The 114008-nt window shown below is 43.8% G+C and overlaps 1 protein-coding gene and 1 long non-coding RNA gene across 18 annotated transcripts; both read right to left on the bottom strand.

Annotated features, from left to right (window-relative positions):
• Positions 1 to 11060: 11060 nt before the first annotated feature.
• Positions 11061 to 88465, bottom strand: PPP4R1 (protein phosphatase 4 regulatory subunit 1). Of its 14 annotated transcripts, none has more exons than XR_014807542.1 (22): positions 88338 to 88465; positions 87792 to 87836; positions 87150 to 87215; positions 69172 to 69307; positions 68035 to 68141; positions 58797 to 58939; positions 57888 to 58034; positions 46193 to 46300; positions 46007 to 46072; positions 44916 to 45074; positions 44451 to 44578; positions 30008 to 30513; positions 24284 to 24453; positions 23886 to 23998; positions 22952 to 23047; positions 20926 to 21111; positions 19142 to 19303; positions 16679 to 16779; positions 14027 to 14147; positions 13815 to 13949; positions 13263 to 13404; positions 11061 to 12153 (listed from the first exon to the last, which is right to left on the bottom strand). XR_014807542.1 is itself a non-coding variant. In XM_084964072.1 (21 exons), exons 4-21 carry the CDS (start codon positions 69228 to 69230, stop codon positions 11990 to 11992), a joined length of 2700 nt encoding a protein of 899 aa, XP_084820198.1. In that variant the 5' UTR covers positions 69231 to 69307; positions 87150 to 87215; positions 87792 to 87836; positions 88338 to 88465; the 3' UTR covers positions 11061 to 11989. The 14 variants fall into 14 exon arrangements, 9 of the variants coding, with proteins under 9 accessions (XP_084820198.1, XP_084820199.1, XP_020951720.1 ...); XR_014807541.1 differs by lacking the exon at positions 88338 to 88465 and adding an exon at positions 87928 to 87957; XR_014807543.1 differs by lacking the exon at positions 88338 to 88465 and adding an exon at positions 87928 to 87957 and having other exon boundaries at positions 69172 to 69256.
• A 799-nt stretch (positions 88466 to 89264) lies between these two features.
• LOC106510665 (uncharacterized) lies at positions 89265 to 99169 on the bottom strand. Of its 4 annotated transcripts, none has more exons than XR_014807583.1 (3): positions 98740 to 99169; positions 93654 to 93826; positions 89265 to 89376 (listed from the first exon to the last, which is right to left on the bottom strand). It is a non-coding gene; the product is annotated as an uncharacterized LOC106510665 (long non-coding RNA). The 4 variants fall into 4 exon arrangements; XR_014807582.1 differs by lacking the exon at positions 89265 to 89376 and adding an exon at positions 94692 to 94908 and having other exon boundaries at positions 93547 to 93826; XR_002345002.2 differs by lacking the exon at positions 89265 to 89376 and having other exon boundaries at positions 92429 to 93826; positions 98433 to 99169.
• Positions 99170 to 114008: the final 14839 nt, after the last annotated feature.

The following is a 114008-nucleotide window of genomic DNA, read 5'->3' as shown; positions in this document are numbered from 1 at the left end:
CTTTTGTGAGCTCCGCCTGCAGTCGGTGCCCAAATCAGCCAACCCTGCTTGGTGGGAAGGTTGGTTATGGCGGGGGGACGGCAGGGGTCTGTCAGGCAGGTCACCCGCCTAGCGCTGATTGAGCCATTCCAGCTTCCATTTCTGGGAGAGCCGAAGCTGATATGGGGGTTTCGTTCAGGTGACTCCATTCTGGGCCCACCGTCTTGTCTGAACAATCTGACTCCCAGCCTGAGAAAGGTGACCAAAATTTCAGGCATTAGCATGACTCCCAGCTACCGCTCTTGAGTTCTCACAGTTTTTGCTGAATCTGTGTGGTGTCCACAGGTCCCTACATGGGGTTCACATTCTTTAAGCTGGTCATTCTTTTTGTTCTGACACTCCAGGCTTAGGGAGATCATTAGCTTGGTGGTTGGTGGCTGCAAACATGAGTAAAGCTTTTGAGAGAATTGGAACTCCTGTGGTTAATCCAGGCAGGATCATCCCCAGTCTGAGGCCCTAAGTTCCAAACTCATCAGTCAAATACGTCAAAGAAAGAGCAGGTTGCAGGAGTCACTTTCTTAAGCCAAGTGGCCTGTTCAGTGATACTAGGTCACTGAGTGTCGGTGCAGGTGCAGGCAGGTGGTGTGGGCAGCATGAGCCCTTGCTCAGCTAAAAGGTAATCTCGGGCTGCCCCGCATCCTGAGCAGCTGTGGCTGGAGGGTCTGGGGTTGTTGTCCGGCAGCTCCTCTTTCAAAACAACAGCACATATGCATTGTCTCCAGGACTTGAGCGATTCCTGATCACAGCCTCATCTGCACTTTCTTCTGGCTGGGGGAGAGTGCACATCAAGTCATTTTTGAACCCGGAATGCCTTCTGGTAATTTTGGTGTGAGTCTGGCTCAGGAATGGCAGAGTGACAGCCGTGGAGGCCAGTCCAGTTTCAGGCCCTGTAGACCACAGAGGTGGCTTTCTGGTTACTCGGCCTCATTTCTTTTCCTTGTGTGGAGTCTGAAGCACTAGTGCCTGGGTTTGTAGGGGCTCACCGAAGATGGGGAAATGGACCCCAGATCCTCATGTGAGAGACGTCGAGTTTGTTCCAGAGAAACTGCACACAGGGAATCGGGGGGAAGTCTGTGATGGACAGAACTACAGGATCAGTCTTGTGGCTGATCCAACAGTTATTTGGAGGCTGGATCATCCCCTTTGGTGGCCTGAGACAGTGGTGTTATCTTTCCAGGCCGGAGCAAGGCAGAGGGTGAAGAGAAGAATGAGAAAGGCCTTCATGGTGTAGGAGTAGGACAAGGATGGTCAGAGGGGGAAGAGGAGCAGCAGGAAGCCTTCCACCTCAGTGTGGGCAACATCTCTTCCTGGCACAGGACCAGGTGTCCTGCGGAGCCTTCAGCTGTGAAATGCGGACCTGAGGTTCAACACTTTGTGATTTGGCAGCTGCGACAGTGCCCAGGGGTTCTTGGTCAGATCCTTTCCATGAATCACACTTTTGCAAAAGCATCAGGGTACAATAGTAACTGTAAATGACTAAGACTTAAAAATGCCCATCGGTCCAGAGTTGATGAGACTTCATTTGAGGGAATTGGTTATTTCTGTGGCATACAATAATTTAGGATAGGACAATATTGGAGAATATTGACAGATTTCTAGAAACTTCGGTTAATTTCTGGAATACCTATATGAAGGAACACATATCCACACATACATAACCTAACAAGGTTTATCATCATTTCTTTCTCTTTTTTTTTTTGCTTTTTAGGGCCGTACTCACGGCACATGGACGTTCCCAGGCCAGGGGTCGAATCGGAGTACAGCTGCCGGCGTGCACCACAGCCATGCAGGATCCAAGCCACTTGGTGCGGCGAGGAATCAAACCCGAATCCTCATGGATGCTGGTTGGATTTGGATTTGCTGTCCCATGACAGGAACTCCAGTTTATCATCATTTCTGATTTGACAATTCTTTCCACATATTTTAACAAACCTAAAATTAATTTAAAATCTCTTTTTCACACGATGAGAGGCAAATCCTTTCAGATTTTCTAGGAGCCCTCTGAGAAATCTCAAAGCTACTTTGAGGTAAAAAAAGACTATTTAGTAATTTCATTTGGGGAAAATGTCAAGAGCATTGAACCTTTGATTAACTTGGATCACAGATCATTTGAAATAATACTGTCTATTTAACCAAATGACAATAGCAGATATTAAAGGCAAATACAGACAGTAAGCAAAGTTAGTGCTCTCAATGCTGAGAAGACTGTGTTTTACTTAATCAAAGACCTGATTAAGACAACACATAGCCCAGTCAGTTATTTTGGTAACACGCAAAATCTTGCATGTCCAGGTAGAATACTTAAAAGGTAACACAAAACTCTTTCTTTATAGTATCTTATTAATAATGTTAAGAGAACTTTCTTTTTAACAGAGGGAAGACCCAAGATCTAATTTTGCACCAGTGTGTTTTGATGATAAAACTTATTTTTTTTTTTATGGCCACATTTGCAGTATATGTAAGTTCCTGGATTGGGGTCGAATCAGAGAGGCAGCTGAGGCCTAAACCACAGCCATGGCAACACCAGATCTGAGCTGCATTTTCGAACTACATTGCAGCTTGCAGCAACGCTAGATCCTTAATCCACTGTGCAAGGCCAGGGATTGAACCTGCATCCTTGAAGAGCCAGTGTTGGGTCCTTAACCTGTGGAGCCCCAGTGGGAACTCCAAAACTTTTTTTTTTTTTTAGGGCTGCACCTGTGGCATATGGAAGTTCCCAGGCTAGGGGTCAAATCAGAGTTGTAGCTGCTGGCCTACATCAGAGCCACAGCAACGCAGGATCCACCAAGCCTCGTCTGTGGCCTACACACAACAACACTCTCACTGGATCCTTAACCCATTGAGCGAGGCCAGGGATCAAAACCGAGTCCTCATGGATACTAGTTGGGTTTGTTACCACTGAGCCACGATGGGAATGCCCCAAAACTTATTTTCTGGAGTTAAAAAAAAAAAAAAAGCAATATTTCTACAAACCTGTAACAGCTTTGTTCCATCCATTCAGAGTTTGTCCTAGGTCTCGTCCTCTTTTTCATTCCAGGACAGTCACATCACTTTCCCGACCTTTTCATACACCATTGTTTCCTTTCACCCTTGGCATTTCTGAGTAGATTTAATGACCTGTAGTGATTAGAATTCTTAACCCTTAGAATCCGTAATTCCTGGTGATCACTAAGAAGCAAGCGGTTGTTGCATTCTGTGGATTCGCAGGTTATAAGTACATTTCCTAATTTCTAGAAGCATTATTTATTCTCGTTTTCCAGCACGGCACAAAACATGTCTACTAATAGAGCCAAATATCTTTAGTTCCCCTATAAAAGGAAGCCAAAAGTGGGCAAACATTTGTTCAGTAATTGTTTCAGTATTTCATCTTATTTAGAAATGATCTAGATATTCAGTGAATATCCAGTATTTAACTTATCTTAGTATAAGGTTTTAAGTTATCAAAAAACTTTTGGAAACTTTTTTTTTTTTTTTTGTCTTTTTACCATTTTTAGGGCCGCTCCTGCGGCATGTGGAGGTTCCCAGGCTATGGGTCCAATCGGAGCTATAGCCACTGGCCTACACCAGAGCCACAGCAACACGGGATCCGAGCTGCGACCTACACCGCAGCTCACGGCAATGCTGGGTCCTTAACCCACTGAGCAAGGCCAGGGATCAAACCCACAACCTCATGGTTCCTAGTCAGATTCGTTAACCACTGAGCCACTACGGGAACTCCTGGAAACTATGTTTGAGTAGATATACCATAAAGTATAATTATTGTTGAAAAGTTTATAAACTTTTATATCATTTAACTCACTTGCTCGTGACAATGTTTAGTCATGAAAATTTCATGAAACAGCTAATCATATGGCCGACAAATTCTGTAACAGATAATATGAGCTTACCTGATTTTTAGTAAACCTCAATAGAATAAAAGTGCTATATTTTATGCCAGTAAAGATATGCCTGTTTTAATTAAACTAACAAACTTAAACTACTTTTATTTACTGAAAATTGCCCTAGGTCATGTGAACCTTAGGAAACATTTGGATTAGTTTCCATATTTCTGAGAATATGCATGATTTATATAACGCTTGTCTTTAGCCAATTAAATAGAACTCTTTGCAAGTGAATTTTGTCAATACCAAAGTATAAAGACAGATAAAAACAAATACAGCTTTTTAGAATTTTAGTCATGAGACAAGGTATACATATGCAAAACTTACTAGTTCATAAAACAGTGGGTCCAAATTTTGTTTCTGGCAGTTATTTTTACTGGCTCAGGTGGCTTTAACTTTTGTTTTTTTTTTGTTTTTTGTTTTTTGTCTTTTTGCTATTTCTTGGGCCGCTCCCGCGGCATATGGAGATTCCCAGGCTAGGGGTCCAGTCGGAGCTGTAGCCATCGGCCTACACCAGAGCCACAGCAACGCTGGATCGCTGGATCTGAGCCGTGTCTGCAACCTACATCACAGCTCACGGCAACGCCGGATCCTTAACCCACTGAGCAAGGGCAGGGACCGAACCCGCAACCTCATGGTTCCTAGTCGGATTCGTTAACCACGGCACCACGACGGGAACTCCGGCTTTAACTTTTCACTGATATCCGGTGACATTTTTAAAGATTTTTCATAGCCCTTGTTTTCAGTAGTCTCTCCTTTTTCTCTGGTGAGAATTGCAAGGAGCTCACACCTCAGAAGGCACAGAGAAAGAATGCAGGTTCCACCAAGAAAGAATTCCGTTCCCCAAATCCAGTTTTTTTTGGACATCTTTTCAAGCCTTTTGAGATGAGCAGGGAGGTTTTGAGGGTTGGTAAAAAGCATAAATGAGCTTTGGATTGTTTCTAGAGCTGCTTTACCATTTGTTGTGAAGACTCGATTTGTAAGACAAGTGTAGTTATTTTCAATTCTTCAAGGAATTGGGTGGCAACCTGAATGATATCAACGGGTTGCCCACCCACCCAGCGATGGATAGAAGTCAAAAATGATCTGTATGTTCTAGGTGTCTATGTGTCTTTGGAATGTTTTAGTAAGTTCGTCCACAAAGGCTTCGTTTCCTTCTGGGTATATGGTTTCATTCCAGCTTTGGAAAGAAAGCCAAAAAACATTCCTATCAGGTTCTGAGTAACAGCTTCCAATTTGGCCAACTTCTGACCATAAAACTACTTAAAAAATAAATCCTTTCAAATATCTTGTCAGGTTGCAGCCACAACAAACAGTAAATATTCCCGCATAGTGAACAACCCCATGACTGCAAGCAGCATCCCCAGAAAGCTGCAAAGACACCTCCTCCTGAGATCCAGAGCCACTCCTGACAAAGGCCTAAAGAAAGGAGGGGAAAAGTCCCCTGAGCGCTGGCAACAGTTGGTGGACCTGAGCCGCAAATGAGGTGCAGCCCACACTTGTGTCTGGCCATGTTTTGCCCTCAACCGCCACCCCCTGCCTGACAGTTTTTAAGCCAAGTTCTCAGGACCCAGAAGGAAACTGACAAGAAGGCACAGCGGCCTCCGGAGAGAGAGGATCGATGATCGACAGCCAGTGAGTGGCCAAAAGCACAGTCACATGTCACGACTCGAAGAACTAATGCTCACGGATGCTTTTGCCTGCTGGTCGGAATTTGGAAAAGGACGCAATGTAAAATTTTACCTTCCTCTCAAGCAGGCATCACAGTGGGGACTTGGCAGAGCTGACTTCAATTAAGAAATCTCACTCTGTGCCGGCTCTTGCAGTTTCCCCAGGATCCCGTCTTCAGGTGCTGGAGCAAGCTGGGTGTCCCAGTGGGTGTCATCCTGGTCACCAGAAACTGGAGGAGGAGAAGTGACTTCCCCTCTGCTCTTTACAGTGAGTGTCTGGCTCAGGCCCCTTCTTCTCTAGGACACTCATAAATGGGTAAACTTAGCTAGATTAGAAGTTCTCTGTAGCTACTGTAATTCAAGATTCTCTTTGGCAAGGTTAACCTGCTTCTTCACCCTTAAAATTTTATTCACCTGAAGCCTCATGGACCCAGTCTAGCTGAAGTCAGACCCAATCCAGAAAAAGAAATGTTCAGATAAAACCAGAAAGCTCATGATGCAGATCCTGTGGCATTAGGATTTGAGAAGGGACTTGTGACCTCTGGACGCCATGAGAAGACACAAGCGTTGGGGGTATCAGGGCTCTCTCTCAGGTCCCACTTCTGACACTAGAACTGGCAAAAGAGAAACTCAGGCAAATCAAATTTGTAAGAGTTTATTTGAACAAAGACTGATTTCAACCGCACAGCATCCAATCTAGCTCCTGGAGTTCCCAGGAGCTGTGCAAAGGCAAAAAGCAGGAATAAGGAAGTTGTCTTAGGCAAAAAAGTGGGTTAGTTGTTGCAAAGTTACAGGCATACTTTGGGGATGTGGGTTTGGTTCCAGACCACTGCAATAAAGTGAATATCACAATAAAGCAAGTCACACATTTTTTGGTTTTCTAGTGCATATAAAAGTTATGTTTTATGCTGTAGTTCATTGTGCAATAATAGCATTTTGTGTGAATGTACATTCCTTAAAAAAATACCTGTTAGGAGTTCCCTTGTGGCACAGTGAGTTAAGGATCAGGTGTCAGCACTGCAGTGCCTTGGGTCTTTGCTGTGTTTTGGGTTTGATCCCTGGCCCAGGAATTTCCACATTTGGCAGGGCCAGAAAAGCCCCCAAACAAACGCAAAAAAACACCTGCTGTTAGAAAAATAGCACCAATAGAATTGCTTGACTCTGGGTTGCCACAAACCTTAATTTTTTTTTTTTTAAAAAAGCAGTATCTATGAGGCACCATAAAATGAGGTATGCCCCATGCCCATACCTGCTTTTAGGAGAGGGCAGAGGCCTTTGGGTTCACATAGCAAGTGCTGATCAAATTCCTGATTGATTGCTTTAAGATTTCACTCCTGGGAGAGCTCAACTACTTAAGTCTTGGTTTGGTAACATGGCATTTAGCATAAATGACTCCACTTGGGACCTGAGTGTTGTTTTTAACAAACAGGAGACTGAGGCTCAGAGCTGCCTGCGCAGTCACTGCATGTCCCTGACACTGAGAGGGAAGGAGGTGGTGTCTGTAGGCAACCTGGTTGGGAAGTTCCCACAGGGTCAAAATCGATGGACCTGGGGAGAAGAAACAAGCCTGATTCTCACCTGAACCGTGTCCCAGGTCCAACAAAACGCAGGAAACTGCTGAAAGTTCCAGCTACGACTAGAGCAAGAGCTTCCCCTTTGGGGTGGGGGTTTTCTGTGGCCTGTGGAAGGAGGTCCCAGGCCGAATTCCTGCTTTTCTCATACGGGAATAAACATGCCATGTCCTGCTCCTAAGGCTGCCCTAGTGCCACCTGCTGCAGGCCTTCAGGCCGAGAGTGGGAGCGCCAGCACAGCTGGAACAGTGAGTTCTCTGGAGGAAGCGAGGGCGGGTGAAGCTGCCCAGGTCACCTGCAGGAGAGCGGCCCCCCAGTCCCGGGCCAGCGCAGCACCCATCATGACCACCTGTCATTTGTGGGTGAGGACACCAAACACATCTCAAGGCCCTAACTGCAACTGAAGAAAAAGTATCAATACTATTGGAATACTAAGCAAACTTTTTGATTACTCTGCCATTGGAGTCAACTATCAGATTTATGGAAAGAGTTTTAATCCAGAAAAGGTAAGATACCAAAACTAAGGAGTCTTCCATAGCCTCGTGATTTAAAATGGTCCCCCTGCTTCCTGCTGGGAGCGCTGGCCTCAGGCCCCACCCAATCCTGCTGGGTCATCACACTTTAACAAGATCCACGGTGACTGCATCTTTGAGAGACACCATCCTGAATCTTTACTAGGTTCCTGCACTTTACTGGAGATGTCTGAAAACCAAAACAAACTGAAAACCTGCAAAATTTCAGAATAAAGGACCAGCCAAGTCAGGTGGCAGCCTTACCAAGAGGTGCGTGTGCGCGCGCGCGTGTGCACACACACACTCTCTCCCCCACTGTGTGCGTCCTTGTCCCGCCCGAGCCCCTGTGAATGCCCTTGAGGCCTGGCGTGCCCACTGTACGCACTTACCCCTCCCGGCCCACGATGTCAGCCGGGGAGCAGCCCCTATAGCTCCCTTGGGGTCCAGCACCTTGCTTCACAAATACATGCTTCCTCGAGGGGCATCAGAGAAGGCGGAGCCCCCCTGCCCACGCTTGGTGGGACACCTCGGGGACACCATGGGGCTGTCCAGCTCAGGAGCTTCCAGGAGTTGCTGGCAGCTTTCCCACAGAATGTCTAAAGTACTACTCAAGAGACATTTGCATACAGTTAGCAACCAGCATTGGCATCGTGAACACGAAATGCAGCTGAACAGGGTAAAAGATTCACATGGTAAAGTCACTCCCAGTGTCAATCAAGTTTTACCAAATTTAAATTAGCAAAATTTAACTTCAGGAAGGCAGGGCAGAAATTAAGCTGTAACGGCGCTGCAGAACAGCATATGGATTAAAGTCTGATCACTTGTTTTCTAGGAAAGCAACTTTTAAGGAAAATAATTTCTGTAAGGGAAGACTAAAACTAGTCTATTTAGTTGCCTATGGAAAGTACATGACTTAAATTGGCTTAATGTTCACAGCAGAAGCTGCCTTCAACAAAAGTCTATCACTGTTGGGGAGTTCCCGTCATGGTTCAGCGGGTTACGAACCCTACTAGAATCCATGAAAATGCAGGTTCGATCCCTGGCCTTGCTCAGTGGGTTAAGGTTCTGGTGTTGCCAGCAGCTGTTAACAGCTGTAGCTCAGATTAGACCCCTAGCCTGGGAAACTCCATATGCTGCACATGTGGCCGTAGAGAGAAAAAAAATTAAAAAGTCTATCACAGTTGGAATTTTGTTTACAGAAAGAATGTTCTTAAGGTCAAACCTGAACTGGGTCAAAACATTCATATTCAAGCGTCACCAGACCTTAGTTTTAGAGTTTCTGATGGAGAATTTGCCTTGGGCCTCCCCTCCCTCACCTGAAACATCATCTGGCCTCCAGTGCCAGGGGTGGAGGGCCCAAGCCACGACCCCCCACAGGCCCACCATCCCCACTAATGGCCGTGGCCGGCTCTGCTCGCTCTCAGTGTTCACAAGCCCTGCGACGACTCAAGGTTATCTCCAGGCTCACCTGTGACTCAGCTTTGAGGAAGGTCACTTCTAAGAGGCTGTGGGCTCACTCGAGTGCCTCCGCTGCTCCCGTTAGCACACTGCTTCCATCTCCTTCTGGAATCTTGCACAGAAGCCCCACTGCACAAAGTACATGTGCTGGAGCTGGGGACAAGACATTTTCCTGTTGGTTTAATGCCTCCTGGAGCTACCCAGGCGTGGCAGCACACCCCAGGCCACGGCCCCTGCTCCCCGGAAGCTGGTGCAGCCAGGAAGCAGGGCCCCTGTAGAGTGGGACCCGCTCCCAGTCCATGTGTGGAGGGCCCCCCTTGGGGATGGTGGCTCCTTGGGAACTTGGCCGGTGCCAGCCCAGGGTTCTAGAGGGTTTAGAAAAACTGCATGGGTCTGGAACTCAAATTACCTCCCAAGCTGAAGGGCAAAGCTCACAGGCCAGAAGGCGACCCCCAAGCCACCGAGAATCAAATAGGGGGCCTGGCGGCCTCAGTGAGGGACACTCGAGGGTGGAGGCATTGGGTGGCAGGGGACTGTAGCCCGGCCACACCAGCTGAGCCAGAAGCTCCAGCTCTGGAAGGTTTCCTCTTCACCTGGGTCACTAAGTCCCCAACATCACAGGGTCTTGAGATGAGCTAGCCTCTGTTAGAACCTGGGAAGTCATTTCATTGTTCACTTTTCTCTTATGAAATTCATAGTTTGGGTACCAACTGGTTTGCGATTTGGTTTTGCCTCCTGGGGGGATCTGAAAAGTCTGTCGAGTCATCACTTTTCCGGGTCGCTCAGTGTCACCCTTCCTCCTGTCCTCAGGGCTTGGCGGCCACCAGCCCCCGAGGGGCGACTGCAGAAGGTCCACATGGCCACCGCTAAAGGAAGAGCTGACATCAGGAGGCGAGAGTCCAATCTTCAATTCTTTCAAGTGCCATCAGAGACTTCAAACCAGGACTGCACGAGGCAGTGCAGGCGCCTCGGGGTCCACAACTGGAGAGACTGGAATCCCGGGTATCCTGTGGAACCTGCAGGCTGGGGAGCGAAGGGAGCTCCCTCAGGGCCCACACAGAAAGGACTGGCTGGCGTGACTTTACCTCGAATGCGCTGTTACTACAGCTACTGCTTCCAAAAACGCAGCTGTTTGTGTGTAATTCTAATTAATTTACAGAACTGAAAACTGGGTGGGGGGCAAAGTATATTATTACAGTTTGGTAACAGAGTGGGTACACCTCAAATACCAGGTTAAGTTAAATCAAAAGAGGCCACCCCCCCCAGTCTCTGCTCTGATGATGACTCACAGATGCCCCTTCCTCCGGCCTCCGCAGCTCCGCCTGTGTTCCCTGCTTCGCTCACTTCCCGTCTGTGCTGATTTTACATCCACCTCAGTGGAATGTGTCTATGCCCAGACCCCAGGGCACAAGTACCCAGGCGGGGATGCAGGGATGTGCCCCAAGGCCCACCTGTCCTAACACACAGGAGGCAGTCGGAGGCTCCCCAGATCTACCCGATGAGGTCAAGGTGCTCCAGTCTGCTGACTGCAAACCTGGAGAGCCCCAAAGTACCACGGCGACCTGGGGCCATCCCAGCCGGGCTCAAGGCGCTGAGCTTCCGCTCAGCCCTTTGCTAAAGCACATCCACGCAGCGTCTCCTCTGATGCAGACGTGAGCGGACAGGCTTCACCAGCCCTTTTACCGATGGATGGGACAGGGGACTGCGGACCTGGGACCTAAGACCCAGGCTTGGCAGCCTCTCCTGCGGGTGAAAACCACAGGCCGAGCCCTGGACACACGCTCGCCCTCGGGAGACTGCCTGGGGCCTCGCTGCTGGCCAAGAGCAGACCCGGCCCAGGACCCACGCACAGCTATCAAGGAAATTACTAAACTAGTTAAAAGACAAGTATTTTAACCTAGTTTTCCCAGTTCATACTAAAATAATTAATACAGGTCACCAATTGCATTTATTGGCAGATATCTAGAAAACAGTTGAAAGTTTCTCTCTCTCTCTCTGTATAGATCTTAGTAATAAATTTTATTTGGACGAGAGAACTTGTGCACAGCAGCTGAACAGCATGATTAAAGGCTGCGGCCCTCCCCAGAGTGGTCCCAGGTATGTACAGCATGGGAGACGAAGTTGCACCTCAGAGCCGATCATGATCAAGTTAAAAACGCCTGCCGTACAGAACACGTGCTCATAAATTTCCTTCGGGTCATGACCAGCATGAAAAAGAATCAGGACACAAAGACTCAGCAAACGCTCCGTAAATGTGGGCAGCAATGTGCTGCATTTAAGAGTTAAAATCAGATTCTACTTAGTGTTAGCATCAAGCCCTTAGGAGAAATCCAAAAAATATCTCCTTTCCCGCGTACACACGTCGGCACTATTCACACGGCGGGCTGGACCGGCAGCTGGCTGCAGAGCCCGCAGGTCCCGGCCTGCGTGGAAGGAGCGAGCGCTAACACTGGATGGAGGTCTCTCCCGTCCCTCTCCTCGCAGCCGCCTCACAGCCGCGCTTCCAACTCGGTGGTTCCAGGGAACCGGCAGAAAGCAATGCGGGCCTCGGGGCGTCTCGTCCTCCACAAGGAAAACGCTCGGCCAATTCAAGTTTCATTCAGTCAGGAAGACGGAAGGATTTAAGGCTTCGGTGACAATTACAATCCTCTGAGAAAGACTTTCCCTTCGAGTCAAGGTAAGATAAGAGTGTTTACTGTACTTTCTCTTGACTCTGAAAATCCCTGGTATCGGTGTAGGCAACTTGCACCTGCAGTTAAGTCTGCGAGGGAGGGCGGTGCCCCCCCCGGCTGTCCCGGGCCACGTGGGGCGTGTGCCGGGCCTCGGCCCCCTGGAAGCAGGGAACCTGGTCAGGCCGGCTAGTAGGTCGAGGAAGCCGTGCTCAGGGCGTCTTCAGAGACCTTGGTGCTGGCTGGGTGGATGCTGGCGAAGTACTTGACATCACTGTCACGATCCATCTGAAGAGCCATGATGGTCTGTTCCACGGCCTCCTGGTGGCAGCTGGCAGAGGTGAGGAAACATTCTGCAAGGGGTGCAGGTGACAAGTGAAACCAGGCGAACGCCTAGGTCTGGTCAAGTGCAAGGACACAAAGCTCTTCTTCATTAAAAAATGCGACTTTTCTACAACAAACATAAGCTTTGTGCCATTATAAACAGTAATCCAAACCGATTTGTGTTCTATGAAAAAAAATCCCCAAATATAAGAGAATTACAAGATTTAACTTGTTTTTATAACAGACTAAATCTCACGACATTTAATGGCAATGATGCTAATAAATATATTGAAACTGTACTCATTACAGCTACTGATTAGCTCAAGAACACAAACCAAACACAAAGGAAACCAGAGTCTTCTCTGGACACTCGTGCAAGTGCTGCTGAAAAATGTCAGTGAATCCAAAGGGTGAAAAAAGAAGCCAGGCTCATTCATCTGGGTTCTCTGAAATCTCTTTCAGAGTTCTCTCTGGGCTTGGCTCTGGGGTTCATGCACCCCAGGGACATGCTTTAGGCGTCGGGGCAATTACAGCAAGTAAGACCACCTGAACCCCGAGGAGCTTAGAGCCCGCAGCAAAGCAAGTACCAAGGGGCATTTCCTTCTTCTGCCTGATGAATGCAAAGCAGGAGGCAACTCCAACGTGCTGCCCACCAGACGGGAGAACAGTGTCAGGCAGGGTGCACCAAAAGCAGTAACTTTTCACATCGTCTTCACTGAACATTCAATTTTTCAAACTACTAAGTTTGAAATTATTAAAAAAAGAAAAGTTATCTCAATTAAATGTCCCTTTCCTTGCCCCTTATTCTTCTGTGTCTTTTGTGGAAGGGACTTACAGCACATCTCCAGCAGCACTGTCCTTCCTTCCCACTTGTCGGTGAGCCCCCGCCCCTCCCTGCCACCTCTTCTTCTGGGTCACCTGCTACCTTGTTCTTGTTTCTTGTTTAACAGCCCCACCTGAGGCGTATGGAAGTTCCCGGGGCCAGTATCGAATCCCAGATGCAGCGAGACCTACGCTGCAGCTTTGGTGAAGTTGGATCCTTAGCCCACTGCACTGGGTCGGGGATCAAACTGGCAATGCTGCAGAGACACTGCCAGGTCCTTAACCCACTGAGCCACAGCCAGAACTCCCTACCTACCTTTTTCTAGTAGAGTCTGTCTTAAGGTCTTTGCAAGCAGCACACGAACATTTGGCACCCTGTCGTTGGCCAAAGTGAGCAGGTGCGGCATCAGGTGCAGAGCAAACTGGTCCATGGGAAGGCAGTCATCTTCAATGACAGTCTGGGGACACAAGAAGTGCTCAGGCCCACAGGTAACCCTGGGTAACAAGACCTCTTAGAGGCAAGTGCTTCAGATGGAGTTACCACTTTTTTAACCAATGTTTCAGGCACTTGGGAACTAAAAGTGATGCGGTCAAGTCCCCACAGAGACGCAACTCTAACCTGCCCCACAGAGGCCTGGCAGGCGTCACAGTCATGGTCAAGGACATGGCCGCAGAGCTGAGCAATATGGATGGATGACTTGGCCGTGCTGCTTTGGGGAGCTTGGGGTGAGGGGAGGGGTGCGGTGGGAGAACCCAGGAGGGTCCCCAACTCTGAGGGGCCAGGTGACTCATCAAGAGCTGACAGCAAAGCCCTGCTCCTTGGGGATAAGGGGGTGTGGAAGGCGACCCGGCCAGCGCGCCCGCTCACCTGGCAGACGAAAACAAAGGCCTGGCGCCCTGACCAGCGCGGGCAGCGGCCGAAGCTCTCCACCAGCTCGCGGATGAGGTCCACCCCGAAGGAGGGTGGCGCGGCCTGGTGCAGCTTGCGCACCATCTCGCTAACCTGCGGGGACACACACACGTGAGCAGCGCCCCTGCCCCGGTCTGCTGGCCTAAGACGGCGGCAAGGGTGACACGTACCAGCTTGTAGGAAATCCAGCGGACGGAAGACACTTTATCTGCACACAGGTTCAGGGCAATGGGGCGCAAATAGTCATAGACATCTCTGGGGCTGTACAGTTCCAGGAGTAAGATCAGCTGTCTACAAGAACCGTGGTAAAACACAAGGTACAGTTTAAAGGCACAACAGACAAAAGCGGGTTCATCGTCTGAATAGCAGCGGTTCTGCCTCCTGTCCGCAGGGTGAACACGTGCAGAGGCCGGGACTCACATTTAAACAACACGCCTGTCTGGCAGTGTCTTGCCCTCTTGGCGCATCAGGAAGCCGAATCCTGTGTCCACAGGGACAGGGACAGCAGTGCATGCCCTAGTTGAGTCACTGGGGACCTGGGACCCTTTCCCACAGTAACTCTTTAGGACATCCTGGGATCATCCAGCTACACTTCGGTCTAAGAGGCTTCCAGCAGCTTGGGCAACCTCATGTACCCCCCAGGGCCCTAGGCAAGACACACCCCAGGGAGATGGGGACACCCGCCAGCACCCCTTCAGCTTCCCCAAGAACCATGGCCCGGAAGGGCCACTGGGCAGTCTGAGTGGATACGGCACCACCAGTGAAAGACCCTGGGCACCTACGAGACTCTGAACCCCAGGTGTGTGTGAGGTTGTTACCTCACGACTGGCAGGAGGTGAGCTGAACAGAGCATGCAGCCCATGTGCACACGGGCTAGGGTGGTGCTGCAGCTGGAGGACAGCCTAGCCCGTCATACCCAACTCGGGTAGGGAGAGAGGGCAGGAAACCCCATCCCACTGGTGCCGAGGGCTGAAATCCCACATGGTGCCAGCAGAAGCCTCATCTGGGGGAGGGGGCAGCACTGCCTGGGATTTAGCTCACAGGCTCCCCAAGGTCAAGGCCTTGAAGGGGCAGAGGCTCCCCTTGCCTGGCAGACTCGACCATGTCTCAACTGCAGTCCAGGGCCAGGAGGGCAGGGGCAGGAACAGGGGACAAGGGGGGCCCCCGGGGCCCGGCACCAGCAAAGGCAGCCCAGGGCTGGAGGAACCAAGTTCAGGGCCCTCCTGCCTCGACAGACTTGGGTGTAGAGGCAGAGGCCAGGCCAGCTGCACACGGGTGCAGTGACCTCTGGGAGGCACCTAGACAAACACCACCCGCGCCAAATGCCGCACCCAGCAAAGTCCACTCCTGAAAATGCAGGTGAGGTCCAGAATCCAGATCACATCACAGAAACACTTTCAATTCAACCCAATTTAAGACTTGAGCAGACTTTTCTCCAGCAAAGATCACAAATGGCTCTCTGCACAGAACGGTGCTCTCCATCACTCATCATCAAGGAAACGCACATCAGACCAAAATGAGAGGCTACTATGATGCTGGCACTTGCCTCAGAGGATGTGGGGAAATGGGATCCCTCAGCCATGGCTGGCGGGAAGGTAAGCCAGCACAGTCTTGTGGAAACAGCCTGGCAGGAGTTCCCGTCATGGCTCAGCAGAAATGAATCTGACTAGCATCCGTGAGGTTGAGGGTTCGATCGCTGGCCTCGCTCACTGGGTTAAGGATCTGGCGTTGCCATGAGCTGTGGTGTAGGTTGCAGACGAGGCTCGGATCTGGCGTTGCTGTGGCTGTAGTGTAGGCCAGCAGCTACATCTCTGATTTGTCCCCTAGCTTGGGAATCTCCATATACCATGGGTGCGGCCCTAAAAAGACCAAAAAAAAAAAAAAAAAAAGACCAAGAAAAAAAAAGAAACAGCCTGGCAGTTCCTCAACACATTAAACACGGAGTTACCAAGTAACTCAGCAAATCTACCTTGAAAAACTTGAAGTGAAAACTTGCACATGAGTGTTCACAGTGGTACAGTAATACTTACATCAGCCAAAAGGCAGCAACAACTCAAATGTATAGATTAAAAGTGTGTGGATTTGTAAGAGTGCTCTTTAGTCAGGGATGGAGTGGGATGGAGTCAAGAGCATGCAGGGTCACACCAAGCACTCTGGAGAACACGTGCCGGGTCACATGATACATCTGCGGGTGGGCGGGAGGGGGGCGCTGGGGGACACCTGTTGAAAGGGGCAGGGCTTCCTGCTGGGCTGATGAAGTGTTCCGGGACTACACAGTGGTGACGTGAACAACTCTGAAGGCACTGATGGCAAAAGTGGTTTTGTATATTTTACCATAATTAAAAAGAAAAAGAGGATCTAAGAGACTTAAAAAATAAAAGCTGAGAAAATTCACTGCCAGCCAGACTTGCATTACAAGTGTCGAAGGAAGAGGATACCAGACAGAAACTCAGACCCACGCCAAGCAAGGAAGAAATCCAGAGAAAGTGTAGGGGTGAAGTTAACCTTTACCCCCCAGGGGGTTGCCATCAAGGCTCAGCAGAAATGAGTCTGACTAGCACCCATGAGGATGCAGGTTTGATCCCTGGCCTTGCAGAGTAGGTTAAGGATCCAACATTGGTGTGAGCTGTGGTATAGACTGTAGATGAGGCCAGATCTGGTGTTGCTGTGGCTGTGGTGTAGGCCAGCAGGTGCAACTCCAATTTGACCCCTAGCCTGGGAACCTCCATATGCCGTGGGTGCGGCCCTAAAAAACAAAACAAAACAAAACAAATTTTACCCCCCAACCCTGGAAACACAGTCAATCCATCGTTAGAACTTACTCAGCCAGCTCGGCTCGAAAGCGCCAATTTCGACTATTATCTGTCACCAAAAACTCCTGAAGTTGATAGAGATATTCTCTTCTTTTGTCAATATGAAGAAGCTGAAGAAAGAACATGGAAGAGGTCCAGTCATTTCTTTTACCAGAATGCTTAAAAATGACCCTAAATACGGACGGCTAGTTCTTCTGAAGGAGAACAGATGAGCAGCCACATTCAATTGCTTCAAAAATTGGTATTACGTTCAATTCCTCTGATAATTCCATTTACCTTCAAGAGTCTTATCCTCTTTTGAAATACTCGCCTCCACTGAGCTCTACTGTCCCTGGTCCCTTGAGCAGAGCTTTCCCAGAACCCTCCTGTGACACCGTGTCCCCAAAGCGCTGTGAAGACTGTGACTGTGCTGCCACTCAGGCAGGAGCCAGAGGATGCACGAGGACAGCACCCGGCAGGTGCTCAATACACACAGACTGAGTGAAAACAATAAAAAGCACTCCTTCAACAGTTGTACTAATACTTAGAGTTAGGTTTATAGTCAATGAGGGGGAAGCCCTAAAAGTTGATATAAAAGAAGCAGATAAACTCAACTGTACATCAAAAAGATGAGTCACACAGAGAATGTCTACGCTTAAACTCAGTGTTCCGACCACGTTTTCTGGGAACATGTTCTGACGACAAAGTGCTGAAGGAAATCTTGAACATTATGTGGCTGATTTGATGCTGGAATTATTATTGGAGGAATTAGGAAACGATTTCATGTTTGGTATAGAACTGAGCAAATGACTGAATGTTAGTGTTGTTAAAAACAAGAGCTTTTACGAGAAAAAAAAAAAAAAACATGACGAAAGGCGGGGAAGTGTTATTGGATTGGAAGTAAAAAATACCAGCGTGAACTAAGTAATTTTTAAAAACCCCCAAACCCATCCCCTGAGAGAGCCTAAAAGAAACTCCATCCAGGACCAGTGAGCACATCTAGTGTCTGGATCTTGGCTTCTAATTCCGCCCTCCACCGGAAAAGACCAGGGCTCCTCGGAGAAGCTGCCGTCTCCCGGCGGGGGCAGAGAACAAGGACGTGCCTGGAAATGAAGGGGTATATCAAAAGGACACAAGAGAGGGCTTTAAGGGGCTCCTCTTGACCAAATTTGATGCTCAGAACAAATAACAAAAATGGAATATATTACAGGGAATAAAAAAGCAATTCTAGAGTCCACACTAATACTAAAAAAACTTCCGAAAAAAGCAGAGGAAGATGGAGTTACCATTGTGGCTCAGCAGGAACGAACCCAACCAATATCCATGAGGTTGCAGGCTGGCTCCCTGGCCTTGCTTATGAGCAGGTTAAAGGATCTGGCATTGCTGTGGCTGTGGTGTAGGCCGGCAGCTATAGCTCCGATTCAACCCCTAGCCTGGGAATTTCCATATGCCGCAGGTGCGGCCCTAAAAAGCAAAAAAAGCAGAGGGAAGAGAAGGGATAGGTTATCTTTACATGACATGCCAACTAATAAATCCAGGCGGAATTACAAAACCAGAAAATGAGTATTTTACAAGTCACACAGTAACAAGTGATTAGGCAAGAACTGTGTAAAGATGCAGAGACAAAAGAGCACTGGGTGAAGGACTCGGGCGGGGAGGTGTCCAAAGTTTGAGAGCATCACCCACCAGGGAGCCATTAACCCCAACAAGAGAAATCAAAGACTCAGAACCCCCAGGACCCAGGAGCCGATGCCACGTGCCCGCTGATGTGACACCACATCATCCCAGACACGGTACATCAGAAAGACACTGGGGTCTAGACACAGAGACAGTGTTGCCCCAGGACACCTGAGTGACCTGAGTCTCATCTACAACAATGCTTCCCAATTTCAGGGTGTGGGGTGGGGGGGGGCTTCGTGCAGAACTGGCTTGGCCTCTTCAAAATGCCCATGACAATACAGGTGAAAAGTCAGGGGATGTGTTCTAGATGTGAGAGGACTAAAGAGACCTGATATTTAAATGCAACGTGCAATCCGTGACTGGGATGATGAGAGCAACTTTGACTATGATGCTCCTGTACCTCAAACCTGAGCAGCACAGCAGCATCCAGGATTAAATGACGCTGCCCCCCTCGAGGCCAGAGATCCACATCAGAGGGGTGGGGACGAAAGGCAGCTCCTCAGACAGCTCCAACACTACTGAGGAGTTACCGCAGATGCTTAATGTCCAGGGAAAAGGTACAAATGCTTGCAACCATGATTTGACGTCATTTAAAAACAAAAGCGTGATTTTTAAATTAGACACTAAAGTGACAGTAGCAAAAATGACCAGAATAGGACTATATGTTTTTTTAAGTGACATCTCACCATCAAACTCATGGCTATACTTCTTGCATGGAACATACAGAAACTTACTTTGATGGTGGCATAAAGTCAAAATTTTAAATCTACAGTGGCATTTTAGCATTTTTCTTCAAAAGGACTTAAACATTACCTTCAGAAAATCGTGCAAGTGTTTAAGGACACCTATTCTGACCTCATCGAGGTCTTTTAAAAATCCATTAAAAATTGGAACCAAATCTGCAGCTGTCAACTGATCTCCAAGGATGACGGCAAGCTCGTGGATGGAGAAGGCCAGTGTTCGCCGAACCTTCCACTGCGGAAGCAAAGTAACCAGGTTAGGAAGCAGAGTCTTGGTGCTTTAATTTATAGACAATACACGGGGGCTCATTTACATCTGAGTTCTAGGAATCTCAAGTTACATCAGAATAGTATCAACAGTAATGACAGATACCACGTTTCAAATGCCCACTTTGAATCAAAAACTGGCAGAGGAATTTTCCCTTGGCTCAGTGGGGTGAGGACCTGGTGGTGTCACTGCAGTGGCTCAGGTCGCCGCTGTGGCTCAGGTTCGATCCCTGGCCCAGGAACTTTCACATGCCGCGTGTGCAGCCAAAAAACACTTGGGCAGAAAAATTTTAAATCCCTGTGCAATATCTATCTTCTCCCTGTCATTTAGGAAGGACCTGCGTGGAGGTCACTAAGGGCATGGCCTGTGAGCGCTGAGCCAGCACCGGGGCCGACTTCACTGGGCTGGCTAGTGTGCCCTCCCTGTACTGCGCCCCTTCTGACTCCTGTGCAGACCACCCTGATTAGAAACCACTACCAAACCTGTTTTTAAGGAATTGGCAGTTTAAGAAATATAAGAATAGAAAATCTCGTGCTGACAGTCCTAGTAAAGGGCCTACACTGTGATGCCTTCCATTTACAGGAACCTTTACATCCAAAACATCTTTCTCTTCATGAGGCTTTAATTTAAAAATTTTTTACGTTTTTAGCTTGAAATTTTACCTGTTGAGACGCTGTTTAGGACAAAGCCTTTATCCCCACCTCAAACACAAAAATCTTTTCTTGAAAGAAAACGCTACAGCCTTGTGCAAGGTCTCAAACAGAGAGGGGCAGGACATCTGCACGAGCCCCACCTGTGCAGAGCCCTCCCTGTCACCAGGGGCCCTTGGGGATCCACCCCAGCAGCCCCAGAGTCCGTGGACTAAGACAGAAAACGGCTGACGCAGAGGGTGAAATGTTCCATGGACATCGGGCCCATGTGCCCCTGGCTCAGGAGGGACTTCAACTTCAACCGCCCAACTAAGACACGGGCGGGATCGCCATCTGCAGCTCAGGAGACATTAGTCTCACCAGCTGCTTTCTAATAACTGAGACCAAGGTCACTGCAGAGCAGGGCAAGTCCTTGGTGCATAAGAACCAGATGGGAGGGTGGGGTCAAGTGGGCAAAGCCGAGGAAAAGAGCCACAGAAATGCCACAAACCACCAAGGGTCCACGTCTCCTATGTCATGTTTCTCAAGGGGTGGCGGGGTGAGCACACATGCACACACATGTGCACACACACATACACAAATATGCACATGCGTGTGTGCGCAACACATACACAGACGCACCCTCGCCAAGCTTCTCCTACCCACCCTGGGTTGTCCGCTGCCCACAGGACCCAGACCCCGGCAGTGGTGACCAACTGGAGATCTGCTGAGGTTGAAAATTATCCTGGAAGAAGCACTTAAAATGCTGTTTCTTGGGGGAGGAGAAGCCCTACATTCTCAGGAACTAATTTACACATAAACTTTAGACAACAGTGCAGTCATGAGTTAGGAACTTCAGCCGGTCAAATGTGGTGCTAATTTCTAGAGCTTTAAACAAAAAGGCAGGCAGGAGGGGAAGCGAGTGTGTGGGCTCGGGAAGCAGGGCTGGAGGTCCCTCACCTGCATGTCAGAGGCCAGGGCCTCGTAGGTCTCCCTGAGGCAGTGCCAGTTCTGCCGGCCCAGCGTCAGTGCCACACCCGGGAGGCTGTAGGCGCAGTGCTTGGCGATCTCTGTGTCCACCGTCTGTGCCCGGGAGGGGTCGGTCATGGACAGATACTGATCCAGCAAGGCCTGGGGCACCACGTCCTAGGGAAGACAGGCAGAGGCTCAGAGGTCAATCAGGTGCTCACTTAAACACACGGATTTAACACAGCACCTCAGGCAGTAGAGGAAATCCAACCTCACAGGTTCAGGGATCCAGTAATTGCAAAGAGGTAAGAAAACGTGCTGGGGAAATACTCGCGTAACTAAGTAAAACCAACTCTGGGAGAAAAACCAACGATCTTAATACAGAAAACAGCTTAGAGGACGATTACAACTGCTTACCAAATTTAAATGCTACATTAGAAATAAGACCAGGGAGTTCCCGTCGTGACGCAGTGGTTAACGAATCCGACTAGGAACCATGAGGTTGCGGGTTCAGTCCCTGCCCTTGCTCAGTGGGTTAACGATCCGGCGTTGCCGTGAGCTGTGGTGTAGGTTGCAGACATGGCTCGGATCCCGCGTTGCTGTGGCTCTGGCCTAGGCTGGTGGCTACAGCGCCGATTGGACCCCTAGCCTGGGAACCTCCATATGCCGCGGGAGCGGCCCAAGAAATAGCAAAAAGACAAAAAAAAAAAAAAAAAAGAAAGAAAGAAAGAAATAAGACCAGCACCTTTCAATGGTGGCGAAAATTACAGGGTCTGGTGTAACTTAGGAACGCGGTACATTTGGCTCTCCTCTGCACTGTCCTAACAAGGATTTAAAAACCATCACCACTGCTGCCTGTAGATAAAAATTTATTTTTTATTTATTTTTTTGCTATTTCTTTGGGCCACTCCCACGGCACATGGAGGTTCCCAGGATAGGGGTCGAATCGGAGCTGCAGCCACCGGCCTACACCAGAGCCACAGCAACTCGGGATCCGAGCCATGTCTGCAACCTACACCACAGCTCACGGCAACGCCGGATCGTTAACCCACTGAGCAAGGGCAGGGACCGAACCCGCAACCTCATGGTTCCTAGTCGGATTCGCCAACCACGCGCCACGACGGGAACTCCTGTAGATAAAAATTTAACATCAACAGAAGCAGAGAGTATACGCATCCCACCATCTGCATCACTGTGAGGACAGGAGGAACACAGGCACAGCTGCTTCCCTACGTCTAAGAGCTCTGGAAGGAGCTGCAAAGAAAGGGAAAACTGGGTGCCTTTGGGGGAAAAGCAAAGTGGTTGCTGGGGAGAAAAGCTGAGAAGGGAGGTGAATTCTGTCAGCTTATTATCTACTTTCTAAAAATAAATTCATTAAAGGAGTGAGACAATCTGCACATACTGGCTTGAAAATATGTCTACGACAGAAGTGGTGAAAAGCTTGTTTTAAAACACTATGAATGCCGACTCCATTTTTAACAAACAGAACAAACATAAAGAACAGACACCCTGGGACCCAGGGTCCCGAAGCAAATCACAGGCAGGTTCTTGAACAGCTCCACCAGCCTGCACATCCCCCACTTGCAGCAGAGCCCCGAGGCACAGAGCACACATCCCCAGGTCCCACACACACCTTCCCCAATGTTTAAAATCTCTGACATGGGTTGACCTGCAGCTTTGAGCATTTCTCTCTGTGCTCATCTCACAGCCCTTGGCAACTGGGCACAATGGGGATGCAGGCAGGCCCGATGCTGCTGACGGAGGCGCACCTAGGGAGCTCTGCCCGCAGAAGGTCTCAGCAGAATCACACAGGGACCGAACCACTGCAGTCACGGGTGTGAGAGGGAAGGTTTCTGCTTGTATTTACGCCACTGCTAGACTCCTCTTAGCAAAGCTGTGCTACACTAGTCCTGATTTTCAAAACATTCATGATAAGGAAGGCCAAGTATGGTGACAAATGGGTTGTAAAGTGGAATTAACGACACCCACCCAAAATACAGCATTTCTGGTCACTTACCTGCACTTTAGATCGCCTTTCCTCATCAGGACTAAAACCGCTGTTGCTGCTCAAGTCCGAATCATCTCGAATGTAGCACAGGGCGGAGTCCAGGGTCTGCCAGGAAAAAAGTCACTTGAAGAACCACCCTGTCAGTTCCCTTCATTTAAACTACCTTTCTAAGTTACTTACCTTTCAGGACTGCCAAAAGATAAGAATACATGTAGATTCCTTACACTTTTAAATGCTTATCAACAAACCTAAGACCCATAAGGACTTCCCCTGCCTTACATCGAACTTGCAGAGGAAGTTGCTGAATGTATGAAAATAAATTCCAGAATGAATGTCATTAAAAAGTAAATTTACAAGTGATTTTCAGATGTCCCAAACATTGATAATTAGCTTATTAATAAAACAGTACTTAGAGAGGGCGGTCCAGTCTACTGTCTTACGGTAGGTCATGTGTGGTTTCTCTTCTACGGTTTCCATTCCCGGCTATTTCTAATTTCACAAATTTACTTTTTTAACAGCTCCCCCCACCCCACCAAACCCCCAAATGAAAACAGAACACCTTCTAGAACGCAGACACACAGTATTCCAGTCTCTAAAGATGCTAACTGGTCAGGGTTTCGCCCTGAAGCACTGCTATTAAACAACCCTTCTAACTCTAGCGGGCCTCACTTCGCAGAAAGCAAATCAAACTCTGCCAGAGCCTCTGACATGGTGCCCCTGGGGGCGCGATGACTCCTCTCTGAGCTCAGCCTTTGGGCTGCTCTGATCTGCGACCACTTGACCCTGGCTCCCAGCAGCCTGTTCCTCCTCCCTGTTTACATAAACATGGGAGGGGAAACACTGACGCCAGGTGATGCTGGCGTGGATGTGGCAGGAAATGAGGGCAGGAGGGCACAGAGCAGCTCCAGGCACATGGGCAGGTGATGCTGGAAACAGTACCCACCCTCACACTCCAGAGTCCAGATAATCCCGCAACTTGGCCTCAAGTCCCGATCTTCCGCTCAGATACTGCGCTGCTCGAGGCAGTGAAAGGGTCCGCCCAGAAACAAAGCACCTCTCCAGAAAGAAAAGGGAAGAGTTAATTATTCCTGATAAAGGGCTTTGCTTCCAGTAAGACCATCTCACTGCAGTGAGCTAGGTTAAGGATGAGGCTGCTGGAGGCCTGCAAGGGATCCCTGTTCCAAGCACCCAACGTGACACTCAAGTCACAGGGACGGGATGTGGTGACGATGACGACGTGACGCTAAGGGGGAGGTGAGAACACGCTGCCGAGGGCGTGCCACGCCCCTGTGACCCATGAAAGCCTCCGGGCCCACCCAGCTCGCTGTGAACGCAAGTTACCTCAACAGCATCGCTGATGAGTGGCCCGGTGGCATCGTGGCCCAGTCCACAGCCAGGGGGCTCGCCAGTAGCCGGCTCGTCCTGAGTGGCCCTCCTGGTGGCTTCAGAGGCCTCGTCGCGGGCATCCAGGCTGGAGGCGCGCAGGGCAGCGGCCAGCACGTCCACCTGCGCTGTGGGCAGAACAGACAGTGAGCACGGCCTGCCCGGCAGGCTCCCGCAATGGAGGATGAGCAGGCCCCTTAGGGACACTGCCACCCAGAAGCTGGACAAAACCTCTACTGCGGTAAATCATTAGTTCTCCGAGAGAAAAAGGAAAAAACTAAGACGCTTCCGTGAGATTAACCACGCTCATCCACTACTGCACATTATTCGGCGTTAGTATGGAGAGAGGGGCTAGCTAGTGTTGGAGTCAATCTCAGGGTCAGTGCACTAGCTGCAGTGATGCATGACGAGACCGACAGGCTTACTTACTAAGCTAGTTAGCAGGAGAGCAGCCCCGCAAGCCCTGCCAACAGAAAACAATGGCAGTTACAAGGGTTTCTGTGGCAGTTACAGTCAAACATCACACGTCTCAGTCCGCTCTGTTTTTCTCTAATTCTTTTGGAAAATGAAACTAGCGACTGGTCCCAAACACAGGGATCCCAATGAAGCAACGCCCTGCTTGCAGGACACCAAAACGACAAGTTACCAAGCAGCAGCCTGACGTCTGGCAAATGGTCTTGTCGATGTTGAGCTGCACTTTCTTTATAAAAGTGATTCAAAGCTAAGATAAACCTCCTTCCCCACCCAAATAAAAGAGGAATTCAGCCAAAAACATAGCGTTTGGCATCACGTCAAGGAACAATCCACCTGGATGCTCAGAAATTTATACATTTTAACTTCCAACATATTCAGTACAAAGATGAGAAAGTGTCCCGCACCATTAACAGCAACCAGAGTAACCACTTGATTTAGATGGCCTATGACGTGCCGCAGCCCTGGCACCATTCTAGCCAATGGTACGTGAGGTCCCTGGCAAAAGAGACACGCGAACATACAGGACGGTGACCTACTGCAGAGGCCAAAGTGAAGGTGTCTAATCACGCACATTTACTCACGGAAGGCGCCCTCGTTCTTTGGCGAATTTCAGCTGCAATCTCTACCAACCCCTCCATCGCTTTGCCCCCACACCCCTTGGGAATCCTTTGTTTCCACAGTGAGATCTCAACCGAACGAAAGGAGACCCACTGTCCATCACACGCAGGTGCTCTGTCTACGTACACCCAACAGGTGTGTGTGAGTGTGTATGTGTGTGGTGGGGGTCCTCATTCGACCTGCTCCTGGGAAGCACCTGACAAACCAGAGACTCTCACAGAACATGCCCCATGTGGGTCACTTATCAGAGGGGACCCTGGACTCCAGCCTGTCGATGCTCACCCTTATCTTTAGGTTTGTATGTTCACAGAAGTTGAAGTACATCACATGTGACGTTAGCTTCTTCAAAAAACTGGTATAGGGAATTCCTGTTGTGGCTCGGCAGTAATGAACCGGTCTAGTATCCATAAAGACGCAGGTTTGATCCCTGGCCTTGCTCCATGGGTTAAAAATAAGGTGTTGCTGTGGCACAGACTGGCGGCTGTAACTCTGATTTGACCCCTAGCCTGGAAACTTCCATATGCCATGGGCACAGCTCTCAAAAAAAAAAAAAAAACCACCAAAAACTTGGCACAAAGTTTATAAAACCGGCTCCAGAACAGCCTGATGCCCAGTTCTCCACTGGAGCCAAGAGGGCAGCAGATGCACTGCCAGACCAATGGGAGAGACTGAGCCAGGTCCTTAGCATGCCTGACCTCATGTGCCACGCAGACCAAGACCCGGGAGCAGAGCCCATTCCAGCAGGGATCTGTGCAGACACCTGCCCCAGTGACCCAGACTCGTGTGCAGTGCCGCCTGGAAACCCAGATTTTCCCTCTCTCCCTTAGAGGCTGGAGCAGCTGGTCCAAACCTTCACAACCTCTAACTCTGCCACAAGCGACAGCAATCCCCAATCATTTATTGCTTTCAGTCAACAAATAGAATGACTCTTCTGGCTGCAACTGCCAGAAGGACTAATTCCTGCATTGGGCCCAACAACACCAGGGGTGGGGTTGGGGTTGGGGTGGGGCTGGGCAGCTCCCCCTTCAAGGCCTCTGGGCAGCACCTCCCTGCTTTCCCCCCAAGATCTTACTGTCCAGCTGTCAGGAAAACATCATGCAACATAACTAGTTTAGTCCCTGGTCAGAACTTAGTTTTCAATTTGGGGTTAAAGTACTGCCTTTCAAAAAGGTTGATTTTCTCTGACAGTTTGAAGGAAATGACTGCCTACAAGAGCAGAGTTAGAAAAGAAAGGGTATCCACATTCAAGGCCCCTTTAAAAACTCATCACACTTTTTTTTTTTTTTTTTTTTTTTTAGAGCCGCACTCATGGCATAAGGAGGTTCCTAGGCTAGGGATTGAATCGAAGCTACAGCTGCTGGCCTACGCCACAGCCACAGCAACGTGGGATCTAAGCCTCATCTGCAAAACTACACCAGAGTTCTCAGCAACGCTGGGTCCTTAACTGACTGAGCAAGGCCAGGGATCGAACCCGCAACCTCATGGACTCTAGTCGGGCTTGTTACTGCTGAGCCACAACGGAAACTTCCTCAGCACACCTTCTAAAGTTTGAAAAGTCAGGCACAGTCACCACAAGTGACAGAATGATTGTTAACTATGCCCTCAGACTTCAGTAAAGCCAAAGGCTCAAGCTTCTGGGGCCGTCTGTTTGGCAGCAGGACACCTGCCACAGGCAGTTCACGTACTAAGTGTCTCAGCCTCCTGGCTCTTCCAGGCTGGGTTTTTGTCTGGTTTGTTGTTGGTATATCCTCAGTGCCTAGAAGAGTATCTGGCACATAACAGGTACTTGATAAGTAATGCTGGGCGAATCAATCAATCAGTGGATACGATGTGAAAGCATGAGCATTATGGACAGAAAGAACAACCTGACAAATTTAAATCGTAGCAGGTTTAAGAGCCAAATTAGAAAGAGGATTGATGAAATCATAAGACAGCATTACTAAAATCTCTCAAATGCAGGCTGTAAACTTCTAGAACAATTTTAAGGCAGACAATATCAGCCATCTTCTGAAATCCAAGTCATGTCCTGAAACTCTTATGCCCATGCAGGTCTTTAAAAAAAAGCAAACTACGACAGTTCTCAGCCCAGCACAGTGGGTTAAGGATCCAGCACTGCTGCAGTTGTGACGTAGGTTGAAGCTGTGGCTCCGACTTGATCCCTTGCCTGGGAACTTCCATAGGCTGTGCGTGCAACCAAAAAAGCCAAAAAAAAAAAGCAAACTATGCATAATATTTTTAGCTTATTTGTTAAAAAAGAATATAGATTATTCAATATTTATTTCCATAAATATTTATTAAGTGTTCACTATGTGTCAGAGAACTAACTAGCAGCTAAGTACAGCAAGAATCCCTGAATAGGCTTTTAAAAGCCAGCGAGGAACTTATTTTCCAGAAAAATAAGGAGTGTGTGAAAAACAGAAACATGAGCTACCAAGGTCTGATCAACTGAATAAAATTTCAAGTGATAATGACCATAAAATTTAAATAAAAAGCAGGCAGCTGTAAAGACAGTGCTCAGGAGCCGACACCCCGCCTGGGGAAGGTTGTGTCTCGATCCTGTCCTGGGGGGCAGGGAAGACAAGGCCAGATTGTGGGCAAGACGCTGAACTGCCAGACAGCAAACTTCAGTGCTTGCCACCCAGCCACTGTCAGAAAGCGCAGAATTCTGGGCTCAAGGGGTAAAAAATCAACTGAGGAACGATCGAGGAAAGTAAAGACAGGAGGTTTTTTAGAGAAAATAATCCACTGCGAGGGACAAAAAGTGGGATCTTCTGCTGCAAATACTAAGGAGGAGGTTCGTGGAACAAGGAGGATAAATCGCCAACACAGACTCAGAGGCTCACGGTGCCTCTTTCACTCACCGCCTGGAAAAGGCGGCACCATGGGGAAAGAAAATAGACCAGTGGGCTCTGGGGGCGGGGGCTGGGGTACAGGACACCAGGGAATGCAACTGACCTCTCTGCCAGTTAAAACCAAAATAATTTTCAACAATCAAGTATATGAATTTGTCTTTCCTTCTTTTTCTTTACATGGCTGCATCTGCAGCGTAGGGAAATTCCTAGGCTAGGGGGTCAAATTGGAGATACAGGTGAGGCCTACACCAGAGCCACAGCGGTTCGGATGTGAGCAACCCGGGATCTGAGCCTTGTCTTCGAACTACACCAGAGCCCATGGCAATGCCAGATCCTTAACCTACTGAGCGAGGTCAGGGGTTAAACCCACATCCTCACGGTTCAGGATGAATCAGGTTAGAACCTCATGAATCAGGTTCTTAACATGCTGAGCCACAACGGGAACTCCTGAATTTGCTTTTCATCAAATAGATCATTTAGTTTTTCTCCAAGTGTAAAATTACCACAAAAAAATCTTTAAAACTCATAGTAAGTTAAAGCCAAATAAAGATAACTGCTACTTTCACCTCCACTGAGGAAATTTTCAAAGTTTGAGCTTTGAAAAAAATCTTGTGAATTTTAGAAGGATACTCAAGGTATCACTTTGCTTTCAAAATAGAAAGTATTTCCTAACACTAAGCAAATGACAGTTGAAAAAGTTTAGCTTCTGAAACTAACAACGGGTAAAAAAATCCACAAAGTGATAAAGATCTGAGATTTGCAGGCTGGGGATTTTTCACACTTGTTTTTTGTTTTAAGATGACATTTCGTGTATCACTGAAAGGTGACAGAGGTTGGGAAGGCCAGGTCTTCAAGGGGCACGAATAACAGGTTCCTGCCTGGGACCCTGCATGCCGAGGGCAGCTCAGGACCTCATTCTCACACAGACTGAGAATACGCAGTCCACTGGGTAAGAGCTTGGGTTATTCTGACAGAACAACCTCTAAGGCTGTTGTTTACAACAACAGAATCTAGGTGTCAGAATGTAACCCAAAGGAACAAGGTGAAAACTGAGAAGCAGAGACACCACCGTGACCCTTGCAAACACCCACAGCTCCTACAACCTCCTGTTCCACAGGCAAATACGCAGCTCTGTCTACTGCGGATCATCCACAGTCTTTCCTTAAAACCCAACACTGCGTCCACTTTTTATAAAAAGGCTAAGGAGACCGAGAGCAAAACAAGGTGTGGCTCAAAAATGTATACACAGAAGGAAGTGTGAACGTATCAGAGAGAGTGGTTTGTGAATCAACACATCTGTATATGCCACCCTTAGGAACGCAGTGACCAGCTCATCAGAAATTCACTTCCTAAACTCCAGATATTCACATTTTCCAAGACAACAACACATGATGACAAACGGACTTTTTTCAGGGCTGCACCAGGGGCATATGGAGGTTCCCAGGCTGGGGGTCTAATCGGAGCTAGAGCCACTGGCTTATGCCACAGCCACAGCAACGTCAGATCCAAGCCTCGCCTGTGATCAACACCACAGCTCATAGCAACGCCCAATCCCTGACCCACTGAGCGAGGACAGGGATCGAACCTGCATTCTCAGGGATACTAGTCAGATTCGTTTCTGCTGAGCCACAACAGGAACTCCCCAAACAGATTTGTCAAAGGTAGTTTTTCTGGGGGAAAGAGTCAGGAAGTAACGTGTCTTGTCAGCTTCAGAACGATGACCCAACTGACCCCATACCTTTCACGTCAGGGTCATCGATGTGTGGCTCGAGGTTTTCTATCATCTCCTCAAGCTCCTTCCTGGTGGCCATGGTGATGTTGGCAGAAATGGGGCCAGGGACTTCGGGCGTCTCTTCAGCTCCCTCAGGGCTGGGCGTGCCCCCAGTGCCCTGCTCCAGCTCCATGTCCAGATCGATGTTGGGGAGCGGAGTCCTCCAGAAGTGGAAGGAGTTGAACAAGTCCTGGTCTGGGAGGGCCGGATCCTGTGCGCTGAAGCTCCCCTCTGACAGCGACACAGACCCGCAGTTCCCAGGCTTTCCGTCCCCTTCGTTGCTGGCAGCCTCTGGCTGGGCTTCTGAGGACGAGGCAGAGAGTGGGGCACCCGTTTCCCCGGGGGGCTGCCTAGGACTCTCGGCCCCTCCTGTCATTGTGCCCTCCAGCTCCACACTGGCGCTAACAGCCGGCACTGCAGGAGCTTCCTCTGGCCTGAGTTCTGCATCCTCCAGGGCCTCGTGGTCTCTGATCCTTTCGTGGTTTTATTTGGGGAAAGAGAGTGCAAGTATAAAAATAATTACTGAAAAAAAATCAATGAAGATACTACATAAAGCACTTTGACAAGTTAATTATGAAAAATTACAAACTAGCCATACAAATTCAATAGTTTCTATTACTGATAACTTTTTCCATCAGTTGTTCTTTAGACTAGGTATTAAAGTGTTAATGTATTAGATGGAGGTAACATTTAAGAATCCTTGGATTCCACCAACACCATGCAAATTTCAATAGTAAAAGAACTAAAACTGTGGGAAGATAAATTCCTACAATGCATTTTAAGCCAAATACATCTAAAAATTATCTGGTTTTTAGGATTATGGTACTGCCACTGGGCTCTACTGACATATCGAAAGCTGAGAAGTCAAACCTACTTGCTTACACAGAAAAGAAAACCTCTATACAGTATGAGAAACGACCCTCAATTACTATCTCACAAAATACAGTAAAACCAGCTTAAGTGTAAATAGTTATTTTTATTTCTCCCACACTTTCCAGCTCTACTCCCAAAAGCTTTCCCCAAGTGGAGTCACACTTAACTGATGAGGAGAGAGGGTACAAGCTCCTTCATTAAAAGCCCACTGATTACTGCCATCCTCTAGCAAAGCTAAAGCACTACCGTAAGTTTTAATGTTTATGCTCCATATTTTATTTGACTCAAATTTAACAAATGTGTACTGAGCACCTACTAGGAGCCAGGAGATGACACAGGTATTGAGGACTCATGTGTACGAGCTATGGATCTAATTAGGGCAGAGGAGAAACACACATCTAAGCAAGAAACTGCCAGCAAATGGTAAGTACTTAGTTTGCGTGCTGAACACGTGCTTTGGAGGAAATGATACGGGTTGTTTAGAAGGACGAACAAACGTTTGAGGCTGAGGGGGGAATGAGCAGAGAGCCCGTACGCAGATGCAAGAGTGAAGGAAGAGGATCAACACGGTCGGGAAATGCAGATGAGTTAGGTTCCGAGATGACATGAAAATGAAGGACTCGAGCAAAAATTGCAGGAACCACTGTGCCCACGGCCCACAGCTCCAGTACATATAACCTCTGTGCCCACAGCACACACCTCCAGCATATATAATATCTGTGCCCACAGCACACACCTCCAGTACATATAACCTCTGTGCCCAGAGCACACACCTCCAGCATATTTATCTGTGCCCGCAGCACACACCTCCAGTATATACAGCATCTGTGCCCACAGCTCCAATGTATAACATCCAGGCCCACAGCACACACGTCCTGTATATCCTCTCAGCTCCAGAAGACAGGAAGGAAGGAAGAGCGGTACATCTTAGATGTGTTATTTGTGAAAGTCATCTGAAGCCATACAGGAAACAGCTGGGGCGTAGCTAGGCAGGAACCACGGAGGAGCAGGTTGGTGGGACCGCGTTCTGAGTGAAGGCCACGCACCAAGGTGGCAGAAAATGAGGCACATTCCACAGGTGACAAACCAGGAGGGCTTTTCCTTTCCTGGGTGCTGGAGAGGAGAGCAAAGGCCGGCGGGGGCGGGGGACCTGCCAAGACTTCAGACTCCTGGCCAGAACTACTGGGTGATGGCTGCAGTCCCAACCATCAACAACCCGTGCAGAAACAGCTTGTGTCAAGCAGACAGGCTGGGTTAGGGTCTAGGGCGAATTCTAGGTGTGGTGTCCATGGGGCGGGTCTGGAGGACGACTTACAAGGGCATGTGAGGGTGGGGCCTACGTGTGTGCGAGAGGCAAGAAATCCCAAAGTGAGGCACACGCGACAGGCAGGCAGCATAACAGAGAAAGGGGCTTTTCCTGTACAAAAGGATGCTTAAACGGGCATTTTATAGGCTCAGAGAGAAAGGTCAGAAGGGGTGAAGGAAGTGGAGACACAGGAGACTCAAGAAATAACTGGGGAGTTCCCGTCGTGGCGCAGTGGTTAACGAACCCGACTAGGAACCATGAGGTTGCGGGTTCGATCCCTGGCCTTGCTCAGTGGGTTAAGGATCTGTGTTGCCGTGAGCTGTGGTGTAGGTTGCAGATGTGGCTCCGATCCAGCATTGCTGTGGCTCTGGCGTAGGCTGGTGGCTACAGCTCCGATTGGACCCCTAGTCTGGGAACCTCCATATGCCGCGAGAGCGGCCCAAGAAAAATGGCAAAAAGACAAAAAAAAAAAGAAATAACTGGTAAAGCAATATGGTTCTGTGAGGGAGGAACAGGGGCTCGAGAACAGGGGTGGACTGCTGATTAAATGGGTGAAGAGATACCTCTTTTCAAGAGGCATGAAAAGGAAGGAAGATGGACATGAAGGCAAATCTGTAAGGTGAGTGTGGGGAAGAAAAGGTGCTCCACTGAAACACGTGCCTTTAAATATACACTTATTATTTTTCTTGGCCGTGCACATGGCACACACAAGTTCCCAAGTCACATCACTGATAACACCAGGTCCTTAACCTGTTGAGCCACCAGGGAGCTCCCAATTTACACTTTAATAAAAGACATTAAATAGGAGGCCTACCCAGGTGCTAACAGGTGATGTTAACACCTAAAGAACATCCCAGGTGAGGACCACCGTACATGTCCTCAGCTTCCTCATTAGGTTTTATCTCAGAGTTTAATGTTTTCAGACACATATTAAAAAAAACAAACAAACATGATGATTACTTTTAAAAGTTTTTAAATACTGATAAAAAAATTTTTTACTGATAAAAATATTTAAGAAGTCATCTGGAAACACAGCACACAGTAACAGCATTTAAAATTCTGGTGCTTCTCCTCCACTCTTATAACTATGAAATATTTATTATGCACTTACAATAAACTTCTGTTGCAACCATGAAGGACACTCGAACTGCAGATCCTACATTTTCTCCTTCTTCATAAAAATGAGGGAATAGCCTTAATAGTTCTCATGCTAAAACAGTCCTGAAAGCTGGTGCCATTATGCAAAGAAGTGTCTTTTGTGTTCATGAATTATATGATATTTTCTAATCATGTCTATATTAAAGATTTTTTTCTTTTGTTTTATAAAACATGAATAAGGTAACTGGTGGAATGTGAATAAAATCTCTAGTAGATGGCTGTACTGAATGTTATAATTACACTATGGTTATGTATTAATGTCTGTTTTGAGGAAACATAGTGAAATATTAAACAAAGGTAAAAGCAGTATGTCTAAAACTTATCTCAATGGAATTCAGAAAAAAAAAAGAATAAAGCAAGTATAATAAAATGTTAAAAACTGGAGAATCTAGAAGAAAGGTATATGGGATTCTTCTTGCTATTTTTATAGTTTTACTGATATGCAAATTTTAAAAATTGTAGTAACAGAATATCATTTGGTATTCTAGGCTGGGGTGAGGAGCAAATGGCTAAAATGAATTTAAGACTTCACTGATTGGAGTTCCCATCGTGGCTCAGTAGTTAATGAATTCAACTAGGAACCATGAGGTTGCAGGTTCGATCCCTGGCCTCACTCAGTGGGTTATGGATCCAGCGATGCTGTGAACTGTTGTGTAGGTTGCAGATGTGGCTTGGATCTCCTGTTGCTGTGGCTCTGGCGTGGGCCTGCAGTTACAGCTCCAACTAGACCCCTATCCTGGGAACCTCCATATGCTGCAGGTGCGGCCCTAGAAAAAGACAAGAAAAAAAAAAAAAAAAAAAAAGACTTCATTGATTATCTGATGAACTTCAGAAAACATCCATCTGGGACTCCAGATAGGATGGTGGAGTAGAAGAACTTAAGCTCATCCTCTCTCACAAAAACACCAAAATCACAAACAACTGCTGAACAACCATCAACAAAATAGACTGGAATCTACCAAAAAGATATTGTACAACCAAAGACAAAGAAGAAGCCACACTGAGATGGTAGGAGGGGCACTTTCACCAGCACACACACACCCGGCACCAGAATAAGAATCAGATCCACCTACCAGTGGGCCCACACCAATCCCTCCCAATCAGGAAGCCTGCAGCAAGCCACTAGACCAACTTCAGCCACAAGGGGGCAGACATCAGAAGTAAGAGAAGCTACAACTTTAGTGTCTGCAAAAGGAGACCACACTAAAGATAGTCATCAAGGAGTTCCCGTCATGGCACAGTGGTTAACGAATCCGACTAGGAACCATGAGGTTGCGGGTTCGGTCCCTGCCCTTGCTCAGTGGGTTAATGATCCGGCGTTGCCGTGAGCTGTGGTGTAGGTTGCAGACATGGCTCGGATCCCGCGTTGCTGTGCCTCTGGTGTAGGCCAGTGGCTACAGCTCCGATTTGACCCCTAGCCTGGGAACCTCCATGTGCCGTGGGAGCGGCCCAAAGAAATAGCAAAAATACAAAAAAAAAAAAAAGAAATAAAGAAGGTCATTACCATTACATAATGATCAAAGAATCAATCTAAGAAGATATAACAATCCTAAATATATATGCACCCAACGAAGGAGCACCTCAATATAAAAGACAACTGCTGACAGCCTTAAAAGGTGAAATCGACAATAACACAATAATACTGGGGACTTTAACCCCCCACTTATGGTAGTGGACAAATCACCCAGACAGAAAATCAACAAGGAAACACAAGCCTTAAATGATGCACTGGGTCAGATGGACTTAACAGCTATTTATAGACCATTCCATCCAGAGGAAGCAGAATACATATTCTTAAGTGCACATTCTGGGCCACAAATCAAGCCTTAGTAAATTTAAGAAAACTGAAATCATATCAAGCATATTCTCCAAGCACATTGTGCTAAGACCAGAAATCAACTATAAGGAAAAAAACTGCAAAAGAACACAAACACATGGAGACTAAACAACATGCTACTAAAAAAACCAGTGGATCACTGAAGAAAACAAAGAGGAAATCAAAAAATACCCACAGACAAAATGAAGACACAATGATCCAAAATCTATGGGATGCTGCAAAAGCAATTCAAAGAGGGATGTTTATAGCAATACAAGCCTACTTCAGGAAACAAGAAAAATCTCAAGTAAAAAACCTAAAGCACTAGAGAAAGGAGACCAAAATCCAAACTTGGTAGAAGGAAAGAAATCATAAAGATTAGAGCAGGAATAAATGAAACAGAAACGAAGAAAACAACAGAAAAGATGAATGAAACTAAAAACTGGTTCTTTGAAAAGATCAACAAAACTGATAAACCCTTAGCCAGACCCATCAACAAAAAAAGGGAGAGGGCTCAAATCAATAAAATCAGAAATGACAAAGGAGAAGTTACAATGGACATCACAGAAATACAAAGGATTATAAGAGACTCCTATAAGCAACTATAGACCAATAAAATGGACAATCTGGAAGACACGGACAAATTATTAGAAAGGTACAGTCTTCCAAGACTGAACCAGGAAGAAATAGGAGACATGAACGGACCAATCACAAGTACTGAAATTGAAACTGTGATTAAAAAACTTCCAACAATGAGGCGTTCCTGCTGTGGCTCAGTGGTTAACAAACCTGACCAGTATCCACGAGGACACGGGTTTAATCTGTGGCCTTGCTCAGTGGGTTGAGGATCTGGCATTGCTATGACCTGTGGTGTACGTCACAGATGAGGCTTGGATCTGGTGGTGTTGTGCCTGTGGCGTAGGCCGGCAGCTGCAGCTCTGATTGGAACTCTAGCCTGGGAACTTCCATGTGCTGCGGGTGCGGCCCTAAAAAGACAAAAAGGCAAACAAACAAACAAACAAACACCTTCCAACAAACAAAAGTCCAGGACTAGATGGCTTCACAGGTGCATTTTATCAAAGATTTAAAGAAGAGTTAACACTTATCCTTCTGAAACTATTCTAAAAAATTGCAAAATAAAGAATACTCCCAAGCTCATTCTATGAGGCCACCATCAATCTGATACCAAAACCAAAGATACTAAAAGAAAAAGAAAAAGGAAGAAGATTACAGGCCAGTATCACTTATGAACATAGACACAAAAATCCTCAACAAAATACTAGTAAGTAGAATCCAACAATATGCTAAAAGAATCATACACCACAATCAAGTGGGATTTATCCCAGGGATGGAAGGATTTTTCAATATATGCAAATCAATCAGTGTGATACATTACATTAACAAATAGAAGAATAAAAACTGTATGGTAACCTCAAAAGATACAGAAAAAGCTTCTGACAAAATCCAATACTCATTTATGATAAAAACTCTCTAGAAAGTGGGCATAGAAGAACCTACCTCAATAAAGGCCATATATGACAAACCCAGAGCTAACATCATTCTCAATGGTGAAAAGCTGAAAGAATTCCCACTGAGATCAGGAATAAGACAAGGATGTCCACTCTTGCCACTACTATTCAACACAGTTTTAGAAGTCCTAGCCACAGCAATCAGAGAAGTAAAAGAAATAAAAGGAGGAGCTCCTACTGTGGCACAGTGGATTAAGGATCTGGTGCTATCTCTTGCAGCACTCAGGTTGTGGCTGAGGCATGGGCTTGATCCCTGGCCTGGCACAGTGGGTTAAAGGATCCTGATCTGGTGTTGCTGCAGCTGTGGCATAGGTCACAGCCATGGCTTGAATTTGATCCCTGGCCTGGGAACTTCCAAGCTATAGATGTGGGAAAAAAAAAAAGAGAGAGAGAGAGACAGAAAGAGAAATAAAAGGAATCCAAATTGGAAGAGAAGAAGTAAAAATGTCACTGTTGGCAGATGATATGACACTGTAGACAGAAAACCCTAAAAATGCTACCAGGAAACTACCAGAGCTCATCAGTGAATTTAGTAAAGTTGCAGGATACAAAATTAATAAAATCTTATATTTCCATATACTAAAAACAAAGATTAGAAAGAGAAATTAAAGAGACAATCCTTTAACCATCGCATCAAGAATAAAATATCTACGAGTTCCTGTTGTGGCACACCAGAAATGAATCCAACTAGTATCCATGAGGATACAGGTTCAATCCCTGGCCTCGCTCGCTGAGTTGTGGATCTGGCATTGCTATGAGCTGAGGTGTAGAGACTGCAGATGTGGCTTGGATCCATGTTGCAGTGGCTGTGGTGTAGGCCAGCAGCTGTAGCTCCAATTGGACCCCTAGCCTAGGAACTTCCATATGCTGTGAGTTCATCCCTAAAAAGCAAAACAAACAAACAAAAGAACAAAATACCTAGGAATAACCTACCTAAGGAGGCAAAAGATTTGTACTCTGAAAACTATAAGACACTGTTGAAAGAAATCAAAGATGACACAGATGAAAGATACACAATGCTCTTGAATTGGAAGATATCGATACTGTCAAAATGACTATACTATCCAAGGCAATCTACAGAATCAATGCAATCCCTATCAAATTACCAAGCACATTTTTCACAGAACTAGAACAAAATAAATTTAAGTTTGTATGGAAACACAAAAGACCCTGGAACAGATAAAGCAATCCCAAGAAAGAAAAGTGGAGCTGGGGTAATCAGGCTTCCTGACTTCAGACTATACTACAAAGCTACAGTCATCAAAACAGTATGGTACTGGCACAAAAACAGAAATATAGTTCAATGGAGCAGGATAGAAAGCCCAAAAATAAACCCAAGCACCTACAGCCAACTAATCTAAGATAAAGGAGGCAAGAATATACAATGGAGAAAGGAAAGTCTCTTCAATAAGTGGTGCTAAGTAGTTCCTACAGTGGTGCCACAGGATCAGCAGCATCTCTGGAGCACTGGGATGCAGGTTTGATCCCTGGCCTGGCACACTGGGTTAAGGATCTGGCATTGCTGCAGCTGTGCCAGAGGTCACAACTGTGGCTTGGATCTGATCCCTGGCCCAGGAATTCCACTTGCCATGGGGCAGCCAAAAAGAAAAAAATAAAAACAAACAAACAAAAAAGCCGAGAGGTGGTGCTGGGAAAACTGGACAGCTACATGTAAAAGAATGCAATTAGAACACTCCCTAACACCATACACAAAAATAAACTCAAAATGGATTAAAGACTTAAATGTAAGACTGAATACTTTATAAAGCTCTTAGAGAAAAACACAGGCAGAACACTCTCTAACGTAAACCACAGCAATAATACCTTTACAGGTCCACCTCCCACAGCAATGAAAATAAAAAAAAAAATAAACCAATGGGACCTAATTAAACTTAAAAGTTTTTGTACAGCAAAGGAAGCCATAAACAGAACAGAAAGAAAACCCATAGAATGGGAGAAAATCTTTGCAAACGAAGTGACTGACAAGGGATTACTCTGCAAAATATACAAATAACTCATGCAGCTCAATAAAAATAAAAATAAAATGAGAAGATCTGAACAGACATTTCTCCAAAGACAACATACAGATGGCCAAAAAGCACATAAAAAGAGGCTCAACATCGCTAATTATTAGAGAAATGCAAATCAACACTATTATGAGGTACCTACCACCTTACACCAGCCAGAATGGCCATCATCAAAAAGTCAAAAAACAATAAATGTTGGAGAGATTTTTAGATAAAAGGAAACCCTCTTTTGGCAGGAATGTAAACTGGTACAACCACTATAGAAGACAGTAAGGAGGTTCCTCAAAAAACTAAAAATAGAACTACCGTATGATCCGGCAATCCCACTCCCGGGCATCTCATCTATCTGGAGAAAACCATAATTTGAAAAGATACCTGCAAACCAATGTTGACTGCAGCAATATGTACAATATCTAGGACATGGAAGCAACCTAAATGTCCATCAACAGAGGAATGGATAAACGATGTGGTACAGGAGTTCCCACTGTGACTCATCAGGTAAAGTACCTGACATAGTCTCTGTGAGGCTGCAGGTTCAATCCCTGGCCTTGCTCAGTGGGTTAAGGATCTGGCATTGCTGCAAGCTGTGTAGGCTGCAGATGTGGCTCCAATCCGGTGTTACCATGGCTGTGATGTAGACAGCAACTGCAGCTCCGACTTGACCTCTACCTTGGGAACTTCCATATGCTGCAGGTGCATCATTAAAAAGACAAAAAAAAAAAAAAAAAGGATGTGGTGTGTGTATGAACACACACAATGGCATATTAGCCATCAAAAAGAATGAAATCATGCGATTTGCAGCAACATGGATGGACCTTGGATTATTACACTGAATGAAGTTAAACAGTGAAAGACAAACATCATATGAAATCACATGTGGAATCTAAAGAATGGATATGAATGAACTTATCAGCAGAACAGACTCAGACTTTGAAAACAAAATTATGGTCACCGAAGGGGACAGGTAGGGGGAGGGATGGACGGGGGTTTGGGACTGGCATGTGCACACTGTGGTATATGGCATAATTGGCCAGTGGAGACCTGCTGTAAAGCACAGGGAACTCTACCCAATATTCTGTGATAATCTATATGGGAAAAGAATCTGAAAATGAATGGATGTGTGTACATGTATAACTGAATCTCTATGTTGCAGAACAGAAATTATCACATTGTAAATCAACTGTACTTCAATAAAAAATGAAAAAGACAAAAAGAAACAAATTTCCATTTGGGAGAGTTCCCCTGAGGTCTAGTGTTTAGGATTTGGCACTTTCACCACTGTGACCTTACATTCAATCTCAGTCTGGGAACTGAGATCCCTCATCGAGCTGCTGCACACTATGGCCAATAAATAAATAAATAAATAAATAAATTTTTAAAAAGGGAGAAAGAAACTTCCATTTAAAATACACAAAAAGACAATTTGTCATATGGCAGAAATTATAACAACATTGTAAAACAACTATGCTTCAATAAAACATTCCTATTTATTGAGGAGACTGTCCTTTCCCCATTGTATATCCTTGACTCCTTTGTTGTAAATTAACTGACTATATATATGTGGGTGTATTTCTGGGCTCTTCACTCTCTTCTCTTGGTCTATGTGTCTGTTTTTTATGCCAATAGCATATTGGTTTTTTTTTTTCTTTCCATTTTTGTCTTTTTTATATTTTTTAAGGCCACACCTGTGGGATATGGAGGTTCCCAGGCTAGGGGTCGAATTAGAGCTGTAGCTGCCAGCCACAGCAATGCAGGATCCAGGCCATTTCTGAGACCTACACCACAGCTCATGGCAATGCGGGATCCTTAACCCACTAAGTGGGGCCAGGGATCGAACCTTCAACCTCATGGTTCCTAGTCAGATTCATTTCTGCTGCACCACAATGAGAACTCCAGCACAATGTTTTAATATAGCTTTGTATTATAGTTTGAAATAAAAAAATAAACACACAAAAAGAACCCAATTAAAAGGTCATTTAATATGTAAAACTATTCAAAGGACCTGAAGTTCCTTGATCACTATCTCATCTTAGCACTAAAATTAAATGTTCATATTGTCAGCAGGAAAAAGAAAAGAATAACTGGCCAATTCATTCTATCTGCCTAATGAAAAATTACGTTTGTCCCAACTTAAAAATCTCTCGTATGGTTTTAAAGAGGCAAAAAATTTGCCCTAGTATTAAATTCTAGGAAGTATTAAACTCTGTATGAATAACAGTAGATCCAAACTGTCAAAAACATAAATTCTCCAATACTGTTTTTTCCCTGGAGCTGCCTAAGAGTCAATGTATGATCAAGCTGCTAAAGGCCAAAATTCTGACATTCTTTGTCGCCAGCCTTCCAAACGCTACTGTACAAGCACATGCTGTTTTGAGGATAACGGGTGGACTCTGGTTCCACACAAGGAGCGGATTACCCAGCACCCACGCACGGGTTGCAGCAGAGGGTAACCCAGGAGCTCTCTCCACAGGAAGTATCCTCTGGTGTCTCCATAAGCTCAGAGGTGACACGCTCAGAGTTCTAATGACTGGAGGCTGTGGCCTGGAAAAGGGAGCACATGCACTTCCAGGAGAGAGTGACCTGTGGAACATGTGGCTGCAGAAGCACAGCATCCTGAGATGAGTGTGGATACATGAGGTTTCAGCATCAGTGAAATACTCCAAATCTGTACCATTACAATCAATATTGCTCACACATAACTGGCTTGAAACTCAACTACAAAAAACCAGCATAAGTGGTTCAGTTAATTAAGGCTTTTGAGATGAAATCCATTATTTTCCTTCAATAATTCATTCAAGATTTATTATGTTCCCAGCACGTGCCAGGCCCAGTGAAGGCTATTTGAATACAAAGATAAAAAGATAAAAACCTAGGAGCTCTCTGGTGGTGCAGCAGGTTAAGGCTCTCGTGCTGTTACTACAGTGGCTTGGGTTGCTGCTGTGGTGAGGGTTCAATCCCTGGGCAGGGAACTTCCGCATGCTGTGGGCACAGCAGAAGAGGGAAAAAAAGAGATAAAAGCCCAAGAGCACAACAGATGGACCTGCAGTTTACTGATGACGTGTGCACACACACCACAAAAAGATAAGACCACAAATCAGTGCTACTGATAGCCAAGATGCAAAAGCTCTGAATTTCCTCCAAGACTCCTGTAGACAGTCTGCCACACACTCACTGCTGAGTGAGGAATGGATGGAACAGGGTGGCTTTCCCAGCAGAACCAAGAGGATGGTGTGTTCAGAGAACATGCTAATGGCTGGATGAACTAAACACAAGAGAGACCTCCTTTTACATAAATTACAGGTGCAAATTTGAATGTTTAACTCTGCTTCTGGAAGTACCTTTATTAACAGCTTCGAAGAAGAATGAACAGCCTGATACAGGGAATCAAAGACAAATCTGGTATTTTATAAAGTCAGAGGGTTATAATCAATAAATGTTTCACAGAGTATTAAGTGATATTAAATGTTTCCAGGATCAGATGAAATACTATATAAGAAATAAATAGTAGTGGAAAGATATTGCCAAGAACTTGCTTATTACTTTGTGAAATATTTGTTTGAGAAATATAAAGTCTAAGAAACTGAGGGCCTTGAGAACAGGAACCAAGTTCTGCATGTCTGTCTACAGTAGCTGGTTCATAGTAGGTGCTCAATTAATTTTTGCATAATCAATCAATCAATCAACCAACCTTAAATAACAAAAGTTTTAAGGCAGCTCAAAACAGAAGCCAGTGGGGCAAGGCAGGCAAACTAATGGTTCTGAGATTAATAATACACAGGACTGCTGTTCTTGAAGCCGGGAAATTAAAAACTACCTAAAAGCTTTTACAGTGCTTAACAGAACTCCTCCCTACACCAGGAACACAACTCAACAAAGTCTAATAATATAGAGAAAATCCAATGCTACAAATAGTATTGACTTGACACTGATAATATACCTCATTACAATGGAAGAGGAATTAAAATTTGTAGCTAAAAGATAATTAACTGCCTTTAAGTAGCTCTCCCACTAATGTCCTGTATTAGCAGTCAGCTAAACTACCCGCTGCAGTAGCCAACTATTTTTGTCAATAAAGTTTTATTGGGACAGAGCTAAGCCCAGGGTGCATGCAATCTACAACCGCTTTCCCACTGTGAAGGCAGGGGCAGGTACTTCTGACTCAGACTGAAGATATTTACTATGCAGTCTTTTACAGAAAGTCCTGCTCACCCATCTGTAAATCGGTATGTTCACTTACTAGACTCCAGATATAACCTAAATAAAGGGTACTCAGTAAGTCTTTGTGTGTTCAGAACAAGGTGTGCTGACTGTACACATCAAGATCAGGTAACGTCCCCCATCATCACTCTTATCACACTCCCTGCAGCAGTTGTTTGCAAAGAACTGGCAGGCCTGGCTCACTAGGAAGACAGGTTTAGAGTTATTTTTCTTCCTTTACAAAAAAACAGTACCTCAGGTGTGTTTGGCTATTCAGCAGGAGAGTAGGAGAACAGGCAAAAAGGTAAAACAAGGCAGCAGAGAAGAAAGGAAGAACTGCCAAATCAAAACACCAAGAAAGCAAATATCACATATCAAGACCTACAGAAGAAAATGTCCATTAGCATCATGACATGGGAGGGACAAGACGCTACAGTACCTCAAGCATTATAAGGACTGTCTCAAAAACAGGCACTAAGTCAGTTCACGTGCACACCTGTGGAAGTCTGCACATATTTCCCAGGCACTAAGTTAGGAGTGAATTGCCTTTCCCTTCAGAATACACTATAATAAATTTTTACTTTATTTTAGTCTTTTTAGGGCCATACATGCAGCATACAGAAGTTCCCAGGCTAGGGGCTGAATCAGGGCTGTAGCTGCCGGCCCACACCACAGCCACAGCAATGTGGGATCCAAGCCGAGTTTGCAACCTACACCACAGTGCACAGTAACGCCGGATCCTTAACCCACTGAGGGAGGCCAGAGATCAAACCTGCATCCTCATGGATCCTAGTTGGGTTCATTACTGCTGAGCCACAATGGGAACTCCCTATAATAAATTTTAAAAACTAAAACTTCATTAAAATTTTCTAATGAAAGAAAAAATTAAAAATTAAAATCAGAGTTGTCCTCTTTAAGCTTTATTTTAAAATTTGGTTGCCTCATTAAATACTCTTAAAAGTTGATATTCTAGTTAATAAGTATACTAATTGGTGCTAATCATTAAAATACTTTCCTCCTCAGTTGTGAAATTACAATCATTATTCTACAGAGAATCCAAGATCCACAATTAACCTAACTGACTGAAAAGGAAAATAACAGTAAGAAATGAACTTTATAGTAACGCATATTCCTAAATTAGGTTTTACTCAAGGAAAAAACAACAACAAACAAACCCTTTAAAATATATAACCATTACCTTGTATATTCTAAATTTTAACATACAGGTAAATAATTTAATAAAAACATTCAAAACGTATTATAGAATCTGTCACTAGTTTTCTACATGCCCGACACCAAGCTGTGTTACATGCATCCTCATCTTCTCATTTAAATAGGTAATTAACCAAAGAGATGTTTAACAAAATCTAAAATAATTCTATTTACCAATTTGTATAATCAAGAGGAACAGTAAACTCTCCAAAAAGAACATTATAAAAACAGTGAAAATGAAAAACATGTTCACAAGCAGTAAAGCAGAAAGCAAAGTTTTAAAAAACTATACCTATTTTTGTCTTCTACTGATGTATCTTCTGAACTTTTGTTTTCTTCTTTAAAATACTGGCCTGAGCTAGATGGATTAGCAAAAGTAGATATGAAAGGTCCCAGAGACTGAAAAGCTGCTTGGCGGACCTAAAAAGAAAAAAAGGACAGGAATAAAACATAAATCCTTCATCAGCTAGGATTTATAATTCCCCATCAATTATCTTCTACTTTTTAACTTTTTTATCCTGGCTCAAGTATTTACACCATGAGAATGTGAATATGAGACCCTATAAAACATTTGCATGGAATGAAAATTTTGCCTAGTTAAAAAAAAAAAAAAGGTAATACAGTAGTCTATTGTCTACTCCTATAATTATTAGCAATAACATACATTAAATTATAAATTTCTTAAATTATAAAATCAAAATCATGTTTTCTGTAAAATGCATTATTTTACAGAAATGATAATTAAACAAAACCCTACCCAACGTGAAGGATCACTGATCAAATTAATAAATAGTGCTGATAATTTAGTCCGTCGAATTTCTTGACATGTTGCACATGAAACCGCCATGAAGCACTCGGCACAAGCCTTGCGGACTCCCCACACATTATCAGAGCAAAGCTGGAAAAACCTGGGCAACTGTGCAAGAAGGACGGTATTTCGTTAGTCAGACACACAGTAGGTTTCAGTAGTTATTTATTTCATTTTCTGCTCTCACAGCATTTAAAATATTAGATTTTCTTCACAAAATATAGAAAATCTGTTTAATATGAATACTCAGTCATTTTATTTTTTTGTCTTTTCAGGCCCATGCCTGAGGCATAAGGAGGTTCACAGGCTAGCAGTCCAATTGGAGCTATAGCCGCTGGCCTACGCCACAGCAACTCGGGATCTGAGCCATATCTGCGACCTACACCACAGCTCATGGCAACACCCGATCCTTAACCCACTCAGCAAGGCCAGGCATCAGACACTCATCCTCATGGATGCCAGTCAGGTTCACTAACCACTGAGCCATGACAGGAACTCCATAATATAAATACCTAGTCATTTAAAATAAATCACACCTAATTTATTCCACTACTGACTAGGAAAAAACACAACACTTGTAACAAATACAGCTTAAATGTTAACCAAAAACTTAAACTTAATAATTTTGCCAAACAGATGGTTTTAGAAACGTCAAGCACATCAAGGATTTATATTCCACGAACTAACCATTGAAAAATCACCTGCCACAATGTGAATTTGTCACTAAAATACTTGAAGGTTGCAATAAAATTAAAGATTCATCTGAGTTAAGAATTGACTTTACAGAAATGGGAAAGTTAAAAAGGGATCAAATAGTTCTTACACATATCTGCATGTTTAACAAGATGTCCTTAACAAAACACAACTCAAGTGCCCAGATGACAGAAATTTAAACTCCTAAACTTGAAGTCATGTTATCTTTCTGGTTAATCCATGGGATGGTCTTAAATAATTACTAATGTGGGGGTAAACTACATATTTCAAACTTTATATGCTACTAACACACTGCTTTCTCCTTAATTAACTTATGCAATACTTACCAGCATTTCCTCAGTAGCTTGCTGGCCAACTACACTGCAAATATCTCCAAAATTGGCAGCACAGACCTGACAACAAGAGCATGGACATCGCAGAATGTTACAGAGTTCTTTAAAAGTCACCTTTTACATTTCACATGTCAGTACAGTAACCGCTAGAACCAGGCACTCTTAGACAATAAGATCTACCTTTCGAACATGAAACATCCTGCAGTCGCAGCACATCTCACAAAACCGGGGGAGGATAAGACGTTCTGTGATGTCCTTCCCAACCATGGGAGCCATTTTGCACATTATCTGCAATAAACAAAAACAAAAAACACACTGGAAATATCTTCCAAACTAAGATATTTTCAGCTTGCTAAAAAAAGTAATTTAAGGAAATACAAAATTTGACATGGCATCATTACACTGTATACATCACAAAAAATTCATCTTATTCATCCAAATTGAGAACAGAAAGATATTACCTACCAAAAAACCCCCAATAATTACTAAATGCACAATTAACCCAGAGAAAGTCCTAAAAATTTCATTTTTACTTACAGTTTCAACCTTAGTCATTTTGCCTGGTAACTTTGGAAGTAAAAGAACAGCAGGATCAAGATGGCAGAGGAATAAGACGTGGCGCTCACCTCCCACAAACACATCAAAAAAACACCCATCTACATGTAGAATGAATCACAGAGAACATGTACTGAAAGCTGGCAGAATTCTTTAAACCTCCAAAAAAGGCAGGAAACCTTCCACATAACTGGGCAGAACAAATGGGAAAAAGAGAGAGAGAGGAATCAGGACAGGACTAGCACTCCTGAGAGGGAGCTGTGAAAGAGGAATAGAACCTGGGAGGCCACCTAACTGATGGGAAATCAGCCCAGACAGAGGGACCTCAAAGCCTCAAAGCACATCAGCTGGACTGAGGGGGGCAAAGCAGAGTGAGAGCCACAGAGACCATAGGTACACCTGCATTGGACACCACAGCCTGAGATGCTCGGGAGGGGGCTGGGCACTAAGACTCAGGCTCCAGAGGTCAGTTCTGGGGAGAGGACTAGGATTAGTTCTGTGGAGACTGCCTGAGGGCCTAGAGAGCCACAGCCTGGGGAGTTGAGTGCCACAGCCAATGGAACCTCGTTAAGAGTCTGGGCCATTGTTGGGGATGGTGAGAAGAGGAAGGGCACACCACCATAGGATTATCTTTCTCTGTGCACGCATGGACTCTCGGAGGATGGGGCAACGGGCCCCTCTTGTACTGGCTACAGGTGGCAGTGCCTCCTGTGTGGGCTAAGTTCAATGGGGAGCCTCTTTCATGGTCTCAGGTAGCAGGAGCAAACTCAATCATCTCAGACTCCAGAAGTGGGCTTGGCCCACCACTACCAGGAGTCCATGAGCAGGCACCACCTACAGCCCCAGTCATCTTGGAGGTGAGCAGAGAGGAGGGAACTGCAACCAAGTACCACCTGTTGTTGCTCTCACTCCCCTGGGAACACACACACCCTGCTGCTGCCATTGTGAAATGCTCTGGGTGCTGCCTACACCTGCCTGAGGGCCACTGCTACTTCCCAGGGCCCTACAACTAGGAGCAGCCTGAACCACCTTCCTGCAGGTCCTTGCCACTCTCAAGGGGCCAGCAACCAAGCACTGGCTACTAGCCATGCCCACTGCCTGCACACACAGCACCCTAAAACTAAATAGTACGCCCTCAGAAAAAATACCCAGGGGCGCTCTTGCATATAAATAACCCTCCAAGACTACAGCTGTTATTTTCCATAAACTCAAAAAAATAAGAAAAACATATGCAAAATGAAGAAGCTCAGGAACCATTCACAGTTAAAAGAACAGAACTCCCCTGAAACAGCAAGCAATGAAGCAGACTTCTAGAGTCTAACAGACACTGAGTTCAAAAAGGAGACAGTGAAAATTCTGAAGGCACTAAGAGTAAATATGAAGAAATTTAAGAGAAGATATGAACAGTAATGCAGATTACTTTAGAAAGGAACTAGAAAATATAAGGAGGAGCCAAGAAAAATTAGAAAACTCATTTGCAGAGATGCAAGCTGAGTTAAAGGCACTGAAGAGCAGAATGAATAATACAGAGAAATGAATTAGTGACCTGCACAATAGATTAATAGACATCACCCAATCAGGACAGCAGACAGAAAACCAAACAAAAAAACATGAAAGCAATGTAAGAGATCTATGGGATAATATAAAGTGAACCAATCTTCACAGAATAGGGATTCTGGAAGGAGAAAAAAAAGAAAAGAGGATTGCATATATATTTCAAGAAATTATAGCTGAAAACTTTCCAATCTAAGGAAACAGATATCAAAATACAGGAAGCACAGAGGGCCCCAAACAAATTGAACCTAAACAGGCCCACAACAAGACACGATATAATAAAAATGCCAAAAGTTGGAGTTCCTGTTGTGGCTCAGTGGAAAACGAATCTGACTGCTATCCAAGAGGATGCAGGCTCGATCCCTGGCCTCACTCAGTGGATTAAGTATCTAGTTTTACTGTGAGCTGTGGTGTAGGTTGCAGACGTGGCTCAGATCTGGTGTTACTGTGATGTAGGCCAGTGGCTACAGCTCTGATTCAACCCCTAGCCTGGGAACTTTCATATGCTGTGGATGCAGCCCTAGAAAGACCAAAAAAAAAAAAAAAGGCAAAAGTTAAAGAGAGGATTCTAAAGACAACAAGAGAAAAACAAAGACTTAATTACAAAGGAACCCCCATAAGGCTAACAGCTGATTTCTCTACAGAAACACCACAAACCAGAAAAGAGTGGCAAGACATATCCAAAGTTCTTTCTTTGCTTTTTCTTTTTTTTTTTTTTTTGTCTTTTTGTCTCTTTTTAGGGCCAAACCTGGGGCACATGAAGACTCCCAGGCTAGGGGTGGATTCGGAGCTGTGGCCTCCTCTGGCCTACGCCATAGCCACAGCAATTCAGGATCTGAGCTGCGTCTGCGACCCACACCACAGCTCATGGCAATGCTGGATCCTTAACCCACTGAGTGAGGCCAGGGATCGAAGCTGAAACCTCATGGTTCCTAGTTGGATTTGTTTTCACTGCACCGTAACAGGAACTCTGATAAAGGGAAAAATTTGCAGCCTAGAATACTTTACCCAGAAAGAATATCATCTAAATAAAAGGAGAAATAAAGAATTTCTCCAATGAACATAAACTGAAAGAGTACAGCAATACTAAATCCATTCTAAAAGAAATATGAATGAGTTCCTCTAAATAAAAAAGAAGTAAGAAGAAATATGATGGAGGAAATCACAGTTGGAAACCAATCACTTAAGCCAGTAAACAGACCTAAAAAGGGGAAAAAAAAAAAACAAAACCCTATTGTAAAAGCAATGATAAACACAAGGAACAGCAAAATGATAAACATGAAGATGTTAAAAAAAAAGGATGTCAAAATCATAAAAATGTGGGGAAGTAAGAAAATCTAGACTCTCTTTTTTTATAATGTGTTTGAGCCTATATGACTATTAGGCTAAATCAAGCAGATACAGGAAGGGGTTAACTACTTGAAAAACAGGGCAACGACAAATCAAAACCAAATAATACATTTACAAAAACTAAAAAGAGGATACCACATAAAATCAAAGGAAAATATCCAACCAAAAAAGAGAACACAGGAGAAACAGAATCAACTGGAAAACAAGGTTTAAATAAATACATATTTATCAATAACTACCTTAAATGGGAGTTCCCACTGTGGTATAGCAGAAATGAATCAAACTAGTATCCATGAGGACAGGGGACAATCCCTGGCCTTGCTCAGTGGGTTAAGGATCTGGCATTGCCATGAGCTGTGGTGTAGACATGGCTTGGATACCGAGTTGCTGTGGCTGTGGTGGAGGCCAGCAGCTGCAACTCTGATTAGACCCCTAGCCTGGGAACCTCCATGTGCCACATATGCAGCCCTAAAAAGCTTAAAAAAAAAAAAAAAAAAGACATAGAGTGGCAGATGGTATGAAAAAAAGCAAAAGCCTACAATATGTTCCCTATAAGAGACTCACTTTAGGGCAAAGGACACCTATAAACTGAAAGTGAGGGGATAGAAAAAGGTATTTCACATGAATAGAAATGACAGGAAAGTGGGAGCTGCAATACTCTTATCAGACAAAACAGACTTCAAAACAAAGGCCATAAAGAAAGACAAAGAAGGACACTATTTAATGATAAAAGGATCAATTCAAGAAGAGGATATAACACTTGTCAATATATAGACCCCTAATATAGGAGCACCCACATACATACCATAAATACAAATACTAACAGACGTAAAAGGAGAAACTGATAGGAATACAATAATAGTAGGAGAATTCAACACCCCACTCACATCAATGGACAAATCCTCTACACAGAATATCAAAAAGGCAACAGGGATCCTAGAAAAGTTAGACTTAATTGATATTTTCAGATTACATCCAAAAAAATCACAATACACATTCTTTTCAAGTGCACACAGAAAGTTCTCAAGGACTGACCACATACTAGGGCATAAACTAACCTCAACAAATTTAAGAGTATAGAAATTATTTCAAGTATCTTCTCTGACCATAATGGCATGAAACTAGAAATCAACCACAGGAAAAAAGAAAAAATTGACTGCATGGAGAGTAAACAACATGCTACTAAAAATCCAATGGGTCAATGAGGAAATCAAGAGAGAAATTAAAAAATACCTTGAGACAAATGATAATGAAAACACAACCATTCGAAATCTATGGGATTATACAACTATGGATGTGATAAATTCATCTGAGTAATAAAAAAATAAAAATAAATTTAAAAATATATAAAACCAAACAAACAAAAAAACCCCAAAATCTATCAGATGCTGCAAAAGCAGTTCTTTGAGTGAAGTTCATAGCTAATACAGGCCTTCCTCAAAAAAGGAAGAAAAACCTCAAATCAACACCTACCACCTAAAAGAATTAGAAACAGAAGAACAAAAAAAACTTAAAGTCAGAAGAAGGAAAGATATCATAAAGATGAGAGAGGAAATCAATATAGAGATTCAATAAAAACAACACAAAAAATTAAAATAACCAAGAACTAGTTCTTTGGAAAGGTAAAGAAAACTGACAAACCTCTGGCCAGACTCACCAAGAAGAGGAGAGAAAGAACTCAAACAAAATAAGAAATGAAAAAGGAGAAATCTCAACAGACACTGCAGAAATACAAAAAACTGTAGGAGAATACTATAAACAATTATACACCAACAAATTTGACAACGTAGAAGACATGGACAACTTTCTAGAGACATACAGTCTGCCAAACCTGAATCAAGAAGAAACAGATCGACTGAATAGACCAATCACTAGAAATGAAATTGAATATATAATAAAAACACTCCCTACAAACAAAAGTCTGGGACTAGACGGCTTCATAGGCAAATTCTACCAAACATACAAAGAAGAACTTATACCCATCCTCCTCAAACTTTCCCAAAATGTTCAAGAAGAAGGTACACTCCCAAAGACATTCTATGAAGCTACCATCACCATAATACCACAACCAGACAAAGACACTACCAAAAAAGAAAACTACAGGTCAATATCTTTGATGACTATAGACACAAAAATTCTCAAAAAAATTTTAGCCAACCGAATCCAACAACAACATACAACAAAAAAGATCACAGGAGTTCCCGTCATGGCTCAGTGGTTAATGAATCCTAACTAGGAACCATGAGGTTGCGGGTTCGATCTCTAGCCTTGCTCAGTGGGTTACGGATCCAGAACTGCCATGAGCTGTGGTGTAGGTCACAGATGCAGCTCGGATCCTGTGTTGCTGTGGCTCTGGCATAGGCCGGCAGCTACAGCTCCAGTTAGATCCCTAGCCTGGTGAATCTCCATATGCTGGGAAAAAAAAAAAGATCACATACCACAACCAAGTGGGATTCATCCCAAGTTCACAAGGATGGTTCAACATATGCAAATCAATCAATATCATACATCACATTAAGAAAATTCAAAGACCAAATGATCATCTCAATAAATGCAGACAAAGCATTTGACAAAATCCAACATCCATTCACGACAAAAACTCTTACCTAAGTGGGTACAGAGGGAATATACCTTAACATAATAAAATCCATTTATGACAAACCCACAGCCAATATAAATACTCAGTGGGAAAAAGCTGAAAGCCTTCCCCCTAAAATCTGGAACAAGACAAGGATGCTCCCTCTCACCACTTTTATCCAACATAGTACTGGAAGTCCTAGCCACAGCAATTAGACAAAAGAAATAAAAGGTATCCAAATTGAAAGGGAAGAGGTGAAATTGTCACTATGCAGATGACCTGGTTCTATATATAAAAACCCCTAAGGACTCCACACAAAAACTACTCAAACTGATCAGTGAATTCAGCCTAATAGCAGAATACAAGATTAACATTCAGAAATCAGCTACATTTCAGTAGACTTACAATGAAATATTATAAGAGGAATATAAAAATATAATACTTTTTAAAATTGCACCCCCAAAAATTAAATACCAAGAATAATAAACCTGACCAAGGAGGTGAAAGACTTACATGCTGAGAACTATAAAACATTAAGAAAATTAAAGAGGATTCAAAGAAATAGAAAGATATGACATGTTTCTGGATTAGAAGAATCAATATTATTAAAAAATAAAACATTAAGAAAATTAAAGAGGATTCAAAGAAATAGAAAGATATGACATGTTTCTGGATTAGAAGAATCAATATTATTAAAAAATAAAACATTAAGAAAATTAAAGAGGATTCAAAGAAATAGAAAGATATGACATGTTTCTGGATTAGAAGAATCAATATTATTAAAAAATAAAACATTAAGAAAATTAAAGAGGATTCAAAGAAATAGAAAGATATGACATGCTTCTGGATTAGAAGAATCAATATTATTAAAATGGCCATATTACCCAAAGCAATCTACAGATTTGATGCAATTCCTATCAAATTACTCATGACGGGAGTTCCCATCTTGGCTCAGTGGTAACGAACACAACTAGTATCCCTAAGATTCGGGTTTGATCCTTGGCCTTGCTCAGTAGATTAAGGATCTGGCACTGACATGAGCTGTTGTATAGGTCACAGTCGAGGCTTGAACCCTACATTGCTGTGGCTGTGGCATAGGCCAGTGGCTACAGCTCTAATTCCACCCCTAGTTTGGGAATCTCCATTTGCTGTGGGTGTGGCCCTAAAAAAGAAATAAAAGACAAAAAATTACCCATGACATTTTTCACAGATAGTTCAACAATAGAACAAACAATCCAAAAATTTATATGGAACCACAAAAGACCCAGAATTGCCAAAGCAATCCTGAGGAACAAAAAACAAGAAGGAGGCTTAACTCTCCCAGACTTCAGACAATATTACAAGGCTACAGTAATCAAGACAGTGTGGTACTGGTATACAACAGACACACAGAACAATGAACAGAACAGAAAACCCAGAAATAAACCCAGACACCTATAGTCAATTAATCTTTGACAAAGGAGGCAAGAACATAAAATGGGAAAAAGTCTCTTCCGCAAGAGTAGCTGGGAAAACTAGACAGCTGCATGTAAATCAATGAGTCTAGAACACACACACCCCCATCATGCACAAAAATAAAGTCAAAATGGCTTAAAGACTTAAATATAAGACACCATAAAACTCCTAGAATAGAACACAGGCAAAACATTCTTTGATATCAACTGTACAAATGTTTTCTTAGATGAGTCTCCCAGAGTAACAGAAATAAAAACAAAAACAAACCAATGGGACCTAATCAAACTTAAAAGCTTTTACACAGCAAAGAAAACCATTAAAAAAAAAAAAAAAAAAAAAAGACAAACCTTCAGAATGGGAGAAAATAGTTTCAAATGATGCAAACAACAAGGGCTTAATCTCTAAAATACATAAACAACTTATACAACTCAAAAGCAAAAAAAGAAAAAAAAAAAAAAAACCAATTGAAAAATGGGCAGAATACCCTGAATAGACATTTCTCCAAAGACATATAGATGGCCAATAAGCACATGAAAAAATGTTCAATATCACTAATTATTAGAGAAATGCAAATCAAAACTACAATGAGGTATGACCTCACACTGGTCAGAATGGCCATCATTAGTCTACAAATAACAAATGCTGGATACTTAAAAAAAAAAAGTGGGTTTCAAAAACAAAAAACAAAAAGCAAATGCTGGAGAGGGTGTGGAGAAAAGGGAACCCTCATACACTGTTGGTGGGAACAACTATGGAAAACAGCATGGAGGTACATCAGAAAATTAAATATAGAATTACCATATGATCCAGTAATCACGCTCATGGGCATATATCCGGACAAAACTTTCCTTAAAAAAGATACATGCACCCCCTATGTTCATTGCAGCACTATTCACAATAGCCAAGACATGGAAAAAACCTAAATATCCATCAACATATGAATTAAGAAAACGTGATACATACACACAATGGAATACTACTCAGCCTCAGCCATAAAAAAGAACAAAATAATGCCATTTGCAGCAAAATGGATGGAACTAGAGACTCATTCTAAGTGAGGTCAGAAAGAGAAAGACAAATACCATATGATATCACAGAATCTAATATGCAGCACAAATACCATATGATATCATGGAATCTAATATATAGCACAAATGAACCTGTCTACAGAAAAGAAACAAACTCATGGACATGGAGAACAGACTTACGGCTGCCAAGGGGGAGGGGGATGGACTGGGAGTTTGGGTTTAGTAGATGCAAACTATTGTATCTGGAGTGGATAAGCAATGAGATCCTGCTGTATAGCACAGGGAACTATATTCGATCACTTATGATGGAACATGATGTAGGATAATGTGAGGAAAAGAATATATATATGTATAACTGGGTTACTGTGCTGTACAGCAGAAATTGACAGAACACTGTAAATCAACTATAGAAAGAAAGTTCTTTTTTTTAAATAAAAGAAAAAAACCAAACCCTACACTTTCCCTGATAGTAAATGGTGACTATTCAGAAGGGAAGATTTTCCACAAGAAGAATCTGGGTTCAGTGTCCCCGTATGGCTAAGAAAAGATGACACAGAGGCAATTCTCATCTTGCAAACTATCGTTTTCCCTGGGATTTGTGCATCTGGGAACCTGTCCTTACTCTGCAAAGCCTGGGTTCCAAGGGAGGCAAGGAAATGGTTCTGACATGCACGTGATTCAGGTAATGCAGTTCCAGGCAAAGTGAAGATGAACTGTTTGAAACCAGCCTAATGCATCTAAATATTTGCCCCCCAGTTAGAATGTAAAGAAACCTGATAGTCTGTTTTTCTATTACACCTACTCCAGGGCCATGCAAATGGGGCCGGAAGGAAGGTGTCTGAAAAGAAAGCTCTACTCATTTACGCATGACTGTCCACAGATGAAATCCAAGGAATCTACAAAGCCACTGAACAAGTAAGTGAGTTCAGCAAGTTTGTAGGACATGTGCCAGAATTTAAAAAATCAAAGCTGTGTCTATAAATTAGCAAGGAACAGCTGAAAACACTTAAAAATACTATCATTCACAACAGTGTCACAAAACATAAAATCTAACAAAATACAAATAAGCTCTGTTTACTGAAAACTACAAAACACTGATGAGATAAATAAAAGACCTAAATAAAAGAACTCTGCTATACCTACAGGCTGCTGGGCTGGCAATCACTCCCAAGGTGCGCCACAGATTCAGCACAATCCCCCCCAAGCTCCAGCCTCCTTGGAGTGGGATGCCTCCCAGTCCCGGAAGCAGAGCTGATCCCTGGCTCAGACTCTTTCTATGCATTTTCATGCCCCAGTTAAAGACACAGAGATATACATTATTGCCAATGTAGCACAATTAAATTTCGTAGAGACAGAACAACCAGGAAGTGAGGGAATGCAAAACGTAACGAAATTAACACAAACCAAGTGTAAGAGGACCATAGGTTTCACACTAGTGCTGGATATAGCCGGTTATTATAATCAAGTTTCACTATTTTTAAATCCCATCAAAAATTATAACACAGCAAATTAAACTCTGCTTAATATGTAACCCCAAAAGTAATGGCAAAACTGATTTCCTTTTTTATTCCTATTGAGAAGCTTGTAAAATTTAAAAGAAAAAGAAAAAGAAACTATGTTTTGGATCTTTTCCTTCTTCTTCGTAGGGCGGTACCTACAGCACATGAAGTTCCCTGGCCAGGGGTTGAGTCAGTGCTGCAGCTGCTGGCCTATGCCACAGCAACACCAGATCCCAGCCACATCTGTGCCCTGCACTGCAGCTGCAACGTCAGATCCTTAACTCGCTGAGCAAGGCCAGGGTTCAAACCCCCATCCTCACAGATTCTCTGTCAGGTTCTTAAACCACTGAGCCACAACGGTAACTCTTATGTTTTGGATCTTGACTGAGGTGGTACTAGTAAAACACTATGAATGTATTAAATGTTACTTAACTATAAACTTCAAAACGATTAATTTTTTTCCCCCATTTTTGGCCACCCTGCAGCATATGCACTTCCCAGGCCAGGATCAGATCTGAGCCGCAGTCTCCACCTAAGCTGAAGCTTCGGCAACGCCAGATCCTTAACCCATTGTGCCAGGCCAAGTATCAAACTTGCATCCCAGAGCTGCCAAGACACCGCTGAGCCTGTAGCACCACAGCGGGAGCTCCCAAAATGGTTACTTTTATGTTATGTGAATTTTACTTCAATAAAAGTGCTATTACTGAAAAGCATCTACCTGAGTACCTAAAAATAATGGAATTTCCAAGGGAAAGGAACTAGAGAGGAAATCTAATTCCTTCTACAAATGATATAGAAACAACATTAAAAAAAATTTGTTTTTTGTTTTTTAGGGCCACACCCGCGGCACATGGAAGTTTCCAGGCTAAGGGTCAGATCAGAGCTGCAGCTGCTGGCCTACACCACAGCCACAGAAATGCCAGATCCCCAATCCACTGAGCAAGGCCAGGGAGCAAACCCAGATTCTCATGGATACTAGTTGGATTCATTTCTGCTGCTCCACAATGGGAACTTGGAGAAACAATAAAATTTTACTGTAACTATTTTCACATCAACAAAAATGTAATTACTTTAGGTTTAAAGAGTAAACGCTCATTTCCAAATACATTTGAATACATTTTCAGATGGATTTATCATTTTCTAGTTAACTATAAGAATTCTTATTTTCTGAACATATATGAATGAACTGTAACAGACATTACTATATGTAATCCATGCTCTATTTATGATGACACTCAATCAAAATATTTGCTAGCCAGGTCAAAAAACCCAAAAGACTCACTATAATGCTGGACTGGGTAGTACCATGTGCATAATGACAATGTGTGTATTTTTCCAATAATCATAATTTACATCATATACCATGTCACAGTAAAGTCACCTGGCTGAGAGATCTTCCTGCAAAGACCACACTACCAGGAACAGGAGCCAAGCAGTGTTACTACTTTTCCTTCTGTGCTTAGACAAGTGTTCCACAGCAATCAAATGAGTTCAAATGTATCATTCAATACAGGGTTTTGTGGTGTTTTTTAAAATTGCAATGGTTATTTTTGCCACCTATTTTTTCCATTTTGATACAATGAATTTATAGTTAATCCATTTACTTTCTTGTTTTCTTGGAGCCATCCAAGTCCCAAGTGCTTTGCATAGTGTGGGACCCACAGACCAAACACCTTTTCCCGTGGAAGCCTGTGTCCCTTTCCAGCCCAACATTATATTTCAAATTTAATGATTTGTGGCTACCTTGTGTGTGTCAACCCTACGATACGTTATGTTGCATAGTATTTATCAGGAACCTCCTACCAGTCAGTCTAGTGACTAATTTTCCCTAAGCTGAAAAGATGAGCTCCACTCACGGCCACAGCTTCTGTCTTCACGTCGTCGTTGCTGTCCGGGGCAGTCAGCTCGACAAGCACGGGGCATACCTTGGTCTCCACATCGAACCGCTCGATTAACTCCTGCTCAAGCAGCGCCAACAAGGCCGCCTGACTCGTTTTTCTTACCTAGGAAAAAAAATCAACACATCCAAAGAGTACATCCACAGTATTAAAAAACTTAATTCCTGAATTTCACAAATCTGAGGGCTCCTCATCTCAACTCAAATCAAGGGGTTCCCAGAGGGCAAAACCTTGCGAATAAAAATTGGCAGCTATGCTCTTCAATTAATACACAGACAGGACTTGGTAGGTTCCGTCGGAAGGGGTGGAGTGGAACAGAAGAGCCATGCTGGGAGTTCCCGTCGTGGCGCAGTGGTTAACGAATCCGACTAGGAACCATGAGGTTGCGGGTTCCATCCCTGCCCTTGCTCAGTGGGTTAACGATCCGGCGTTGCCGTGAGCTGTGGTGTAGGTTGCAGACATGGCTCGGATCCCGCGTTGCTGTGGCTCTGGTGTAGGCCGGTGGCTACAGCTCCGATTCGACCCCTAGCCTGGGAATCTCCATATGCTGCGGGAGTGGCCCAAGAAATAGCAAAAAGACAAAAAAAAAAAAAAAAAAAAAAAGAAGAGCCATGCTTGGGAAAGAGGTCTCAAGGTGACACACTGTCTAAGGGACATCTGTGAGGGGCCAGGGTGACAACGCAGCCCCCAGGCACTGGCCAGAGGGGCATCAAGGAGACTCTCAGGCTTGCCCAACCTGCAATGCGTCTGGTCTTTGAGTCTGTACAACAAAACGAGTCTAAGAGGAAGAGACATTCTAAGGAGGCCATGCCATCCACACACGCCAGACTGCAGATGCTGCTGCCACGAAAGGGAAGAGCCTCTTACCTGATTGTTCTGATCTGCCAGATACCGCACCACAATGGGCAGTAGGTATTTGGAAAAGGCATACGGGATGGCGGGCCGGTTTTCTTGACAAAACAGGGCAATGTGCGGCACCTGCTCCATCAGCTCTGCTCGCACGGTCGGCTCTGTGGAAATAACAGACCTGTCAGCCAACACCCTCTCCAGACGACAAAACTCTCGCCTGGCTGGAGACATTCAGGAAAGCTCTGGACCTTTCTCCTCAGGCCCAGCATGCTTCTGAAATGCTCTTGAGCTGCAAACCTTTTCCAGCCCAGGGAGATCCAATCCTTTCCAGCGTCTGGCCTCACAGTGTGTGCGAAGCGTGCAATGGCTACCCACGAGGGCCGAGTCTGTCTGAGCCCACACAGTGCTAACACTGGCACCCGCACTACCTATAACACAACCTCACCTATACACCCCACTGTTAAGAGTCTCCCAGGACAAGTCATGAGCCTGGCTCCAAGTAAATGCAGCCTATGAGTAGAGGGTTTATAGTTAGAATTAACTAAGGTGATAAAGGGTGAGTGGGTATTAAAAGAGACCAATAGATTTAAGAATACAAAAAAAATCTGAAAAGACTCAAGTATGAGCGGCAACTTAAATGTGACACATAAGGCATTTCATACGCCTGGGCTTCAAAAAGATGGACTGTTCAAAAAGTTAGGGTAGGAAAGTTAGCTGGCTATGTGAGAAAAAAGATAATATCCCTATATTGCTCAATATACATTAATTCTGGGTGAATCAAAGTTCCATTTTAAGATCAAAAGCACAAAAAGACAACATTAAAAAAAATGTTTAATCCTGAGGTAGAAAGCCATTTCAAAGCAAACAAAACTCTCAAAACTAAGACCTAATTTCACTTTATATATATAAAGACTTCCAAACAGATGCCATATTTGGTTAAAAAACAAAATGGCCTGGGAGAAAATGTACATATTTATACATTTATGCATTGTATACAAAGTATAATAAATAACATAAAGAACCCATTGTTCACATTAATCCAACAGAGAAAATAAGGATATGATGGTGACTCATATAAGAAATGCAAGTGAGGAGTTCCCATCATGGCGCAGTGGTTGGCGAATCCGACTAGGAACCATGAGGTTGCGGGTTCGATCCCTGCCCTTGCTCAGCGGGTTAAGGATCCGGTGTTACCATGAGCTGTGGTGTAGGTCACAGATGCGGCTCGGATCCCGCGTTGCTTCGTCTCTGGCATCGGCCGGCAGCTACAGCTCCGATTCGACCTCTAGCCTGGGAACCTCCATATGCCTCGGGAGCGGCCCAAGAAATGGCAAAAGACAAAAAAAAAAAAAAAAAAGAAAGAAAGAAAAGAAATGCAAGTGACCAAAATGTACACAGACATAAAGACTCATCAACACAAGTCGTAACATCAGACCTAATTAGAACTTTTGGTACCTATTAAGGATTACGTTTATCAAGTTACCTTAAAGCAAATGCATGAATGTGTCTAGGGGAAATTTAGATTTCAAGAAATAGAAGTTTATAAATTACACCATGACCAGGTTGGGTTCATCCCAGGTTCACAAGGATGGTTCAACATACGCAAATCAATCAGCATCATACACCACATTAACAAAAAAAAAGTCAAAAATCATATGAGCATCTCAATAGACGCAGAAAAAGCATTTGACAAAGTTCAACATCCATTCATGATCAAGACCCTCGCCAAAGTGGGTATAGAGGGAACATTCCTGAATATAATCAAAGCCATTTATGATAAACCCACAGCAAATATAATACTCAATGGGGAAAAATTGAAAGCCTTCTCACTCAAATCGGGAACAAGACAGGGATGCCCACTCTCACCACTGCTCTTCAACATCGTTTTGGAAGTCTTAGCCACAGCAATTAGACAAACAAAAGAAATAAAAGGCATCCATATAGGAAGAGAAGAGATCAAACTGTCACTGTTTGCAGATGACATGATACTATACCTAGAAAACCCTAAGGACTCAACCCCAAAACTCCTTGAACTGATTAATAAATTCAGCAAAGTAGCAGGATATAAGATTAACATTCAGAAGTCAGTTGCATTTCTGTATACCAGCAATGAAATATTAGAAAAGGAATACAAAAATACGATACCTTTTAAAATTGCACCTCACAAAATCAAATACCTCGGAATACACCTGACCAAGGAGGTAAAGGACCTATACGCCGAGAACTATAAAACTTTAATCAAAGAAATCAAAGAAGATGTAAAGAAATGGAAAGATACTCCATGTTCCTGGATTGGGAAAATCAATATTGTAAAAATGGCCATACTACCCAAAGCAATCTACAGATTCAATGCAATCCCTATCAAATTACCCATGACATTGTTCACAGAACTAGAACAAACAATCCAAACATTTATATGGAACCACAAAAGACCCAGAATCGCCAAAGCAATCCTGAGAAACAAAAACCAAGCAGGAGGCATAACTCTCCCAGACTTCAAGAAATACTACAAAGCCACAGTCATCAAAACAGTGTGGTACTGGTACCAAAACAGACAGACAGACCAATGGAACAGAATAGAGAATCCAGAAATAAACCCTGACACCTATGGTCAATTAATCTTTGACAAGGGAGGCAAGAACATAAAATGGGAAAAAGAAAGTCTATTCAGCAAGCATTGCTGGGAAACCTGGACAGCAACATGCAAAGCAATGAAACTAGAACACACCCTCACACCATGCACAAAAATAAACTCCAAATGGCTGAAAGACTTAAATATACGACAGGACACCATCAAACTCCTAGAAGAAAACAGAGGCAAAACACTCTCTGACATCAACATTATGAATATTTTCTCAGGTCAGTCTCCCAAAGCAATAGAAACTAGAGCAAAAATAAACCCATGGGACCTCATCAAACTGAAAAGCTTTTGCACAGCAAAGGAAACCAAAAAGAAAACAAAAAGACAACTTACAGAATGGGAGAAAATAGTTTCAAATGATGCAAATGACAAGGGCTTAATCTCTAGAATATATAAACAACTGATACAACCCAACAACAAAAAAACCAATCAATCAATGGAAAAATGGGCAAAAGACCTGAATAGACTGTTCTCCAAAGAAGATATACAGATGGCCAACAAACACATGAAAAAATGCTCAATATCGCTGATTATAAGAGAAATGCAAATCAAAACTACCATGAGATATCGCCTCACACCAGTCAGAATGGCCATCATTAATAAATCCACAAATAACAAGTGCTGGAGGGGGTGTGGAGAAAAGGGAACCCTCCTGCACTGCTGGTGGGAATGTCAACTGGTACAGCCACTATGGAGAACAGTTTGGAGATACCTTAGAAATCTATACATAGAACTTCCATATGACCCTGCAATCCCACTCTTGGGCATCTATCCGGACAAAACTCTACTTAAAAGAGACACATGCAGCCGCATGTTCATTGCAGCACTATTCACAATAGCCAGGACATGGAAACAACCCAAATGTCCATCGACAGAGGACTGGATTCGGAAGATGTGGTATATATACACAATAGAATACTACTCAGCCATAAAAAAGAATGACATAATGCCATTTGTAGCAACATGGATGGAACTAGAGAATCTCATCCTGAGTGAAATGAGCCAGAAAGACAAAGACAAATACCATATGATATCACTTGTAACTGGAATCTAATATCCAGCACAAATGAACATCTCCTCAGAAAAGAAAATCATGGAGTTGGAGAAGAGACTTGTGGTTGCCTGATGGGAGGGGGAGGGAGTGGGAGGGATCGGGAGCTTGGGCTTATCAGACACAACTTAGAATAGATTTACAAGGAGATCCTGCTGAATAGCATAGAGAACTATGTCTAGATACTCATGTTGCAACAGAACAAAGGATGGGGGGAAAAATGTAATTGTAATGTATACATGTAAGGATAACCTCACCCCCTTGCTGTACAGTGGGAAAATAAAAAATAAAACAAAAAAACAAAAAACAAAAAAAAAGAAGTTCATAAAGTGATCAGTAGAAAGTGCACTAGGATTTCTTTCAAAGCTAAAAGGATGTTATCAACAACTCTATTACGTGGCTGTGCCATCTGAAGTTTGACAGTATCTGAACAAAATAGAGTGCTTCTGTTTTGAAAAATAAAATGAATTTTTTAAAAAGTAGACATATAGTCCTCTTCTTTTCCTGGCTCTCAATCTGCTAACACCAACCTAATACACATATTTTTCAAACAAAAGAAGGGCACAAGTCACAGCTTTAGTTAAGGATGAAATCAGTAACTTTCCTTTCTTCAGAGCCCTGCTCAGACAAACAGACGGATGGAACCAGAGTCTAGAAACGGACCTGGCACAAACAGACAACTCTAACTGAACATGAGGAGGGAAAGATGGGCTTTTCAAGAAATGGGGCTGTATCAACCATGCCCACATTCAAAGAGTCAAAACAAAACATGTCCCCTGCTGCATATTGTACACGGGAACAAACTTCAGCTGGAATGTACAGGACAGTCAGAGGTAGAAACGAGAAAGCTTCTAGATTCCCTAAGCAGCAGGAAAGCTTTCTGCAGCAGGACACAAACAGTACTGCCCGAGCAGGAAGGTACTGACCCCTCTTCGACAGGCGCCGTGGAGAGAATGAGAAGAGAAGTCACAGAGAGAAAAACACACCTTCAAATACAAAGTACACAGATGGCTCTGGGCTCAAAACCAGAATAAAGAGTCCCACAAACCTGTTCAGAAAATTGTAAAAAAAAAAGGGGGGGGGGAGTTCCCTGGTGGGTATCAGGCTAAGGATCCAACATTGTCACTGCAGCGGCTCAGGTTGCTGCTGTGGCATGGGTCTAATCCCTGGCTCAGGAACTTCCATATGCCCTGGGCAAGGCCAAAAAGAAAAAGCAGATGCTGATGTAGCCAATAAGCATATAACCAGCTTTCCTGGCCACTGAGGAAATGTAATTAAAACTACAATGAGCCATAAATTCCAACCACTACCCCTCTGGCAAAAATTTAACAAAAAAGAGTCGGTGAAAATGTGAATCAACAGGAACGCAGAGACGCTGCTGCTGGGACCACAACCTGCTTCAGAAAACTCCAGTGCGTATCAAAAATGAGAACATGCATAACCTGTGACCCAGAGACCCCATTTCTAAGTATATCCCAGAGCAACGTGCACAGGCACCCTGGGGTCCTTGGCTCACAGGAGCTTTAACAGCCTGAGGCAGAAGCAGGCCAATCACCCACTACACGGCAGTGAAGGAGCAGGTTGCAGTATATTTATGTATACTTATAATCATTTTTAAAAAGCTGCACATACAGTCATGTGCAACAACGGGAGCTCCAGGGGTTCAAAGAAGCTGGGCATAAAAGAATACATCCACATAAAGTTCAGACTAATCCACATGTTTAGTGGTCAAAATCTCATTACCTTTGAGGAAGGACAGGACAGAAAACAAAAGCACTCAAGACGCCTGGAAATGGAAAACAGAGTCAAAGACATGAAATATTCAACAGTCAATGGCGGACAAGAATTGGGTGGCAAACACTGTGCTGAGGATAAAGGACTGGAAGCTAGGAACAGGTAAGAGCCTGGAAAATATGCTAACCTAACAGGAGTTCTGTATTTTAAACCATGTGCAAAAAAAAAAAAAAATCATCTACTCAAACAAAAGTATACTTAAAAAAAAAAAAAAAAGGCATTTAGGTGGAGGAGAGGTAATATTAAAAATGTTAAAGACTGAGAATTTCCCTCTCTCACAGAAAGACAAGAATCTTTGGAGTTCCCGTCATGGCTCGGTGGAAACCAATCTGACTGGTACCCATGAGGATACGGTTCGATCCCTGGCCTCGTTCAGTGGGCTAAGGATCTGGCATTGCTGCTGCTGTGGCGTATGCCGGTGGCTACAGCTCAGATTCAACCCCTGGCCTGGGAATCTCCATATGCTGTGGGTGTGGCCATAAAAAAAAAGGACCAAAAAAAAAAAAAAAAAAAAAAAAAAGCAGCAGCACAGTCCTGAGTAGGATAAATAAAAAATCCACACTTACACATGTGACAGTGAAAATGCAGAATGTCAAGGAGAAGTGGCCGTAAAGCAACCAGGAAGGAAAACAAGATTTCCTACAAGACTGACTCAGACCAGCTGACCTCACAGCAAAGCATGGGTGGAGCAAGAATAAAACTGTTGAGAGAGATGGTCACATTTAGCTAACTGGTCATTTAAGGGTAACAGGGAAACTGAAACACTTTCAGACAAGGGCCCTTGTCACTCACTGCCAGACCCTCAGCAATATACGTTCTTTCAGGAAGGGAAAGCAAACAAGAGAAGAGCCGGGAAAGATGTACTGATGAGGAGGGAAAAGTAAATGACTGTAAATAAGTTAAATATGTTACTGTAAATAAGTAAAACTATGAACAGTAAATGTAGGGGAACAAAAAAAAAAAAATCAAGGTAAAAGTTGATAAAACACAGGCAGCATTTAAAGGTTCTGAGCTCCTTATTATAGGTATTAGCTTTGGAGCTGTGTCTGTGTTCAGGGTCTTTACTTGACCAGGAGTCAGGTCAGAACCTCAGGTCAGCTTGCCCTTCCTTGGCTCCCACCATCACGGCAGCTCTGAACACCCCTCCCAGCACCTCCACGCCTCTCAGCTACTCCTCGGTCAGTGTAGGCTCCCAACTAGTCCCCCTGGCACCCGCACCTCTTCATTAAGTCAACCACACTGCCGGCTGACTGTTCTAAATCAAATCACACCAAGCTTCTGGCATGGCACAGGATAAATCTTTACAATCTAGCCCTCAACCACCTTACTGAACAGTCCCATCTTTCTGAACTGTAAACACAGTAAACTCCCTGCTGACCGAAGGGGCCACTGTCTTGAACTCCCCAAAGCTCTAAACCTGTCCTTTCCTCTCCTAAGCCCCCCTTCCCCTCTATCCCCCCAAACACAACTCAAATGTCACCAACTTCGAGAAGCCATCGCCAACCCCGTTATAATTTATTGTTAATATGTTGGTTGCGTTCGTTACACTGTTAATCTGATGGCAGGAATTCTTACTCATCTTAGTAACAGCTCTAGCATTTAATTTAGAACCTGGCATACTGTATGCACTATTTACATGTACTAAACAAACAAAGTATAAATGTCAATAGAGATACTTATCAGGAGAATATATTTAAAAATATAGAATATACATCTATAAAAAACAGCACTATAGCTGGCACACAGGTAGAAGAAAGTAAATACAAACTCCTCTTTAAAGAAGACCTGTATGTCTATCAAGAAAGGAATAATTCCAATGGAATGAAACAGTGTTAATATTTTTGTTTGTTTTTGCTTTTTAGGGCTACACTCGAGGCATATGGAAGTTCCCAGGCTAGGGGTAGAATCAGAGCTGCAGCAATGGGCTACACCACAGCCATAGCAACTCAGAATCCCCGACCCACTGAGTAAGGCCAGGGATTGAACCTGTATCCTCATGGACACTAGTCAGATTCATTACCACTGAGCCATGATGGGAACTCCCCAACAGTGCCAGATTTTTAAGTTAAATTGTTTTATCTCTGCTAACTCAAAAAACAAAGTACAAGAAAAATCACAATTGATGAGACTCTCCTAAAACCAGTCTGGAATAAGTATATACGTGAGCATTTATGTACAGAGAACATCATAATGAGATAAAATATTAGTAAGCTTATAAATATTTTCTACAGTAAAAAATACTTAAGGCTTATATAAGTAGTAAACATATTCCCATAAAATGAGCTGCTTCCCAAAAGATAAGCTCACCTAAAAATTAAAAGATAAGAATTGTTGACATGCCAAAAAGTTTGACAGAAATCTAAAAACAACGTTTTAATAAAGAGATCAGGGATTTAAGAAAAAAATTTTGAATTGTTTCTAAAATCAAATATAAAAGTACGCTTAAATCACTATCAGGTTAAAGTGATACATTTTACGTATATTTTACCAAAATAAAAAATATTTTTAAAAAACTTAATAGGAGGAGTTCCCATCGTGGCGCAGTGGTTAACGAATCCGACTAGGAACCATGAGGTTGCGGGTTCAGTCCCTGCCCTTGCTCAGTGGGTTAACGATCCGGCGGTGCCGAGAGCTGTGGTGTAGGTCGCAGATTCGGCTCGGATCCCACGTGCTGTGGCTCTGGCGTTGGCCGGGGGCTACAGCTCCGATTGGACCCCTGGCCTGGGAACCTCCATATGCCGCGGGAGCAGCCCAAGAAATGGCAAAAAGACAAAAAAACCAAGACAAAGCAAAACTTAATAGGAGTTCCCGTCGTGGCTCAGTGGTTAACAAATCTCACTAGGAACCATGAGGTTGTGGGTCTGATCCCTGGCCTCAATCAGTGGGTTAAGGATCCAGCGTTGCTGTGAGCTGTGGTGTAGGTCGCAGATGCGGGCAGCTCAGATCCTACATTGCTACGGCTGTGGTGTAAGCCTGCAGCTACAGGTCCGATTAGACCCCTAGCCTGGGAACCTCCACATGCAGCCCTAGAAAAGACAAAAAAAAAAAAAAAAAAAAAGGTAAAAAACTTAATAAACCCTATTCCAAGCCTCAAATTGAGTTTACCTTCTCTCTTGAAGCACTCTCCTATCTTCACTTTAGAGACAAATGGCTTTAGTTTTACAAGGGGTGATTCACATTTTTTACATGTAAGACTATATTTTATGTTTGCCCCCCAAAATTTACAGCCTACTCCATCCCTTTTCAATTATTCAAAATTATTTTTTAAAGTTTTTATTAATCCTAAAATAGTGTTAATGTACCTGACTGCAAAACAATGTTCTTAGATTTTTTTTCTTATGAGATTTCCAAAATTAAACTAAATGGGCCTACTATAAAGTGTTTGGATCTTAGAAACATGCTTTTATTTTTCTGTTACTCATGGGTTTGATAATTTACTTAGGAAGCATTTTAAAGAAATCTCATATTACACCAAGTTTTTCACTAGTTTTCCAAAACATAAATTTGGTAAAAGAAAGCCTTTCTTAGGCGCTCCCGTTGTGGCTCAGTGGTAATGTATCCGATGAGTATCCACGAGGATGAGGGTTCAATCCCTGGCCTCAAGCAGTGGGTTAAGGATCTGGCGTTGCCATGAGCTGTGGTGTAGGTTGCAGACATAGCGCAGGTCTGCAGATGCAGTCCCAATACTCAACCCCTAGCCTGGGAGCTTCCATTTGCCACGGGTTCGGCACTTTAGCAAGCAAGCAACCTTTCTCAGCATAAGCACATACCTGAGTCATCAGCTAATCTGCTAATTCTTTCCAAAACAGCCACACAATCTCTTTCATCATCACAGACTTCCCTCAGGGTATCCAGCAGACTCCGGGCCACCATTTGTCTACACGGAAAGAGAAAATCACACGGTGCTCAGTGGCAGCAAAGGTTAACACTGAGAACTTTAAAAGGCAGCATCCATACAGTTTAAAAGAAAATTTTTTCTTTTGTCTTTTAGGGGCGCACCCATGGCATATGGAGGTTACTGGCTTAGGGGTCGAATTGCCAAGCTATGCCACAGCCACAGAAACACAGGATCCAAGCCACATCTTCGACCTACACAGCTCATGGCAACGCCTGAGCTGGCCAGGGATTGAACCCACGTCCTCATGGATACCACTCATGTTTGTTACTGCTCAGCCACAATAGGAATTCCAATAATTTTTTCTTAATACATTAAGTCCCAAATTTCCTAAGTGACAAACGCCCCTGTGGATTTTATTTTAACGAGACTGAATAGCTATAAGATATTTTTCATTTTTGTCTAACCATTTGACAAATTTTTGAGGTCATTGAAAATGTGTTTCAAATAGCTACCAATCACTCTTCATTCTATAAAATACTATCTTGACATGTTTTACTAAACTAGTTTTACAAATCTATACTCAAAAAAATACAAGCAAAAGCTTTTAGATTTCCTTGAAAAGCTTGATTCAGGTGGTCTGGGGACCATAGGTGGAGAAACAGTGCAGCAGGCAGAGTGTTAGCTCCTGGTCACTGCCGGGCCCCACGCCCCTCGACCATCTATCACCTGGCACCCAGCAGGTACACAGCTTCATCTGCTGGGAGAATAACACACTCCTGAGTAGCCACTTAACATGAACATCCAAATTATGCCTCATAGTAAAAAAGCAGTGTTGAGTTTTGGGGGTTTTTATTTTGTTTTGTTTTTGTCAAAAAGCCGAGAAGAGGCTGCCTGTTTACTAGGATGGAGGATGGAAACAGTGGCCACAGCAGTGACTAGTATAAAGCTTCAGGACTCAGACTGTACATTAACACTTACTTTAAACTGGACACTTTCATTTCCTTACTGAAACTGACCAACTAAAAGCCACCCTTCCACCTGTACTTTACTGAAAAGAAGATGCACATACCTGTTAAATACGTTCTCACTTGCAGCATACTTGTCCAATCTCCCCAGTGGCGTCAACATTTCATCTTGTGAGACAAAGTCCAGGGCTGAAGGTACAATAATCACATCAGACTCTGAGCTGTAGTCATCCACACCAGCTATCAGAGACATCAGAAACACTCCTTATAACACTGTCATGCTCGAGGGCACCCCCCTTGCCTCTCTGGAGCAGCACAAGTGAAACTGCCCTTCAGTGTTTTTGAGGGGTACAAAGAAAGCATCACAGAGAAGCTCAGAATCACTTCTGAGGCCACAAATGACTAAAGGATGCTTCCTCTCCCAATTCTACAGATACATCCTAATTGAAGCACAGGGGTCAGAGGAGGCAGGAACTTCATTTGGAGTGATCAGAAAAGATCACACTGACCTGAGAACTTCCACTAACAACTTGTAAAAAAATGAAGGGTCCAACACTGAGACAATTAATTCTGCAATGCAGAGAACACACATTTTATATCAAAGAACAAAGAAAAGAATTACAGTAGACTTCTCACCAGAAAGAATACAAGCCAGAGACAGCAGAGCAACATCTTTAAAGTACAAAAAGAAAAAAAAATGTCAACCTACACCTCTATACCCAGTAAACAGACATCATTCAAATATCTTTGAAATTCATGTCTTTCAAACACAAAGGTGAAATAGACTTTTTCTGACATACAAAAGCTGACAAACATCAGCAGAGGCAGACCTGCAATATGAGATACTAAAGAAAGCCTTCAAGCAAAAAGATTACACCAGATGGAAACCATGAGCTACACAAAGGAATGAAGACTACTAGAAATGCTGAATATGAGTAAATACAAAAGCTTCTTCTTATTAAAAAAAATCTCTTTGAAAGATAATTGACTGTTTAAGGGAAAAATATGTGCTGCAAAATAAAAGATAAAAAAATGTACTGTGGGGTTTATAACATAAGTAGAAATAAAACATATGATTACAACAGCACAGTGGCTGAGCAAGAGTAAAGCATATTGTCCTAAAGTTCTTACATATTACATGAAAGTAGACCATAAGAAGTCAGAAGTGCATACTAATTATAAACGCTACAGCAACTACTACGCAACCAAAAACCCACCAGAAACATACAGCTAGTGAGCCAATCAAGGCCATAAAATGGAATCATAAGAAATACTCAATTCAAAAGAAGGCAGAAAAAGACAAAAGGAAGAAGGAGAGAGGGGACAGACAGATGGGAAAGAGCGAAATGAGAGAGGAAAACCAAATTGCATCAATAATCACATTAAGTACAAATATTCTAAATACCCCAGTTAAAAGGCAGAGACTGCCAAACTGGATTACAGATAATACCTAACATGGAAATAATTACTTACAAGGTACAGAGAAGTTTTAACAGGTTATTCTGATCTAGCAAAACTACCTTATGTATTACAAGTTGTAAAAACCACTCAGACACACCCTCATTTGGCCTGCTGCCTCCTTTGTAACATAAAACTGTTGAGCTAGCATGACCTCAAAGGTACCTTTATGCAGGCTCTAGAATTCTATGACTATGACCAAACTGTTTCATCAGTCTCACACTTGCCCATCTTAAAGATGAACATTAATAGTATTGATTCTGGGCCATAAGAAGTCAGGGGCCATTGGGGAGAGTCCTAGAGCAGTGACAGTCAAATATGGCTGTATGTGAGACAAGCCTGGAGAACTTAATCTAAAATGCAGACCCCAGATCTAATGTTCAGAACCTGACTGCGCAGGTGTGGAGTGAAGCCCAGGAGAGATCATTTTTAATAAACACCCCAACGGGTTCACATGCAGGTTGCTAAACAACTGTATGTGAGAAACATATGCCTTGAGGGTAACTACATTTTGCTTCCACTTATGTTACCACTCTATTGATCATGGTTGACAATTATTTCTACAGCAAAGGAGGTGTTCCACTCCAGTAGAGGGCAGTGGGGGCAAAGGTGCATTTCTTTTTTTCTTTCTTTCTTTCCTTCTTTCCTTCCTTTCTTTTCTTTTAGGGCCACACCTGCGGCATATGGAGATTCCCAGGGGTCGAATCGAAGCTACAGCTGATGGCCTACAACACAGCTGCAGCAATGTGGGATCCAAGCTACAACTGCGACCTACACCACAGCTCACAGCAACGCTGGATCCTTAACCTGCTAAGCAAGGCCAGGGATCAAACCTGCAATCATGGTTCCTAGTCGGATTCCTTTCCCCTGAGCCACAACGGAAACTCCAAAGGTGCATTTCTATTTCCTAGAACTGCTGCCTCCTGCCAGTATCTGCAGAATCATTCTGGCCTGAATCATCCTTCCCAAGCTCACGAGATTTCTTCATCAATACTTGGACTAATTGGCTCTGGGTTTCATCTTTATGGAGGTGGCAATAAATGTGATTACCATGGCTAGAGACTGCATACTTAAGTCTTACTCAGTCACCCTGCAAATGCCTGCCATGGGTTACAAGGAGGAGAAACACAAAAATAATAAAAAAAACTATCACCACTAAGAAAGAAAAATCCTACAGTATAAATGATGAGACAGTCAATAATATCCTCAGATAAAACAGAACAGAGGGAGTAAATGCAACTACACGGCTACAAGGATCTTACACTTATGCAAAGTAGTACATGAACTTTATAAACAGATTATGGTAAATGAAAGATGCAAACTACAATCCTTAGGTGTAATCTCTTAAAACATGCAAGAAAGGATAGCTAGAAAGCCAAACGGAATGCTAGAAGATATTGAATTAACCCCAAAGAAAGGTCAGGAAAGGAGCAACAGAGGAAAAAAAGAGACAAATAGAAGCAACCAATCGGATCAATAATTATATTACATATAAATGGACTAAACACTTAAGTTAAATGGTAGAGAACTTCAAACAAAGAAGAAGGTAACAATCATATAGTCAACTATAGTCTGTCTACCAGAAGTGAATTTTTAGAGTCAAAATCTCAACTGGTAAGTAAAAAAGGGATTTCAAAAAAAAAAAACATGAAATAGTAAGCATAAGAAAGCCAGAGTGGCTATTTTATTATCAAGGACAAGGAGTATTACTAGAGGTGAAGGGAAACCTTTCATCACCTCACATGCATCCCAAGTGTGCCTCTTCTTTCTAGATTGATCTCTAACTTGATTCTGCATTCTTGTACATCATGGCAGCCATACCCCCTTATAGTGTTCATAGCTTTAAAAATCCAATTTCTTCCCCCAATGAAGTGAAAAAATGTCAGCTTTTAATGTTACTTGAAATTTCAAAATGACATAAAGTAATGAAAACAATTGATCTCTTGAAATGTTTTTTCAAATTATATCTATGCTCCCCCAATTCTAAAATTCCCTCTTTTATAAATTTACTATCTTGGGTGTCTGAAGGGGGGCCAGAGAAGGAAAAATGAAGATGACCTCAAAGGTCAACATGAGACAGCATTTCTATACTGATGGAGGAAACCTGCACTGTTTCCTATTTGGGACAGAAACCTGGGATACAAAGTGCAGCCCTACAGCTAAGGGTTAGTCCATCTTGTCTCAAAGGCTCTGAAGATACATCAGACTCAACAAAGCCTTCTAGTTCCAAACGACGAGAGTCAACCAATGTGTCACAATTACAAATAAAGAGAACATCAAGAAAAAGAGGACAAGAGAAGAAACAATAAACAAGGACATGTATCTTTGTTACTTACAAAACTGAAGGTAAGCAGGAGAGACAGTTAGCCTTGCAGCTGCACCAGCACCAGAAGAAACCCAAAGACACAGAAACCAATGTTCCCATTTGAGCTGTTTTAAATTTCAAAGTGTCTAAAATGTAAAATTTTTAAAGCTGGGAGTTCCCTGGTGGCCTAGAGTTCAAGGATCTGGTGCTGTCACTGCTGTGGCTCAGGTGGTAGTTGTGGCATGGGTTCCATCCCTGGCCTGAGCATTTCCACATACAATGGGCGTGGCCCCCCAAAAGAAGATATATATAGAGAGAGAAAAGTTGGACCCATTTGAAATTTTAAAGATGATTAATTTAATGACTATATAGTCATAGCAAAAGCAATATGAAAAGGGAAGAGGCTCTTTAAAGTGGGCGAAGTCTGGGTTCAAACTTCATGCCCTGCTCCTTGTGAACTATCTGTGTGAACAGGCTCACATACCTGATTGATCTGGCTCCATTTCCTCATCTGTAAAATACTGGTTTGTTGTCAAGACTTAGACCCACAAAGATAACATCTATCACCATATCACAGGGTGTCAGGCAAGGACATCAATGTTCCCTTGCACCCACAGTGCATCTGCTTCTGATCCAGAATCTCAGTGTGGTTTCCCTGTTTTGAAATGCTTTCATTCACTTCATTCAGCCAGTAAGCAGGAAAGTACACACACTGTAAGTGCCAGGCGCTCAACAGGGAACACGGATATAAAAACTAGACAGGAGTTCCTGCTGTGGCTCAGAAGTAATGAACCCGATTAGTATCCATGAGGACACGGGTTCAATCCCTGGCCTTGCTCTGTGGGTTAAGGACCCTGCACTGCTGAGAGCTGTGGTATAGGTCACAGGTGTGGCTCAGATTCTGCATTGCTTGGTGTACACTGTAGGCTGTAGCTCCAATTCAACCCCTAACCTGAGAACTTCCATATGCTTTGGGTGTGGCCCTAAAAAGACAAACAAAACAAAAAAACCTAGACAGAAAGTGTGTGCATGTATCTATGTACATGTGTGTGCGCGTGCATGCATGCATGCACAGAGGCATAAACAGGCTACAAAGACAAACCCGTGGTGTAAGTGTTCATGCACAAAACCTGCTGTCCACTGTACACCTCCAGGTCTGCCCAGGTGGGCAAGAGAAGGCTCCAAAATTAAGCCAGTTCTGGGAGAACACGGAGGAACACCAAGAGGGACAAGGGGCGGGTGAGGGTGTCCAAGCCGAGAATCTCAAAGACAGGGAGTTGAGGAAAACCATGTCACATCAAGGAAATGAGACCTGATGTGTGCGAGCTTCACATAGAAATGGGGCAGGAGGAGACAGGGAGACTGGGACCAACCAGAATCATTCAGCCTCCTCGATCTTAAAGAGCATCATTACTGCATTCTGCCTCTTACCAGGCGAGAGAAACCTCACTGCTATGCTGTAACCAAGATGGCATTTGAGGTTTTCGAAGGAACAGCTTAGTTCAGGTCAATGGTTACTGCCTTTGAGCGAAGATTCCGGGCAGCGTGCATAGTATCCAACTATGTTATAATAAAATATCATGTAAATGATCAATTATCAATGAAAACCATTATTTACTTTTTAAAAAATAGGACAAAAAGGTTAAAAAAAAGTAAAAAATAGGACAGAAGCAAAGATCATGCTGTCTTTTCCAAGGCCAACCACCTCCTGGTGGTTACACAGTATCCCTGGTCTCATTTCACTCCTCTGCCCATACGCTGTGCTCTTGGCTGTCAAAGAGCGTGTGTGTGCAGACTCCTGGTCCCCTCAGGAGCATGACATTCTAACCCAACTGGAGATGATTTTAGTTCTCCCTGTACTAACACCAGAGGCTGCTTTCCTGTCCCCTGAGAACATAGTTCAGCTATGCTACAAGTTCATGCTAATTTCATGCTCACTCAACAAGACTTGGGAATCCACTATTCCTTTTTTTTTTTTCTTTCTTTTTTTTTTTGGCCACACCTGTGGTATGCAAAAGTTCTGGGCCAGGGACTGAACCTGAGCCACTGCAGATAACGCAGACCTGTGCTGCAGACCTGTTGGGTCACAAGAAAACTCCACATAAGTTATTTTTTAAAGCACCATCTATTGTATTAAGAGATACCCATTCAATAAAATTTTGTTTACAATGTATTTATCATAATCTGTGATACATTCTGGTTGAACAACGAGTATTGATAACAATTGTGTAGTTTTGCGGCCAGAGGAAATAAAAATTTTCAATTTTTTACATACATATCTTGGGTGCAGAAAAGTGTGATAAGGTAATCAACAAAAGTTTCCAGCATAAAAATATTTTAGGGTAAAATTTTGTGCAGGAGGTAGAAAGCCATCAAGAAGGAAAAAGAGGAGTTCCCGTTGTGGCGCAGTGGTTAACGAATCCGACTAGGAACCATGAGGTTGCGGGTTCGGTCCCTGCCCTTGCTCAGTGGGTTAACGATCCTGCATTGCCGTGAGCTGTGGTGTAGGTTGCAGACGCGGCTCGGATCCCGCGTTGCTGTGGCTCTGGCGTAGGCCGGTGGCTACGGCTCCGATTCAACCCCTAGCCTGGGAACATCCATATGCCGTGGGAGTGGCCCAAGAAATAGCAACAACAACAAAGACAAAAAAAAAAAAAAAAAAGAAGGAAAAAGAATGTAAAAGTCCCAGTTTAAAAAGTTTATTCTTGAATTTTTGAAAATGGATGATAGTGTGAAGTGCTTAATATTTAGACTCCTTTTTTTTGGGGGGGGGTCTTTTGTCCTTTTAGGGCCTCCCCTGCAACCTATGAAGGTTCCCAGGGGTCTAATCGGAGCTGTAGCTGCCAGCCTACGCCAGAGTCACAGCAATGCCAGATCCAAGCAGGATCTGTGACCTACACCATTGCTCATGGCAATGCCAGATGCTTAACCCACTGAGCAAGGCCAGGGATTAAACCCGAAAACTCATGGTTCCTAGTCAGATTCATTTCCGCTGCACCACGATGGGAACTCCCTAGACTCCATTTTTTAAGCGATAAGAGAGTTTAATCTTTTTTTTTGTTTGTTTATTTGTTTTAGTGCTGCATCCATGGCATGCGGACATTCTCAGGCTAGGGGCTGAATAAGAGCTGCAGCTGCTGGCCTACACCACAACCATGTCAGATCTGAGCCATGTCTGTGACCTGCACCACAGCTCACAGCAATGCCAGATCCTTAAGCCACTGGGTGAGGCCAGGGATTGAACCCACATCCTCATGGATACTTGTCAGGTTCTTAACCCACTGAGCTACAACAGGAATTCCAAGATAGTTTCATCTTGAAAATAACTTCAAACTTTAAAATGTATGACAGGGAGTTCCCCTCATGGCTCAGCAGTTAACGAATCCAACTAGGATCCATGAGGATGCAGGTTCGATCCCTGGCCTCGCTCAGTGGGTTAAGCATCTGGCGTTGCAGTGAGCTGTGGTGTAGGTCAAAGCCGAGGCTCAGATCCCGAGTTGTTGTGGCTGTGGTATACGCCAGCAGCTATAGTTCTGATTCGACCCCTAGCCTGGGAGCTTCCATATGCCCTGGAAAGCAAAACAAAAAAAGTATGAGAGACAGTTTTTGAAATTACTTTAAGGGGTATCCCATAATCAAGTCTGAAAACCACTGCCCTCACCTTTCACCTGTCACATCTACTCTGGTCTCTCCTCATCCTAATCAGGTTTACAAATCTGAGCCACTTCAACCTTCCTAAAGCACCTCTCTCAGTACACCCCCTGCCCTTCCCCCTCCTCCCTGAACGAGGTGCAGCTCTCCCGCTAGTCCAAGTCCCCCCATGCCCACCCCCACCTCGTCCCTCCCCAGGTCAGGGCCCGAGCTGGGCTCCATCCCGCCAGGTGCCCCACTCAATCTGCGCCATGTCTGCCCCATTTATCCTCGCCCCAGTTTAAACTGACCTGCTGAGAAATACCGTCCAGGAACTATCTCCTTCACTTTCAATTAAGATCCCTCCCTCCTCCTACCGATCCCCCAGACTTGGGGGCCTCCAGCAATAAATTTGCAGAGGACAAAGCTTGTCTTGCCCATCTCTGTATTACTTGAACAAACACACACAAAAGGAGGTCCAGGGCTCCTCCAGCAGAACGCCTGTCCACCAACCTTTGTTGAGGGCAGTGCACAGAGACTGCCAAGCAGACAAGGGTCTTTTAAAATGCTTCCTCCTCCCCTAACAATCGCATGACATTAGCATATCAATACTCTTGAGAAGTAAAACACCAAAGAGAACGGATTGATTTGTACAACCTAACTTTCACCACGCTTGATCAGAACTTCCTTCTATTCCTTACATGTCATCTAGAGAATCTTCTAAAACACGAAAAAGCTGACATTTGGTCCTCCAACTTCTTCCTCAGTAATGCCAAGGCCACAATAAACTTGCCCCCGCTTCCCTTTTTTTCTTTTTTGGCCACCCCATGGCATATGGAGTTCCCAGGCCAGGGATCAGATCACAGCTGCAACCTATGCCAATGCTGGACATTTTATTTTATTAAAAAAAAATTTTTTTTTTTTGGTCTTTTGTCTTTTTAAGCCTGTACCTGCAGCATGTGGAGGTTCCCAGGCTAGGGGTCTAATTGGAGCTGTTGCTGCTGGCCGGAGCCACAGCAATGCCAGATTCGAGCCTACACCACAGCTCACAGCAACACCGGATACTTAACCCACTGAGCAAGGCCAGGGATCGAACCTGCAACCAGTCAGATTCGTTTCCACTGCGCCACAATGGGAACTCCAGTGCTGGATCTTTTAATCCACTGTGCCCAGCGCAGCAGAGATGCTGCTGATCCTGCTGTGCCACAGTGGGAACTCCCCAATTTTTGTTTGTTTCCCAAGTCTTTTGTATCTTAGAAAATGAAAGATAATGAGACCATACCAATTTACTCATGTTTTAGAAGAGTTACCTTACCATGTGGGGCTTTAAATGATATTTTAACAAACCAACCAAAAGCGAGGAAAGGTGAGCTCCTTGTAAAGCAGAAAGCCAGTGAGGAAATGTAACTGATTGGGGTAAGAATCAACACACACTAATACTAAGGGGTAAATGTTGGGGAATGGGATAGTTCCCTTACTAACAAAAAATGGAAAAAAAGAACCTTTAAGTGCAGAAATCTGGCAAACATCACACCTTAACCAGGCATTCCTGCATGCTCGCAGGAACACACACACAGAAAGCATAACCTGAATTAAATCATGAGGAAACACACAAAACCAAATTGACTCTTCAAAACTACCCGTATCATGAAGGATAAAGGCTGACAACTTGTTCCAAACTGAAGAGACATGACAACTAAAGGCAATGCAGGAGCTTCGATTGGCAAGATAGTTGCTATCAAGGACATTATTGGAAAACTGGCGAAATTTTGAAAATGAAGGACATACTACATAACTGATTTGTATCGATGTTACATTTTCTGTCTATAATTGTATAGAGATAAATAGAGCAAACTGGCAAAAAATTAACAATGTTGAATGTGAGGTGAAGAGTTTTGGGAATTAATTATAACAGCAGTGCAAATTTTGTGTAAGAATGAAAGTTTTCAAATAAGTTTAATTTAAAAATAAATTATTTCATTGTTTAACTGCAAGTTAGAGTCATGGCCAGAAAAATCAAGATTTGTCCCAGCAAGTATATACGAACTGGGCTCCCATCTATGGGTAAAGAATAAAAACATTTCGGATCTTGGACTTACAGTATAGTGCAGGGTCAGCAAACTGTGTTTCACCAGTAGGTAAAACTGCCCCCTCCAAGTCTGTTTTCGTAAATAAAGTGTTATTGGAAGACAGCTATGCACTCTCATTTCTGTACCATCTACAGCTGCTTTCATCTGTGGCCCACAAAATCTAACATGTTTACTATCTGCCCTTTTACAGAAACTTTCAACCCCTGGTCTAGTGATGTAGCAGAAACACAGTAAGTCATTGCTTGGGGGAAAAATTAATAGAAAAATATAAATAACAATTGTGAAGAACCATATAATGTTATAAATATATATATACGTATGTATATCCTCAAGTAACAGATATGTCAAGTTTTAATTTGTACTTTGTGACAATATAATGCTTATCAGAAATCTTTTTAGGGCCGCACCTGCAGCCTATCGAAGTTCCCAGGCTAGGGGTCAAATCAGAGCTGCAGGGCCGGCCTACACCACAGCCACACCACGTCAGATCTGAACCGCATCTGCAACCTATACCACAACAACACCAGATGCCTAACCCAGTGAGCAAGGCCGGGGATTGAACAGCATCCTCCCAGAGGCTATGTCAGGTCCTTAACCCACTGAGCCACAACGAGAACTCCTCTTATCAGAAATCTTTTCTTTTCTTCAAATAGAAATATTAAAAGTTTACAAAATTCTTAGAAATTTTCACTAAGAAGTATATTATCCTACAGTATATTCAATTTCATAGTTGAATTTAAGCAGGAATAATCTGCTAAAGTTTACTCTCTATGAATATTTCAAAAAACATTTCCCTAAAGTATATATGCTCATAAAAGAGGCAGGGGTGTGTTTACCTACTTTCAAATCAGGTCCCAAGACCTTGTTTTCTGAACAGCCTCTGGGGGTCAGAGGTCCCTCTCAGAGTGCCTTCCCTGGGTCTCCCACACATTAACGATGTGGTGTCTGTTCCTCCAGTGGGCACTTTCCCGGTGGTCCGAGAAACCCAATTACTGTGGTCAGTAATCCTTTTTCCTATAGGTAATCCAAACATAAAATCTGAGCTAATACAGGTCCAATCCCCAACAGATGAAGTACTGAATGTGTCTCAAGTCTTGACATTATTTCTACCAAAAACTTGACAGATTTAAACATAAAAATAATTTAAATCAAATCTGACTCTGAACGCAATTTCAAAGCACTATGGATATTTAACTATAAATTCAGCAGTAAGATTCTGGTCTGATCACTTCAGTCATCAGACAGCAAGAGGATCAGACACACCAGACCCCAGTGATGTTCCCGACCACTTTTACTCCAACGACTGGCTCCCTTGTAGGTGAGCATTTTCAAATACAAAGGAAAAGGGTCTATTTTCTTTCTAACATTCCCATGACAGGAGCCACTCTGAACAAAGAGGATTTTATCCGCCAAGTACTTGGAACATGCCGTTACCTTCATATCTTCCAGGATCTTTAGGTTAAATGACCTAAAGAAGTGATAAATGACAGGAAGCCGTAACTGGAAGGAAGGCAGGAGGGTACAGTAATAAAGAGTGACGAAATAAACACCGTGTCAGAAAGGTCTAAATGTCACCTAACCTTCAAGCGGGGGACTGAGCAAATTATTTAACTGTTTAGCTAAGCCTCAACAGGTCACTTTTGTAAATTTGTGGGACTACATGCCTCACAGGGGACTAAATACGGTTACAATGCACAATATGAAGATAAGTGGTCATTTAAAAAATGAACAAAATCCAGAAATTTCTCCCCCCTCCCGTTTGTAGCAAGTTAAAGACCTGATGATATTTAGGAAAAGAACATTAAAACTTACAAGGTCTGAATTGTATTCTGCCTCTGCCATCAAGGCATCTTTATCTGTGAGACCCTGGGCCCAAACTTTCTCATGCTTCAAATGAAAAGGATGAATAGATACTCTGTTCCCGTGCTCCGGATTTCTGCAGCTCTGGAACCAGTGGCTCACTGGAGGCGCCACCCAAATTCTGAAAGTCTATGTCATCCTCTGGATGACAGAGGAAACTAACTTAAAATATAAAATTCAATTTTTGTTTACCAATATTCTTTGGTTACCATAAAGGCTGATCACAACAAAAACAAGCAGGATGTTGCTCCTCTTAATCTGGTGACCAAAATTAAGATGGAAGTGCACTTAGTACAAATAGGCTTCTCTACAGCAGGACAAGCAAGGAAAATGCCTCGAAAATTTAAACTTCCAAAACTCAGCATACCTTACCAAAATCTTAGCTGGGCTTCAAGTGTCCAAAGTCTATGCCTTGTGAAATAACTACCGTTAAAATAAGGGACAGGTGGGATGTCTGTAAAGTACTCTGGCTGCCCCCTCCCGGCCCCCCCACCAAAGGTCGGATGTTACAGAGGGGGAAGGGAAGGCTGAGGCTGTGTGGTGGGGATATGTGCTTTTGCGTATTTTTTAAATCTCCCATTAAAAAAAAGGAACGGTATTTATTTTTAAAAGAATCAATGTAATTCGTTGTATTAAAAAACTAAAAACTAAAAAAAAAAAAAAAAAAAAAAGGGAGTTCCCGTCATGGCACAGTGGAAATGAATCCAACTAGGAACTGTGAGGTTGCAGGTTCCATCCCTGGCCTCACTCAGTGGGTTAAGGATCTGGCGTTGCCGTGAGCTGTGGTGTAGGTCGCAGATGTGGCTTGGATCTGATGTTGCTGTGGTTGTGGTGTAGGCTGGCAGCTGTAGCTCCAGTTGGACCCTTAGCCTGGGAACCTCCATATGCCCTGGGTGCAGCCCTCAAAAGCAAACAACAACAACAACAACAAAAAACCCTAAAAAAGAAAGAAAATCATAAATGTGGAAAAAGCAACTGGACAAAATCCAACATTCAGTCCTAAGTTCAAAAAAAGGTCTCAGTGAATGCAGGAAGCTCTCTTAACCTGCCAAAGGGCACCTGTGAAAAAATAATACCTTAAACATCAAAACCCACAACTTCTGCTCTTCAAAACACACTGTTAGGACAATGAAAAGAAAGTCAAAGAACGTAAAATACTACTTTGCAAATCATGCATCTGAGAAAGGACCTGTATCTGGAATATACAGAGAACTCTCAAAACTTAGTAAGGAAACAAGTAACCCAATATGGGCAAAAGATTCTAACACTTCACCGGCAACAGTAAATGATGAGCACATAAAAAGACAAGCACCATCAGGAGTTCCCGTCGTGGCGCAGTGGTTAACGAATCCGACTAGGAACCATGAGGTTGCGGGTTCGATCCCTGCCCTTGCTCAGTGGGTTAACGATCCGGCGTTGCCGTGAGCTGTGGTGTAGGTTGCAGACGCGGCTCGGATCTCGCGTTGCTGTGGCTCTGGCGTAGGCCGGTGGCTACAGCTCCGATTCAACCTCCATATGCCGCCTGGGAACCTCCATATGCCGCGGGAGCGGCCCAAGAAATAGCAACAACAAGAAATAGCAACAACAACAAAAAGACAAAAGACAAAAAAAAAAAAAAAAAAAAAAAAAAAAGACAAGCACCATCAGACTTTAAGGAAATGTAGGTTCAAACTACAATGAAAAACATCTTAACAGACAAGCTAAAATGAAGACCGCCCACCCAGTGTTGGCAAGGGTGTGGGCACCCAGACTGGCACACACACTGGCGGGGGAGGAGGAACAGCCACTTTGGAAGTTTCTTAAAAAGTTAAAACAGCCAAACCACTCCTCGGAATATATGCAAGAGAAAGAACATAGACACACGAAGACTTGCACCTAAATGCTACAGCAGGTTTAAAAAGCCAAAAACAGAAAACTATCTCAAAGCCCAGCAACATTTTAAAGACAGAAAACACCTGAGAAAAGTGAAGTAACTTGCTTAAGATGATATAGTGAATAAATGGCAGGGCCAGAACCTGAATCTAAAGGTTTACCAGACCCAGTGCTGTTTCCCTGCACAAAACTATGCTGGGATTTACTCCTAACTGCAGCATGGTGAGTGAGTGTTCAAACACTAACAAACCTGGTACCAATGAGGCAGAAGATGAGTCTGTGCCCCAGTCAAGGGAGAAAGGGAGCTAAGAAGATGGATTTAAAAGGGGAGTCAAGGGATGGCGAGGGGAGGGGAGGGCAGGAGGGGAGGGGAGGGCAGGAAGGGAGGGGAGGGGAGGGCAGGAAGGGAGGGGAGGAGAGGAGGGGAGGGGAGGAGGAGGCGGGACCTAGGGTGATTGTGCAAAAAGTCCCATCTTAGAAGCTGCAGGGAGGAGGGCCATTTAACCACCTTAACCCGAGGTCCACAGGTGCGCCACCCACTCTTCTTCCCAAAACATTAAATCAGGTTTACTTTCAGATCCAAGTCAAAAGCCAAACAACACCCTAATTCAAGTGTAGGAACTGTCATCCTTATCATGCAGATGATGGCAAAAATTCTTTGTCATTGAGAGAAAAATCCAAAATTCTAAAATATAAGGCAAACACAGGGGTGAAGTAACAATAGTTTAATAAATATAAATCCTTTGGGGTTTTTTGTATTTTTAGGGCCGCTCCCATGGCATATGGAGGTTCCCAGGCTAGGGGTTGAATCGGAGCTGTAGCTGCCAGCCTATACCACAGCCACAGCAATGCGGAATCTGAGATGGGTCTGTGACCTACCAAAGCCGGATCCTTTAACCCACTGATCAAGGCCAGGGATTGAACCTGCATCCTCATGGATGCTAGCCAAATTCGTTTCCACTGAGCTGTGAGGGGAACTCCAAATTGTTTTGATGAGTGGAGAAATGAGCTGAAAGGACCAGAAATAAACCAGTGGCCAACAGATGTGGCCGATAAATGAACTTCACCAAACGAGGGCTTGCCCTCTATCACTGGCAGAAGGAAAAACAACAACCTGTGCATTTGGGGGTTTATTTTCCCCCCAGTCATGCAGCTACAAGCCCTAGCAGCTGATGCAAATATTTACAGAAAACAAAGTATATTCTCCCTTTTTCTTTTTTAAAGAAATCCCGTATGGGGATTTGTGAACCGAGGTATCGTTAACTGATTCTATACACACATGGGAAGCACTAAAACCACTTAAGCACCTTTTCTAAGATACCAACTACATTATCGCTAAATAAAGATTTCTTGTGTCCAGTCTTGTTGGCGGCCATCGAGAGGCGCTACAAGTCCCATGACTTGCCCTCCCAACTCCCCACGCACCAACACTCCAAGGGTTTCCGATGACACAGCCCCAGTGTTTCATGTCTCACTTCCCTGGATGGCAGGACTCTGAGAAACTTACAAACATGGTTTTCGAAGGCAGCCGAGGGCCCAGAGGCTCTCTGTAAGGACAGCAGTCTAGGCAGTTACATCCAATTAGTTCTGGATCCATCCTTAACTCACTACTTCAACACTGCCCTCAAACTCAGTATCGTGTAGAAGGGTCCCAAACTAAGAGGAAAAGTCCTGTGTGGTGGCGCATTCTATACCAGCTCCCAAGGCCCTTCCAGGGCATGCTGGTCACAGCTGACAGCAAAGTCAACACACACTAGAGCAGCTGCACACGCCCCAGCCCCACTGGAATCCCCTCCCGCAGCTTAGACCACAGCTCGGCAGCACGTGGGATTAATGGGCACCAGGCCGCCAGGCACACAGGACAGAGAGCACTGCACCAGCCAGGGCCACTCCACACTGTGAACTGGGCGACGTAAGAAAATACAACACTTAGGATCAGGAGGCCTAGCTTAAAATTCTGGCTAGTTCTTAGCAGTCTGTTGCCTAAGAGACCATTTTAGTCCCTCTGTGTGTCAGGCTGACGTTAATATCGGAGGTCCAGCTTCTCCACCTGACATGGCTCCTGGGAAGAACAATCCCTAAATGAAAGCAACGGAAACGTATGAAAACTAGGGGAAACCCTGAAAACTATGGTAAACCTACGAAAACTACCAAAGAAGTGTTTACGGCATCTATCTTTTCAGATAATCTTCAAATTATTATTTTTTCTTTTTAGGGCCGCACCCGTGGCATATAAAAGTTCCCAGGCTAAGGGTCGAATTGGAGCTGTAGCTGCTGGCCTACACCACAGGTCACAGCAACACCAAATCCTTAACCCACTGAGCAAGGCCAGGGATCGAACCTGTGTCCTCCTGGATACTAGTTGGATTCATTTCTGCCATGCCACAATGGGGACTCCTCAAAAAGTTAAATTTTAAATCAAACCCCTTCCATGCAATTCTTTTTATCAGCATTACCTTGTTAAATCTTACTTAAGCCCCATCTCAATGTATTCTAGAAATCTAGCAACTCAGATGTACATCAAGATGGCGTCCTTGAAAAACTGACAGCAGAAATCTAAATGAGAGCCTGTCGGTAACACTTCGGGCCTCCCATGGTCCCAGGAGCGGGCAGGGTTCCCCAAGCTCTGGAGTCACTCTGCTGAGATGGTGTGTCACCCGCCAGCTTTCACTCAGAAGTGCACCGTGTGTTTCTTCAGTGTTGGAAGGATCACTTTCTACCAAGAGGAGTGTACAGTTTTTCAGTGCATTATTCTCCTGCGCTTGATTTGAACAGTGCCTTACGACTGGGTCACTTACCTTTACGACCTGTGGAGAAGTACACATAAGGCACCACTTTTCACACTTTGGGGTTTTGTTCCTTTTTCTCCAAGAGTATCTGTCAAGTTCATCTCTGACCAACCCTTTTCTACCCACGTTTCTACTCACTCTGCACAGAGACTTAGGGGCTTAAACCCGACAAATGACCTGAGACCCTGATCAAGGTCTGGCAAGAACCCCCTTTTCCAGATCTAGGCCCACCCAGTCCTCCCTGGCCCCCAGCTGCTCAGCACTTGCACAAGGGTATTTACTCTCTTTTCAGTCTTAGTCCAAGTTCTGCATTTAGAAAAGGCAACCGAGATTCTGGAGCTTGAGCAGAAACAAGCTTTCTTGGCCTCCACCAGCTCGGCCAACACAGTGCAGTTGTGAGGGCAGCCCAGCCCACTCTCCCTAACATCCCAATGTCCCAGCTTCTCTTCTGGCTCTGGGTGTGACATATGACGAGCTTCCCATTTCCCTCCCTTCCCACCTCGCCTGGACCGAATGTCCCCCTCACCCATCCCAACATGACAGATGCCAACTGCTCCTTCAATTGGCCATATATTCGAAGATCCCCTGCTCCTGAACATCTTGGGTAATGTTATCACCTGTAAAAACTGTAGCAGCTTAGAAAAGTAAGCAATGATTCTAACCAACTACAAATATGCAAATAAATTATCTGTTCCTTCAAATGTCTCACGCTTTATCCTGAGTTAAAACACACCGGACAACACTGTAAATCAGCTACAAATGCATTAATACACCCACACACAACACCCCACTGGGTACTAATAGGACCTTAAAGAAGTTAACTGCGGAGTTCCCATTGTGGTGCAGTAGAAACAATCCAATTAGGAACCATGAGATTGCGGGTTCGATCCTTGGCCTCGCTCAGTGGGTTAAGGATCCAGTGTTGCCGTGAGTTGTGGTGTAGGTCGAAGACACGGCTCAGATCTGGCATGGCTGTGGCTATGGCCAGCAGCTGTACCTCCGATTAGACCCCTAGCCTGGGAACTTCCTTATGTGGAGGATATGGCCCTAAAAAGCGAAAAAAAAAAGGGGGGGGGGACAACAAACAAGCAATAGTCACCATCTACCAGCCACTATTCTAAGTGTTTTATATGCATTTATTTGTGCAAGGCTCTAAACAACCCTAGACTGTGGGTAATAGTAATTACACTAATCTAAAAACGGCAACATAAGGGCACAGGGAAGTTCAGTGAGTTGCCCGAGTCTGTCCAAAGGGGCGACATGAAGACTGGAGGAAAGCAGTCTGGCCTCTGAGCCGTCTAACAACTACTGTGCGAGCATGCCCCCACACCCTCATTATCACACTTGTATTAAAACTGCGTGTAAACCACTAGAGGGCATGGATTGTGACCATCCTGCCCACTGGTAGATCCTCAGTACCAAGCAGAACTCTGGAGGGTCATGAATAAATCATGGTTGAGTTCTTCACAGGTATGGCTTCTCTTCTAGGTTGCGTTCCCTAAGGGTCAAGGGCACAACTAACAGGACAGCTCACTTTTTAACCTTGACGAATGCATGGCACCTAAGTGGTAAGAAATGAGTGACAGCCCTTAACACCTGCTGAAGGAATGTGTTTTCTATTTACAAAACCTTGAACCTGAATATAAGCATGAGACGCCCCTGCCTCATCAGAGCCACGTCTTCAAGCCTAACTGTGCAAAAAACCAATAGCTACCTTAACATTTTAAGGTCACTAGGAGGGAGACAAGTGTCCTAGGGTAAAACATCACAGGAAATGTAAAAGTTGTCTTTAACTACCTGAGCGCTGCTCCCTTAAAAGAGCTCGTTACTTAAAAAAAAAAAAGTAAACTTATATTTTGCCAAAAATAAGTTTACATATGGTTCACTCACTTAAAAAAAAATACTCTTTTTAAGGAATCCTTCTAAAGAGTAAATCGCCCTCACTTCACTCAAAACACCCAGTCTTTAAAAATTGAGCTTATTTGTGGCAAGGGACACATTACACAATGCAAAAAAAGATTAACTACACGGCATTTAAAAGAGCTATTTCAAAGTGCAGCCACCTCTGTATTACTTACATCGACAGTAGCCACAGTAAATCTCAGCTCTGCCCGAACACACCACAAATTCTACCGCGGTTATCTCTGCAACTCAAGGACAATTTCCAAATTATTCTGTGTTCTCAGAAGAGCACACACGAAATGAACAAGTCCTTTCTGACGCTACTCTGGAAATGTCAAACTTTGTTTTGTTTTCCTTTCAGCCAAAGAATCGACTGTGAAAACTTGAGCATCTCCAAGAAAGCAGACATCTGAGTGTTCAAGAAGGCCTGGCGCCGTGCGAACCGCGCACCCTAGGAACGCGGCGGGGAAAGCGGCCCCTCCCGCCAGGCCACACCTTCCACCTTCCCGGCCCCCGGACCCCGGCGCCGGGAGACTGCGGGTCTCCGGCGTGCGGTGCCGCTCCGCGCGGGAGGCGCCCAGACCCTGTCCACGGTCCCAGCCCTCTGGCCCGGGAGGGGCCGCGGAGGCTCCCGGGCGCCCGCCTGCCCCGGCTTCCGCCCGCCGGTGCTCCCGCCCGGCCGCCGAGCCGCCCCCTCCGAGCCGGGCCGGGGACCGAGGGCCGGGGGCCGGGCGTCCCCACAGCCGCCGCCGCGCCGGGATCGGCCTCTGGACCCCACCGCCCGCCAGCCCCCCGCCCCGAGGCCGGCGCGCACTCACATCCGTCCGCGTCCTCCTGCAGGTCCTCCTGGAGCAGCGACAGGTCTGCGCCGAGGGAAAGAAGAAAGCCGTCAGCCCGCCGCCCGCCGCCCCCGGCCCGCGCCCCCCGCCCGCCGCCCCGCCGCGGGGCCCGTACCCGCCATCTTGCGGCGCCCCCTCCTCCGCCGTCGCCCGGGGACCGGGGCTACAGCGCGGCGCGCGCGGCGGCCGGTGGACGCGCGCGGGAGGCGGTGCCGCGGGGGCGCGCGGGGCGGGCCGAGCGCGGCGGGCGGACCCGGCCGCCCCTGCCCGCGCGCCGGCCCGCCTCCCGCCTGGCTCGCTCCCGGCCGCCCCGCCGGCGCGCTCTCGGCTCGGCCCGCCGCGGTACCGCGTGCGGTCGGGCGTCGTTGCCGCCGCCGGGGGCCCGCGCCGAGTGCTGGGCCGGGCGACCGGGGCGGGCGGGGCCTCGCGCCGCACGCTTTGTTGGGTCACGGCGCCGCCAGTTCGGTCGGCGGGGCTCAGCCCGGCCGCCACTCTATACACACACAGACACACACACACACACACCCCGCCCTGGCGGCTGCGCGCGCGGCCTCTGCTCCGGCCGAGACCGGGGCACTTCGGAGCCGGGAAGCGCGAACAAAGCCGCCGAGGGCCAGGCGCGGCGGGGCGGCTGGGCTCAGGCCGGTTCCGCCCCCTGGGCGGCGGGCGCGCGCGGGGCGGAAGTAAGGGCGATCCCCGACCTGGGGTTACTAGGATGAATGAGGGACAGCTGGGTCCGAGCGTAGGGTCCCTGACCTCCGCCGGTGCAGGAGGAAAGGCTTCTTTCTAGCTGTAGCTTTTATCCTGAAAGTGTTGAAACAATTTTGGTGGTATATGAGGTGCTGGAGTGAAACCTGTATCACAGGTTTTATTTTCCCTTGTTTTTACATGAGTTAAATGACGAGTACGACCTCTTCCACTCGAGGCCTCGGAAAGGCTCAGCTCCTGAGTGGGGAACAAAACAATGAGGCATCCTTACAGTTTTCGGAACAGGCCAGTTTAAAGTGATGCCACGTTGGGGGTCTGGACTCCTGGGGAGCAGAGAGAATTCCAAATGGTCTGCACTGTGGCCTTAACCAAGGGCACTATTACATTTAATGCCGTTAAAGACCCTCTGAAATTCATGATTCTGTGTAATAAAGTGGATTCTACTAGCTGTTCCAAAAACTTGCCTCGCAGATGCTACAAGATGGAATGCATGTTGCATAGTATATGTTAAGTTTCTGGGAGTAATAATAACTGGAATAGCACCTACGAGTCTAGTTGTGTGTCTTATTTTCTCAAATACAGAGTAATTAAAACTAAGAGCCAAACTGTCACGACCCATTTCTTCCCTGAGAGAAGGCCCTTCCCTGAATTCAGGTGACACTAATTCTCAAAATGACAAGGAGTTAGAAATTCACAGGCTATCAATTGACTCAGCCTGTAAGCATTTTGCCCAATGACACCTACCACTTTAACAATTCCGGGTGGAGGGGGGCAGGCACAGGATTTGGCTCTTTACACGAAGCGGTGATCTCCTTGCAACAACACAAGATCCAGGTCGCCAACTATGCTTCAGCTCCTGGACACACAAAAATAAGGAAACTATCTGGATGGTCTACCCAGTAAAGGCAGACTTCTAATTCTCAATGATTGTGCTGAAGTAGAGGTTACATACCCAGTGTTAGCCAGGGATGCAGAACGGCTAACCCTGCTTTTGCCTCACTGTGTTTTATCTCACTTTCTCTGCATTGGCAGCAGGGAGGAAGGTGTGTAATTTTGTCCATATTGTTCAGGAGCTGTGCATCTAGTTATCATCTTACCTGCACCACATGTTACAGCTGGTCCCTGGAGGCAGCTTGGTTTTCAGACATTTCAATGGGGCATCCTTACAGTTTTCGGCATAGGCACGATTTTTACATTTGATTTTTGTTCACTCTCTAGTCCTTTCTCAGAGATACAAGAAATGTTTTTTAAACCAGTATTTACTCTCTAAAAGGCACTGTTTCCTCCTCATAAAAAAAATGATATTTGAGGTGTTCCTGTCATGGCGCAGCGGAAGCAAATCCGACTAGCAACCATGAGGTTGTGGGTTCAATTCCTGGCCTTGCTCAGTGGGTTAAGGATCCAGCACTGCCGTGAGCTGGGGTGTAGGTTGCAGACACGGCTTGGATCCTGCGTTGCTGTGGCTGTGGCCTAGGCCAGCAGCTGTAGCACCAATTAGACCCCTAGCTTGGGAACCTCCATATGTCGTGGGTGCAGCCCTAAAAAGCAAAATAATAATAATAATAATGATATTTGAGGAGTTCCCATAGTGGTTCAGCGGTAATGAACCCGACTAGTATCCATGAGGATGTGGGTTCTGTTCCTGGCCTTACTCAGGGGGGTAAAGGATCCAGTGTTGCCGTGAGCTGTGGTGTAGGTCACAGAGGGGTTTTGGATCCTGAGTTGCTGTGGCTGTGATGTAGACTGGGAACATCCATGTGCCATGGCTGCGGCCCTAAAAAGAAAAAAAAAAAAAAAGATATTTGAACCAAGAATAGCAATTATTATTCTACACATTCCTACCCCATTGGCACTTTTAATGTAGCCTATGGATGCCAGTTGTGCTGTTAGTGGTCAGAGCACAACCCCCCTTCCCCACAATCTGCCACTGAAATCTGTAAACTAGAGGGAATGCCATGAGTCACTGCTTTAAAAAGTATCATCCAACTATGTGGTACGAAGGCCTGAGTTTTTCAGAATAAATCCTCTTTCAACTGATAGTGAAAACTTTTATTAGTAGCCAAGGAGCCTCGGAAATGGTTGAATTTGGCTCTTCAAACACCAACAAACATAATAAGTATCACGGGGAAAGTATTGCTAATAAACAAACAAAAAAAAAAAACCCAACTGACATCGCCTGATGCAATGTCATTTATTAATTTTTGTATTGGTCATTGAACTGTTTACTTTTTTCTTCAATGAACATTCCTGAAACTGAAAGTATACAAAAAGTGGGTCTATTAGTTATTCTTTGAATAATAATAAAAAAATCAATCTGAAAATGGAGACATACATAAAAATGCTTTTTAAAACAATTTTTCTTTGGTCTTTTTTTTAGGGCCCCACCCATGGCATATGGAGTTGCCAGGCTAGGGGTCCAATCGGAACTGTAGCTGCCAGCCTACACCACAGCCACAGCAACGCCAGATCCCAGCCTCCTCTGCGGCCTACACCACAGCCCTCGGCAATGCAGCATCCTTAACCCACTGAGGGAGGCCAGGGATTGAACTCACGTCCTCAGGGATGCCAGTCAGGTTCGTTAACCACTGAGACATGAGGGGAACTCCTAAAACAAATTTTTAACCTTTTTTTCCATTCATCTCTGTGGAGTTTTTTAGCCAGGTTGATGAAATGTCCCTCACAAACTGCCACTCCCCAGTAAAACAAATATTTTCTTTTTTTTATTAGTTGCCAATCTCTTACCTAAAGCCTCCTGTACATATTTTGATAAGTTGTATGAAGGTAAATATTTCTGCGAAATTTTTATCTTTCCTTTCTATGCTTCCTTTAGTCCCCTTTAAAGCTCCTTGTCAAGACAACATTCCAAAATGAGAAATCTTAGACTCTCCTAGAGATTTTATAGTTTGCTTTCAAAGATACTAGATCTCTTTTGATTCACATCAACTAAAGATGCATTTTCCTCACAGTACCCTAGAAAAAACAGGAAAAAGGGAAGAAAGAGAAAAGGAGGAGGAAAGGGAGGGAGGGATGGAGGGAGAATGAATGGATGGAGAGAGAAAATAGCTCCAGAACCGAGCTCTGTCCAGGATTCTTTCAGGCTGTCCTTTCTCCGTTTACAGGAGTTGTAATAAATGCAACAGAATTTCAGCTCTGTCTACAGTCACCAAGGCTGCGAGTTTCTTAGCACAGCCATTCTGAGCAGAACAGTGCAACCTAGAACCACGGCGGCTGTAAACCAAGTATAAAAGAAAGTAAACCCGCTGTTTCTTTGCCATCATGTTAAGGACTCCAGTGCTTTTCACAGTGCTCCAGAGTAGTAGAAAAGAATTCTGCACTGAAGAATTTTATAGTTACTTCAGCCAGGGTAGGGCATCCATCCAATTTGTTCCATGCATCTTAATTTCATTGGGAAAATCAAGATGTGAACATAGTTTAATCCATAGGGAACGTAATGGATTATAATGGCAGTGTTGGTTTTCTTTATGCCTTTCTCTCCAAATGCAGAGTATCAGTTCAAAGCCATGTGGAAGATTTTGCCCCAATGTCTGGAGGAGTACGTGCTGAGATGTTTATTATTCTGAATCTCACTGGATGAGTCAAGTTGCACCGGGAAAGAACCATAAGCAAACCACGTATTCAAACCCAGATAAGCTCAGTGATTGAACTATGCCTTGATTCTTGACTTTTCTCCCTATGGCTGCCTTCTGGCTCTGATTCAGAAGTAAGAGCATGCACTCCCAACTTCATAGCTGTGTAACTCTCCTTAAAAAAAAAACAAAAAACAACAACAACAAAAAACCTGCCTCTGTTCCTGGTCATTGATGCCTCCGTTTGGTGTAAAAAAAAAAAAAAAAAAAAAAAAAAAATTAGCACCATGACACAGTATAACTCATACAAAAGATAGCTAATCCATTTTTTAAGCATTTTATTTTGAAATAATTACAGATTCACAGGAAGTTGTGAAAAATGTACAGGAAGGTCCTGTGGACCCTTCCCCCAGCTCCCCCCCAATGGTAGGTAATATGGTATGTTTTGAAACATTTTTGAGATGTATGTACCAGGCATTAAGTGTTTTTGTGTAAGTTTATTTAATCCTTAAAACAGTTCTGTGAAGTAGCTATTGATATTTACATTTTTAAAATAAAGGAAACCAAAGCTCAAAGAGGTTAAATTTTTTTTTTCTTTTTTCTTTTTTTTGGTCCTTTTTAGGGCCGCACCCACAGTATAGGGAGGTTCCCAAGCTAGGGGTCTAATCAGAGCTGCAGCCCCGCCGGCCCATGCCACAGCCACAGCAATGTGGGTTCTGAGCTGCGGCTGCAACCTACACCACAGCTCACGCTCACGGCAGTGCCAGATCCTTAACCCACTGAGGGAGGCCAGGGATTGGACCCACAACCTCATGGTTCCTAGTTGGATTCATTTCTGCTGTGCCACGACGGGAACTCCCTCAACGAGGTTAAAATTTTTACAAAAGTCAGAGAGTAAATAGGGTAGTTGGTATTCAAACGTTGGAATCCTGATTCTAAATGATGCTAATAGGACATGTATATCATCACATTCAGGACTTTTCCATCAAAATCATCTCTCAGCCAATTTCTTGGGCATCGGAAAAGACTGTTCTTTTCCATGTAGAGTCTTGGTACCTCTAAATGCCAGCGAGGTTGTCTCTCCATTCCCTACTGAATTTGACCACTGAGATGTTCTGAGAATCACCCTTTCACCCTGTTCTCACCTAATAACAAGGCATTAACCACTTTAAAACCATACCAGTAACTTTCTGACTAGTCTTTCTCAATGCAGTCTGGGCAAGGATGCAAAAATTACCTTTCTTGTATAACATTTTGCTAGCATGAATCCTGTGAAAATCCTAGCCTGTGCCTTGATGTTGTCTTTCCACCAGAGGCCCCACCCTTCCTGAGAGATGTTTATGGCCATTTCCCTTTTCTGTTTTAAGCCAAATTGTCCTGGGTTAGGACAATCTTGAACTCAGCTTCCAACTCACTTCTCCCTCAAACCATGTTCTTAGTTTTTCTGTGTGTGATTTTGTTTTTGCTGCTGCTGGCGGTGGAGGATGGAGAGGGTCTACGTTTTTGTAACATTATTTTTTTTATTTTTCCAGTGATGAAAATATACCTTCTTGTGTTCCTGCCATGACACAGTGGGTTAAGGATCCAAATGCAGTGGCTTGGGTTGCTGTGGAGGAGTGGGTTTGATCCCTGGCCCAGTGCAGTGGGTTAGACGATCCAGGGTTGCCAAAGCTGTGGCTCGGATTCAATCCCTGGCTCAGAAAGTTCCATTTGCTGTAGCTGTAAGAGAAAAAGAAAAGAGTTCTTGGAAAATCCAAAAAAAGTAAAATACAAAACTTCCCCCAAATCTCCCAATTCAGAGATTCTACCAAAGAACCTTAGTGCACCTGGACTCCTTTTTTAAGCTTTCAAAGTCCCACATTAAAAAAATTTAGGGAGTTCCAGTGGTGGTTCAGCGGAAACAAACCTGACTAGCATCCATGAGGACCCAGGTTTGATCCTGGCCTTGCTCAGTGGGTTAAGGATCTGGTGTTGCCGTGAGCTGTGGTGTAGGTCACAGATGCGGCTTGGATCCCACATTGCTGTGGCTGTGGTGTGGGCCAGCAGCTGTAGCTCTGATTGGACCTCTAGCCTGGGAACTTCCATATGCCTTAGGTATGGCCCTAAAAAGACCAAAAAAAAAAAAAAAAAAAAAAAAAAATTTAAACATCCATCCCAAAATGTGAGTCACTGGTCTGTAGGACAATCACAGAGCTGTGCCACTGTCACCAAATCTGCCTTGAGGACACAGGCATCGCCCCCATGAAGAGTCACCTACCCCACACTGCTAGCCCGAGGCAACTACCAATCTGCCTCCTGTCTGGATGGTCTACATCAACAGATTCACGCAATATGTGAACTGGCTTCTTTCACTTAGCATGATGCTTCCAAATTTCACCTATGACGTAGCATGGATTAGTATGTCACATCTTTTTACTGATGAATAATACTGCATTGTATATTTACATATTTTATTTATCCACTCATCAGTTGATGGACATTTGGGTTTTTTTCCACTTTTTAGCTGTTATGAATAATGCAACCATAAACATTCACATACAAGTTTTTGTGTACATGTATGCTTTCAGTTCTCTTGGGTACAGACCTAGAAGTGGAATGGCTGGATCACACACTAACTTCATCTTTACTATTTTGAGGAATTAGCAACTACTGTCCAAAGCAGCCACACCATTTCATATTCCCAACGGTAATGTGTGAGAGGTCCAGTTTCTCCACATCCTGCTACATAAAATGTACTTCTTTCACAGTAAAGCTGTCCTTATTCACAAAAGATGTGATTGTTTGGGTGAAAATACAGGAATCTGCAAAAAAACTATGAAAATTAAGTAGTAGGGAGTTCCAGGAGTTCCCGTTGTGGTGCAGTGGTTAACGAATCCAACTAGGAACCATGGGGTTGTGGGTTCGATCTCTGGCCTTGCTTGGTGGGTTTAGGATCTGGCGTGGCCGTGAGCTGTGGTGTAAGTCACAGATGCAGCTTGGATCCCCCATTGCTGTGGCTCTGGCGTGGGCCGGTGGCTACAGCTCCGATTCGACCCCTAGCCTGGAAACCTCCATATGCCGCGAGGGAGTGGCCCTAGAAAAGGCAAGAAGACAGAAAAAAAAAAAAAAAAAGAAAAGAAAAGAAAAGAAATAGGGAGTTGCTATTGTGTGTGGCTCAGCGGAAACAAATTCTCCTAGTATCCCTGAGGATGCGGGTTTGATCCCTGGTCTCCATCAGTGGGTCGGGGATCTGGCATTGCCATGAGCTGTGGTGAAGGTCGAGGATGAGGCTCGGATCCCCCACATTGCTGTGGCTGTGGCGTAGGCTGGTAGTTGTAGCTCTGATTGGACTCCTAGCTGGGAACTTCCATATGCCCAAGGTGCAGCCCTAAAAAGCAGAAAAAAAAAAAAAAAGCAAATTAAGAAGTAAGTTTAGCAAAGTCACTGTACACAAGGTCAATTCTCTAATCATAAGTCAGTATCCAAAAACTACTATACACAGAATTTTAAGATTTGATGCCATTTGTAATAGCATTTAAAAATGTATACTAGAAATGAATCTAAGGAAATATAAGCAAGAACATTATATAGAAAGCTAGTAAAAGTATTGAGATAAATTAATTTATTAAATTATTTAAAAAGTATAAGGCCACAGATTAGAAGATTGAATTTAGTAAAGATGTGAATTGTCTTTCAAACTGATTTATAGATTCAATTCCTTCTCAATCAAAACTGGAGTAATTTTTTTGGTGTGAATAGATATTAAAAACCTGATTCTAAATGTCTGAAAAGGGCCAAGGCAAAAATGGCCACTAATTTTGAAGAACACCAACAGAATGGGAAATAATTTCCTCTACTGACATCCAGACTTACATCAAAGCTACAATAATTAAGAGAGCATGATGTTATGGAGTTCCCGTTGTGGCTCAGTAGCTTAAGGACCCAACTTTGTCTCTGTGAGGATGTGGGTTCAATACTTGGCCTGACTCAGTGGGTTAAGGATTCAGTGTTGCCATGAGTTGCAGCATGTGTTGCAGATGTAGGTCAGATCCAGTGTTGCTGTGGCTGTGGTGTAGGCCATTAGCTGCAGCTCTGATTCAGCCCCTGGCCCAGGAACTTCCATCTGTTGTAGGTGTGGCTGTAAAAAGAAAAAAAAAAGTGAATATAAACAGACTGATAAAAAAAAAAAGAAGAGTCCAGAAACAGATCTACACATATGAGAGTGCCTGGTTCATGATAACAGTGGCAATGTAGTAAACAAAGACCAAAGCAGCAGTGCAGAGCTGTGAGAGAAAGCTGATGCTGGGTCAGCTGGGATGCGTGGGCCGGGCAGGGGGGACCTGATCCCTACCTCACTCCATATACAAAAATCAATTCCAGAAGGGTTGAGATAACAAATATTAAGTGTAAAACAATAAAACTTCAAAAGATAACACAGGAGAATGTCGTTCTGGTCTTGGGATAGGAAATGATTTCTTAAACAGGCAATAACACTGACCATGCAGGAAAAAGATAAATTAGGCCATCTTAGATGTTCTGCTACTCAAAGACACTATTAAGAGCTAAAACACAAGCTATAAGTGGAAGATCACTGCAACACATATAACTGAAAAGAGTTTATCTTCAGAATAGTCAAAGAACTATAAATCATGAAGAAAAGGACAGACAATCCAACAGGAACATGGCCCTCATATGAACATGCAGCTCATAAAAGAGCATTCCATGGGAGTTCCCTGGTGGTCTAGTGGTTAGAATTAAGCACTCTCACTGCGGTGGCCAGGGTTAATTCCTGGTCTCAGAACTGAAATCCACATCCAGCCACAGCACACTGGGGCCAAAAAACCCAAACCAAACCAAAACAAAAAAAGGACATACAAATGGCAAACAAACATATGAAAAGGGGCTCAGTCTTCTCATCGGGGAAATTTAAGTTAAAACCATGATAAGATACCATAAAACAGCCCTCAGAAGAGCAAACATTGTAAGAGATGATACCAAGTACTGTTGAGGATGCAGAGTCTATCCTTTTCTATTGACGCTGTAACACATCCCTAACACTTTAGTGGTTTAACCAACTCAAAGCTATTATCTCAGAGTTCAGTGGGTCTAACTGGGCTTATTAAGGGGTCACAGGGATGCACTGCTTTCTGGAGGAGAGTTCATTTCCTTGCCTTTTTGGCTTTTAGAGACCCTCATGCTCCTCGGCTCTTGGCTGCCTTTCATCTTCAAGGCTGGCAAAGTTGCATCTCTGACCATCCCTCTTCCTTTCTCTTCCACATTTAAGGACTTGTGATGACAAGGGCCCATACGGGTCATCCAGGATGATCAGTAATTTAATCACAGCTGCAAAGTCCCTTTGCCACATTAAGGTAACCTATTCCCAGGTTCTAGGAATAAGCACACAGACATATTTGGGGGCGGGGGGATGTGGGAATTATTCTGCTTACCACGTAGAGCACCATAACTTTTATACAATGCTCTTGGGACTATAAATTGGTACAACCACTTTAGAAAATATCTGGCAATATTTACTAAAACCAAACACATGCAGAACCTACATAATCCAGCAATTCCACTCCAAAAGATGTCCACATGGTTATTTGTAACAAAGCCCCAAACTAGAAAAAACACAAGTGTCCATCAACATTTAGAATGGGTAAATAAAACTGGTATATTCATGTTATGGAATATGTATAGCAATGAAGACTGAACCACTGCTACATGCTATAAAATCAACGCCTTGCATGGACGTCCTGTTAATTACAAGAAGCCAAATGCTGCAGAATACTTTCCATGTGATCCCACTTACTCAAAATTTTTAAATGGGCAAAACTAATCTTTGGTGTTAGAGTCAGCTTACAGGCTACCTTTGTGGGAGTGCACGATGATTGTAAAAGGACTTGCGCTGGGCTTCTCAGTGTGGGTAAAATTCTTCCGGAGTGGAGGCTGCCTGTAAATGAACCCTCTGTAATAATTCTTCAGCCTATGTCTTATGATTGGGGCAATTTTTTCTGTATGCATGTTTTGCCTTATAAGTTTATTAAGCACTCAAACAATGTGAATATACTGAATACTACAGAAATGTACATTTAAAAATGGTTAGGATGGTAAATTTAATGCTATGTCTTTTCCCGTCACAATTTAAAAAAATGTATTAAGAAAAAAAAATTGCCTCTTCCAGAAAAATCTGGGTGACGAAAATCTAACGCAGCACCTAAGGATTTTAAACAGTATGAATTTTTCTCTGTATCATCTTTAGGAAGAAATTAATGAAGAGGAGGAAGAGAGGGAGAAGGGAGGGGAGAGGCAGGGAGGAGGAGAAGGAAGAGGAAAAGAAAATGCTTACCCGACTTAATTTGATTATTGAATACTACTCTTTGTTTCTGAGGAAGAGTGTTCCCCAGGTAGGTTAGAGGCACCGAATCCTTGGATTCCTCCCTCCTCTTTGGATCTTTGGCTCTCCTTCCAGCAGCCGCCCCTTAAGGATGCTCGGGCCCTCCTACAGCACCCCCCCCAACACACACACCCGCCCCCGCGTCCCTGGGGTGAGTGTCCCCCAGCCTGAAACTGGAGGGAGAAGGAAGCGCAGTCGCCGCCATCCAGAGGCCAGAGCTCCGCGTCCTGGGTCTGCGGATGCGGAGCAGTCACCTCACCTCTTTCTGATGCGGTTTCCAGGTCTGCGAAGTGGAAATCGCGGTGGGGGGTGGGGGGAGTGCCTTTCTCGACGGCTGTTGCGAGGGTCAAAGGAGTTCATACGTGTAGTGCGGTCACCAAGGCTGGCGCGTGGTGAGACGCACTAGGGAGTCGGTGGAGAACCGCCCGGAGACCCTCTACTCTGCACCCCTGTGCATCCCAATCATCCCGCGTGTGGGGCGCAGCGTTGGTGCCTTGGCTGGATTCTTAGCGGCCACTGCACCTGGGCAAGTGGATGGGACAGCCCCCCACCTAACTGTGCTCCGGAGGGACCCGACGCCCCCTGCCCACACAGCGCCCTCTTCCATCCTTCTGAGTTTGGGAAATAACGCGCGTATTAGGAACTTAACGCCGCCGACTCCATCCTCGAGCTGTTTAACTTCCGCAGATTTCGGCCTCGGAGGGGGTGGGGCAGGCGGACACCGCTCGCTGACGTCATTTCCGGCATCCCTTGGCTGGCGCTGCAGGGGGACCACGTGTGCGTCCTGGTTTGATCCGGTCCTGACAGTGTGACAAAGTCGTTGGTAGGAATAACCGGGACATGGATTTGTTATTATTCTCTGAAGATGCCCTTTCGGATACAATTGAGCAGTCTAAATATAACTTGGAGGGAAATCTCCTTATGTGTTTCCTATGTTGAATTCTGTTAACGTGCTATGTAGAATAGTTCTGCGTCCAGAACAGCCAAGTGCCCCATCAAATCATCCTCTCTTTCCCATTTTACACTGTGAAGCCCATGGATGTTATCGCTGCTGTTAATGGAAAGAGCCTTGTGAGGTCCAAGGGTAGGTGCTATCCCTATTTACCAATGGTGGGCTCAACGCTTAGACCCGTAGATACTTAGGTTAGGCTGTGTGGGTGTCTGTGGCAGAGTCAGGGCTGAAACCCAGGCCTTCTAGGCTTCAGATTCCCAACCCTTTTGACTCTGTCAGAAGCTTTAAAATTGGTACAAACATGGAGTTACCACTGCACCTCAGTTGAAAGGAATCTGACTAGTATCTATGAGGATGCAGGCTCAATCCCTGGCCTCGCTCAGTGGGTTAAGGAGCCAGCGTTGCTGTGGTATAGGCCAGCAGCTACAGTTCCAATTCCACCCCTAGCCTGGGAACCTTCATATACCACAGGTGTGGTCCTGAAGAAAAAAAAAGTTGGTGCAAACATTTGAAAGAAGGTACATAGGCAACATTGAGAAAAGCGGGGCTTTGTAATTTTGAATTTGAACAGTTGTCATAATTTTTAATTTACGTTCCTTCTATGTTTCCTGTACATGGACCCATTTGTACACATTTTTTTAGCATTTTTTTCACTTTTATTTTACATAAACATTTCCACCTGGTGTATCTTTGTGCAAATACCACAGTTTTGATTATAGTACCTTTGTAGTATAGCCTGAAGTCTGGGAGCATAACTCCAGTCTGTTCTACCTCAAAATTGTTTTGGCTATTTGGGGTCTTTTGCGTTTCCATAAAAATTTAAAAATTCTTTGTTCTAAAAACAGAACAAAACAAAAAAGCATTTCCACCTGAGCTGATTTAAAGAGACAATGGAATTCACTGAGGGCCTAGTTCTTCCTCTGTCTATAGATTTGCCTCTAGGGAAACCTACTTTAACAAGATGAATAGATTCCTTATAAACTGATTTCAGTTCATTGTGACCACTGACTTGAGGTCACAGCCTGCTATGAAGTCCATGGAAACATCACACCTGGAGTTTGTCCACAGGCCTGGCTACACGGTGAAAGGGCAAAGATTTCGCCTCTGGGCTGAATTTCCGTGTCCAGTCCCACATCTGCTGGCTACACTGCCATGTCTGTCTCAGACCCGAGGGCCAGCACAAGGATATGCGGGCAATTTCTGGAGTGTGTTTATCTAAATTGCTTTGTTGACTAAAGAGATGATGTTTATTGAAGGACATAAGGCATTTCAACAAGTATGTATGAGCCAATTATGAAATTGACCTGCATGAGTTTACCAGGAATTCTCAGTTTAGGAAGCTTAGCAGCCTGTGGACCGCCTTTTGGGGTCCTTCCATCAGTGGGCCTCACACTGTAGCTTCCACAGAATCCCCTGGAGGGCTTCTCAAAACACGGATTTCTGCCCCCTCCCCTGGACTTTCCTGTTCAGTGGGACTGGGATGGGGCCTGAGAATGTGCATTTCTGACATCTGCTGACGTGGCTGGTCTAGAGGCCACACTTTAGGACCAATGAGCCACTCAAAGCATGTGGGGAAAGCATGGCCCACATCTCCAAAGCTTGCATTCAAAGCCAGCGCTTGTTTGCATATTTTCAGGCTTCCTCTTCTTAAATACAACACATATTACTCTGCCAGGAAGTTTTAAAAAAATAGAAGGGTGGCACCTTGAGAGAGATTTTCACAATATCAGGTCGTAAGACTATAATTATTTCCCAAGGAGACATCTGATAAAAGAAATCTTCATGTGTGGAAGCATAGGGGTCATTCTGGCTGATACATGAGTTGACTTGAATTTTATGCTAACTAAAGTACTCTGTGTGTGGCATGTCAAACATACATTGCATGTCTGCTTTAATTATTAGAGAAAAGGGCACATTAAACAGAAATAAAGAATGTCTATGTTATTGTAAATCAACTATAATAAAAAAATTAAAAAAAAATTTTTTTAAGAATGTCCATGTTGGGAGTTCCCTTTGTGGCGCAGCAGAAATGAATCCGACTAGGAACTATGAGGTTTTGGGTTCGATCCCTGGCCTTGCTCAGTGGGATAAGGATCCGGCGTTGCCATGAGCTGTGGTGTAGGTTGCAGACACAGCTTGGATCTGGCGTTGCTGTGGTGTAGGCCGGCAGCTGTAGCTCTGATTCAACCCCTAGCCCCTAGCCTGGGAACCTCCACATGCCTCCAGTGCGGGCCTAAAAAAAAAAAAAAAAAAAGAAAGAAAGAAAGAAAAAAAAAAAAGAACGTCCATGTTAAAAATAAAGATTAATTGCCTCACTTCTTGGATGCCAAGATTTGTCCTCCTTCGATGATAAGACTCCCCTCCTAGGGGCAAGGCCAGCTGCCTTGCTGTGTACGTGCTGGACTCTTCTTTTTGTGAAACCTTGAAGCGATGTACCCTTTACTTGTTAATGTTCTTTGTTCTGAGCAGATTAAAACCGCTGAAAACCTTCTCATCAGTTTCTTGAGTCATCTGGGAAGCAGACTTCTGGGCTTGTCCTCAGTTTGGCTCTAATTCAACTCTTTTCTATTCTCATTATGGATTGTTTATTGATTATTTTCATTGACCTACCTTTGAATAGAAAGAAAGGAGAGCAATAAACCAACAGCCCCGTGCCCTTTGAGACCCAGCCCAGCAGCCCCTGGATGGGACAAGGCTGGAAAAGGCTGAAGGATAGGATCTGGGCTGAGGGACCAAGCGCCTCTCCCATAACTAGCAGCAGTGTTTACAGCTTTACATTAAGAATGCAAAGGATAGGGAGTTCCCCTCCTGGCTCAGCAGTTAACAAACCCGAGTAGGATTCATGAGGATGCAGGTTCGATCCCTGGCCTTGCTCAGTGTGTGAGCTGTGGTGTAGGTCGCAGACGTGGCTTGGATTCTGCGTTGCTGTTGCTGTAGCTCTGATTTGACCCCTAGCCTGGGAATTTCCATGTGCCGTGGATGTGGTGCTAAAACAGCTAAAAAAAAAAAAGAAAAAAGAATGCAGAGTATAAATGACAAGGTCCTGCTGCACAGCACAGGGATCTATGTTGGGTATCCAATATATATCCAATATATCCAGTATACACCACGACGGAAAAGGTGATGAAAAAACATATATATAAATATGAATCACTTTGCTGTTCAGCAGAAATTAACACATTACCTACCTCACTAAAATAAAGTCTTAAAAAAAGAATGCCAAAGAGATGAAAAAGATAGCAATTGAAAGACAGAGTTACATTTCTATAGAGCATCTATATCTTTGGGAATGGCCAGGTGACATCTGGGCTATGGCCTTTGTCATCCTCTCTTCTTCCTGACAGCGAGAAGTGGAGAAGTAGAGAAATCTCCTTTCTACAAAATTAAAGGACAATTATTTCTCTAGTTATTTTTTAATGATCGATAATTGTTTAATTGTTGCTCTTTCTGGTAAGGTTCTCGTGTGAGACACATGGTATCTGAATGAATCAATCCACTGTAGGGTGTGTTCTCAATCAAGGGAGGAGAAAATGCCCTGGAAGGTCCCCAAGGCTGCCGGTCAGTCGTACCTCGGATTAAAAGCCTTTCCTTGGAGCCTACAAATCAAGGAGCAGGGCTGGGCTATTAGCTATCTAAGTAACACAGGCAATCTGATCTGCACATGTAATCAATTCAAACACACGAAGGGTGGGGTTGAAAGAACTCTAGGGCCCTAACCCTATCTCTGCCACCTGTCAGCTGGGTGACCTTTATTTACTTGTTTGTGGATTGAGAAAAACCTGTAATTACTAAGGGCTCAAATCTGCCAGGCACTCAGTTCACAAAAGGAACTTAAATGTTTTCTTCTGTCAAACAGGGAAGGCACTCACTCAGCTTCCTGCTGTGCTGTCAGGGACCACATGCTGGGAACCGCCTTCCCCCAGGCCTCTGGATCTCCTGTCGGTATTATTCTGTTATCTGCACCCTCACTGCAGTCCCCACAAAGCCCCTAACAAACTCCTGTACACTTAGTGGGCACTCAGCTGTTTACTGAATCAAACCAATCCCCTCAGAATAATGCTTTCCAGCAGTTATTGTCTAAAGGAATTTGCAACTACCTTTAAGAGGGTACCTAGTCATATTCTTCCTGTGGGCTTTTCCCTGATAGCTGAAACACAAACACAAATGTATTTTGAATTAAACATGGAATGAGTATTTTCCATCTTACACTGACTCCATCTTTAAAAGTAAATTTACAGTTTATTTCCATAGAAAATATTTGTAGAGGTACATTGAAGGAAAAAGATATGAAGTTCTTAAATTGCGGAAATCATCTCTTTTCAGTAAACTCCTTTGTAAATAGTGGTCTGTTTAGCTGATCGGGACACAATTTTAATAAAGCCAGACCAAGGTTTAATCCCTACCTGGAGTCCAGGTACATGAAGCAGCCACAGGCTCTTCTTTCCCAAGCTGCTGCCAATCACTAGGAATCTGCAGCTGGGCAGGCCTCTGGGAAAGTCTGCCTTTGGCTGCAGACTAAAAGCACCTTCTTTGTCTTCTTGTAAGGAGCCTCATTCCTTTATTTTATAAAGTGGCTTTCAGGTAATCCAGCAAGAGGTAGAGAGCTTCTGATGGGAATCCTTGTTGGCACTGACCTGTCACTGCCTGCCCAAGTCTTCATGAGTAACGTGTTTCTTCACTTCCAAAAACAAAAAAAAAGTCACTGACAAAGCGAAACGATAATTGGTATGAGTAACTTTTTCTTTTTCTGCAGAGAAATCAGGGTGATCCAGTAGAGCGAGAAGATGTTTGACCTGAATATAATCGAGTTTGAATCTCTGGAAATGCAGGGAATAGAGAAATCAGGGTGATCCAGTAGAGCGAGAAGATGTTTGACCTGAATATAATCGAGTTTGAATCCCTGGAAATGCAGGGAATAGAGGAGCCAGTCACACAGCTTCTGGAGAAAACAGAATTCTAGCAAGTGGGAGATGAAATAGGGCAGCAATTCATGTCAACAAAGTGAATGTCAGGATTAGAAGCAAGGAAGAGGAGTATGTTCTAGATTAAAGGAAAAATTGTATTTTTTTTTTGAACAGCTAAATGTAAGGCATAACTTCAGTTGGAGTTTGGCTTGAATAAACCAGCTGTTGACAATTTGGAGCAATTGTGGAAATTTGAATATAGGCTGAGTATTACTTGATCAAAGGGAATTACTACTAATTAGGTTGGGTGTGATTATGCTACTATAGTTATGTAAGAAAACATCCTTATTTTTTAGAAGTACATTCTAGGTATTAAAAGATGAAATGAAACATCTATTTAAAAAAAAAAAAAAAGGAGTTCCCATCGTGGTGCAGTGGAAATGAATCCGACTAGGAACCATGAGGTTTCTCATTCAATCCCTGGCCTTGCTCAGTGGGTTAAGGATCTGGCTTTGCCATGAGCTGTGCTGTAGGTCACAGACACGGCTCTGATCTGGAGTTGCTGTGGTGTAGGCTGGCAGCTGTAGCCCCGATTAGACCTTGCTTGGGAACTTCCATATGCTGTGGGTGTGGCCCTAAAAAGACAAACAAATTTTCAGGAAGTCCCCTTGTGGTGCACTGGATTAAGGATCCAGCATTGCTGCAGCTGTGGCATAGGTCGCAGCTATGGCTCGAATTCGATCCCTAGGAACTTCCATATGCTGCAGGTGCAGCTATAAAAATAAAATAAAATAAAATTTACCCTCAAACAAAGATAGTGAATTCCTTATCTTCCATGATGAGAATGTAAGACCCATGAAAACAAGGGTGCTTCTGTCCTCTCACTGCTTTAACCTTGGTCACAGTTGCCTTAGTAATGAGGGTGGTTCCTGGCACAGGTGAGTGCTCAGCAGACAGCAATGAATGAGTCTGTGATGCAGGATGAAGCATATATCAAAAGTGTACTCAGTAAAGTGTGATCAGGATATCACATGGATATACTCTATGATAAAACGTGGCTGCGGTCCACATTCATAGAAGAAATTCCATTTCAGTTTAATCTGAAACACTTTACTTCTTGCACAGAGATTTGGAGACCAGGGTTCCTGATGCAGCAATTGTTAAGTAAAATATGAAGGCCATGTCCAAATATATTCTGTATGGAATCTTTCATATGGATGGAATGACATGCCAAACATTGATATAATTTAATTCTTTCCAGTAAGAATTCTCAGTGGAGCCAGCCCTAGGGCTTTCTAGTGGGCAACTGCATAGGGTGTGGGACTATCTTTCCCAAAATATCTCCCTGTAATCTCAGGGCACAAAATGCCTGAACTGACAGCATTGGGGTATATTTCTCAAACCTTTCAAGGATTATCATTTTCAGAATTCTTTTTTTTTTTGACAACATATATTTTTTCATCTTTTTTTAAATTGCTCAATGAATTTTATTACATTTATAGTTGTACAACAATCATCACAATCAAATTTTATAGCATTCCATCCCAAACACTCAGTGTATTCCCCCACCCCACAACCTGTTTCCTTTGGAAACCATTAGTTTTTCAAAGTCTGTGGGTCAGTATCTGTTCTGCAAAGAAGTTAATTGTATCCTTTTTTAGATTCCACATATATGTGATAGCATTTGATGGTGGTGTCTCGTTGTGTGACTGACTTCACTTAGGATGATAATTTTTAGGTCCATCCATGTTGCTGCAAATGCCATTATTTCTTTATTTGTAATGGCTGAGTAATATTCCATTGTGTATATGTACCATGTCTTCTTGATCCACTCCTCTGTCGATGGACATTAGGTTGCTTCCATGTCTTGGCTATTGTATATAGTGCTGCAATGAACATTGGAGTACGTGTATTTTTTTCAATTCATGGTTTTCTCTGGATAGATGCCCAGGAGTGGGATTGCTGGATCAAATGGTGGTTCTATTTTTAGTTTTCTGAGGCATCTCCATACTGTTTTCCACAGTGGTTGCATCAATTTACATTCCCACCAACAATGTAATAGGGTTCCTTTTTCTCCACACCCTCTCCAGCACTTACTGTTTGTAGACTTTTCGATGATGGCCATTCTGGCTGGTGTAAGGTGGCACCTCATAGTGGCTTTGATTTGCATTTCTCTAATATTAGTGATGAACATCTTTTCATGTGTTTTTGGTCATCTGTAGGTCTTCTTTGGAGAATTGTCTATTTAGATCTTCTGCCCATTTTTCGATGGGGTTGTTTTTTGTTATTGAGCTTCAGGAGGTGTTTATAAATTTTGGAGATTAGTCCCTTGTCAGTCGCTTCATTGACAAATATTTTCTCCCATTCTGAGGGTTGTCTTTTTGTTTTGTTTAGCATTTTCTTTGCTGTGTAGAAACTTTTAAGTTTAATTAAATTCCATTTGTTTATTTTTGTTTTTATTGTTATTACTCTAGGAGGTGGATCTGAGAACATGTTGCTTGTCATTTATGTCAGAGAATGTTTGGCCTATGTTTTCTTCTAAGAGTTTTATAATGTCTGGTCTTATATCTAGGTCTTTAATCCATTTTGACTTTATTTTTGTATGGTGTTAGGAAGTGTTCTAATTTCATTCTTTTCCATGCGGCTGTCCAGTTTTCCCAGCACCACTTATTGAAGGGGCTGTCCTTTCTCCATTGTATATTCTTGCCTCCTTCGTCATAGATTAGTTGACTATAGGTGTGTGAGTTTAATTCTGGGCTTTCCATCCTGTTCCACTGATCTATATGTCTGTCTTTATGCCAGTACCATATGGTTGATGACTATAGCTTTGTAGTATAGTCTGAAGTGAGGGAGCCTGATTCCTCCAGCTCCATTTTTCTTTTTCAGGATGGATTTGGCTCTTCTGGGTCTTTTGTGCTTCCAAACATACTTTAAAATATTTTGTTTGAGTTCTGTGAAAAATGTCCTTGGTAATTTGATAGGGATTGCATTGAATCTGTAGATTGCCTTGGGGAATACAGTCATTTTGACATTATTGATTCTTCCAAACCAAGAGCATGGTATGTCTTTCCATCTGTTTGTGTCATCTTTTCTTTTCTTTTCTTTTTTCTCTCTCTCCTTTTTTTTTTTTTTTTTTTTTGGTCTTTTTGCCTTTTCTGGGGCTGCTCCTGCAGCATATGGAGGTTTCCAGGCTAGGGGTCTAATTGGAGCTGTAGTGGCCAGCCTACGCCAGAGCCACAGCAACGCCAGATCCAAGCCACATCTGCAATCTATGCCACAGCTCACGGCAATGCTGGATCCTTAATCCACTGAGCGAGGCCAGGGATTGAACCCGTAACCTCATGGTTCCTAGTCGGATTTGTTAACCACTGACCCATGATGGGAACTCCTGTTTGTGTCATCTTTGATTTCTTCCACCAGCATCTTATAATTTTCAGAGTACAGGTCTTTTGTCTCTTTAGGTAGGTTTATTCCTAGGTATTTTATTCTTTTTGAAGCAAGTGTAAATGGGGTTGCTTCCCTAATTTCTCTTTCTGATCTTTTGTTGTTAGTATATAGAGATGCCATTGATTTCTGTGTATTAATTTTGTATACTGTGACTTTGCCAAATTCATGGATGAGTTCTAACAGTTTTCTGGTAGAGTCTTTAGGATTCTCTAGGTATAGTATCATGTCATCTGCAAATAGGGATAGTTTTACTTCTTCCTTTCCAATTTGGATTCTTTTTATTTCTTTTACTTCTCCAATTGCCATGGCTAGGATTTCCAGAACTATGTTGAAGAGTAGTGGCGAGAGCGGACATTCTTGTCTTGTTCCTGATCTCAGCGGGAATTCTTTTAGCTTTTCACCATTGAGAATGATGTTAGCTGTGGGTTTGTCATATATGGGCTTTATTATGTTGAACTAGGTTCCTGCTATGCCCACTTTCTGAAGGGTTTTTATCAGAAATGGGTGTTGGATTTTGTCAAAGGCTTTTTCTGCATCTATTGAGAGGATCATATGGTTTTTATTCTTCAGTTTGCTAACGTGGTGACTGATGGATTTGCGGGTGTTGAAGAACCCTTGCATCCCTGGGATAAATCCCACCTGATCATGATGTACAATCCTTTTAATGTATTGTTGGATGCGGTTTGCTAGTATTTTGTTGAGGATTTTTGCATCAATGTTCATCAGTGAAACTGGCCTGTCATTTTCTCTTTTTGTGATATCTTTGTCTGGTTTTGGTACCAGGGTGATGGTGGCCTCATAGTATGAGTTTGAGAGTGTTCCTTCCTCTGCAATGTTTTGGAATAGTTTCAGAAGGATAGGTATTAGCTCTTCTCTAGATGTTTGATAGAATTCACCTGTGAGGCCATCTGGTCCTGGACTTTTATTTTTTGGGAGTTTTTAAATCACAGTTTCAATTTCAGTATTTGTGATTGGTCTGTTTATCTTTTCTATTTCATCTTGGTTTAGCCTTGGAAGTTTGTACTTTTCTAAGAATTTGTCCATTTCATTGGCATATAATTGCTTGTGGTAATCTCTTATGATCCTTTGTATTTCTGTGATGTCTTTGTTACTTCTCCTTTTTCATTTCTATTTTATTGATTTGAGTCCTCTCTCTTTTTTGCTTGATAAGTCTGGCTAGGGGTTTATCAATTTTGTTGATCTTTTCAAAAAACCAGCTTTTAGTTTCATTGATCTTTTCTGTAGTTTTCTTCATTTCTATTTCATTGATTTCTGCTCTGATCTTTATGATTTCTTTCCTTCTGCTAACTTTAGGTCTTGTCTGTTGTTCTCTCTCTAGCTGCCTTAGATATAAAGTTAGGATGTTTATTTGAGCTTTTTCTTGTTTCCTGAAGTAGGCTTGTATTGCTATAAACTTCCCTCTTAGAACTGCTTTTGCTGCATCCCATAGGTTTTGGAGTGTTGTATCTTTATTGTCATTTGCATCTAGGTATTTTTTAAATTTTCTCTTTGATTTCTTCAGTGATCCATTGGTTGTTTAGTATCGTGTTGTTTAGTCTCCACGTGTTTGTGTTTTTTGCAGTTTTTTTCTTGTTGATTTCCAGTTGCATAGCATTGTGGTTGGAAAAGTTGCTTGATATTATTTCAATTTTCTTAAAGTTACAGAGGCTTGATTTGTAGCCCAGGATGTGATCAATCTTAGAGAATGTTCCATGTGCACTTCAGAAGAATGTGTATTCTGTTGCTTTTGGATGAAATGTCCTATAAATATCTATTAAGTCCATCTGGTCTAATGCTTCATTCAGGGTCTGTTTCCTTATTGATTTTCTGTCTGGATGATCTGTCCATTGTTGTATTGGAATGTTAAAGTCCCCCATTATTATGTTACTGTCAATTTCTTCTTTTAAGGTTGTTAGCAGTCGCCTTACATATTGTGGTGATCCTATGTTGGGTGCGTAAATACTTAAAATTGTTATATCTTCTTCTTGGATTGATCCTTTGATCATTATATATTGTCCTTCTTTTTCTCTTAAAATGTTCTTCATTTTATTTATTTATTTATTTTTGTCTTTTTGCCATTTCTTGGGCCACTCCTTCTGCATATGGAGGTTTCCAGGCTAGGGGTCGAATCGGAGCTGTAGCCACTGGCCTACACCAGAGCCAGAGCAACACGGGATCCAAGCCGCGTCTGCAACCTACACCACAGCTCATGGCAATGCCAGATCCTTAACCCACGGAGCAAGGCCAGGGATCGATCCCGCAACCTCATGGTTCCTAGTTGGATTCGTTAACCACTGCACCATGACGGGAACTCCTGTTCTTCATTTTAAAATCTATTTTGTCTGATATGAATATTGCTGCTCCAGCTTTCTTTTGATTCCCATTTGTATGGAATATTTTCTTCTACCCTCTTACTTTCAATTTGTATGTGTCTGTAGAAATGAAGTGGGTGTCTTGAGGACAGCATATATATGGGTCTTATTTTTGTATCCATTCAGCCAGTCTATGTGTTTTGATTGGGGCATTTAGTCCATTTACATTTAAGGTAATTATTCATATGTATGTTCTTATCGCCATTTTATTAACTGTTTTGGATTTGGTTTTGTTGCTCTTTTTTCTTCCCTTCTTTTGTTCTCTCCTCTTGTGGTTTGATGACTATCTTTACTGTTGTATTTGAGTTGATTTTTCTTATTTGTTTGTGTATAAATTGTAGATTTTTGGTTTGCAGATGTCCTGAAGTTTTGATATAGGAGTCTATATATATATGAGATTGTTTTAAGTTGTTGGTCACTTAATTGCAAGTGCATCTCCAGTGTCCTGTATTTGCACCCTCCTCTTCTCAGGACTTCTGATTTTGGTAGCATAATTATGCATGGATGATTTTTTATCTTTACTGTATATATGCCTTTACTGGTAAGCCTTGTCATTTGTGGTATTTTTGTTTCTGAATGTGGCCTTTTCTTTTCTGCCTAGAGAAGTTCCTTTAGTATTTGTTGCAAAGCTGGTTTAGTGTTGCTGAATTCTCTTAGCTTTTGCTTATCTGTAAAGCTTTTGATTTCTCCTTCAAATCTGAATGAGAGCCTTGCTGGGTAAAGTAATCTTGGTTGGACATTTTTTTCTTTTCTCACATTAAGTACATCATGCCACTTCCTTCCAGCCTGCAGAGTTTCTGCTGAAAAATCTGCCAATAACCTTACTGGGGTTCCCTTGTATGTTACTTGTTTCTTTTCCCTAGCTGCTTTCATTATTTTCTCTTTGTCTTTAATTTTGGTCAGTTTGATTAATATGTGTCTCAGGGTGTTCCTCCTTGGGTTTATTTTATATGGTACTCATTGGGCTTCCTGGATTTGAGTGAGTGGTTCCTTTCCCATGTTAGGGAAGTTTCTGGCTATTATATCTTTGAATATTTTTTCTTTCCCTTTCTCTCTTTCTTTTCCTTCTGGTGCCCCTACAATATGGATTTTGGTGCATTTAACATTGTCCCAGAGTTCTCTGAGACTCTCTTCATTTTTTTTTTTTTTAAATTTTTTTTGTCTTTTGTCTTTTTGTCGTTGTTGTTGTTGTTGCTATTTCTTGGGCCGCTCCCGCGGCATATGGAGGTTCCCAGGCTAGGGGTCCAATCGGAGCTGTAGCCACCGGCCTACACCAGAGCCACAGCAACGCAGGATCCGAGCCGCGTCTGCAACCTACACCACAGCTCACGGCAACGCCGGATCGTTAACCCACTGAGCAAGGCGCAGGGACCGAACCCGCAACCTCATGGTTCCTAGTCGGATTCGTTAACCACTGCGCCACGACGGGAACTCCTTCATTTTTTTTTTATCTGATTTCTCTTTTCTGTTCACATCGGCGATTTCCATTAGTTTGTCTTCCACCTTGCTTATTTGTTCTTCTCCCTCCTGTATTCTACTGTTGGCTACTTCTAATGAATTTTTTATTTCAGTTATTGTAGTTTGCATCTCTGCTTACTTAAGTTTTAAATCTTGTATTTCTTTGCTCAGTGTTTCTTGTAAATTATCCATCTTTGCCTCCAGTTTATTTCCAATGTATTGCATCATCTTCAGCATCAACAGTCTAAAGTCTTTTTCCTGGAGGCTTATAATCTCCAGATCACTTAGCTGTTTTTCTTTTTTTCTTTTTTCTTTCTCCCTTATCTGAGTTATAGTTCTCGGAGTGGTGTCCTTTTTGCAGACAAGAGAGTTGTAGCCTCTCTTACTTCTGATGTCTGCCCCTCTTGCGGCTGAAGTTGGTACGGGGGCTTGCTGTAGGCTTCTTGATGGGAGGGACTGGTGCCTACCCACTGGTAGGTGCAACTGATTCCTATCCCTCTGGTGGGTGGGGCTCTGTCTCTTGGTGAGATTATATGTGGTTGTATGCTTGGTTGGGGTCTTTAGGCAGACTGTTTACTGATGGGTGGGGCTGGGACCCCACCTGGCTTATTGTTTGGCTTGGGGCTTCTCAGCACTGCTGGATGGGGCCAGATTTTCCTCAAATGGCCACCTCCAGAGAAACACATGCTGATGAATATTCCCGAGAGCTTTTCCTCCAGTGTCCTTTCCCCACAATGAGCCACAGTCACCCCTTTTTTTCCCAGGAGATCCTCCAAGAACTGCAGTCAGGTCTGACCCAGATTGCTATGGAACCTCTGCTTTGCCCTGGGACCCAGTGCACATGAAAGTCTGTGTGTGCCTTTCAAGAACAGGGGTCTCCATTTCTCCCAGTCCCGTAGAACTCCTGTGCACAAGCCCCACTGGCCTTCAATGCCAGATGCTCTGGGGGCTCTTTCTCCCAATGCCAGATCCCCAGGCATGGGTATTTGACATGGGGCTCAGAACTCTCACTCCTGTAGGTGAGTCTCTGTGATACACTTACCTTCCAGTCTGTGGGCTTCCCACCCAGGAGGTACGGGGTTGCTTATATCACATAATCACCCCTCCTACCTCTTGATGTGGCTTCCTTTTTGTCTTCTGGAGTAGGATATATTTTTGAAAGTTTCCTGTCCATTTAATTGAATGTTGCTCAGCATTTGGTTGTAATTTTGTTGTTTTTATGAGAGTCGAGCTCTAGTCCTTCTATTCCACCATCTTAATCCTGTCTTCCCCTATTACTTTCAGAATTCTTGATCAAAATGCCAATACCAGAGTTCCTGTCATGCTCAGTGGTTAATAAACCTGACTAGTATCCATGAGGATGAGGGTTCAATCCCTGGCTTTGCTCAGTGGAGTAAGGATCAGGCGTTGCCATGAGCCGTAGTGTAGGTTGCAGACACAACTCGGATTTCACATTGCTGTGGTTGTGGTGTAGGCCGCCAGCTACATCTCTGATTGGACCCCTAGCCTGGGAACCTCCATATGTCTTGGGTACAGCCCTAAAAAGACAAAAAGACACACACACACACACACACACACACACACACACACACACACACATACACACACACAACCTGGCAAGGATAACATGTTGAAAGTGTCGTTTTAGAGCTTCAGCAGGGACCCTCAATCTTCCAATCAACTCCCCAATTAGTAGATGTCCCATATTTTTTTCCCCTTAGTAAAGACTTTCCCCAATTTTGGCAATTTAGGAGTTCCCTTCATGGCTCAGTGGTAACGATCCCAACTAGTACCCATGAGGACGCCAAGTTCAATCCTTGGCCTTGTTCAGTAGGTTAAGGTTCTGGTGTTGCTGTGAGCTGTGGTGTAGGTCACAGATGAGGCTTGGATCTGGCATTGCTTTGGCTGTGGTATAGGTAGCTGCAGCTTGATTCGACCCTGACCTGGGAACTTACATATGCCTCAAGTGCGGCCCTGAAAAGAAAAAAAGAAAAGAAAAGAAAAATAAATATCCACACTGGATTCTGCCCTTATAACTGTCAAGGAGTCCAATCCCATGAAAGACACAGAGATTCTGCTGAGTGTTTTCCTCTCTCCCCCTACATGTTGGGTTAGACGTACATTAAACACAGGCTAATTGTCTTACCTCTGTGAAGGGCAAGGGCAGAGTCCCAGCTCCCTGCTCTGGAGCCTCAGGGCTGTGGAATGTTGTCCGGTGACTTTCCGCTGACGTGTCCTTGGTGGTTGCTAGGGTATCGCCCATATGTTTATTCACTTATATAAAAATGACCTAAGGGATAAAGAATGAACATGAGCGCTTCAGGGGTCTGGTGTCATTTTCACAAACCTATTAGATTTCTCTTTCATCAGTCCTTCCAAAGTCAAAACCATATAT

The sequence above is a fragment of the Sus scrofa genome, chromosome 6, assembly GCF_054392235.1.
Source record: "Sus scrofa isolate SSC_HxYL_T2T_F1_AM1 chromosome 6, Sscrofa_HxYL_maternal_Yorkshire_Landrace_v2.0, whole genome shotgun sequence".
NCBI lineage: Eukaryota > Metazoa > Chordata > Mammalia > Artiodactyla > Suidae > Sus > Sus scrofa.
Note: the sequence above shows the minus strand (reverse complement) of the source record. Positions and strands in the feature narration are given on the sequence as shown.

Bases quoted from the DNA above. Each gene is read 5' to 3' on its own strand.
- PPP4R1 (XM_021096058.2), bottom strand. The intron at 46,301-57,887 runs GTGAGTGGAGCT...TGTTTATTGCAG, and splicing joins TGAAGACAGAAGCTGTGGCC to ATAATGTGCAAAATGGCTCC. The intron at 13,950-14,026 runs GTACGTGTCACC...GTGTCCCCGCAG, and splicing joins GCTGGATTTCCTACAAGCTG to GTTAGCGAGATGGTGCGCAA.